This window comes from Microcaecilia unicolor, chromosome 2, assembly GCF_901765095.1.
Source record: "Microcaecilia unicolor chromosome 2, aMicUni1.1, whole genome shotgun sequence".
Lineage (NCBI taxonomy): Eukaryota > Metazoa > Chordata > Amphibia > Gymnophiona > Siphonopidae > Microcaecilia > Microcaecilia unicolor.
In genome coordinates, this window is record NC_044032.1 from 340093184 (window position 1) to 340237362 (window position 144179).

Here is a 144179-nt window from a genome sequence, read left to right on the forward strand (position 1 = left end):
AATCTGGCCTGAAGCAGGCTAGGAGATTCAGATTTGTTCAGTTTAGATAAAGACATAGCGACCAGGCGTTGCAGGAGAAAAAGAAGAAAAAATTCTTTAAAAAAGGACAGTTTGGAACGATTTTCTAGCATAAACAGGGGAGAGAGATTTTCAAGCATCCGTTCTCATTGGTGGCTCAACAGCACACCCACACCAGTTATATTTATTACCCTTCCATCCAGAGTTCCTTATTACTTCTTTTTGATAAGGATTACACTGTCCTTGTAAAAGGCGAGGACAAACAGGTGGGGCAGGTTGAAAACTGATGACGGTTGAAGGCACATTCTAATATCCAAGATACTGTGAAAGGATAAGGAGAGGATTTTGAATACGTCTGCAATAAATTTTGTTCCAAAAGGGTAAGATGATTTTTCTTAACCTATGTAATGTTTTTATTGTTTATTCAAAATCTTCAGATCCAAAAGAGATTGGAGGCCATTTTAGAAGTGTTGTGTAAGTTTAAATATTGACATTTTATGTGTAAGTTTTTTGAAGCAGGGTGGCATTTTTGTGTTCATGTCATCTGCACTGTTCGCTGTGATTACAGTGTAGTAAAGGTTCATTTTTCTTTGTGCACCAGTTATATTCATTTTTTTTCAAATATATTTTATTGACTTTTTAGCAAAGTATAGAAGAAATGTGAAAACATAACAAGAAAAGGAGAAATACATTGTTAGTATGCTAATACAAAACATTATCTAAGCAAGAAAGGAGACAATTGTCTGTAGCAAAACATTTGGACTATAATGCAATTTGTAAAGTTTGTACATATTGTTCCAAAGGGGCCCAGACTTTTCTCTTGGTGAATATTGTTCGACATTTTCCTGCCAAAGCAAACTCAAATTTTTGATGTTGTAGCACAGAATTCCACCAAAAATGAATATTTAATAAATGTGCAGATTACCAGTTTTGCAAAACATGTTTTTGAGCAATTGTGAGTAGGATGTCCAATAATTTTGCTTGAGAGTCCAATAAATTGAACTGCTGACAGCAGGGTTTAAAGATTATTATTGAAGGATAAGAAGAATCTTCTGTATAACACATGAGATTTCCTGCCAGAATTTAAATGTGAGGTTACATTCAAAAAGCACGTGAAGTAAGGTATCAACATGCTGAAAGCAACGCCTGCATTTATCTGAAGGAGTTCTGCATTAGCAAATTCGTGAGGTGTCCAGTTGGTTTTATGGTATAAGAAGTACATAGATTAAAGTATCAAAGCAGAGGACAAAGGTTTAATAAACTTTAGACCAAAATTGAGACCATTTTTCTTCTGATAATGTATGAGCTAAGTCTGCTCACCAGGTATTTTGAAGTACTAAGCTGAATGGAGACTTAATCAATTGTTTGTAAATATTGGATACAGTATGACAATTAACAAGTAAATTTAAAGCATTGGAAATTAGTGAAGGCATCTGATGCTACAATTGAGAAAAAAAAAGGTGACGTAGTGATACAATGACAAGTTGTAGTTTGCATCAGATGACAAGTTGCCATCTGAAGTTTGCAGAAGATAGCGGAGAGAATCTTTCTTTTAATTCTGAGAAAGACATGATTGTATTGTCTTTAGTTACTATATCTGAGATAGTCCAGATTCCCTTATCAATCCATTATTTCAAAAAGAAAGGAACTTTGTTTATTAATACATGAGGATTGTACCATAGTGACATACTAAGAGATAAAGTGAAGGGATGTGTTTGTAGCTTGTCCTACTCATTCATACATTTAACTATAGAAATTATTACTGGCTCAAGCCTATGAGATGGAAAGGAGGTAGAGGAGAGCAGAAGAGAAGGTTGAAAAGGATGTTTAATAGCTTCCTCCAACAACAACCAGATTGGTTTATAGTCACGATTTTGATATAACCAATTACAGCCTTTCTGAGAAATAAAGTATTTATGATAAGTGAGAAAATCAGGAAATAATACACCTCCAGAGTCTCTTGTACCTTTAAGTTTTTTAAGAGCAATTTTAGGCTCAAGTGTGATATTAAATAGATAAGGAGAGAGGTGGCAACCCTGTCTAGTGCCACGCTTAAGAGTGATTAGGTCTGACAAAGAGTTATTGGCAAAACCCTGGCAATGGGATTAGTATATAAAATTTTAATTTTTTTGAAGAAATTCAGGAGACAGCCAAACCAAGACAAAACTATAAAGAGGTACTCCCATTCCACCCTAGCAAAGGCCTTCTCTGCAACTAAAGAAAGGACCACGACAGGGTGAGAATCAGAAGCAGCTATATGAGAGATATAGAGAAATAAACGTGTATTATCGCTGATAAGTCTGCCTGGCACAAAATCAACCTGATTAGGATGTATGATTTTAGAGAGAATTTTTAAAATTCTATTAGCAAGAATTTTGGTATAGATTTTGTAATCTACATTTAGTAATGATATGAGACGATAGTTAGACACTAAAAGAGGGTCTTTATTAGGTTTGGGTATAACATTAATAATTGCCTCAGAAAATAAACTGTGCAAGCATGCAGATTATAAACAACTGTTTTACACGTTATAAATGCCTTTATTAATTCACATAAATATTATATCATACCAACACCTATTTTTATCACATCGTTATAACAATGTGATAAAAATAGGTGTTGGTATAATATAATATAATATAATATAATATTTATGTGAATTAATAAAGGCATTTATAACGTGTAAAACAGTTGTTTATAATTTGCATGACTAGATTGATACAACCAGTTATTGAGTGTGAACCTTGATTTAGTGTGGTTAGAAAATAAACTGTGAGACGTATTGTCGGGAGACATGCTATTAATGAGATTTGTAAGAATAGGAAAGAGATCCTTCTTAAACAATTTATAAAATTCAATGGGAATCCCATCTGGACCAGAGGTCTTTCCAATAGGGATGTCCTTTATAGCAGTTATAAGTTCTTGTTCAGTAATATCTGTTTGAAGAAAGTTAACATCATATGCTGACCATTGCGGTCTGTCCAAGAAGGACAGAAATCGTTTCATTGCATTATGTAAATTGGGAGATTCCGATTGATATAATTCAGAATAAAAAAGATAAAATGCTTTAGAAATATCTTTTATAGACATACCAATAGTATGGTTAGATAATTTAATAGGAGGGATTCTAACTTTAGATCTTTTTGCTAGTAGTTTACTACTTTTCTTTTTCAGCATAATGTTTAGAATGGAACTCAAAAATTTGTTGACCAGCTTTGATACTAAGCAATTTGTTTAATTTATATTTTAAATTACACAATGTATTGAGGAGAAGAATATTTTCTGTTTGCAAATAATTGTTTTCTGCGTCTTTAATTTGAGATTCAAGTTGAGTAATTTGAGCATTATCGTTTTTATTCTTATAAGTAGCTAAGGATATCAATTTACCCCGCAATGCCACTTTGAAAGCTTCCCAAATCATACTGTGCTGATTGTAGGGGAATTATTATTTAAAGAAAATTTCTCTATGAAATTCTTCAATTTTGGGTACACTTTCTCTTCAGCAAGAAGGCTGGGGTTTAATCTCAAAACTGGAGACTTATGAGGAGACAATTCTGTCCAGTTTAAAGTTAAGGAAACTGGGGCATGATCAGACACCACTATTGGTGAGATGAGGGTGGCATTTATTGCCTCAGCTAAAGAATTGGATATTAAAAAATAATCCAATCTAGAAAAACATTTACGGGGAGCAGAGTAAAATGTATACTCTCTGGAAGTGGGATTGCACAATCTCTAGGGATCAATTAGGTGAACCTGATTTATAAAGGTGATGGATGATTTAGAAGGTAATAATTTAGTTTGTGAATGTCTGTCAAGCCAATAATCCAGAGGGATGTTAAAATCACCAGACATTATAATAGTGTTAAGTGAAAATTTAAAGTTATTCTGAGCCATAACAATACAAAGAGAAATATCTATAGGATTTGATTAGTCCAAAACAGAGATTAATTAGGTAATGTGGATCAAAACATATTTGGCATAGCTGACAGAGAAAAGAAAAAACGGCATAAAGAACTATCCTTATTTTCGAAGGAGAAGGGCGGCCAAAAAGTGATACAAAAGGCAGATGGGCGACCCCGTGAAAGAAGGTTGGCAAATCCAATAATCAAAACCGGGCCGTAAGCGCGTCCTCAATGCAAGGATGTTCATTTACGGTTGCCCCCACAGGGGGCGTGTTATGGGCGGTGTTACATGATGGGCGCCCCCAGCGTATAATGGCTTGCAAAATGGTTTCGCATGGGTCAGAACTTGGGCGTTTTTAATTAGACCTGAAATAAAAGCGACCACAGTAAGGGGGAAGTTGTCTTTAGACCCATTAGCGATTTTGTGGAGTTGGAGCATGGCAAGGTCGTTGTTGGGAGAGCTGAATTGTTGTTTGTAGAGAAAGCTGAGAGTTTGTTGAGTAACTGTTACCTTTGTCTGTGTGCTGTGGTCAGAACATTTTCAGCCTCATTTGTGTTTTACCTTTTCACCTTTCCCTACCTACCCCTTCTAGCCCCCAAACCCAGACACCACTACTCCTTCCTCTATCTCCCCCATCCCTCTCCATTCACTGCCCCCAAGTTCATATTTCATTCCCTTACCTGTGTGTAGTCTCTGTTTGTCTCTTTGTCCTGTGTACTGCTGCACCATGTTTGTGCAGACTGCTTGGAGAGTGATTGGCTAGAGGGTGTGGCAGGAGTGCTTGCAGTATGGCTCTGCTGTGTGTGACTGCATTGTTTGTCAGTGGTGGCAGAGTGAGTATCAGCTTCTGTTTGTTGCTGCTGTGTTTCACCAACTTGGAAGGGAGAGGTGAGCACTGGTGTCACTGCATTGCACCTGTAGTGTGGGGAAATGGAGGCACTACATGCACAGGTGGCTTACATGTTGGAGGAAGAGGGGAGGCACCGCAGGAGGTACTCACGCCCCAGAGTTTTCAGGCCCTGTAGCAGTTTCCTAGATCTCACTGACTTGCAGTGTCTCAATAGGTGCCACATTGATAGGGCTGCCATTCAGCACCTTTTTGACCAGCTCCAACCCCTCCTGCAGACCAGGACCCGTAGGAACAACCCCATCTCTGTGCACCTAAAGATCACTGCTTCTCTCTCTTTTCTGGCCACTGGGGCTTTCCAGTCTGTCCTAGCTGTGAACACGGGTCTCACCCAGCCTTCCATTTCTAACTGCCTCACCCAGTTCCTTGATGCCTTCCTTACCCACATCTCTTAGTACAACACCTTCCCCACCCCACCCCACCCCCCCCGGCCCTGCAGAACAACATGGCTGACTTCAACGCCGTAGCTCGCTTCCCCTCGGTCATAGGCGCCATTGACCACACATGTCGCACTCAGACCCCCCCCCCCGGGCACGAGAGGCCACTTATAGGAACAGGAAAGCATTCCACTCACTCAATATGCAAGTTGTGTGTGAAGCCCAGGGGGAGATTCTAGACATGTGTGCCCAATACCCAGGTTCAACCCATGATGCCTACATATTGCAGCACTCAGGAATCTTCCGCAGGTTTGACCGAGGGGAGATCAACGGCGGATGGCTCCTAGGTAAGTGCAGCATGGATCTGCCCAAACTATACCTCCTCCAACAGGCAGCCCTCAGCACTGTCTCCCTCCAGCTCACTCCACAACCCACTATTCCCCCCCCACCTCCACAAGGTACCCGCTCCAAACAATACACACTCATCTTTCTCATCCTGCTTCTCTTCAAAGGTGACAGAGGCTACCCACAGTGGAGTTGGCTCATGACCCCCATAGTGCACCCACAAAGAAGGTCAGAGGAGAACTACAACAGTAGACATCGGATCACCTGTGGCATCATCGAGTGCACCTTTGGACTACTTAAGAACAGGTTCCGATGTCTGGATCGTTCTGGAGGGGAGCTCCAGTACAGCCCGCAAAAGGTGGCAAAAATATTCCTGGCCTGCTGCATGCTACATAATTTGGCAATGCACCAAGGACAGGCCCTCCCAGAAGAGCCACAGCCACCAGAGCAGCAGGCCCCAGATGAAGAGGATGATGAGCTCCCTCCACCTCCCGCCCACAGAGCAGAGCAGAGTGCACACCAGCACTGGGGGTCAGAGCCAAGCAAAGACTCATCAAGACATGTTTTCTGTGAGAGTAAGTTGACATTTATTTATATCACACAATATTAACACACCAACACCACCACCACCCCCTCCCACCACCATCACCCACTCTGTGCATATTCCCCTCCCTCCAACCCTCACCCCCCAGCATATCCCATCACTTTCCATGCCCCCTCCCCTGGCCCCGTCCCTATCCCCTCCTACCCCTCCCACCTTCCTTTGCAACTGGTGCTGCAGGGGAACTTTGTTGAGAGTCCTCTGATGAGTTCCCACTCTCCTCCTCTGTGTCCACAAGGCAGTCTGCTGCCTGGGCTGCCCTATGGAAGTCCGGCCACTTTGCGCTCTGTGGCTTGCCCTGCAACCTGGGCACAGGACCCAGAAGGGGAGCTGGTGTGGTGGCTGCTGGACCAGTGACTGGGGAGGCTGAGGATCTCAAGCTCCACTTCTTAGCAGGTTGTTGCTATGCAGTGGTGGAAGTCGACGCCAGTTGTTGTTGCTGCTGCAGGGCCGGATTAGGTGCTCTCAGGTCACGGCGTAGGCCCTTGATGCTGTGCTCTAGCCATTGGAGCTGCTGTATCACACCACGTTGGGCCTGTACCACTTCCTGTTGCACCTGGAGCGCTTCCCGTTGGGCCTGGAGCACTTCCCGTTGCATAACATAAAAATATTAAAAAAAAAAAAATTTAAAGGTTACAATTAAAAAAATGGAGATTTTTGACCAATGATAATACTGGAGTCTATGAAGAGCCGGCACTTAGAAATTTTATCTGCTACCGAGCGAAGACTTTTGAGGTCTTTCCCTCCATTAATTAAAAGAATTAAATTTAAATAAGCCTCACGGTGAGAAATATTATAAGGAGATTATATTCTCAGCTCAGCACTTTGTTAAATATTATCTCAGCTAGAGTAGGCATGGATAAACATGTCCTGCTGCAGTATGTGTGTGTGTGTGTGTGTGAGTGAGACTAACAAGTTAGTTACTTCTTCCATTGAAGGCCAAGTTGAAAAGCCAAGCTTTCACCTACTTCCAAAAATAGAGATAGTCTTGTGTTAAATGGAGCCTTTCAGGAAGCGCATTCCAGAGTGTGGAGGCTATTTCGGAGAAGGCTCGCTTGCGGGTATTTCATTGTGTAATGTCTTTTGGAAAGGGTGTGGTTAGTGATAGTCCTTGAGAGGACCTTAGTGTCCTTGGCGGTGTGTGGAGGATTATCCTATTTTTCAGGTACTCAGGGCCATTTCCTTTCAGGGCCTTGAAGATCAGACAGAGTTTTAAATTTAGTGTCATGTCCCCTACCTCAATGCAAGCGGCATCCTCGGGCTGCGCGGGGTCCCGTCAACATGCACACTTGACTGGCACGGCCCTGAGCCATGTGTGTGTAGTTCTTCTCTGGCTGCAGGCTCCTTGATTGCTTTGCTTCCACGCACCTGGCTCTGCTCTCTCTCTGCCTGGCTTCCAAGCTCCTTGATTACTTTGCATCCACCCACCTGGGTCTGCTCTCTCTCTCTCTGCCTGGCTTCCCTTGCTTCTCTCCTATTGGTCTTCCGGTTCCTCCTTCCCCTGCTCTTGTCCTATGGCTGTGCTCCTTCTCCCTGCTGGTCCCTGCTGATGTCAGATGCCAGCACTTTATCAGTTGAGCTCTTCCTGGACTCCATGCTTCGGCTTCTACTTTGGTAGGTGTTTCTTGCTCAGTAGTGTGCTTCTTCTCTACTTTGTCCCTCGTTGCTGACTTTGCCTGTGCCTGGATTACTCTATTGCCTGCTGCCTGCCTACTGACTTTGCCTGTACCTGAATTACTCTCTTGACCTGCTGCCTGCCTACTGACTTTGCCTGTACCTGGATTACTCTCTTGCCTGCTGCCTGCCTACTGACTTTGCCTGTACCTGGATTACTCTCTTGACCTGCTGCCTGCCTATTGACTTTACCTGTGCCTGGATTTCTCCCTTGCCTGCTGCCTGCCTATTGGCTTTGCCTGTACCTGGATCACTCTCTTGCCTGCTGCCTGTCTGGCCGTTACGTTCACCACCCCGCTTCCTGCTCTATCTCGTAAGTCCTGCAGGCCGCCCGCACCTAGGGGCTCAACCTCTGGGGAATGGCAGTCAGCGCAGGTGAAACCCAGGGTTGTTCGGCCGCCAAGCAGAACCTGGTCCGAGTACCAGGCTCAGCAACGCTCTACTTGGTACAAGAACTCACAAGTCTGACATTCAGCCCTGTGTTGTACTAGTAGTATACTGTTTTTTTAATTGAATCCATTTGAATGATTAGTTGTTAGACAAAAAAACTGCTCTTGAACCATTAAAAAAACATTTCAGGTTCTTGCTAGACATTAAGGAGGAGATTCTATGTATGGCACCTAAACACTTGGCGCTGACATCAGTGCCGACTAAGCATATTCTATAATTGGTGCCTAAATCTTATAGAATACACTTAGTTGATATCTCAGTGGCCTAAAACTACACTCATCCATTTACACCAACGAAAATGTGGTATAAATCCTGGCGTGTGGATTTAGGCGCACCGAGTCATATTCTATAACTATGCGTGGAAATTTCAGAATGCCCATGAAATACCCATTTCCTGCCTATAACCACGTCCCTTTTTGCTTGTTCGCATTAGAAGTTCAGTGCACTTCATTAAAGAATTCTAATCAGTGGCAATTAGTGCTCATTATTGCTTGTTAAGAGCTGTTATCAACACTAATTAACTTAAGTCAATTAAGTTACGTGAATTCTTGTAGAATCCACGCCGATTTCAGCACGAATCTCTAGGCATGCTATATAGAATCCGGGGGGTAAGGGGCCCTTTTACAACACCTCAGTAGAGCTACTGTGGTATTGTTACACATCAATCTGGCAATATCGCTGGCTTACTGAGGGTGCTGGCGGTAGTGCTGCCCCCAGCATGCACCATTTCTGGTGCAATGTAAATCTTTTTTTTACCACAAGGGGCTTACCCAGTGGTAATCGGGCAGTGCCGCATGCTGCCCAGTCACCGCTGGGTTAGTGCAGGGACCTTACTGACTCCTAAATATGAGATTGTAAGGGCTCCTCTAGAAATAGCCACAAGGCAAGTGTGCATGTACCGCATAGCCATTTCCTCTTTTTGGCCTTTACCTGCTGCGGTAAAAGGGGCCTCGGTACACAGCAAATCCATGCGCCAATGTTAATGCAATGCCTCTTTTACCGCAGCTTGGTAAAAGGAGCCCTTAATGATCCAAAGTAAAAATTCCTTTATGAAATCAGTCTATCCCCAAAATAGTGACCATTAATTGTAATCTTAGGATGACCCCAAATAGGTGTATATATAGAAGAGTCACTAGGAATATCCATAAGCTTATCTAGTTCTAGAGTACATAGATGATATGAAGAAATTTTAATATTTGAGGTAAGCTGATTGGGTAGAAATAAAATTAAATAATTTGGAATCAAATAATAGCTCTATAATTTCACCACCAGTCATGTTGGGTATATATTGAAGTATCTTGTAACCAGTAGCACGCTTGTTGTGTAATAAATGCTTTGTGGAAAGGCAGAAAATCTAGAAAAGCCACTCCCACTAGATCTTTTGGATTTTTAAAATGTTCTAAGAGCTATTGTAGGCATCTTAGAAGCCCAAAGGAATTGTGAAAGTGCCTTCCCTTTATTAATCAAATTACACTGGCTTCCCATCAAAGTGAGAATCACCTTCAAATTATGTACTTTTATCTTTCAAATCCTAAATGGCACAGCTCCAGACTACATGGTACTATTAATAAACTTACCTCAAAGAAACACTAAATATAAGGCAAGAAACTATCTCAGACTACACGTCCCAAATTGCAAAAATGTGATCTACAAAACTGTCCACTCTACAGACTTCACTTACCTAGGAACCAAATGATGGAACTCCTTACCACTCAAAATAAGAAATATACACGAATATACTAGATTCCGCAAAATCTTCAAATCGTTCCTATTCAAACCAACCCTCACAAAGAACAACCATATCTCGAACAACTAATTATTACCTGAATTGGTTATTACTCTATTTACCATTAGCTTTCTCTTTGCTTCATGCACAATTTCTCATTCATAATACATTTTCTAAATGTTAAACATCCACAGCTATCCCAGTATGTTTATGATACTGTATTGTAAAATTACTACTACTACTATTTAGCATTTCTATAGTGCTACAAGGCGTACGCAGCGCTGCACAAACATAGAAGAAAGACAGTCCCTGCTCAAAGAGCTTACAATCTAATAGACAAAAAATAAAGTAATCAAATCAATTAATGTGTACATGAAGGAGCAGAGGAGGGTAGGTGGAGGCGAGTGGTTACGAGTCAAAAGCAATGTTAAAGAGGTGGGCTTTCAGTCTAGATTTAAAGGTGGCCAAGGATGGGGCAAGACATAGGGGCTCAGGAAGTTTATTCCAGGCGTAGGGTGCAGCAAGACAGAAGGCACAAAATCTGGAGTTGGCAGTAGTGGAGAAGGGAACAGATAAGAAGGATTTAATCATGGAGCGGAGTGCACGGGAAGGGGTGTAGGGAAGGACGAGTGTGGAGAGATACTGGGGAGCAGCAGAGTGAGTACATTTATAGGTTAGTAGAAGAAGTTTGAACAGGATGCGAAAACAGATAGGGAGCCAGTGAAGCGACTTGAGGAGAGGGGTAGTATAAGTAAAGCGACCCAGGCGGAAGACGAGACGGGCAGCAGAGTTTTGAACCGATTGGAGAGGGGAGAGGTGACTAAGTGGGAGGCCAGCAAGAAGCAGATTGCAGTAGTCTAAACGAGAGGTGACAAGGGTGTGGATGAGGGTTTTGGTAGAGTGCTCGGAAAGAAAGGGGCAGATTTTACGGATGTTGTAGAGAAAGAAACAACAGGTCTTGGCGATCTGCTGGATATGAGCAGAGAAGGAGAGAGAAGAGTCAAAGATGACCCCAAGGTTTTGAGGTGAGGAGACAGGGAGAATGAGAGAGCCATCAACAGAAATAGAATACGGGGGGAGTGGGGAGCTGGGTTTGGGGGGGAAAATGAGAAGCTCGGTTTTGGTCATGTTTAATTTCAGGTAGCGTTGAGACATCCAGACAGCAATGTCAGACAAACACGCTGAAACTTTGGTTTGGATGCAAGGTGAGATATCAGGGGTAGAAAGGTAGATTTGGGAGTCATCAGCATAGAGATGGTAGGAAAAGCCATGGGATGATATTAATGAACCAAGGGAAGAAGTGTAGATAGAAAAGAGGAGGGGACCAAGAACAGAACCCTGAGGTACGCCGACAGGCAGAGGGATAGAAGTAGAAGAGGATCCACCAGAGTGAACACTAAAGTTGTGGAGGGAGAGGTAGGAAGAGAACCAGGAAAGGACAGAGCCCTGGAATCCAAGTGAGGACAGGGTATCGAGGAGTATGCTGTGATCGACAGTGTCAAAAGCAGCGGAAAGATCAAGAAGAATGAGGATGGAATAGAGACCTCTGGATTTAGCCAGTAATAGGTCATTGGAGACTTTAGTAAGCGCAGTTTCAGTTGAGTGGAGAGGGCGAAAACCAGATTGTAGTGGGTCAAGAATAGCATGTGAGGATTGGATTGGATTCTTACCACAAATTACTTTCTTTTGCATTATTCTTTGTTATGTATCCTATCGTATCGAATTCCCACTGCAGCTCCTTGTGACTCTGGGCATGTCACTTAACTCTCCATTGCCCCTGGTACAAAATAAGTACCTGAATATATGTAAACCGTTTTGAATGTAGTTGTAAAAAAAAAAACCTCAGAAAGGTGGTATATCAAGTCCCATTTTCCTTCCCTTCCCTATACTGTTTAATGTAAGCAACATTGAACTCAAACTTGTTTGGTATAATGTGGGATATAAATGCCACAAATAAATAAATAAATTTATCTAGCTGCTTGTGAAAGGATCCATAAAAAGTATAGGCATTATGCTCAGAATGAAGTTAATCTTCGGCATAATCATCTTTTAATCACCTCTAGGCGCCCCCACCATGTAAGATGGAGGGGATTCCATGACATTAGTAGGTCTTTAACCACATTTAATATTTTTCGAGTTAATATCAGTGGTGGAATCTAAGTTAGGGAGAAGATCTAAGCCCATGTATCTTAGACCTTTTGAGGACCATAGTAGGCCATATGATGTTACTGTGTCTGGGGATGCATGAAATTTAAGAGGATTACTTCTGTTTTTGGTTTATTAATTTTTTATCTTGAGAATTTTGCATAGATGTCTACTAGATGAATAGGGATAGACAAATATGGTTTGGAGAAGAACAGCATGATGTCATCTGCATATGCAGCTGCTTTGAATTCTAAGGAATTTATTTGAATTAACTTCTTTGTCTTGTCTAAAGGCAATGAGGAGAAGTTCCAGGGTAATATTAAATAGGAAGGAAGACAAGGAACATCCTTGACAGGTGCCTCTTTTTAATTAGATATATTTTTATAGAGAATTGTTAACCAATATTCTAGCAGTTGGATTATTATAGAGGATTTTAATTTTATTTATATATGAATCAGGGCACCAAACCACTTCAAAGTTGTAAATAGGAAATTCCATTCCACCCTGTCAAAAGCCTTCTCGGCATCTATTGATATGGCTATCACAGGGTGGAGTGCAGACTTTGAAATGATGGAGAGTTGGTGGAAAAGGCGTGCATTGTCAGTTATGAGTCTATGAGGCTTAAACCAACCTGATTAGGATGAATAATAGATCCAAGTATTTTCTTAAGCCTATTGGACAGAAGCTTGGCCAAAATTTTATAATCAGTGTTAAGAAGAAAAATTGGTCTACAGTTTGACATTGCAATAGGGTCTTTTTTGGTTTGGGTAGAATTATGATAACAGCTTCCGAGAATCTATTTGATGTGTTGTTGTCTATTTCTAATTCTTGAAACAGATCTTTTAAATATGGTAATACAAGTCTTTTAAATAATTTATAAAACTTTCCCATTAGACCATCTGGGCAGATGCTTTACCTGATTTTAATTGGTGAATAGATTCAAGAATTTCCAGCTCTGTAATATTTATTTTAGATCATTTATACCCCGCTTTTTGCCACTAAAGCAGCCCCAGAGCGGCTTACAATGAACTAATGAAAAGAATTACAACAACAGTTGGAGGCAGAAGGAAGGGAAGGGAAGATAAATACAAAATATAAAGAAATAAATAAGCAGCAGGTAGGGGAAGGAAGAGAAAGTAAAGAGAAATTAGTCCAGAATCAGATCTTGACTTGCCGAGACACAGAACATCAGATTTTGTGACCAGGAGGAAACAACTGGGAAGGCAAAAAGATGAAGTCCCATCATGGCTAGGAGCCGGTCTCCAACTTCTCCAATCAGTCAGACAAACAATGAAGGCGGAAGTAGTGCAGTGCAGGAGGCAGTCTCAAACTACGAATGGCCGAGAAGCTTATCAGCAGGAAAAAGCTCTTCAGCTATTAGTCCATTCTAGAAGAGGCAGTACAGGTCGAGGGGTGAAATGAAGAGGGTGACGACGATACCAAGAGACAACGCCGGGAGAAATTGTCCCCACTGCAAAAGTGCATGGGACAGGCCTCAGATAGCCAGCGGTTGGGCTGCAGGAACGTTGGTGAAGAGCAGGGCAGACTAGGCTAGGCAACGGTTCAGCCCACCTTCTATACCACCACTCCGTGCTCCACTCCCGCTGACAGGATCGTGACTCCGCAGCCGCCGGGGCACCTCCCGTGTCGCAATCACCCGGCCATCCTGCGACGGGACCGCTGATGAACCCCGCACAGTGCCCCACAGATGAGTCATCCCGCGGCACTGCAGGCCTGAACGCCGACCCTCCCAGCATCAGTCACCCTCAGTGTTGCTGATGGTGAGAGAAAAGCAAGTAGGAACAGACCCAAAGACGATCAGAGCTCCGAGGCGACCCAGACGAGGTATTAGCCGAAAAGATTTGGATAGACCGCAGCCAGGCAACGGACCGTTACGGCGATGGCATCTGGAGCCAACGGCTCCTGCGTCCGCTATACGGTGGCCATTTTGCATATGATAGGTGACTGAAGATTTTTTTATTTCTCCTTCAGACCAAGTTGGAATATTAAGACCTCTAGCTCTGTATGTGAATATGATGCTTCAGATTTATATAGATCTGAATAGAAATCATGAAAAGTTGGTAAAATATCTGGAGTTTTAGTGAAACTAATATTTTGATATTTAAGTAGACCAGAAAAAAAGCACAAAGGGCTCTCACGAATGGAACAAGTGTGCTTTATTGGGGTCATTAATAAAACTTAGGCTCATTAATAAAGCACACTTGCTCCATTCATGAGAGCCCTTTGTGCTTTTTTCTGGACTGCTTGTACTGTGTCCTTTGACCCTCTCCATTGTATGATGTTTAAGTAGAGGAAGGAATCTGTGTTTGTTGCTGTTTTCTTTTAAGGTTATTTGATAGCATATACATTTGTTTTGCTCTGCATAACATGATCTTTTCTAAAGAAAATTTCTAAAGAAATATCTCATGTCCTGCTTTTAAACTCCATATTTTATTCTATTCGTATTTTATTTATTTATTTGTTGCATTTGTATCCCACATTTTCCCACCTCTTTGCAGGCTCAATGTGATTTACATGGTACCGTAATCGGCGTTGACCGATTCAGGTATGAACAAATACAAGGTGTAAGTAATATCAAGTTGATATTATGGTAGAGTGAGATACATGTATGCTAAAGACAGCTGGGGAGAACATCATTAGGGAAAGGAAGAGTTAGTACATGTCCGTTACGATCTTTGGTTACGTTGTGTCGCAAATGTCCAGGTTTTTTATGTTGGGTCAGTGGGGCATGCCCTTCTGAACAGTTCTGTTTTTAGTGCTTTCTGGAAATTCAAGTGGTCGAGTGTGGTTTTTACTGCTTTTGGTAGTGTGTTCCGACTTATACGGTCTGTGCCAGAGCTGGTGGTGGGAGGCGGGACTGGTAGTTGGGAGGCGAGGATAGTGCTGGGCAGACTTATACAGTCTGTGCCAGAGCTGGTGGTGAGAGGCGGGGTTGGGGGTTGGGAGGCGGGGATAGGGCTGGCCAGACTTATACGGTTTTTGCCCTGAAGAGGACAATACAAATAAAAAAGTAGCACATATGAATTTATCTTCTTGGGCAGACTGGATGGACCGTGCAGGTCTTTTTCTGCCGTCATCTACTATGTTACTATGTTACTATGTTCCACAGTTGTGTGCTCAGGTAGGAAAATCTGGATACGTAAGTGGATTTGTATTTGAGTCCTTTGCTGCTTGGGTAGTGGAGGTTTAGGTATGATCGTGCTGATTTTATGGTGTTTCTGAGTGGCATGTCAATGAGGTCTGTCATGTATCCCCGTGCCTCGCCGTAGATGATTTTGTGCACTGTCGTGCAGATTTTGAATACGATGCGTTCCTTAATTGGAAGCCAGTGCAATTTTTAGCAGAGTGGTTTGGCACTGTCAAAACGTGTTTTTCCAAATATAAGCCTTGCTGCTGTGTTTTGGGCAGTTTGAAGTTTCTTTATGATTTTTGTGGCATAATTGATGTGGAAGGGCATTTATTTTTTACCAGCGGCCAGGGAGCATGATGAATCACTTAACCAATTTTCTTATTTTTTTAATTTATTTGCAATAACTTTCTATACTGCTCTAGCTGATGGCCAGAACAGAGGGGAGTATAAGTTAAAAAAATAGGAAACAAGAAAAGAACTCCATTAATGTACAGGAAAGCAGGGTGTTAAGTTTAGAGACATAAGCATTACAAAAAGAGCGCAAAGCAAACATACAAGGACAGGGTCGAAGGGTAACACTGGTAATTTTAGCAAATTGTTTCACCAAAAGTTAAGCGGAAAAGCCAGGTTTTCAGCTCAATTGTAAAATCCTTAAAAGAGGAATTGCTACGGAGAGAACGGGGGAGATTGTTCCAGGAATGAGGAGCCAAGAAGAAGAATGTGCTGTGACGGGTTGATTCCAAGTGAGCACGTTTTGGAGAAGACAGAACTAAGTGGTGATCACTTAATGAATGGAGGGTTCTGGAGGGGCAATAAGGAATAGTGAAACAAGAGAGATAGTCAGGGATACAAAGTCTAAAGGCCTTGAAAGTGAGGGTGGCAATTTTATAAGTGATCCTTTGCTCAACGGGGAGCCAATGACATTTCAGCAGAGGTGAAGTATTCAACACCATCTGTTTCCCTTCAAGTTAATAAACTACATTTTCTTGTTTATTGTAATTGATCTTTCCCCATGCCTGCTTGCATGCAGGAATGTCTTATTAGATCATGAGTCTCTGGCTCACATGCTTATTAGCTTTTGCCCTTTGGACCTATTCCTCTTCCTCTATAAAATTCCCTGAAGAGTCTGTTACACTTGAACCTTGTTCTACCAAAACATTACTGTATTTGTTCATATTGGAATTGGCGAACGCCTTTACGGTACTATCCAGCTTATTTTCGAAAGAGATCGCCGGCCATCTTCCGACACAAATTGGGAGATAGCCGGCGATCTCCTGAATCCAGCCAAATCGGTATAATCGAAAACTGATTTTGGCCGGCCCCAACTGCTTTCCGTCGCGGGGCCGGCGAACGTTCAAGGGGGCGTGTCGGCACAGTAGCGAAGGCAGGACGGAGATGAGACAGGGGCATGCGTTGAGATGGCCAACTTCACCCAATATCGGAAAAAAGAAAGCTGGCCTTGACGAGAATTTGGTCCACTTTATTTGGTCCCTTTTTCAGGTCCAAGTCCCAAAAATGTGGCTGAACTGACCAGATGACCATTGGAGGGAATCGGGGATCACCTCCCCTGACTCCCCCAGTGGTCACTAACTCCCTCCCACCCTCAAATGTCATACTCAGGTCCATCGCAGTAGTATACAGATCCGTGGAGCAGTTGTGGTGGGTGCAGTGGACTTCAGGCAGGCAGACCCAGGCCCCCCCCCCCCACCTGTTACACTTGTGGTGGAAAATGGGAGCCCTTCAAAACCCATCCAAAACCCACTGCACCCACATGTAGGTGCCCCCCTTCACCCCTTAGGGCTATGGTGGTGTATAGTTGTAGGGAGTGGGTTTTGGGGGGTCAGCACCCAAGGTAAGAGAGCTATGCACCTGGGAGCTATTTACATTTTTTTTTTTTTTAACTTTTTAGAAGTGCCCCCTAGGGTGCCCGGTTGGTGTCCTGGCATGTGAGAGGGACCAGTGCACTACAAATCCTGGCTCCTCCCATGACCAAATGCCTTGGATTTGGCCGGATTTGAGATCGCCGGCTCCGGTTTCCATTATGGGCAAAAACCGATGCCGGCCATCTCAAACCCAGCCATCTCTAACATTTGGGCGGCCCCAACCATATTATCGAAACAAAAGATGGCGGGCCATCTTTTTTGAAAATATGGTTGGCTCCACCCACTTGCAGAGCTGGTCCCGGAGATGGCCAGCGCCGTTCGATTATCCCCCTCTATGTAAGCCACGTTGAGCCTGTAGATAGGTGGGAAAATGTGGGATACAAATGTAACAAATAAATAAATAAATCATAGCAATGGGCACGGCAGAGTAATCTGATGGTGTGTTTTGGAGCGACTGAAGTTTCTTTATTGTGTGATGAGGTAGACAAGCATAAAGAACATTACAATAATCAAGATGGGTGGTAAAAAAAAGAGAGGATTAGTGCATGGTGTCAAGCCTCTTAAGACTTGTTAACTGTAAAGCCTCAATATCTTGAAATATAACCTTGGCACACCAGTACACACTTGAAGTCTCTATTATTTTCTGAAGTTTCTTTTATTGAATAAATCACAGATAATTTACTCACAGTCAGATGTTCAGAAGTGTTGCCCCAGGGCACAGAGACTCTGTAATTCTGAGAGCTGTTTCAGTGGTTGGAGATATAAATCTGAAGAGAGGCAGCTTTATTGCAGACCTGAGAAATAGTTGAACAGATAGAAGTGGCTCAGAGCTGGGTGACTACAGGGCCGGTCTTAGGCCTAGGCGACCAAGACGGCCACAAAGGGCCTCACGCTTAAGGGGGCCCCGTGAGGCGTGCCTCAGTCAACCTCCTCCACTCTTTACCTTGTTCCAAGTCCGACATCGTAGCAGCTCAGCTGCGCAGCGTCAGTAGTGAAAGCGCTGTCTGATGTCTCTCCACCAGCCTTCCCTTCGCTCGTTCGTTCCCTCTGTGTCCCGCCCTCACAAGGAAATGACGTCAGAAGAAGGCGGGGCACTGAGGGAACGAACGAGTGAGAAGGGAAGGCTGGTGGAGAGACGTCAGACAGCGCTTTCACTGAGGCTGTGCAGCTGCTGCAACGGAGGTAAATATAAATAGTAGAGGATTTGAACCAGAGAGGGCAGGCAGGTGGACATGGAAGCGGGAGGGATGGAGAGAGAGGAGAGCATTGATGGATGGACATGGATGGGAGGACAGGGCCCAGGGAGAGAGGATTAATTGCTGGACATGGAAGGGAGGGTGGAGAATTGCTGGATATGGATAGATGTAGGGGGCAGGGGAGAGAGGAGCATCGATGGACATGGATGGGAGGGCAGGGCCCAGGGAGAGAGGAGAAATTGCTGGACATGGAAGGGAGGGAGGAGAATTGCTGGATATGGATAGATGGAGGAGGAAAGGGGAGAGAGGAGCATCGATGGACATGGATGGGAGGGCAGGGCCCAGGGACTACTACTACTATTTAGCATTTCTTTAGCGCTACAAGGCATACGCAGCGCTGCACAAACAGAAGAAAGACAGTCCCTGCTCAAAGAGCTTACAATCTAATAGACAAAAAATAAATAAAGTAAGCAAATCAAATCAATTAATGTGAACGGGAAGGAAGAGAGGAGGGTAGGTGGAGGCGAGTGGTAAAGACCAATCGGGACAGAGCCTGCCACCAGGTGGCAAGGGTGGTCCTAGGGGAGAGCCCTCGATTGGAGGGAAAGGTCATACCTGGCTGACCTCTTAGGACAGAGATAGTAAGAATGACCAGGAAATGATAGCAGGTAGACAAAGCAGCCAAGCTTGGCTGAGAAAGAGAAGAAATCTACGCAGCAGCACAACCAATGGTAACAGTTCTTATTCAGACAGGCAAGTGTGGCTGCATTGCCTATGAACTACATTACACACAATACCTTGCTTATGTATCTTTGCAGTGAGAACTGCAGCAACGAAAATCCTTAGAAATGAGAATAACAGTAAAGGCATTAAACACATTTTAGGGTCACATTATAAACTAGTGCAAGGCTGTCAGAGGACAGAACACATGGAATTGTGAAGTATCAAAGAGGTGATGAATTGCACATAGCTGCAGAAAACTAGAAAACTAGTTTTGGTCAAGTGAGAGATCTGTGGCAAAAAAGAAAGTGAGGAATCGAGAATAATACCTAAACAACGAAAGGCACATAGGAATGTCTTATCAGATCATGAGTCTCTGGCTCACACGCTTGTCAGCTTTTGCCCTTTGTCTCTGTTCCATGGTGCATGACCTGTGCTCATTATTTACAGATCATAGGAATGGGCACGGCAGAGTAATCTGATGGTGTGTTCTGGAGCGATTGAAGTTTCTTAGACAAGCATAAACAACATTACAATAATCAAGATGGATGGTAAAAAAAGAGAGGATTAGTGCATGGAATTGTGAAGTATCAAAGAGCTGACGAATGGCACATAGCTGCAGAAAACTAGAAAACTAGTTTTGGTAAAGTGAGAGATCTGTGGCAGAAAAGAAAGTGAGGAATCGAGAATAATACCTTCTCGCCCTCATCTCCCTTTCCTCTCCAAATTACTTGAATGTGTCATTCACCGCCGTTGTCTTGACTTTCTATACAACCTATTCTTGACCCACTCCAATCTGGTTTTTGCCCTCTTCACTCTACTGAAACTGCACTTACCAAAGTCTCTAATGACCTGCTGCTGGCTAAATCCAGAGGTCTCTATTCTATCCTTATCCTTCTTGACCTATCTGCTGCTTCTGACACTGTTGACCACACTATACTTCTGGATACTGTCAGCAGGTCACCCTTTCGCTCTTTGGCCCAGGTCGACCCTGCTTAGCAGACATGCTTCAACGCCGGCTTCTATCTCTTTAGCCACCGGTCAACACCTGTTCTTCTTTCTCCCACAGCCAGGACCTTCTGGATTCACTGTTCCTTTGACTTGTACTTCAGTGATAACCTAATAAACTGACAGGGACTCCAACATTCTTATAATAAAGGTTTCTCATTTATTTTTACCAGTTTGTTTGTAACAACTTCAACAGCACAGCATACTGCATTATCTCAGGTTCCTTGACATTTGTTCCTATTCACAATGTCACACAGGGTTATATTCACTGGCTTGCTTATAGTTCAGTCCTTTAACATCACTTTCTCTTTTCAGGTAGCCACTAATTATCTTGTTAATCACCAGTTTCTTACAACACACAGTATTTAACTCCCCATATTCTTAGCCTTTTGAGTTACCTGCTGCCACAGGTTTCTTCCCAGTTGCATCAATTCTGTCTTTCCAATTCTAGACAGTTTGGGAAATACAGCAGCCAGGAAACCTCTCACCTTAGTACCAGCTGTTGGAATGTAATTGTATTTTACATGCATTGACTGTCACCTATTATTTCTCTGTGATTACTCTGTGACCTCTGATGTGAATTACTTAGAGAGGTCACACAGCTATGCAACTTCCTGTGGGGGGTAGACACAGCAGATGCAGCAGATGCAGCACATGGAGCACATGGAGCTCATGATCTCTCCTAACCTGAGAGGATCTATGGTGGTGTGAGCATCCATTACCATCTAAGCACATGGAAGGAGCTGATAAGACAAATGTATAGTAATATGTAAATATAAGCCTGTCTGATTATAATCTAACTACAAACTGTGAGTAAACAGATGTTTTGTTACTTCAACTTTAAAGTGACTCAGCAGTGAATTATTCAGGGGTGAATGAGAGAGAGATGAAGAAAGAAATTAACATTTCTAAAGCTGAAGCTGTGTGTACTAAAATCTGCTAATTATTTACTACAAATAATCCAACAAAAGGGTTATGGGCCCAGGGTCCAGGAATTGAAAAAGAAGAGAAATATTACCAGGCAAAAAAAAAAAAAGGCCACATTTTTCTCTTAAGTTTTAAAGGAAAGATTCAGTCTGTCTCTCTCTCTCCCCCCACACAGCAGACAGAAGGCTAAGAAAATGGCTGAGGGAAGAAATTCACCATTGTTCTATTCTCTCAAGGTGCCTAGATTAACTGAGTTTAATTATCAGCAGTGGGAATTAAGATTCATATGTTTCCTTCGAGCAAAAAGATTAGGTATATGCTTAGACCAAGACAGAACAGCTGAAAATATGGCTGAATGGGACAATGCAAACTATTATGTGAAGTGCATGCTTTTGGAAGCTCTCTCTGAAAAACAAGCCATATTAGTGGAGGGAAAAGATACACCAAAGGACATTTTATATAAACTGAGAACTATGTATGCAACTACATATGCAAAGCAGCAACCAATTTGGTTGGCAGAATTGAATGAAACCAAATTAAGGGATAAAAGTAAATGTAATGATCACATTATGCATCTTATGTCTTCATTTCAAAAGCTAGAACTTTCTGGAATTCCCATGTGTGATGCATTGAAAAGAGCATTTCTTTTTACCTCACTATCAAAGAAGTTTGATGTTTTTAGGTCTGTAAATGAGGCCATTGAAGGGCAATCTTTTGAACAGGCAACATCAAAACTAAGGCAGGAATGCATAATAAATGATTCTGAGGAGATGTGTTCTCAAAGTCAGTCAGAGAGAAATGAAACAAATTTCTTGGCAAAGAACAGAGGAAGGCGGAGCTATGGGAAAACTCCACCCAAGGGCAAGCTGATTTGCTACTCATGTGGAAAGGAGGGACATGTATCTAAATGGTGTAAGGAAACACAAAACACTCCCTCTAGCTCACCTAAGCCAATGGGACTAAAGAATTTTCAAACCAGGAAATGTATGAAGGACAAAGATAAACACAAGGGCTTTCTAATGGCAGAAAAATCTTTGACTATGGTAAATAATAATTCAAATGAAAGTACTTGGATTTTGGATTCAGGGAGCACATGCCATTTAACCAATTCTAAGGATTTCTTTCAGGAAATGTGTCCAGAAGAAGGTATTCTTAAAACTGCAAACGCAGGGACTGCTAAGATCCAAGCAAAAGGTATTGGATTCTTAAAATGCAAAGTGTCTAATGAAGTTAAAGAAATTCCTGTAAGTGATGTCTTGTATATTCCCCAAGCAGTTTGCAATATGCTTAGTGTATCTACATTAGATAAGAAGGGATTTGCGATTCATTTTGAGAACAGTAAGTGCACAATCTCTAAAAATGATGAAGTGTATGCTGAAGCTTTTATGCATAATGATGTTTATAAACTGAGCATTTCAGGTGAAGCCTCACATCTGGCGCAAGTAAGGAAGAATGATGGAAAATGTAGTCTGGAAATCTGGCACCGCCGCCTGGGACATCGTGATTTTAAGGTGATCCAGGATCTTTACAGTAAGCAACTGGCCACCGGCATTCAGATAAGTGCAGATGCTGGTAAAATGGAGAAATGCATAGACTGTGTTACTCAAAAAGGTGTGAGACCCTCATTTCCTGCATACACAGGAAATAGGAGTAATAAAGTGCTGGACTTAATACACAGTGACTTATGTGGACCGTTTAATATCCCATCATTGGGAAATAACAGATTTGTGCTAATATTCTTGGATGATTTCTCTAGATATTGTGTGGCCTATTTGCTGAAAGAAAAAAAGTCAAGTCACAGACATGCTGAAGAAATACGTAGCCATGGTGAGCAATAAATTTGAAAGAAAACCAAAGGTTCTTCAGACCGACAATGGTGGTGAGTTCACTTCACAAAGCATGCGCACATTTCTAGAACAAGAAGGCATTCAGCATATCACAACAGTAGCTTATACACCAGAGCAAAATTCTGTTGCAGAGAGAAAATTTAGGTCACTTGTGGAAATGACCAGATGTATGCTGTCAGATAGCAATCTCCCTAAAAGACTATGGGGGGAAGCCATTCTCACAGCAGTGTACCTACAAAACAGAATGCCAACTAAAGGCGCTGAGCGCACACCACATGAGACATGGCATGGTAGGAAGCCAAACCTGTCACACATAAGAACATTTGGAAGTACAGCATATGCTCATGTACCAAAACAAAGAAGGCATAAGCTGGATTCCACAACAGAAAGGGGCATTTTAGTTGGCTATGCTCCAGGACACAAAGGATATAGAATTTTGAATCTGAAAACTGGCATTGTTGGCATAAGACATGTTACATATTTTGATGAAAACAAAAGGGTTGATAAAGGCTGGATTATCCCAGATGAGCCTTATCATCCAGAATATGAAACTAGAACCATAATAGACATGCCAGTGTATATAAATGCCATACCAAGGCAGATGTCTGAAAGCAACTCACCTGTATCTAACGAGGAACAGGCAGAGGAAGCAGACACAGAAAGGATCATTGAAGAAGACAGTACAGTTGGAGAAGGGGAATCAATTGGAGAAGGACTCTCAGATTTAGAGGATGCGGAAAGGTCAGACCAACCTGTTGTCAGACGCTCATCCAGGAAAAACAAAGGTGTTCCACCCCCAAGACTGTCTTACCTAACAAAGTCAGCAGAAGCTCAAGAGCCCTTAACATGGGATGAGATTGAGAAAATGCCAGCAGAAGAAGCTGCTGAATGGCATAAAGCTGCACAAGAAGAAATTGATGCATTGGATAAAAATAATACTTGGATTCTTACAAAATTACCTCCTGGCAAGAAAGCTATAGGATGCAAATGGGTATTCAAGTTAAAAAGGAATGCACAAGGAAAAGTGGAAAGGTATAAAGCCAGATTAGTGGCAAAGGGATATCTTCAAAAATATGGAGAAGATTTTGATGAAGTGTTTGCACCTGTAGTGAAACACACGACAATTAGAACACTTCTGAGCATTGCAGTCTCAAAAGGCATGCAAGTCAACCACGTTGATGTGAAAACAGCGTTTCTTCATGGAGAAATAACTGAAGACTTGTACATGGAACAACCAACAGGTTTCATAAATACAAAACAAAGACAGCTAGTGTGTAAATTAAACAAAGGTCTTTATGGATTAAAGCAAAGTGCAAAATGTTGGAATGAAAAATTGCATGAAATATTGACAAATTTAGGATTTAAGCAAGGTGAAGCAGATAAATGCTTGTACACTAGGTGCACAAATGGACAATATGCATACATTTTAGCTTTTGTTGATGATCTGCTCATTGCAAGCAAAAGTGAGCAAGAGTACAAGGACATTGTAAAGTGTTTAAACCAGAATGTTGAGATAAAAGAACTTGGTAATGTGTCATACTATCTTGGTATAGAAATTGAGAAACAAAATGATGGTTCTTATCTTCTAAGCCAGAAGCAGAAAATAAATGAGCTTATTGAAAGTTTAGGTATGCAAGATGCCCAAGTTGTAAGCACTCCCATGATCACTGATTTTCTGAAGGATGAAACAGTAAGAGAACCTTTACCAGATAACATCCAATATAGATCAGCCATAGGTAAGCTTTTATATCTAGCTACCACATACAGGGCTGATATAGCAAATGCAGTAGGAATTTTGAGCAGAAGGGTCAGCTCACCTACCAAATCAGATTGGACTGCAGTTAAAAGGATGGTAAGGTATTTAAAGGGTACCATTGATTGTAAATTAAAGATTTCAGCCAATAGTAATCCAAAACTAATATGTTACTGTGATTCAGATTGGGCAGGGGATCATTCTGATTATAAATCCACAAGTGGATATGTGTTTATGTATGGAAATGTACAAATTTCATGGGCCAGTCATAAACAAAGTATTGTGAGTTTGTCTTCTACAGAAGCTGAATATGTGGCCGTATCGGAAGCGTGCAGAGAACTGATGTGGATTGAAAAACTTATGCTGGATTTCGGAATAGCTGAAAAGAGACCAATCCAGATAATGGAAGATAATCAGAGCTGCATCCGACTGTCACAGAATGACAAGGTTCAGTCACGCACCAAGCACATCGCAACGAAATACCACAACGTGCGAGAGTTGGTAAAAGAAGGGGTCATCAGTCTACACTATTGTCACACCAGTGAGATGACAGCTGACATCATGACCAAACCGTTACCCAGAGAACATTTTGTGAATCTGCGTATAAAGCTTGGACTTTGTATGAATAAATAATTGCATGACAGTTATGCATGAGAAGGGGTTTGTTGGAATGTAATTGTATTTTACATGCATTGACTGTCACCTATTATTTCTCTGTGATTACTCTGTGACCTCTGATGTGAATTACTTAGAGAGGTCACACAGCTATGCAACTTCCTGTGGGGGGTAGACACAGCAGATGCAGCAGATGCAGCACATGGAGCACATGGAGCTCATGATCTCTCCTAACCTGAGAGGATCTATGGTGGTGTGAGCATCCATTACCATCTAAGCACATGGAAGGAGCTGATAAGACAAATGTATAGTAATATGTAAATATAAGCCTGTCTGATTATAATCTAACTACAAACTGTGAGTAAACAGATGTTTTGTTACTTCAACTTTAAAGTGACTCAGCAGTGAATTATTCAGGGGTGAATGAGAGAGAGATGAAGAAAGAAATTAACATTTCTAAAGCTGAAGCTGTGTGTACTAAAATCTGCTAATTATTTACTACAAATAATCCAACACCAGCAGCCTGCGTGAATGCAGTCACCTCCATACTCTCCTCTTCGCCTCCTTTTTATCCCATTCCATCTCCTCTATTTCCTCCCAGGGCTCCCTCAGCTGCTCTTCATCACCCTGATCACAGACCATCTCCCAATCCTGCTCCTCCCCCTCTTGTGTTGAGTCAGGTGCATTGTGGGAATCGTGGTTTCTAGGCTCATCCCTTATTCTAATTGGTCTCTTGACCACCAGAGGGTGCATTCCCCATTTATAAGGGATCTGCAAATGTCTTATACTCCCTCCCTGGGGCTGCTCTCGCTTTCCCTGAGACCATCTTCTCAGTAACCCCTTACAATTCGCTGTCCTCGCTTGGATTCCAGGGCCCTGTTCTTTCCTGGTTCTCCTCTTACCTCCCACTTCGTTCTTTCAGTGTTCACTCTAGTGGATCCTCTTCAACTTCCATCCCGCTTTCTGTTGGTGTGCCTCAGGGTTCTGTCCTTGGACCCCTCCTTTTCTCCATCTATACCTCCTCCCTTGGTACCCTGATTTCATCCCATGGCTTTCAATACCATCTTTACACTGATGACTCTCAGATCTACATCTCCACCCCTGAAATCTCAACCCCAATCCAGGACAAAATCTCAGCCTGCTTGTCCGACATTGCTGCTTGGATGTCTCAACGCCATCTAAAGCTCAACATGTCCAAAACTGAACTTCTCGTTTTTCCCCCTAAACCCACCTCCCCTCTTCCCCCTTTCTCTGTCTCTGTTAATGGCTCTCACATCCTCCCTGTCTCCTCGGCTCGTAACCTTGGAGTCATCTTTGATTCCTCTCTCTCTCCTTCTCTGCGCATATTCAACAGATCGCCAAAACCTGTCGTTTCTTTATCTACAATATTAGCAAAATTCGCCCCTTCCTTTCTGAATACGCTGCCAGAACCCTTATCCACACCCTTGTCACCTCATGCTTGGACTATTGCAATTTACTTCTCACTGGTCTTCCGCTCAGTCATCTCTCTCCTCTCCAATCTGTCCAAAATTCTGTGGCACGACTTATTTTCCACCAGAATCGTTATACCCACACTAGCCCGCTCCTCAAGTCACTTCACTGGCTCCCTGTCCGCTTCCACATTCAGTTTAAACTTCTCGTACTGACCTTTAAATGCATCCACTCTGCAGCTCCCCATTACCTCTCCACTCTCATCTCTCCCTACATTCCTCCCCGTGAGCTCCGTTCACTGGACAAATCTCTCTTGTCATTCCCCTTCTCCTCCACTGCTAACTTCAGGCTTCACTCCTTTTCTCTCGCGGCACCTTACGCCTGGAATAGACTTCCTGGACCTATACGTCTAGCTCCATCTCTACCTGTTTTCAAATCTATGCTGAAAACCCACCTTTTCACTTCTGCTTTTTAGCTCCCATTAATTCCCTCACCTGTAACTGTCTTGTCTGTCTGTATTATTTAGATTGTAAGCTCTTTTGAGCAGGGACTGTCTCTTTGTATCAGGTGTTCAGCGCTGCGTGCATCTGGTAGCGCTATACAAATGCTAAAATAATAATAATAAATAACGAAAGGCAGGTACTAGTGTCATAGATGTGCCAAATAGAGTGATGGGGGATGGAGGGGGGAAAGTTGAACCAGAGAACTAAGAGGTAACTGTTTTATCAGGATTTAGCACTAATTGATGATCACTTAGCCAGCTAGCAACTAAGTTAAGATAGATCTGTAAAGGAGTAAGGGAAGGAGAAGAAGAGGTGATATGAAATTGCAGCAGAATGTCAACAGTATAAAGATAAGTGGAGATTCAGGAAAGACTGTATGAGAGCAGCGAGGGGACTCAAGAAGAGATTAAAAAAAGAGGAGAGAGTCTAGACCTTTGGGGTACATCCCGATGTAGTTCTCTCCATTCAGATGTTGTGTCAGAGAGAATGACCTGAAAAGTGTGAAGAGACAGAAAGGAAGCAAACCAAGAAAAAACTGTACCAGTGATGACTAAGGAAGATAAATGTGAGAGTAAGAGGGAAAGGTCAACCAGATCAAAAGCAGCAGAAAGGTCTAGCAAGACTGTCAAGTAGAAATGAAGTTCACTGACAGGGCCGGCCCTAGGGTTTCTAGCGCCCTCCTGCAATCTATTAGTCGGCGCCCCTACCCATCCAGGGGCGGGATCACTATGGCTCCGCCCCCACAGTAGACACACCCCTTTTACCAGTCATGGCATCATTGAAAATATTACACCAGTATAGAAGAAAAATAACTTAGCACACAGACCAGGAATTAGGAGAACAGACAGTCTTGCCAACTCTGAAAAACAATGTGTTATCAAAATTTCAGAATCTAACAAACAGATCCCTATTCAGACACTTGGCCTTGCAGTCACACATGTAGAACAGAGATAGCCCCTCTTCAAATTCTTCAAAAATTAACCTGAAATCCTAAGAAGTTAGACTCTGCATGCAGCACAATAGCCTTCCCATCCAGCACAGCTTAGGATCTAGCTAGGGCAGACTTAATCAGCATAAACTATATTCTACAATCTGAGTTGGGCAGACTAACAGGAGTTACTGAAGTGGGAATGAGAGATAGGAGATAGGTGATGGTTAGAAATTGAAAGCAGGCATCTAGCCCTCCTGTCCTGTGAGTTGCTGTGTTGGGGTGGGGGGGGGGGGTGGAAAAGGGTGGGTCAGGTGCAGCACTAAACAGCACAGTCTCTGACAAAACAAGGGTCCAGGCTCTGCTGTGCTCTCTCTGAGCCCTCTCTGGACTGGATTCCAGCTCCTGGTTTCACTCTCAATCCCAATGTGTTGAAGGGGTGGCTGCAGAGAATAATATGCTGCTGCTTAGCTCCTGAGCTCAGCCAGGCATAGTGAGTGCCTGTGCTGGAGCCTCCTCAGGCTTTCCTTCTTGCCCTGAAGCCGCTTGTCACCAGGGGGTGGGGGGGGGGGGGGGGCAGGGGGCAGAGGTTAGCTGAGCTCCCACAAGTTATTTCGGAGCCAGATTCAGTTGGAGCAGTGACATCCTCTGACAAACACAAGGAGGATATTTCTCTGCTTGGGAGGGGGGAGGAGATGGGACGCTTTGGAGCCAGACTGAGATGAGCTGCAGAGATTAGATACTGAAAAACAAAAGCCTAAGCAGAGCTTGCTTGCTTGCAAAGCGCCCTAGAAGGCAGCCGCCCCCCTGCAGTGCTTACCCTGCTTACCGGGTTGGACCGGCCCTGTTCACTGATAAGCGCTGTCATGATGATTTCTGTTCTGTGGTGAGACCTGAAGCCAGATTGACAGGGATGTATAGCAAAACGTTTCTCAGAAAAGGATGTGGGTTGTGTAAGCACAATTGTTTCTTGCACTTTTGACCTATAACAAAGATTTGAAACTGGGTGATAATGACTAGGAATAGTAGGATTAAGCAAGGGCTTTTTTAAAAGATAGGCCAGACTACTGCTTGCTTCCAGAGATCAGAGACTTGGCCTGAAGAGAGGCTGAGATTAATCAAGGACAGTAGAATGGGCAATAAATCTAACTCTGGTACCATAAGCCAGGAAGAGTGAAAAGGATCACAAGGGCAATAGGTAGTTTTCATGGAAGATATAATTTTTTTAAATCATTTATTTATAGTTTTTCATTTTACAAGGGTCACTTGCAAACAGTAATACCGAGATGGTTGCACATTAATACAATATAAGAAGAAAACAATTCCAACTAGATATATGGATTATATACAATCTTTCTCTTTCTTAGACCACAAAGTGAAGAAAAATAGGGAGAGTGAAATAAGACAAGGAGATCAACTAAACAGTAAACAGAAAACATGGTATTAACCTGATTATCCCCAGATATTACTCGTCTACTTCATTATTCCACATTGATCATCTGGTTGGCTTCCTCAAGACCAAATACGGCGTATAGTCAATTCATTTCATTGAGAACATACTTATTATCCAGGTTTTAGTTAGAAATAATACATCTGATTACATTCTCTTGCTTTTAAAAAACAGAAATTATTTAACGATACATATACTCAAATCTCTAATTCAAATCCCACTGATTAAAGCAATCCTAATTTTCACAGGCTTCACTCCTTTCGAAGTAATAATTAAGGAAATATTTTTGAGGAAAACTTTAGGAGTCATACCTGGAACTCTGGGAAAAACAATAATCTCGACATTAATCATCCACAAAAACATCCACCTTATTATTCAAAATTTCTGGTCCATTATCATTTTCAAGATCATAACCACTTCTTGCTTGTACAGAACTTCATCTGTCATATCAATTTTTTCACTCTCAGAGGTTTCAGTCAAATTGTCCATGCAACTCTCCAATAAGATCATATCTGAAACAAAGTTATTTACTACCGCTGTTAGGTCTCGAAGCACCTTCCAGATGGTATTCAATGTAACCTCCATGGAAGCCAAAAACTCCAAGATGATTTCTCTTGAGGTGTTTAGGAGCGGTTCCGCCTTCGGGTTCTGCTGTAAACGTCCTCCGTTTCAGCATATGCCTCTAACTCACTCCTCCACTCCTTTGGACATGGTGGTTGAATAATTCGGGAGTGATGGCGTTGTTTTTCCAAGTCCAAGAGCATCAACGCTCCTTCGCCGGCGCTAATCAAAGGACTCGCCAACCCTTTCATCTGTGGGCAGTTCGTCACGCAGCGGTCCCGCACTTGCTGCTCAGGGGATAAAACGCTGGCCATCGGCGGCTGACCGCCGGTTGTCCCCTTCCTCTCAGTTAAGGTAACTGCAATTGCAGAGAGGAAATTTACGTAAAGAAAACAAAACTTCAGAGGGCAGCTGGGCTGTTGGGCATACGAACTCCAGGTCACCATCTCACCACTCTCCCAGTTTGGGACACTTTTTGTCTGGTTTCTCCTCAGAGGCCTGTCTGATGTGGGTAGCCCTTCAGCATAGCCCTCTCAGTCATTGAAACACGGAAGCCCCTCCACCGCTTACAAGATGGTGTCCCTTCAGAGGGGGGAAGATATAATTTTTTTAGAGAAAAAAAGAGTTTGAATTTCTAAAGAGGACAAAGTAGAGGAGCCTGTATGTGAATCTGTTAAAGAAGGTACAAGATGGGGTGGGGGGTCAGCAGGAGGTGCAGAGGGTACAGATAGAGATTTTCACTAGGGTATATATTTTATTAATAAAAAAACAAGGAGAGGGTTTCTGCTGAGGGGGGCTTGAGCGCAGTATTTGCAGATTTGGGTATGACAGCCTGCCGATAGATGGAGAAGAGGTCCCTAGAGTGATAAGAAGAAGAGGGATAAGAAGATTTCAAGAGCTTCCTAGTGATGTAAGCTTTCTTTTCCTCCTTTAATTGGAAGTTGTAATTACGATGAAGGATGCGGCATTTTACAAATCTAGATGAGGACTTTGCCTTTTCCAGGCCCTTTTGGCTTGGCAATATTGGCACTTTAGGAGTCTCAGATTTGAGGAGCTTGCTGACTGGCCTGATCTTTGGAAGATTGTGGGGTAATGAGCATATGGGCATGGGGCCTTCTCAGCAGGTTCCTACTACTGAGTAGTTGCATGGAGTTTTCTTTTTCCTAGTTTTCTATGCTTTATAATATTACTAGCCGTTGAGCCCGTTAAAACGGGCTCCTATTGGAATGGGGGTTTTCCAAGGCCCCCTCCCCCCCGAGGTCGCCACTATCAGTACCCCCCCCCTCCGGAGTCACCGCTGCTGCCGCCGCCACCCCTCCAACCGGCCTGGGCCCTCTGTTCGCTATTAATTCAACTTACATCGCCGCAGCACGCAGATCAGCTGAGCTCCTGTCGGCCTGGCCTTCCTTCTCTGCCTGTGTCCACTCCCGCCCTCGTGTGATGTACTGCCGGTGAGGGCGGGACACAGGCAGGGAAGGAAGGCCGACCGGAGCTCAGCTGATCTGCGTGCTACGGCGATGTAAGTTGAATTAATTGCGATCAGAGGGCCCGGGCCGGGTGGAAGGGTGGTGGCGGCGACCTCGGAGGGAGGGGAGCGCAGTTTCCCTCTCTGTCCTGCCCCCGTCATCACGTATTGACGCGGGGGCGGGACAGAGAGGGAAGTCTCTACTGCGCATTTGCGAGTGAGTTCGGTCACTCGCCGTTTATATGTTTGATATTTGATTTCTATTATTTATATTTTTCTTATACTTCATATAATGGTTTTGTGAAATTCTGTAGGGGCTCGATGGTGGGAACATTAGGAGGGATATTATCTTTGTTTAGGATTCATTAGGTTTGTTTAGCTGATTACGTTTAGTTGATTTTTGTTATGGTTATGGAAGAAAAAAACAACATTCTAGGCAAGGCAGAGATATTCCTTGTACTGATGTTCATATCTTAAACTTTGCACTTTTCTGGAATGTTTCATAAAGACTGAAAAATGTAATTAAAAAACCCGCAAATTATAAATAAATGATGCTAGGTTCTACAACACACATTTCTTCAGTCTGGCCTTTCTCAATACAAAGAACTCTATCCACCCTTAATTATTTGTTTGTCTTTGAGATAGTCTAAATCCGTGGTTACTTACTGCAACTGTATTAATTTGCTTCTTGAATTTATTGTAATTTATGTTATATTCTATATATTATTATTATGTTTTATTCACTTTTTTGTTTGTTTGTAAGCCAAATTGAACTTGAATCTATTTCAGGCTAATGTGGGGTATAAATGTCATAAATAAATAAACAAATACATTAGGAATCACCACCAAGAAAAAGATCTAGGTGTTATTGCAAACAATCCGTTGATAGTTTTTTTTCAATGTGCATCAGTGGCTAAAAAAGCAAATAAAACAAAAAATATTATAAGGTCATTCCTGGTGTGACTGCATCTTCAGGATTGTGTGCAATTGCAGTCGCTCCATCTCAGTTTCTCACACTTCATACATCTCTACTATAATAAAACGCACCCTCAACGTTCTGAAGACAACGTTCTGAAGCCACCTGACGTCACTCCCTAAAGGGTTCGACAATTCATGGTGGTGAAGCCATCCCACTCACCATGTCTCTCTGCCCCGCCCTCGCGTCAAACGTGATGACGTCGAGGGCGGAACAAGGACAGAGAAGGGAACGCTCCAAACACCCGAAGCAGCACCCACACACACACGTCACACTGTTCCTCCATTCCTCCCACTTCTTCAACGCCCCTCTCACCGACTTCAACACTCACCCCTCCCTCCGATTTCAACACACCCCTTCCTTCACGTTACTGACCCCCCCCCCCCCCCCCCCCCCCCCCCCCCCCCCGTGGCGCGACACTCTGGATAACACCCTCTCCTGCGGAAAATCTCCCCCGAGGCCTCTGGCCGCTACCCCTCGCAGGTCGCTCGCTCGCTACACCACCCAGGTCACCGCTCCGCCCACAACTTCGCCGCTCCACCCGCCCCTCCCCTCTTTGTAGCAACGGCCCACGCCCCCTCCATTGAATGAACACAGCCTCTCAAATACCACGCAGCAGTCCAGCACGTCACTTCTCTTCGGGTCTTCTTCCCTCCCTGTGTCCCACCCTTGCAGAAGTTACGTCACACGAGGACGGGACACAAGGAGGGAAGAAGACCCGAAAGGAAGCGAGCTGCTGCACTGGCCTGCTGTGTGCAGCACTTTGAAACACAAGTACAATGGGGGGGAAACGGTGACCGCCGATCTCGGGGGCAGGGGCGAATGGAGAGCTCAGGGGGAGAGGCATGGATGGCCTGGCCTGCTGTGTGCACAACTTTCAAACGGAGGTAAGACGCGGGGGGGAGGGGGCGTTGACCGGCGATCTCAGGGGCAGGGGCGACTGGAGAACTCAGGGGGCTGGGGCTGGGGCAGTGATGGGAAGAGAAAGGGAGTGATGGTGGACATGGGGTTGGTGGGGACAGATGCTGCATGGGAGGGCAATGTAGGAGAAAAGGAAGAGAAGTCAGGGAGCACTCTGGAACTGGGAGGGAGAGAGGACACTCCAACTGCGAAAGAGGGAGGGGGGATCATCAAACTCAGAGGGAGGGAGCTGCAACCTGGAGGGAGGGAGTGGGAGACCTGGAACTGAGAGGTAGGGAGGGACCAAACCTGGAACTAGGAGGTACAGATAACCATGGAAGAGGGGGGGAGGCGGGAGTGACGACAACCCTGGAACTCAGACGCAAGGACCACACTGGAACTGGGAGGGAGTGAGGGGAGGGGGCAACCCCCCACACACTCATTATCACACACACACTTTCTCTCTCACAGACACACACGCACCCAGTCTCACTCTCTCTCTGTCTCACACACACACACGCGCATATTCACTCTCTCTCTCTCATACACTCACTCTCACACACACTCTTTCACACATACACACTCTGAGGAATCACCCTGCTAGCGCCCATTTCAGAAACGGGCCTTTTTTCCTAGTAATTTAATAACTTTGAACAATTTTGTGCCATTTGCAAATATGATCACTTCACTTAGCCAGGTTTATGATTACACATCTGTAGTGAAGACATATGCTGTAAGTCTTCTTCTCTCTTTTCTGGACCTCTCTGGCTTGTCTATGCACAGGGGCTTTTATCTAGGCTCCCTGCAGCATGCTTTCCCTCCTCTGATTTGACTTAGCCTTGCTCTCCCTACTCTGTACCGCAGAATCTGGATTCTTAATGTGGCTCTGTGAAGAGGTGTTGTTAAGGGCAGCTGGCAACATCCTATACACTGTATTGCGCACACCTTTCTCTTCAGCTCAGCTATGACCAGTTAAGTATCTGCTTTAACTGAGGCTGGCATCCAAGACAGGAAGTCAGCATTCTGATGCTCCCAGTCAGCCTGGTGCTATACATCAAACTGGAAAGGTTGAGAACCTCTGCATGAATCATGCATTAGATTCTTTATGGCAGGCCAGCCACTTGAGGGTCCATTATTAAGGTAAAGGGAGAATCCAGCAAATAGTATTTGAAAGATTCCTGGGCCCACTTGACAGCCAAGGCTTCCTTTTCAATTACAGTGTATTTCTTCTCATGAGGAAGCAATTTTCGACTAATGAAAACCATGAGGTGTTCTTCCCCATCTTCTGGTCACCCAACTGAGGCTGAGTGGATGGGAGTGGGGGGAGAGCTGTACCTGGAGGGGGGGCCTATACCTGGAGGGGGGAGTTCAAAAGGGAAGGGAGATTTTGGTTCCCAAGGAGGGGGACAGGAGGAAAAAAAAAATGCTAGACCCAGAGTGGGGATGAGGGACAGGAAGAAAGAGAGGCTGACTCCTGGGGGGGGGGGGGGCAGTAGGGAAGAAAGAAGGAGCAGAGATGGTGGCCCTGAGGGGTTGTAGGAGGAAGGGAGGAGTGAGGGGATGTAGAGCAAGTTTAAGAAATAAAGGTGAGACACAAGCCCAAGTGCAGGACTAGGCTGTGGTTTATATTTCCTGTGATACAAGAGTCCTTTAAGTTTAAAAACAAGTACTGCTGTAAAGTCATTTTTACAGAGCCAGTTTGAACAGGTTTTGAAGAGACAGCTAGCAAAGGAAGCACATATAGGAAATGCACATAAGGAAATCAAGTAAAAATTTTAGTATATAAGTAAGTGCTTAGAACCAGGAAAACGGCCATTGCATGTCTGGATTCCTTGATTAGTGAGTAGAAATTGCAATGCTCCCTCAAGAACCTTCACATACTTGCTTCTTGAGCCTTTATTAATCCTTTCTTCATTTCTGTAACCTTTGAAACCTCTGAATAAATCTTGATTTTATTATTTTTTTGTAGATCCCATTTATTTCAGGTTTATGAGCCTAGGGCTCAGAAGGCTTTGTCCGCCTTAGACCCTCAACAATTGGCAACCACAGCAGAATGGTCTGTTGAAGAATTTGGTTGTGAGTTATTAGGCAGCCATGAGGTGTCGGAGAGCTCCCGTCGCTCGAAGCTTCAGTGTAGCGGTTGGCTGTAATTTTACAGAAGTTGTCCCTGGTAGGTCCTAGGTCTGGGTCCTCAGACTAGGTGTGTGTAAAATACCAGGTTTAAAGTTGTCGGTACCGTGAAAAAGTGTTCCCCGGATTAGCAGTTCCAGTTTTTAAAGTGTTTTTCATCGCAAGCGGCTGTAAGTATAATTGCTTCTGCTCTAATAGACTTTGTTTTGCTGCATTGTATAACCTGTTACTTAAATCTAGTTTGTCATAAGGCTGGTATTTTTTCCTTGCCGACGTTGACCTAACATCTCTCTCACTGGCAATTCCTTTTAGAACTTCAAGAGGGAGTACATTCATACCAGACACATATTGCTTTTAGTTGGCAGATTGTCTATTACTGCAGGATAGACACGAGGTCCACTTCAAGCCCCGTTCAAGAAGTTTGTAAACTTTTTCCCCTAACTAAAAAGGAGATTTTAGATACTAACAGGAAATGGGTAACATGGGCTGTGAAGGATGCTTTCTTGTCCTGGCCAGACGAGGGAAGTTTCCGAGCCACCCTTAGGAATAACCTATTGGAATTCCTGGAATTTAATAAGAAAGTTTAAAACACATAAAATGTTATCACCCGGTTTTCTGCCTTATAAACTAAACTCCACCCACCAGCATTTCCCCCGGAGACAAGGTCTACCAGAAGAATTTTACCCATTAAATTGTACAATGTACAATGCCATAAATTGTCATGATGCAAGGAGGGAACTTTATTGCTCCGTTATCTCATAGTGTTACTGAGGCTGTGATGAATTGTGTGAGGACTAAAAGATCAGCATGGCATTCATTACTGTGTGAATTTTGCAATAAAGTGAGACAAGGTGTTGGGGAGTTTATCGTACTGAGAGAGAGACTATTGGGCTCATTTTCAAAAGAGAAGGGCGCCCATCTTTCGACACAAATCAGGAGATGGGCGTCCTTCTCCCAGGGTCGCCCAAATCAGCATAATCGAAAGCCGATTTTGGGCACCCTCAACTGCTTTCCGTTGAAGGGACGACCAAAGTTCCCAGGAGCATGTTGGAAGCATAGCGAAGGCGGGACTGAGGCGTGCTTAACACAGGGGCATCCTTGGCCGATAATGGAAAAAAGAAGAGCGTCCCTGATGAGCACTTGGACGACTTTACCTGGTCCTGTTTTTCTTACGACCAAGGCACAAAAAGGTGGCCAAAATGACCAGATGACCACCGGAGGGAATCGGGGATGACCTCCCCTTACTCCCCCAGTGGTCACTAACCCCCTCCCACCCTAAAAACAATGTTAAAATATTTTTTCCCAGCCTCTATGCCAGCTTCAAATATCATACCCAGCTCCACGACAGCAGTATGCAGGTCCCTGGAGCAGTTTTAGTGGATACTGCAGTGCACTTCAGGCAGGAGGACCCAGGCCCATCCCCCACTTTCCTGTTAAACTTGTGGTGGTAAATGTGAGCCCTCCAAAACCCACCAGAAACCCACTGTACCCACATCTAAGTGCCCTCCTTCATCCCTAAGGGCTATGGTAGTGGTGTACAGTTGTGGGGAGTGGGTTTTGTGGGGCTCGGTACACAAGGGAGCTATGCACCTGGGAGTTTTTTCTGAAGTCCACTGCAGTGCCCCCTAGGGTGCCCGGTTGGTGTCCTGGCATGTCAGGGGGACCAGTGCACTATGAATGCTTCTTTGTAACTTACATGAGAAGTACTGTCGTATGACGTTTCTCCTTATCTGATTCCCCCCCCCCCCCTCCGTCGCCTCTGTCTCAATGCCATCAGCAGGAAGCATGTGGTGTCCCACCACAGGTAGCAATGCTGGATCTATGTCCATCTGAATCCCATGGTGTACCACAATATTATGCAGAATACAGTATGACAAAATAATCTGTATAACTTTTCTCGGGGCTCCTCCCATGACCAAAGGGCTTGCATTTGGTTGTTTCTGAGATGGGCGTCCTCGGGTTCCATTATGGCCAAAAATCTGGGACGACCATCTCTAGGGACTTCCATCTCTAAGGTCAACCTAAATGTGGAGATTTAGGCGTCCCCGACCGTATTATCGAAACGAAAGATGGCCGCCCATCTTATTTCAATAATACGGGTTTCACTGCCCCTCAGGAAACCTTGGGCCCGTTCGATTATGCTTCTCCACGTATGTTACTATGTTTGAGGTTTCCTTTTGCAGTGTAAATAGGAATACTTTTTTGTTGTGATTGTTACAGTTTTTCTAACTGAGAATGTGAGAGAGAACCTTTCAGAAAAAAGAGTCCTTCCTTTTCGAGCAGGGTCTGCTTCACTTCTTGGCACACATGATTTATTTCAGATTATTTTGTCGATTGTCCTGTCTTTAGTTACTTGATAAAAGAGAGCTGTTTTGCATAAAAAAGCACTTTTTTTTCTTGCTTCTTGGAAGAGGTTGTCTGGATTTTAAGCAGGCACTGCGTTCCTTTACTATGTGTGGGTGTAAACTTTTCTTTTTTTCTTCCTTCAGAGGCATAGCCATGTTTTGTTTACTTCCCTGTTTTATGTTCAGGGACTGTAGATTCATTTCTATTTCACAGCACTCGATTCTTACCATTATAACAGATTCAGAATCCTGAACTCTATTGCAAATACTTTTTCTTTGCTCACAAGACTTGCAGACGTTTATGAGCTGTTTCTTGTCTGATCTATGTGAATCATGTAAAGGTCAGCCAAGGATGCATCTTTGTCTGCCTCATTAGGATTTGTACTTTTTACAGCTCACATTTCTTAGATTGGGTTCAAAACTTGTCCTTAAATCTTCTGATTCTCTGTAGTATGTTTGATAGCTAGATAACTTTTACATTAAGTGTGAGATTTACTGAAAGGCTCATGCCAGCATTCTTCCTGCTTTGTTTGCATGGTGCAAACTTTTACACTTTTGTATCTACTACTACTACTACTACTACTACTATAAATCATTTCTATAGCGCTACCAGTCATACGCAGCGCATCACAATTTAACATGAAGAAAAGACAGTCCCTGCTCAAAAGAGCTTACAATCTAAATCAGGACAGACAGACAGGACAAATAAGGGATAAGGGTAGGGCAGACAGAAGGACATATGGGAAAGGGAAGAGAGGAAGACAAGATAAAGGTTACGAGCAGGTGACAAGTTAGGAATTAAAAGCAGCATCAATAAGAAAATAAGAAAGGGAGGAGGGAGATGGGGCAATAGTTGGAAGGAGAGGTAGTATCCAGAGAAGGTTTTTTGAGGAGTGGGGTGACTATGGCATGTTTAAAGGCATCAGGGACAGTCACAGTGGAAAGTGACAGATTGAGAATATGACAGATGAAAGGGGTGACAGCAGGAGAGATAGTGTTGAGTAGATGAGTGGGGATAGGGTCAGTGGGGCAGGTGGTTAGTTTTGAGGATGAAAGAAGAAGTAAAGTTTCTTCTTCAGTGATTTCGGAAAAGAAAGGAAAGGAGGCAGGGGTAAGAGGGTTGAGAGAGTGGACTAAGGGAAGACGGGGTGGAGGAGAGCTGGTTGCGAATTCAAGTTTAATCTTATGAACCTTATCGTGAAAGTAATCAGCCAAGGTCTGGGGAGAAGGTGAAGGGGGAGTTGGAGGAGAAGGCACTTTGAGGAGAGAGTTTAGCATGGCAAAGAGACGTCGAGGGTTCGAACCAATAGAGTTAGGCAATTGGATATAATAATCCTGTTTGGCAAGTTGGAGAGCAGATTGGAAGGAGGTCAGTAAAATTTGAAGTGTATGAAGTCAGCATGGGCACGAGATTTAAGCCAAAGGCGTTCAGCAGAGTGGGCACAAGAGTGTAGGTAGCGGATAGTAGGGGTCATCCAAGGCTGGAGTTTGGTACGTTTTACAGGACGAGACACGGGAGGAGAGAGAGTGTCCAGAGTAGATGACAGAATAGTATTATAGGAAGAGACAGCCTCATTGACGGACTTGGTTGATATAGCAACAGAATAAAGATTAGAGATACTGGCGGACAGGGTAGAAGGGTTAATAGCCTGTAGATTCCTAAACATGTTGGTTAGAATAGGACGGGACTGAGGAGGAGGGTGTTGAAGTGTGAAAGTTACAAGATGTTGGTCAGATAGAGGAAGAGTTGAGGCAAGGAAATTGGAGGGTGAGCAGTTGGAGAAGAATACAAGATCAAGACAGTGGCCATTCTGGTGAGTAGGGGCAGCGGAGCACAGCTGAAGATTGAAGGAGGATGTCAAAGCAAGAAATTGAGAAGTATAAGAGTTAGAGGGGTCATTAACATGAAAGTTAAAATCCCCAAGAATGAGGGAAGGAGATGAAGGTTGAAGAAAGAAGGAGAGCCAGGCATCAAAGTCAGTGAGAAAGGAAGAGGGGGTTTTAGCAGGGGGTCAATAGATGACTGCTACCCGGAGAGGTAGAGGAGCGAATAGATGGATCGAGTGGACTTCGAAGGAGGAAAAGCAGTGAGACTGAGGTGGACGAATGGGTTGAAATTTACGGGAGAGTGAGAGTAGTAGCCTGACTCCGCCTCCGCAGCCAACTGAGCGAGGAGTATGGGAGAAGAGATAAGCTCCATGACATAGGGCCGCAACTGAAGCAGAGTCTTCAGGGTAAATCCAGGTTTCAGTAAGGGAAGCAGATGAAGGGTACAAGAGATAAAGAGATCATGGATGTAGGAGAGTTTGTTGCAGAGCGGGCGTTCCACAGAGCACAAGAGAAGGGCAGAGAAGAAGGGGGGTAGAGAGGAACAGAAATAAGATTGGAGGCATCACGGTAAGGCCTGCATGAATAGGATGAGGGCTGATATAGGGGACCAGGATTGGGATTAATGTCACCAGCAGAGAGCAGGAGAAGGAGTAGGAGAGTACGGAGGAGAGTAGGAGAGGTATGATGACAGCGACGAAGGCGAGATTTATTCAGGTAAAAAGGCGAGGGGTGAATGGAAGGAAGTTTTGAATGTTGAGAGCTGTGAAGAAGGGGGTGGAAAAATAGATGGTGAGGAGAGAGATAGAGAGGTGATGAATACAGAGGGAAGACAATCAGGCATATTTTCAAAGCACTTTGGGAGGCTAAGTTCCATAGGTTTCTATGGAACTTTGGGAGGCTAAGTGCTTTGAAAATGAGCCCCAATGTATTTCTAGGGTGGGAAGTGGTTTCATGAGGAGGAACAGATTGGGAAGAGATAGTGCCAAGAAGAGCAGGTGTACAGGAGCCATAAGAAAAGCAGAGTATGGTACAGAAATGCTCAGAATAAACTGAAGGGGGTGGAGGTTCAGATAGGCTCAGAGCAATTAGGAGGGGGATGGTATAGGTAGTAGAGGTAATAGCCAATAATACAAGATAATACAATTCAGGGTAATGCATATGCAGTATTAGAATAGCCAAAAATAGTAGACTGATAGCTAGACAGTAGCTAACAGTCACAAACAGGGTTGAGGCAGTAGAGGTTGCAGGATTGGATTTTAAACTGCAGGCTGAAACAGAAGGAGCAGGCTGGAACAGATGGAGCAGGCCGAACAGAGAGTGCAGGCCGGAACAGATGGAGCAGGCTGGAACAGATGGAGTTGTATCTCTGATGCAACTCTAATTTTCGTGACATAGTCTTATTTCCAGATGATTGCATTCCTTTCTGATAAACAAGAGGGACCATATTATCAGGTATAGTTTGACTGTGAGGTTTATATGAAAACAGAAACAGGAATTATCCAAATGAGCTTTTAGATTATGAAGTTGTTATGTATGTTGCATGACAGTATTTTGTGCTGTTCCAGTGCCTTTCTAGGCAACTGTCTAGTTTGCCCTAATTAGGTTAAATTGCTTTCTCTTTCACCTACAGGAGGATGATCAAAAGTCAACGCGAGCGCGCAAGCCCATTAGCGCCATTTTTGCACACGCTTTTAACAATGTGGGATGATCAACGTGGTTGCCGCCATAAACTGCAAGCGCGTCAGGCACTTGCGCACATGACATGTAAATGTAGTCAATCACATGTAAATAAGGTCATTTCGCGTTCCTCCTGAATGGTCGAAAACTAGCGCCTCATGAACAGAGGTGTTGAATGGCGCTATGCCGAAAAACAGTACCGCAGAATAACGCCAGGTTTTAGCTGGCATTCTTGTGGTGCAGGTCCCATCAGAGCTAAAAAAAAAAAAAGTAAATTTCCTCTTCCTTCCTTCACGAGAGCCGGAAGTGCAAAGCTGGAAGACAAATTATAGCATGTGTTGTTCCGAGTGGGGGAGTAATTTGTTTGTACTGGTTTTTGTCAACTTTTCTTTTTAGTGATGTGTGATGGTGGTATATCAGTTGTGCTTGCCTGCTATCGCATTCTTGCAGAAGGGATACCCACCAGCAAGGGTGGGGGTTGACCGCCAGCAGGTCTTCAGGGCGCTACCTCAGCAGCGTGTGTACCATTGGCATGTATACCGCACAAGGGTGTCATTGGAGGAAATGTCTGATATGGAGATCGTCAATATGTACCGTTTGAATAGGAAGGCTATTTTAGAACTTTATGCCAAGATAAAATTAGATATTGATTCTCGCACTGCGCGATCACATGCTGTCCCTGAACTGGTTACACTACTATGCACATTGCAGTTCCTGGCAACGGGTTCTTTCCAGCACATGGTTGGGGCTTGCTGTGGTGTGGAGCAATCAACATTTTCAAAGCATCTAAAAGTGGTTTTGAGTGCCTTAACTACACGTTGCAGGGACTATATCCGTTTCCCGCGGAGCGAGGTAGAATTGCAGGAGTTAAAAGTGCAATTCTTCAGTAAAGGTGGCTTTCCCAATGTTTTGGGGGCCATTGATTGCACCCATGTTCCATTGGTCCCACCATCAAAAATAGAATCGGTGTACCGCAACAGGAAGTCTGCCTACTCCATGAACGTACAGGCTATTTGTGACATCAGGCTGAGGATCATGGACGCTGTTGTGAGGTTCCCGGGGAGCTGCCATGACTCATATATTTTGTCCAACTCAGACATAGGCCCCAATTTGGCCAATGGCACATATGGTGAAGGCTGGCTTTTGGGTGAGTAGCTTGACTGTTTGCACCACTGTGCGACGTCCCCTACTCCATGTCCGCAAAAACAGGGGTGTAGGGGACATTATTGAGGGGGATGATAGGGCTGAGGGGGACGGGTGCGGTGGGTTGTTATGTAAAAGAAGTAAAAACTCTCTATTCCTGTACTTTTGGATGGGCCTGGCATATACCAGCAATAGGGAACATTGATAATAAACATATGTGCATTGTTTTTTGTAGGGGATGCCGGATATGGCTGCAAGCCTTGGATTTTGACATCTGTACCGGTGCCACGTTCCCCTGAGGAGGAACCTTATAATGCCTTGCATATCAGAACTAGGAATGTTACCGAGCGTACCTTTGGTGTGCTGAGGAGCACATTCCGCTGCCTACATATTTCTGGTGGTGCACTACTCTACTCCCCGAGAAAAGTTATACAGATTATTCTGTCATACTGTATTCTGCATAATATTGTGGTACACCATGGGATTCAGATGGACATACAGTGGGGGAAATAAGTATTTGATCCCTTGCTGATTTTGTAAGTTTGCCCACTGACAAAGACATGAGCAGCCCATAATTGAAGGGTAGGTTATTGGTAACAGTGAGAGATAGCACATCACAAATTAAATCCGGAAAATCACATTGTGGAAAGTATATGAATTTATTTGCATTCTGCAGAGGGAAATAAGTATTTGATCCCCCACCAACCAGTAAGAGATCTGGCCCCTACAGACCAGGTAGATGCTCCAAATCAACTCGTTACCTGCATGACAGACAGCTGTCGGCAATGGTCACCTGTATGAAAGACACCTGTCCACAGACTCAGTGAATCAGTCAGACTCTAACCTCTACAAAATGGCCAAGAGCAAGGAGCTGTCTAAGGATGTCAGGGACAAGATCATACACCTGCACAAGGCTGGAATGGGCTACAAAACCATCAGTAAGACGCTGGGCGAGAAGGAGACAACTGTTGGTGCCATAGTAAGAAAATGGAAGAAGTACAAAATGACTGTCAATCGACAAAGATCTGGGGCTCCACGCAAAATCTCACCTCGTGGGGTATCCTTGATCATGAGGAAGGTTAGAAATCAGCCTACAACTACAAGGGGGGAACTTGTCAATGATCTCAAGGCAGCTGGGACCACTGTCACCACGAAAACCATTGGTAACACATTACGACATAACGGATTGCAATCCTGCAGTGCCCGCAAGGTCCCCCTGCTCCGGAAGGCACATGTGACGGCCCGTCTGAAGTTTGCCAGTGAACACCTGGATGATGCCGAGAGTGATTGGGAGAAGGTGCTGTGGTCAGATGAGACAAAAATTGAGCTCTTTGGCATGAACTCAACTCGCCGTGTTTGGAGGAAGAGAAATGCTGCCTATGACCCAAAGAACACCGTCCCCACTGTCAAGCATGGAGGTGGAAATGTTATGTTTTGGGGGTGTTTCTCTGCTAAGGGCACAGGACTACTTCACCGCATCAATGGGAGAATGGATGGGGCCATGTACCGTACAATTCTGAGTGACAACCTCCTTCCCTCCGCCAGGGCCTTAAAAATGGGTCATGGCTGGGTCTTCCAGCACGACAATGACCCAAAACATACAGCCAAGGCAACAAAGGAGTGGCTCAGGAAGAAGCACATTAGGGTCATGGAGTGGCCTAGCCAGTCACCAGACCTTAATCCCATTGAAAACTTATGGAGGGAGCTGAAGCTGCGAGTTGCCAAGCGACAGCCCAGAACTCTTAATGATTTAGAGATGATCTGCAAAGAGGAGTGGACCAAAATTCCTCCTGACATGTGTGCAAACCTCATCATCAACTACAGAAGACGTCTGACCGCTGTGCTTGCCAACAAGGGTTTTGCCACCAAGTATTAGGTCTTGTTTGCCAGAGGGATTAAATACTTATTTCCCTCTGCAGAATGCAAATAAATTCATATACTTTCCACAATGTGATTTTCCGGATTTAATTTGTGATGTGCTATCTCTCACTGTTACCAATAACCTACCCTTCAATTATGGGCTGCTCATGTCTTTGTCAGTGGGCAAACTTACAAAATCAGCAAGGGATCAAATACTTATTTCCCCCACTGTAGATCCAGCATTGCTACCTGTGGTGGGACACCACATGCTTCCTGCTGATGGCATTGAGACAGAGGCGAGGGGGGGGGGGGGGGGGGAATCAGATAAGGAGAAACGTCATACGACAGTACTTCTCATGTAAGTTACAAAGAAACATGTTTTGGTCCATCTGCATCATTTTTACTTCCTGTTAATTTTCATTCCTCCCCTTGCCATACAATTTTTGGGTAGGCTTACAGCTGCAATGAACACCCTTGCTGCATTTTTGGAGGTGATCTGAATGGGGGAGAGTTGCTAGAGGTGGGAGGAAGAGGAGGAGGGACTGGATGGAAGGGAGAGAGCTGCTGGAGGAAGAAGAGGAGGGGATCTGGATGGGAGAGAGCTTCTGGTCATGGGAGGAAGAGGGGAAGGAGAACTGGAGGGAAGGGAGAGAACTGCTGGTATAGCACAAGGAGGGGGGAAGGGAAACAGATACCAGACCAAGGAGATGAAGGAGGATTCCTGCAGGAAATGGTTTGTTTGTTGTACTCGATGGATTTTCCATGCGAACTGTTGTGAGCATTTTGTGAGCTGCTGTATTGGGTTATTTGCTATTGCTGCTGTTGTGACACTCCTTGTTTCCTCTTTGTAGGATGTGCCGTCGACAATTCGACTAGATGTGTCTATACATAGATGTCACACAACATCTGTGATTTGCCATGCAGTTGCCTGTTCATCTACTCAAGTCCTCAAGTCTACTCAACCCCGCAGCATTGGGTCATGTAGGTGTAAATAAATAATACTTAGGGAACAGCTACCCACAGATTACTTATCCAAGGTCCCGATGAGGAAATTTGCCTAAGCATCTTCCTAGCTCAGTCTAGGGGAATTATATACCGGAACCTTGCTTCTGGCACCTAGCCAGGTTTTGTCCTGTTAGCAGTGAAAGACAAAGCCACAGCTGATATATATTAGATTTATTAGGTAAGAAAATATATAGAAGCACTCTGCAACAAGGCTTAGCAATTACAAAAATAGATCTCCTGCTGATAAGATAACTACAAAATATATTATCCCTAAACTATACACTCTGATTCTCACTGGGTTACTAGGTAAATTAGACAATCAGATCTATAAAAGAACTGATACTACCTCTTATGAAAAATACAAGTTAGCAGCATATTCCCTGACCACGAGCTGACATAAACCAATCTTTCTTAGATAAATACCACTCACTAATCCCAGACTAGGAAGTAAATCACAGTGATCTCACTGCTGTCCTTATGCAGACTTCCGATGAGACAGGAGCAGATTTCTTCTCAGATTCGAGCTGTGTCTTAGATTAGACAGCGAGTCTGTGTCTTAGATTAGTGTAGGTCTCTCTGCAGAAAGCAGGTGTCCATCCCTCCGTGTTGCTTCTCAGAGCCAATATATCTCTGCCACCAGGTATCTGCACCAGTTATGCAGATCACCAGGTTAGTAACACAGTCTCTGGTTCTCCAAGCCTTGCTGGGTCTTCTTGCCAGTTACCCTTCTTCCGATGGTCTCTGACTTACTAACTTTCTTCAGTTTCCACTTTCTCAGACTCTCCCGGTCAGATGACCACAAGGAACCACTCCTCCTCCTGTCCAGCTCTTTTCCTGGGCAAGAAAAAGTCCTTTGTTCGGGACTCTCAAATTGTTACATTGTGGTATGCGTCTCGGTCTCCAACCTGGCTTCTCAGGGTGATAAGAGAGGGTGTTTGTAACACAGAATGTCCTTGGAGGAGACATGCCTGCCAGTACTTTTCCACAAGCAGAAAGCTGAATCTTTGCTGACACATAGAATGCTCGGGTCAGAGGTTGCAGACTCCATCTTGATGTATGATGATGAATTAGGCTTGTATGAACCAAGACCAGCTTCAGTGAGATCACTGGGAAATACCCCTACAGTCAACAATAGCACTTTACTGTGTGAAATGGAAACGCCTGTATTAACTGTTACCAGTTACAATGCACAGAAAATGGAACGATCTGTACTAACAGAGCAGCGCTGTCAAACAGAAATTTTCCTGTGGAAGCCACTGTTTAACCTGTACATGTGGCTTGATCTCATCTGTTCGCACTGTGAACAATAACCCATCCATCTTTCAAACAGAGAGTAAGAACAACGACTTTGTAAATAAGCATTGTCCGATTTTATTGGCCACGCTTCATAACACATAACAGTTTTCATTTAACATTTCTTATTGATATCTATTTGAACATTGCACACATTACATTTCTTAAAGGTGTCGTACCCTGTTTGGACATTTTTCATTCATTCTTTTTGAGATCACACACATAACAGTGTTCATTGGACATTTCTTTATAGGTTTAAAGTTCTTAATGGTTTGTACCTGTATGAACATTTTACATTCATTCTTTTACAGATTATACACAACAGTTTTCATTGGACATTCCTTCTTGATTTTCAGTTCTCAAAGGTTTACAGCCTCATGATCAAACCCCGGCGCTATAGTAGATGTACCCTGTATGAACATTTTTCATTCATTCTTTTACACACACAAGTTTTCATTTCACATTTATTTCACACAGTGGCGTTCCTAGGGGGGCTGACACCCGGGGTGGATCGCCGATGCGCCCCGCCCCCCGGGTGCAGCACCCCCCCCCCGTGCAGCGCGACCCCCCACCACGACGAAAGAACACCCCCCACACCGGCGAAAGAACCCCCCGGGTGCACGCCACTGGGGGGGGGGGGGGGCCGCGTGCCGCTCAGCTTCGTTTGTTTAGATTGTAAGCTCTTTTGAGCAGGGACCGTCCTTATTCGTTAATTTGTACAGCGCTGCGTAACCCTAGTAGCGCTCTAGAAATGTTAAGTAGTAGTAGTAGTTTGTTTCCATGCTCCCTCTGCCCCGGAACAGGAAGTAACCTGTTCCGGGGCAGAGGGAGCATGGAACCAAACGAAGCTGTCTGGCGTGCGGCACCCCCCCAGCGGCGTGCATCCGGGGCGGACTGCCCCCCCCCCCCCGCCCCCCCCCCCCTTGGTACGCCACTGATTTCACATTTGTTTCAGATTTATTTCAGATTTGTTTAACATTTGTTTCACATTTGTTTAACATGTATGTAACATTTATTAAACATTTATTTAATATTTATGCATGAGGTGGCACAGCGCGGTGGATGCAATCAGCGATTGACCCAACCATTTCGCTGATCGCATCCACTCTCTGGGACAGCTCACGCCACTCATCATGCATGCGGTTCAGCATTTCCTGTATTTGTTGTATTTCGGAGTTGGATTGTGAAGAGGATGTTGGGGAAAAGGGGTGTGTGACGTCAGAAGCAGGAGATGGGGGGGGGGGGGGTCGAGAAGGGAGGAGTGGTTTCCGGCATTGGTGTTCCAGTGGGTGATAGATTTTGACGACATCATGGGGGTGGCCACACTGCTACAGAGTCCCAATTCCTCCGGTCTTCTATTTTAAAGCCTTTAAATATTAAGTGGAACATGTATTCGGGGTGCCTCTGAGGGGCGGGAACTGTTAATGTTTGCTGTTGTTTTTTGGTTGTAATATTCAAATCTTGCATGGTTCAATGCTGGCACTCTCTCCTGCCCCCCTCCCTCCCAAAAGGATATCATTTTACTTACACGGGAGGAGATGAATGAGGTGCAAGAACACTGACCATGCCCTCTTCAGCCAGGGTGGCATTTCAATAGGGGGGGGGGGGGTTAAGGTATACCTCCCCGTGGACCACATACCAATCTCCCTCGTATGTAGGGATACTTGAAACACCTGGAACAGTGAAAACATTGTTATGGATATAATGTTGGCTAATGTCCTTTTGTGCTTGCATTGACGTTTGATCTTCTGTGCAATAGAGGAACTCACTGGATCTGTGTGGGGATCTGAGTTGGCTGGTGGACAGCCTGTCTGTCTCCTCCTCCTCCACTGTAAAAACAGTACTAATTTAGAAGGGACAGATGGTAAACAGATGTGTACATAGTTTGCTGTTTTTATAGTGTTCCACTGTTTTATAATGTAAATAGAGGATATTTCTTAGCACTACTCACCTCCTCCCCTCCATCTGGAGGTATATGCTTTCTCTTGCCTGCCAAGGGGAGACAAGCACAGAAGGAAGAGAGAATGAGACAGTATATATTGTGTACATAGTTCCAAAATGGCTTGCTGTTACTGTTTCCTATATTTTTGGTTCCACTGTTTTAATGTACCATTTCAATAGACACTATAGCTCTAATGATCAAATCCCGGCGCTATTTTAGATAGCGCTCTGGCACTGTCTCCTGCCCCCCTGCCCCTCCCTCCCAAAAGGATATCATTACCCCCCATTCCCCCCACTCTCCCCTGCTGAAAAACACAACTCACCATTGCCCACTTCCTTGCTAGGGCTATGCAGTGTCTCACATGCTGAGGGGACACAAGCACAGAAGGGAGAATGAGACATCATATATTGTGAACATAATTCCATAATGTCTACCTGTAACTGTCTTCAAATTGTACTGACCTCTCATGCATTGCCCCCCCATTCCCCCCACCCTCCCCTGCTAGAAAACACAACTCACCATTGCCCACTTCCCCCACTTCCTTGCCAGGGCTACATGGTATCTCACATGCTGAGGGGACACAAGCACAGAAGGAAGAGAGAATGAGACATCATATATTGTGTTCATAATTCCATAATGGCTACCTGTAACTGTCTTCAAACTGTACTGACCTCTCATGCATCACCCCCCATTCCCCACACCCTCCCCTGCTGGAAAACACAACTCACCATTGCCCACTTCCTTGCTAGGGCTTTGCAGTGTCTCACATGCTGAGGGGACACAAGCCCAGAAGGGAGAATGAGACAGTATATATAGGGTACTTTTAGATTCATCATGGTTAGTTGTTATTTGCTTCAAACTGTACTGACTTCTCATGCATGCCCCCCCCCCCCCCTTCCGCCTCCTTGATTGTAACACTCACCATCTCCCCCTTCCTGTGTTGGGCTATATAGATTTTACTATGTAGAAAAACCTTTTCCATCCTCTCATGCATTGCCACCCTATTGCCCACCTTTATGAACCCCCAGCTCTCCTGCATACCCCCCTTTTCTGCGACTTTCCACCGCCCCCCCCCCCCCCCCAACGGTGGACAGTACATGCCAAACCGCTGTGTAACTACCCCTCCACCACTGGTCTCCATCTGTCTCCTTGCCTTTTCTCCCCCTGCACCCCCTGAAAGTGCATTGCCATTCTCACCTGCAGTCTGCGACATCCCGGTCTCCTCAGGGCGGGTCACGCACGTGCCATGATTTTATGCGTGGGCGGGCTCACAGGCAGTAGGCGTGTCCTCCATTCCTTCTCTGCCAATGTAAAGCTTGTACTCTTGTAGTGGCACGTGCATCCCTCCCCCACCCCCACAGCAGGTTGCCACGTGCCTTGTGCGCAGTGCCCAGTGGATGATCGTGTTGAGAACAGAAAGTTCTCGGCGCTGGCGTGTTCAACAAACATTCGTCCCCGTTTACCCAAGAAAGCAAACCTATGAGCTGCTGCATCCACATTGTCGTTTTTTATTGTTGGTTCATCTGTAACAAGTACCCAGTGCCTTAAAAGGTGAAGGCCCCCCCCCCCCCCTTTTTTTTTTAACTTTTGGGAAGCTTTGAAAAAAAACAGTCCCATATGTAGATATAAATATCATTAAATAACAATTGAATAACACTGGAACAGCTTAAAACATTCTTAAAGCTGCTACAAACAGCCATTTTAATTTCTGCATTTTGTGCTCATTTTTGTGTATACTATACAGATGGCCAAATTGCATAGAGGATATCCCCTTTCTTGATGGGTTCATCTGAAATGTTCTGGAAATCTGCATGGTGTTAGAAATTGAATATATGTAAGTACGGGACGGCAGTCCAAAACTCGGACAAGATGCACCGGAGCACCTAGGTTTTAGAGGAGGGAAAAAGGAAAATTTTTTTTTCCTATTTTCCTCCTCTAAAACCTAGGTGCGTCTTATGATCCGGTGCATCTTATAGTCCGAAAAATACGGTATTTATATAAACAGGTCAATAACATCATGGGAACGAGCAAAACAAATGTTTATTTATGTCCACAGGTCAAGAACATGAGGGAACAAAGGAAAACAAACATTTATAGATATCTATATATATATAACTCACCCTCAACGTTCTGAAGACAGTACATAAGTACATAAGTAGTGCCATACTGGGAAAGACCAAAGGTCCATCTAGCCCAGCATCCTGTCACCGACAGTGGCCAATCCAGGTCAAGGGCACCTGGCACGCTCCCTAAACGTAAAAACATTCCAGACAAGTTATACCTAAAAATGCGGAATTTTTCCAAGTCCATTTAATAGCGGTCTATGGACTTGTCCTTTAGGAATCTATCTAACCCCTTTTTAAACTCCGTCAAGCTAACCGCCCGTACCACGTTCTCCGGCAACGAATTCCAGAGTCTAATTACACGGGTGAAGAAAAATTTTCTCCGATTCGTTTTAAATTTACCACACTGTAGCTTCAACTCATGCCCTCTAGTCCTAGTATTTTTGGATAGCGTGAACAGTCGCTTCACATCCACCCGATCCATTCCACTCATTATTTTATACACTTCTATCATATCTCCCCTCAGCCGTCTCTTCTCCAAGCTGAAAAGCCCTAGCCTTCTCAGCCTCTCTTCATAGGAAAGTCGTCCCATCCCCACTATCATTTTCGTCGCCCTTCGCTGTACCTTTTCCAATTCTACTATATCTTTTTTGAGATACGGAGACCAGTACTGAACACAATACTCCAGGTGCGGTCGCACCATGGAGCGATACAACGGCATTATAACATCCGCACACCTGGACTCCATACCCTTCCTAATAACACCCAACATTCTATTCGCTTTCCTAGCCGCAGCAGCACACTGAGCAGAAGGTTTCAGCGTATCATCGACGACGACACCCAGATCCCTTTCTTGATCCGTAACTCCTAACGTGGAACCTTGCAAGACGTAGCTATAATTCGGGTTCCTCTTACCCACATGCATCACTTTGCACTTGTCAACATTGAACTTTATCTGCCACTTGCACGCCCATTCTCCCAGTCTCGCAAGGTCCTCCTGTAATCGTTCACATTCCTCCTGCGACTTGACGACCCTGAATAATTTTGTGTCATCGGCGAATTTAATTACCTCACTAGTTATTCCCATCTCTAGGTCATTTATAAATACATTAAAAAGCAACGGACCCAGCACAGACCCCTGCGGGACCCCACTAACTACCCTCCTCCACTGAGAATACTGGCCACGCAATCCTACTCTCTGCTTCCTATCTTTCAACCAGTTCTTAATCCATAATAGTACCCTACCTCCGATTCCATGACTCTGCAATTTCTTCAGGAGTCTTTCGTGCGGCACTTTGTCAAACGCCTTCTGAAAATCCAGATATACAATATCAACCGGCTCCCCATTGTCCACATGTTTGTGACGTCAGAGAAGCCAAGCCACTGACTTCCTTCAAACAGGGTTCGAAGGTTCGTGGTGGTGAAGCCACCAAAATCGCTCCGGGCCCCGCCCTCGAGGGCGGAGCAATGGCAGAACAACGAAGGGGTTGGCAGGGAGGGAGGGAGGCAGGGAGGGGGGGTGTTGGCGACGAAAACCTTGATGGCAGAACAATGAAGGGGTTGACAAGGAGGGAGGCGGGGGGGTGTTTGGAAATCGCTCCGGGCCTCGCCCTCGCGTCAAACATCATGACGTTGAGGGCGGAGCAATGGCAGAACAACGAAGGGGTTGGGCAGGGAGGGGGGGGGGTTGGCGACGAAAACCTTGCTAGCGCCCGTTTCATTTGCTCAGAAACGGGCCTCTTTTACTAGTAAACCATAAAACCAAGCTCATGTGCTAGGTGAATATGGAGGGTGCATTTCATAGGGTGAGTACAGGTTGTTTCTTGCTTCATGGAGGCCTGCATAAGGGGAAAAAATATGCATATCAGAACATTGCGTGTGTGTCTACAAGTATGTAAACAGTACCTGTGAAAGGGGAGCAGTGGAAATGGCAACAAAGGGAGTAGTGGTAAACCAACAAACGGAACGAATGGGAAATTAAAGGTAGAAGTTACAGAACATATATTGTGCTTGAAGTGCTCTGCTGTGTGGAATCGACCTGTTCAGGCATTAAGCAGCCACCACCTGTGACGGCAAGAAAAAATGTTAGAGGGAGTAAAAGAACATCAATGGCAGACTGGCAAACGGCAGAAATGTGAGGCAACTGTTACCTTCGCTTGATGTAGATAGGCACGGAACACTGCACACATACAGGTCTGAAACAGGAGCACTGCTCCATGTTGCATGGGAACCTGTACAAAAGAAAATAAATTCTAGAGACAGACACCTACACACATGCATGGAGCCAAGGGAAAATGAGAGACAACGGTTACCTTGTGTCAATGGTGTCCGGGACACAGGAAAGGGAGAATAACGTACAAAGCCACGCATTTCACGAGCACCTGCAAATATAGAACCAGAGTGTTGGTTGTGGCCACACTTCTGTGTTTTCTGCTCTGCGATGGAAACTATGGGACTCTACCTATCGGGACTGCTGGGGGTCCAGTGCGATTGTTGGTCCAGGCCTGTGAGTGGTTGACAAGGAAAGAACATTTTTAATACAGCACAGCCATTACAAATGATTACATAAGCAACACATAGAAAGACATGAACCTTGTCCCAAAGAACTTTGAGGTGAGAAAAATGGTACAGGAACACTGCTATAGGACCCTGTGGTCCCACTTGCTGGGTTCCCTGTGCAAAGTAGAAGCACAATGTCAATGTTCCAGACACAAAAAATTGCTGAAAAAGGGTACAAGTGAAAAGGGGCTCACCTTCAAAAGTATGGACAGTTCAGGGGGCATTCAAGCACATGATATCAGCCATCTTCCGAATCTCGGTGACATCTCACTTCGCATCTCCCGCATCTCATTTCACATCTCACTTCGCATGTCTCGCATCTCGTTTTGCATCTCACTTCTGAGATGATAGACAGAACGACACATGGTCCTGAGGAGCCTATGTGTAACACGGTTCCAGTCTCTGATTTTCCAACATACTGTCAATAGGCAAGACACACTGTCCCCCTGCATCTTGGGACAGCGATACAGGGGGATCAACACTGTCAGTTCTCAACGTTTCTCCTGCAACACATGTCCCACATGTGAAAGACTCCACTGAAAGGAACCCACTTGCAAAGGAGAGTTCTCTGCTGATACTGCCCTGTGCCTGCTGTACATCCTCAGACACACATTCTGACAACACAGAGCTGAACCCCATGGAACATACAGAGGAGGGTTCTGTGTTAGTACTGCCTTGTGTCCACTGTGCGTCATCAGACACACATTGCGACAACGGAAAACTGCCTTGGCAAGATGTTGGAGAGGGTGAATAGGCAAATTCTTCCTCTGCTCTCTCCTGTTTCCGACCTTCACCTGGCACAGGGACATTGGGCACCTCCTCTGGACATGGAATAAAATTGGGGAATGAAACTGCATACTTAAAACTGCATACTTAAATATGTCAAAAACCCACATCAGTACAGAAACACATCCACTTACCGACTTCTGGCTCAGCACTTGTATCAAACCACCCTGGCACCCTGAACAAAGCCTCAGGGAGCAGAGTGGTGTTCACCAGCTCTTCAGCTGGTGTCAGCTGGATATCGATTGGCGGACCACCACCTGTCTGTCGCTGTGAAGCCCTGATCCGAGCCACTTTGCTTTTTACCCTACTGCGCATATCGCGCCAATGGTGTTTCACCTGTTCCACAGTGCGGTGTGCCTTTCCCAGCGCGCTTACTTCCATTGCTATTTGCGCCCACACTTTATTTTTGGCGCTAACAGTGCTCCGTGCCCGGGAGTTGGACTGGGGGTTGAAACGCGCAAACTCCTCTGTCATGCGTCTGAGAATCAGGTCATTTTCTTCTTCCGAAAAGTGATATGAATGTGTTCTTTTGGCATGCTCACCAGACAGTGGGATGGTCTCCATACCTACCCAGACACAAGCAAAGAGATGGATTATGAAAGTCACGCAAATCTACATGACTACTTAGATACAAGCAAACATACAAACACACACACCTTCCACGCCTACTGAGCGCACATGCACACACACACACACACACTCAAAAAGAAACGTCATAAATAAAAATAACAAATACCAACTAGTAGCTGGAACTGTAGCAGAGGAAGGAAGATGAAATGGTAACAAATGCTGTGGTAGAGAGAAAGAGTAAATTCTCCAGTCACAATGTGAAACAATATCCAAGCAGTGTTGCAACACGAACCCCTAGCACTTCATTCAAATCATGTTCGTGGTGTAACCCTAATAATTGTATAAATAATCATCCTCTCCAATGGAAAGAATGGATTTATAGTAACATTTGGTCTATAGAAGATGTTATTTCAAATGAATTAAAACCATTCACCACTCTACAATCAGTTCAATCTAAATTCTTCTCAATATTTCCGTTGAATGCAATTGACGCATTGCTTTTACTCCATACAGAATGCTCCCTCACTTTTTGATTTCGTCTCTTCAATCTCTTTTGTTAAAAGAGAAAAAGCTGATGCTTACCTGCACAAGGTTAAAAACACACGGGCACAGGAGGAACCAACAACTACCTATGCTATACAAGCCGGTGATTAATCCTGAAAAATCTGAAAAGAAGGGAAATGGTAAATAAAAATACACGATGGTAAATAAAATCTTATATAATAAAACTCACCCTCAACGTTCTGAAGACAATGACGTCACTTCCGTCACTTCCTTCAAGACGGGTTTGAAGGGTTCATGGTGGTGAAGCCACCGAAATCGCCAAGTCTCGGGGGCCCCGCCCTTGCGTCAAACGTGATGACGTCGAGGGTGGAGCAATGGTGTCACACACCGAGGGCAGAGCAATGGTGTACGGTGCATTCAGGGAGGTGCGGAGCAATGGCGTCAGAACGACGAAGGGGTCGGTAGGTAGATAGGGAGGGAGGGAGAAGGGAGGGGTGTTGGGGAGGAAAACCTTGCTAGCGCCCGTTTCATTTGCTCCAGAAACGGGCCTCTTTTACTAGTGGTAAATAAAAATACACCCCCTAGAAAACAACAAAAATGCAAAGCCACCTCGATCAACAGGCAACCAATGTTTTATGGCACCATGTGGTTGAACACGCTTAACGACAGGATGCACTTTACAACAAAACGACAAGCAGCCCTACGCACATGCGTGCTGTTTGTAGCCTGGCGCGTCTGATTAGCGCGTATGATTAGTGCGCATGCGTCCCAGCTACTTAGGTTCATTTAACTATGCTGCCTACAGGAATTAGTGCCGCTACACCGCTGCATATATCTGCATATATTAACTTCTGATCATGCCATACTGCTACACCATGCTACTACGGCGTTGGAAGAGTGGTATTTCCAGAGCGCTATCTAAAATAGTGCCGGGATTTGATCATCCTAGCCCTAGTGGTTAGTGTAATGGACTTTGATCCTGGGGAACTGAGTTCGATTCCCACTGCAGCTCCTTGTGACTCTGGGCAAGTCACTTAACCCTCCATTGCCCCTGGTACAAAATAAGTACCTGAATATATGTAAACCGCTTTGAATGTAGCTGCAAAAACCTCATTTCCCTTTCCCTTTCTTATTTGGGACCATTATCTGAGTACAAACTTTCACAATTTATTGTTTTATATTACCTGAATTTGAAAACTTTTTTCTCTACCTTACACTTAGGACAAGTTTACAATTTTATTTTCCTTAATTTCTACTGTTAGCAATTGGATACTTATGTAATTTTATTTTATTTATTTATTACATTTGTATCCCGCACTTTCCCACTAAAAGCAGGCTCAATGCGGCTTACATAGTAATAGGTAACACAGAATTTTGTTATGTAAAGTAGGAAATTAAGTATAACACAGTAATAGGATGGATGGGTAGGTACAGACAGGTGATAGAGAGGAAGGTAAGGTGGGAGATAGAGTCTGGGTCAGTGTCGTTTCCTCTTCGGTATATGTAAGGTAGATGGGTTCATAAGATTAATCTGGGTCCTTTGGGTAGGCTTGCTTGAATAAATGTGTTTTTAGTGCTTTCCTGAATGGAAGGTGGTCATGGATTGCTCGGATAGGTCTAGGGAGAGCGTTCCAGAGTTGGCTGCCCAGGAAGGAGAAATTGGATCCATAATAAGTTTTGTACTTGAGACCTTTACAGTTGGGGTAGTGCAGGTTGAGGTACTTTCGCGAGGATACAGACATGTTTCTTGCTGGGAGGTCGATCAAATTTATCACATAGTCTGGAGATTCTCCGTGTATTATCTTGTGGATTAAAGTCTGGGCTTTGAAGTTGATACGTTCTTTAATTGGAAGCCAATGTAGTCTTGCACGGAGAGGAGTTGCACTCTCAAAACGTGATTTGCCAAAGATAAGTCTCGCTGCTGTATTCTGGGCAGTCTGAAGTTTTTTCAGGATGTGGGCTTTGCAGCCTAAGAAAATACTGTTGCAGTAATCAGCATGGGTAAGTACCGTGGATTGCACTAAATTCTGGAATGTTTTCTGAGGTAGATATGGTATTATGCGTTTCTATATCCACATCATTGTGAACATTTTCTTTGTGGTGGATGTGGCGTGATTTTCAAGGGAGAGGTGGCTGTCTACTGTCACTCCAAGGATTTTTAGGTTTTTAGAAATGGTGATTGTAGTGCCGGAGGTGGTGAGATTAGATGGGGGGGATTGCGGAGTGCTGAGATGAAAGGATTAGGCATTGTGTTTTTTCTTTGTTCAGTTTCATCCTAAAGGCGTTGGCTCAGGAGGTTAAGATGTTCATGCCCATGGATATTCTATCAGAGATTTCTGTTAGGTTTGATTTAAAGGGAATGAATATGGTAACGTCATCAGCATAAATGAAAGGGTTTAGACCATGTCTGAATAGGGCTTTGGCTAGTGGGATCATCATTAGATTGAAGAGTATTGGTGATAAAGGGGATCCTTGAGGTACTCCACAGATTGGTGACCAGGGGGGTGAGATATCAGTGGGTGATTTAATTTGATAGGATCTTGAGGTGATGAATCCTTTTATCCAGTTAATAATGTTACCGCTGATTCCAAGTTTGTCAAATACTTTGGTTAGTATGTTGTGATCTACCATGTCAAATGCACTGGATAAGTCGAATTGTAGAAGGAGGATGTTGTTTCCAAATGCAATTTCTTGTTTGAATTTGGATATTAGGGTGAGTAGGACAGTTTCTTTGCTGTGGGCTGGACGGAAGCCCTATTGTGACTTATGTAGAATGGAGAATTTTTGTATGTAGTCATTGATTTGAGAGGTCACCCTGTTTTCCATCAATTTAATTAGTAGAGGAATGGAGGCGACGGGCCGGTAGTTGGTGACATAATTCGCTGGTTTCTTAGGATTTTTTGGTATTGGTGTAAGCAGTATCTTGCCATGTTCAGTGGGGAATGAACCTTGCTGTAGCAGAAGGTTTAGATGGGAGGTAAGATCTATGATAAAGCATTCTGGGGCATCTTTCATTAAGTAGTTGGGGCATGGGTCGAGATGGCAGTGGGATTTGGAAAGTTTGGTGAGTGCCTTTCATAGTAAGGAAGGTGAAGTTTGTCCATGAACGGTCGGCTGGAATTTCGTCTCCATAGGGGTCCAGTTCGTCGAGAAAGGAATCAATGTTAGTATAGTTTTGTGGAATTGTGCTGCAAAGATTGGTGATTTTGTCATTGAAGTAATTTGCCAGCTGGTCAGCCGATGGGCAGTTTGTGGAGGATGATGTGACTGGGTTGGTGTTAAGAAGATTCTTTATGATTTGGTATTATTTTTTATGTCTGTGCTGCTGGTTAGAATTGTTTGTGTGTAGTAGGATCTTTTTGCTCGTTTGTATTTCCTGTGTGACTGTTTCCATGTATTGTAGGTGGTTGTATCTCTAATTTGTTCCATGCCTTTTCTAGTTTCCTGGTTTGTGATTTTAGGGTTTTTAGTAGGTCACTGAACCATGGTGCGAGGTTGCGTCTGTGTAGGGTTTTTTTACTTAATGGGGCTATTTCATCTAGTATAGTTTGTGGAAAACAAGCCAGCAGATCAGTATAATATCCAAAAGGACTTTATTGAAGAAACCGTACATAAAACAAATGCCCGACACAGGCCGTGTTTCGCCCAACAATAGAGCTGTGTCAGGGGCTATGATAAATAACAAACATATAAAATTAGAAGCATGAAATAGTAAAACATAAAATATATGGATATCTATAAGATATATAAAAAATATATAAAATATCAATATAAATTTAAATTATAATGTACATGTACAACATTGACATGAATTATAAGCATAGAGAGTCCCTGTTGAATCGAAAATAAAATGAGCAGTTAAAAATTATATAAAATAATATTCAATATTGGTAATGAAAATGCATAAAATCTATACAGTGGACATGTAAAATAACACTTGGAAATATAAAAAATGCATATAAATTAAAAACACATATAATACATAAATATTATGAACTATATTGTAAAATACCAGCAATGAAAGGGCACAAACATAAAAATTGATTAAAAAATAATAATAATTAAAAAATAAAAGAATAATTAAAAAATTGAGGACACCTACCTAATCTGTATCTTTATTAAGTAAGATCGGCTGAAAGGAGAGGAACAAATGTATAAGGACCACATAATTATCTCCAATATATGTAATAACACAACAACTTCCAAAAAATATAATAATAGTAATGATAAAAAATACCAAACCAATGAATATGTGGTACTTACTATCAAATACTCTGTTGGAACAAGTATATATGTAATCTTCTTCATGAAAAACCAGCATGAGCAGCACAAAATGGCGTATCTCTGAATGAATGAAAATGAAAAAATAATGAACGAATAAAAGATATAATAGTACCAAAATATTAATAAAAGAATGGTAATGGAACAAAACTAAAAAATAAATAGAAAAAGGCAAAATACAAAATCAAAAATAAATAATAAAATATGAATGAATATATGAGTCAATGGGACCTTCTTATTTGAAAGAGGCTGATGTATTATACACCAATTCATGATTCAATTTATAAATCATGTAAATGATGGTAATGCACTTATGGAAAAATGATGAATGGTCGGATCATTTATACGTTATATAAATTGTGATGGTACTCTGACAGAATCGCATGACTGTCAATTATATCACTGGTGATCAGTTTTAAAAAATATCATATGCTGCTCTTCATCTCTGTAATGGAAACGTACAGTGTCAAAGTGTTAAAAAAAAAAAAGAAAGGTGTGCACAACTCGTTATTTATTTATATTTGTACCCCGCGCTTTCCCACTCATGGCAGGCTCAATGTGGCTTACATGGGGCAATGGAGGGTTAAGTGACTTGCCCAGAGTCACAAGGAGCTGCCTGTGCCTGAAGTGGGAATCAAACTCAGTTCCCCAGTCCACCACTCTAACCACTAGGCCACTCGTTACTGATCACCTGGTGTTTCTACTAAAAGAACTACCTAAAAACGCCTGATGTGGGCTAGCTAAAAAATGATAATGAATGGTCTGAACATTTTTACATTGTATAAATTGCAATGGTGCTCTAGCAAAATCGCATGAACGTCAATTATATCGCTAGTGATCGGTTTTAAAAATATCATGCGCTGATCTTCATCTCTGTAATGGGAACGGACAGCGTCAAAGTGTTTTAAAAAAGGAAGGTGTGCACAACTCGTTACTGATCACCTGGTGTTCTTACTAAAAAAACTACCTAAAAACGCCTGATGTGCACTAGCTGAGACATCATTAAAAATATAAAAAAATATAAAAATGTGGGCAGTGCACCTATATACTGCCTAACGTGATGTCTGTGAGTGACATGAACTGAACCTCCTAATAAATGCGAATAGCGTGTTAGTCTTCGTATAACAACTTAGGCTAAAGTGTACTTGATTAAGACCTGACTACAGATGGAAAATAACCTCAACGCCGAACCAATCTTAAATAAAACCGCTAAAGGTCGTTTAAAGCTATAAAAAGATACTCACTATACAACACCAGATAATCGATGAATAGTCTGCTGACAAAAGCCGGAAAAACCGTTGCAAGTTCGAACACGTCTTTATCTACTTCATTTCCGGTTTGGATTCACAACAATATTATCTCCAAAACCACATTTTTTTAAAGGTCTAAATGAGAAAATAATTTAAATTTAAAATGACAACAATCTATAGAATCGCTAGAATGATAATATTTGGATATACTAAAATATTGCACTCAAATCAGAGCCCAGAACAAGTAGTTTTAAAAGTAGCTGGCCACATCACTGCAAGTTACCTCTTATCTGTGTTAACTAAAGAAGGAAACGTCTGTAACAGCTTTAAACATATACATGCACCATCTGCTGGCCAAACTAGAGAAACAATCTACAATATCTCTAATAGGTCACTAACCGACATAGAAAAGCGAGTTCTAAATAAGGGTCTTTCTTTTATACCCACACCCCGGTATGTAAGATTCTCTCTGTAAGCTTCTATCTCCCAGAGTAGATTCTCTCTGTATGCTGTTTGTTCAAAGTTTGATTAGTATTATTCAATAAAGGCTAAGCAATATAGTGCTGAGAAACAGATTCCTACAGCAGAAGGTTATCAATAGAAATCAAACAAAATAAAACATGGAAAAGAAAATAAGATGATACCTTTTTTATTGGACATAACTTAATACATTTCTTGATTAGCTTTCGAAGGTTGCCCTTCTTCGTCAGATCGGAAATAAGCAAATGTGCTAGCTGACAGTGTATATAAGTGAAAACATTCAAGCATTACTATGACAGTCTGATAGGGTGGGAGGATGGGGGTGGGTCGGAGGTATGCATGGGGACATCAAAGCATATCATTGATATTCTAACAGGATGGGTGTGGATAGGTGAGGGGTGGGGTGATCAACAGAGACATACAGCTTTATGGTTTATAATGGGCTAGGAACCCCAGGTCCTTGTTGTCCTTTCTGTTGGGTGTTAAAATATTCAATCATTCTGACTTCAAAGGTCTTACGTTCTTGTATGGTTTTAAAGTTACCTTTCAGTATTCTCACTGTGAAATCACTGGTACAGTGTCCTGGTTCTGTGAAGTGCTGTCCCACCGTGGTGGGGGCCCTACTGGCTGTATTGTTCATGTGATGTCTATGTAAATTGAATCAAACAGGCTACAACCCCAAAATAATCTCCAAGAATATTGCCTCCTCCCTCAAAACACCCAAGGAGAATCTGCTACAGTACAAGGAGAAAAAATCCACAGACAGAATTCCCCTTGTAGTGACATACAATCCAGAGCTGGAAAAACAGAGGAAAATCATAAGAGACCTACAACCTATACTCCAGGAGGATGAATTACTGAAAGAGATATTCCCATCCCCACCAGTACTGGCCTTCCGACAACCACCCAACTTAAAACACAAGCTAATCAGAAGTAAACTTCCATCACAGAATGAAAAGGAACAGAAGGGCACACGTCCCTGTAATTTATCCAGTTGCAAACTATGCCAAAATATTTCACAGGACCCCACAGTTACCCACAAAGGAAAGATCAAACCTATAAATGGCAAGTGACCGACTCACCTGCAAATGCGCAGTAGAGACTTCCCTCTCTGTCCCGCCCCCGCGTCAAGACGTGATGACGGGAGGAGGGGGGCGGGACAGAGAGGGAAACTGCGCTGAAGGGAACCGCTGACGTCGCTACCGCTCCCCCCCCCCCCAAGGTAGCCACTACCGCCCCCCCCCCCGGAGTCGCCACCACCCCCCCTTCACCCGGCCCGGGCCCTCTCTTCGTTATTCAACTTACAGCAGCGCCGAAACAGCAGCAAGCAGCAGCTCCCATTGGCCTTCCTTCACTGCCTGTGCCCCGCCCTCGCCGACGTGACGTCACACGAGGGCGAGGCACAGGCAGTGAAGGAAGGCCAACGGGAGCTGCTGCTTGCTGCTGTTTCGGCGCTGCTGTAAGTTGAATAACGAAGAGAGGGCCCGGGCCGGGTGAAGGGGGGGGGGGGTGGTGGCGACTCCGGCGTGGGGGGGGGGGCGGTAGCGGCTACCTTGGGGGGGGGAGGGGAGGGGACATGGGAGGTCTCAGAAGGAGGGGGGCCTTGGAACTGGGAGGGCTGGACTGAAGGGGGCCTTCCATCTGGCTGGGAAGAAGGGGGGGCCTTGGAACTGGGAGGGAGGGAAGGAAGGGGGCCTTGGGAGCTGGGGGGCCTGGGGCCTTGGAACTGGGAGGGAGGGCGGGCAGGCAGGGGGCCTTGCAGCTGGGAAGGGGGGAGGACTGGAGCCTTGGAGCTGGGAGGGAGGGCAGGGGGCCCCTTACAGTTGTGAGGGAATGGGGCCCCTTACAGTTGTGAGGGAGAGCAGGGGGCCTTGGAACTGGGAGGGAGGGAAGGGGGCCTTGGGAGCTGGGGGGGAGGGCCTGGGGCCTTGGAACTGGGAGGGAGGGAGGACAGGGGGCCTTGCAGCTGGGAAGGGGGGAGGACTGGAGCCTTGGAGCTGGGAGGGAGGGACAGAGGGGGCCTTGGAGCTGGCAGGGAAGGAGGATGGCAGGGGGCTTTGCAGCTGCAACGGGAGGGGGGCCTTGGGGAAAAAAACATTCCAATACCCGCCCGTTTTTACGGGCTTAACGGCTAGTATTCAACATAAAGGAATCTTTCACTTGCTCATCTTCCAATGTGGTATATATCATTCAGTGTAAAAAATGTAACGAAGGATGCCATATTGGAGAAACAGGCCAGATGCTTAAGACAAGATTCAATTTACATAGACATCACATGAACAATACAGCCAGTAGGGCCCCCACCACGGTGGGACAGCACTTCACAGAACCAGGACACTGTACCAGTGATTTCACAGTGAGAATACTGAAAGGTAACTTTAAAACCATACAAGAACATAAGACCTTTGAAGTCAGAATGATTGAATATTTTAACACCCAACAGAAAGGACTTAACAAGGACCTGGGGTTCCTAGCCCATTATAAACCATAAAGCTGTATGTCTCTGTTGATCACCCCACCCCTCACCTATCCACACCCATCCTGTTAGAATATCAATGATATGCTTTGATGTCCCCATGCATACCTCCGACCCACCCCCATCCTCCCACCCTATCAGACTGTCATAGTAATGCTTGAATGTTTTCACTTATATACACTGTCAGCTAGCACATTTGCTTATTTCCGATCTGATGAAGAAGGGCAACCTTCGAAAGCTAATCAAGAAATGTATTAAGTTATGTCCAATAAAAAAGGTATCATCTTATTTTCTTTTCCATGTTTTATTTTGTTTGATTTCTATTGATAACCTTAAGAGTGGACTAACACGGCTACCACACTCCTCTACAGCAGAAGGGAATGCCTTCTTAAGCAGGAGAGCAAGCTTCTATCTCCCAGAGCAAGATTCTCTCTGTATGTAAGATTCTCTCTGTAAGCTTCTATCTCCCAGAGTAGATTCTACTTTGCTTTTCCATAAGTGAAATGTGCCTATCTAATGATTTTAAGCAAAGGCTTACCTCTAGTTACCCAAAGAAGAGAAAACTACCATGATAAAGATTTTAAATTTATGTTTTGAATTGTAGGGAAAATTGCATGTGAAAGGTTACAGAGAAGTTCGAATAAATGATTCATAAAAGTTATCTGCCCATGTGCAAGTTCTGTGCACTGTTTAACAGTACATATTGTGAATAGTCACTACGCAGCATGTCTAGACAGTACACTGTAAGTTGGTTAGAAGGTTTATGGAAGTGTTTGAACTGGGATATGTATATGAATTATAATATACTCTTTTAGGATAGGCCAGAATAGCGATTGATTTCATTCTGAATCAACTATAACTACAATTATATAAAGCATAAAATCTAAGAACAGCATTGTGCTGATGGTATTTTATTAAGGAATTGGGCACACATTAAATGAATTGTTATCCTTCATGATCTGAGGTCTAAACTGTAGTCCATGTTGCCTCTGACCAACCATCCATGCAAGCAATCCTTTAAAATTTCACTAGGAAGTGATCTGGGTCATCTTCCAGGGCCATTTTAGGAAACATAGGTACAGGTACATTTGCATTTGCATGAGATGCTAGTCTCTGTAGTGGGAACGTCTGGGCAGCGAATTCTGTTGCAGCTCTACCAACTATTGTAAAACCTGTTGCTGCCACTGTTGTTCCAAGTGCACCGGCATGAACTGCTGCTGTTACTGTGTTTGCAGAAATTGCTGCTGCTGTTACTGGCCCTCCACTAGGGCTTGGATTATTTTCTCCATATTTTCCTTGCAACCTAGTGCATCTGTCTGGCTCTTGCTACACTTCTTCAGGTCCCTGTCTGGGAGCAGATTTAATCCCTTTAGCCTAAATTATTTGTTTTGTACTGGTTGCAAGGTCCAGAGCCCTGGAGACTGAGCATTCTAGCTTCTTCTGTCTGCAAATGCTGAAATCCCACCACTGCCATAATATGTAACTGTGTGGGCAAGGGTGGTCTTGTGAGCCTTGAAAACACAGCCACACAAAGGTTGGAAGGTGAAATAAAAATTGATTTATTTATGTGCAGAGGAATGGGTGACCAGGGCAAATAAAAACAAAACCCAAGTCTGTATACATATATAATGTTTCTCTCTCTCTTGAAGCCTTCTCTAGCAAGGCCACAGCATGCATTACCCTCTGAACTAGAGCCCCAGAGTTAAGTGCTGTATCTCAGTATTCAGCACATTTGGGCACAGGCTTAGCCCTTAGTTCCAACAATATAGTTCAGCAGGGTTCAGGATAAAATGGGCCTACATGAGTAGAGTTTCTGCAGCAGCTTACTGGTCCATGCTGACGGCATAGGGTAGAAGGCTTCTCCTCTGTGTCTCCCTGACTGATTTGTGTTGAGGGTTTTTATCCTGCCTTGATCATGCCCTCTCTGCTCTGCTCCTGCTGAGCCATCCCTTGCCCACTCTATGCCCTGCCTCTTAAGGTAGCTCTGTATTTGTGAGAAGCTGTAATTTCTTACGGACTCTCTTACAAGGTGCTAATAACTGTTCTACCTCTTCTCCTTCGAGGATTCCTTTGGCTACCCTATAAGGTATATCAGGTTTCATTATAAAATGCAGGAGGCCTGCCTTAGAGGGGTCTTGGCTGTCTACAGATTTCCCATTTACCTCTAGCACCTTAGCTCAGGCATCCCTAAAGGACTTCTCTTCCATATGGGCTCTCTTGAAATTTCTAGGATTTTCCTCCTTACTCCACTCAGGCAAGTTTTCTAAGGGTTCTGGTGTATCTTTAGTGGCCTCCTCTGTATCTTGGTCCCCGTCTATGGCAACCCTAGATTTTGGCTATAACATGATTTCTCTTTCTGATGTTGCTGCTATAGAGCGGTCACTTTAGAGTTTTCTACATATCTCTGGAATGGATTTCTTTCTCAACTTTTCTGGCGAGGCATTTAGGAGAGTCATAATAGCTGCAAAGTATGGATAATCCATACTACTCTTTGAAATCTGAATTTAAGTACATAAGTATTGCCATACTGGGACAGACCAAAGGTCCATCAAGCACAGCATCCTGTTTCCAACAGTGGCCAATCCAGGTTACAGGTCCCTGGCAAGATCCCAAAACAGTACAGTACATTTTATACTGCTTATCCTAGAAATAAGCAGTAGATTTTCCCCAAGTCCATCTTAATAATGGTCTATGGACTTTTCCTTTAGGAAGCCATCCAAACCTTTTTAAACCCCGCTAAGCTAACCGCCGTTACCACATTCTCTTTTAATTACATGTTGAGTGAAGAAAAATTATCTCCAATTTGCTTTAAGTTTACTACTTTGTAGCATCATCGAATGCCCCCTAGTCCTAGTATTTTTGGAAAGAGTAAACAAGCGATTCACATCTACCCATTCCACTCCACTCATTATTTTATAGACCTCTATCATACCTCCCCTCAGCCGTCTTTTCTCCAAGCTGACGAGCCCTAGCCGCTTTAGCCTTTCCTCGTACAGAAGCTGTCCCATCCCCTTTATTATTTCTAATTCCACTATATCTTTTTTGAGGTGCGGTGACCAGCGGGGTACAAATGTAATAAAAAAAATTGAGCACATTATTTGAGGTGTTGTTGCACAATGGAGTGATACAAAGGCATTATGACATCCTCATTTTTGTTTTCCATTCCTTTCCTAATAATACCTAACATTCTATTTGCTTTCTTAGCCGCCGCTGCACACTGAGCAGAGGGTTTCAACATATTATCAACGATGACACCTAGATCCCTTTCCTGGTCAGTGACTCCTAATGTGGACCCTTGTATAAGTATGTAAATATCGCCATACTGGACAGACCGAAAGTCCATCAAGCCCAGCATCCTGTTTCTAACAGTGGCCAATCCAGGTCACAAGTACCTGGCAAGACCTAGCTATAGTTCAGGTTCCTCTTTCCCACATGTATCACTTTTTGCATTTGTTCACATTAAACGTCATCCACCATTTGGATGCCCTGTCTCTCAGTCTCGTAAAGTCCTCTTGCAATTTTTCACAATCCTCTTACGATTTACAACTTTGTGACATCAGCAAATTTAATTACCTCACTAGTTACTCCCATGTTTAGATCATTTATAAATATGTTAAAAAGCAGCTGTCCCAGCACAAACCCCTAGGGAGCCTCACTATCTACCCTTCTTCATTTAACCCTATTCTCTGTTTTCCATCTCTTAACCAGGTTTTAATCCACAATAGAACACTATCTCCAGATCTGATCTTTCCCTGCCAAGGTTTGTCGCTACTAAAAAGTCATTTTTTAAAACTTGGATTCCACTTGCCTATAGATTGACTGCTCCTGAACTCTGTAAACTGTGTGGTATTACAGGTAGCACATTCTCTCTGACTCCTTTTCTTGATTTTTATAATTTTGTTTATAATAATTAATTTTCTGGCAATTACTGACTGACTATGCTCTTTCCTGTTTTTAACCTAACTGGAGTTCCTTTCCGTCTTTTTTACTGATTTTATGTAAACCACTTTGATCTTTTTAAAAGTAAAGGCAGTATATCAAGCTTTGGAATAAACGTAGACATAAACATTTCATCCTGGCTTAAGGAAAATCAGCTCATTTTTAACCCCTCGAAATGATTGCATGTTGGATTACAGGCAACCACACTCCATTGTCACGTAGTCTTACATTCCGTGATCATCCAATTACTCTTTTGACATACTTCAGATACCTTGGTGTTATTCTTGTTTAGGAATTATCATTTATTCAACATGTTGCATCTCTGACCAGAGCATATTTCATCTCTTTCTGGCAATTCAGGATTGAATATCCGTTTCTTGACTTTACCTCTCAGAGTACTTTTGATGTCGTGATTAGATTACTGTAACATAATATAGTCTGGCTTTCTGCAACATTTGATTCATTGTCTTCAAACTATAGAGAATACCACTATCTGTATTCTCTTGAATGCTACTAGATTTGATCGTATCACCTCTTTACTAATACAACAGCGCTGGCTGTCTATTCCTTTCTGTGTCCAGTTTAAAATTCTCACACTAACTCATAAAGCTATTCATACTGACATATCCTGTTACCATTCCTTGTTAATTCAACTTTACTCACCTTCCAGGTCTCTCCATTCAGCTAATGATCTACGTCTTCATATTCCATCGGTACATCGTGTTCACTATCAAACCACAAGGGCTTTCTTTTGTACTGTACCTGCATTATGGAACTCCTTTCCTCATTACCTGAACCCTCTTTCCAAAATTTAGATCTTCCTTGAAAACCTATCTGTTTGAGAAAGCCTTAAATTTACATCCAGGTGAATCAGCATCCTCTGAGATTCACTAGTGTCTGCAAGTCCTTTCCCTAAGTTTCTTGTCTCCTTTCTCTCATTACTAGTTGCCTTCTCTTGTCCTTTTGTTTACCATTTTACCCCTCCTCCTCTTCATTTCTACATTGTCTCCTTTGTTTTAAGTATGCTTTCCTGTCATGGTATGGCATTCTTTTTTTCTTGTTTTTAATATTGGTTTTAGTTATTGTTTGAAGGAAAAGCGGTCTATCAAATGAAACAAACCATAAACCATACCAGCATTCCTGAGATTTTAGGGGAAGTTCATATTTCCTAAATGGTTTTTTGAAGTCAGGTACCTATCTTCTTGTTGAGAACCCACAGAATCTCTGTTTTACTTAGGTTCAAACAGAGTTTGTTGGGGTTTTTTTTTTGCCATTTCTTGAGCTGCTGTTAGACAGGTGGTCAGTTTACTGAAAGCTGTGGGTAGATCTGGTTCAATGAGTATGAGTAGCTGCACATTATCTTGAAGATTGATGATCATTTGTACTACCAATAATCCCTGATTTATTAATTTAAGGATCTTTTTTCATTACACATTATGGGATCCTTTTACAAAGGGCTATTGCATGTGTAGCATGCCAAATCGATACTACCGTTTGGTTAGCGTGCCCACCCGGTGGTAACATCAAAGTTGGCACATGCTGTTTCTCGTGGTAGAAAATATTTTTCAATTTTCTACCAAGGGGACATTCCCGGTGGTAATTGGCAGTACAGCCACATTGGCGTGCACTGCATGAGTACTGCGCATGAGTCCTTACTGCTAGGTCAATGGGCGGCAGTAAGGGCTCATGCAGTAAATAGCCATGCATGGCCATTTACTGCCCCCTTTGAAAAAAAAATTTTTTTTCCCAGCCACAGTAAAAAGTGGCCCAGAATGCACCAAAAACACACGTCCATACTACCGTAGGCCACTTTTTACCATGGCTCTATATATATGGTTGCTTAACTGTTATTCTTGTATTTTCTTAAATTTGTATTAGGAGTGTTGTGTTGGGGTACAATGGATATTCTGGAATGGAATTGTAACTTATTTTATCTTTTTTTGCTCTGTTGTTTTCCGTGCATTGCTGAATTGGAATAAACAAATAATAAATAATATTCTTTCCCAAGAGTTATATACTCATAATTGTCCATATCAATTAATGGCAGTTTTTTTCAAAGGCAAGTATGAATATAACAACCTTTTAATAGGCATTTTTTTAATTTCTAATGCTAGATCACTTTCTTTTTATCTCATTATTTGAACAGGTCCCACAGAACTGACTCCAAGAATCAACCATGAAATCAATGATACTGTGTCCACTTCTTTTCTTTTTCATATTTGCTTGTTCTGCTGTCTACTGGATGAAAACGGACTCTTTATGGACATTGCACAGATTCTTAAATAGGCAGTTCACAGCTGAAGACATTATTACATCTGTGCAGTTCACAGCTGAAGACATTATTAAATCTAGTACTGGAATCTTTTTCGCTGAGACCACAGAGAAACTGGAGCCCTCCCCTTTTGCAGTATGTGCTGTAGAATCAGCAGCTCAGACGTACCCCAACAGAAGTGTTTATTTCTTCATGAAAGGGCTGACCAAAGACATGAATATCACCGAGAGTTCCTTCTACAAGGCCATTCCACTGCTGTCTTCTTTTGCAAATGTCCACATCCTTCCCTTATACTTTGAAGACGTTTTTAAAGACACTCCTCTCAATCCTTGGTACCAAAAGGTAACTGTTTTTTATTTTTTTTTGTCATATTTAACTTAACATAGAAGATCAGTGTGAAGCATATATTTATTCATAATAGCACTGTTCCATTCAGTGTAACTTTTCTTAGTTTCAGTTTCTTACCATTCCAGTTCTTTAATTTTGTCTCCTTGTAATTTGTTTAAAAAAAATAGTCCCCTGCAGTGTTAGTGTAGCAGGACACCACAATATTCTCTCTATAGTTCTAAATGATGAAGATTCAGGTGTCCCTGTTCCTGATCTAACTTTAGATGTGATGAGGTAATGGAGGCTGGGCAACCTACCCATCAAGGGGTAAGGGTGTATCCTCCATTACTTTAGAGGGAGCCTCCATGGGCCAGGAGTCTATGTGAAAGGAGAGGTGTGGCAGAAGCCCAGGGGAATCAGAAAGCATCCATGGAGGTCTATAAAATAATGAGTGGAGTAGAACATGATCACTTGTTTACTCTTTCCAAAAATACAAGGACTAGGGGGCACGCAATGAAGCTACAAAGTTGTAAATTTAAAACGAAGCCGAGAAAAGCTTTCTTCACTCAATGTGTAATTAAACTCTGGAATTTGTTGCCAGAGAATATAGTAAAAGCAGTTAGCTTAGCGGGGTTTAAAAAAGGTTTGGATGGCTTCCTAAAGGAAAAGCCCATAGACCATTATTAAAATAGACTTGGGGAAAGGCCACTGCTTATTTCTAGGATTGGCCACTGTTGGAAACTGGATGCTGGGCTTGAGGGATCTTCGGTCTGTCCTAGTAGGGCAATACTTATGTACTACTTATGGGAACAGCCACACCCGATGGTCAGCTAAATCATCTAGCCAGGGAGAACTATTGCCCCTAAACCAGCTACAATAGATTAGCAAAGGAGATGTTTTGCTAAGAGACAGAAAGCAGGAGAAACACAGGGGTGTCTATTCTGGGAAAATCAGCCAAGAAGACAGTCCAGGAGCAGCCAGGGTACCAAGAATTTTGGTTAGGAGTACCCAGGGACCAGCTGCCATAGGGTTGTTCATTCTCATTAAAGTGAGTAGAATGGAAGAGGCTCATTTCATCTGTCCTACAGTGGTGAGGTGCAAGAGACTGGTCATATTTGTGCATCCCAACACCTAGACAATAGAATTTTTGAGATTTTTGTTTGCAAGGAACTCCTGATTTTAATTTTTTGGTAGAAGAGTGATTGTGTGTGTGCGGGTCGGGGGGGGGGGCATTTTGTGCAGAAAAATGTAAATCTTATAATTTTGTCTCCCTCATTGAGATATCCTATGCCACAAGTTTTTGGATTCTTTCACTTGACACTAACAGTATCTGATGTGCATTCATAGTAACATAGTAGATGACAGCAGAAAAAGACCTGCATGGTCCATCCAGTCTGCCCAACAAGATAAACTCATATGTGTTACTTTTTGTGTATACCTTACCTTGATTTGTACCTGTCCTTTTCAGGGCACAGACCGTGTAAGTCTGCCCAGCACTATCCCCGCCTCCCGCCAACGGCTGTGCCACCTAATCTCGGCTAAGCTCCTTAGGATCTATTCCTTCTGAACAGGATTCCTTTATGTTTATCCCATGCGTGCTTGAATTCTGTTACTCTTTTCATTTCCACCACCTCCCGCGGGAGGGCATTCCAAGCATCCACTACTCTCTCCGTGAAAAAATACTTCCTGACATTTTTCTTGAGTCTGCCCCCCTTCAATCTCATTTCATGTCCTCTCGTTCTACCTCCTTCGCATCTCCGGAAAAGGTTCGTTTGCGGATTAATACTTTTCAAATATTTGAACGTCTGTATCATATCACCCCTGTTTCTCCTTTCTTACAGAGTATACATGTTCAGGTTATCAAGTCTCTCCTCATACGTCTCGTAATGCAAATCCCTTACCATTCTCGTAGCTTTTCTTTGGACCGCTTCAATTCTTTTTACATCCTTCGCAAGGTACGGCCTCCAAAACTGAACACAATACTCCAGGTGGGGCCTCACCAATGACTTATACAGGGGCATCAACACCTCCTTTCTTCTGCTTGTTCAGAGCCTTGAACTGTGAGATGTGAGTATCTTCACAGAATTCACTGATAGCAGGTTGGGGTACCCAGCCTGGGATTTCTGAGAAAAAAAAAAAGAAGATGGGGAATCTGAACCAGAGCCCCAGAAGAGGGGTTTTAGTAAAGAGGTAACCAAGGAAGTTGCCCCAGAGTCTAAGGATACAAATGAAGTACTGGGTATGGTATTTTGTGTTTTGAGAACCCTGTTCTATTCTTTTTCTATACCCTGCTTTTGTACTGTAAGTTTTGTTTTTTTTGGAGAGCCACCAATAAAGGTGTTTTACTTATTTTTACCCCAGGAGTGGATTTGTGGTTTTTCTAAGCTTTTGAGGCTCTTGCATTCAGTAAAGGTCGGAGGCAATTGCCTCCCTCACAGCTTTTTTACTGTCCTTAATTTTATCTGCATATCTATCTGGATAGTGGCTGAATTTTGCCGACTATCCATAGAGTTTTATGCAATGCCCATGCTCTGCCCTCACTGTGCTGTGACACTATCCATATAGGGCCATTGCTAATTCACAGACAGGGCCACATAGGGCATTTATCCGACTAGTGACAGCTACTATCCAGATAAGTGCTTTTGAATATTGAGGCATTAATACTTTGCTTGTTTCTCAATTCTTTCCTCCTTTAAATCTCTCTCTATAGCTTCGTTCACCCCACCTTTGGAGGGTGGCTACATTAACTTACATTCTCCTACATAAGTACATAAGTATTGCCATACTGGGAAAGACCAAAGGTCCATCAAGCACAGCATCCTGTTTCCAACAATGGCCAATCCAGGTCACAAATACCTGGCAAGATCCCAAAAAAGTACAATATGTTTTATACTGCTTATCCCAGAAATAAGTAGTGGATTTTCCCCAAGTCAATTTAATAATGGTCTATGGACTTTTCCTTTAGGGAGCCGTCCAGACCTATTTTAAACCCCGCTAAGCTAACCGCTTTTACCACATTCTCTGGCAACGAATTCCAGAGTTTAATAACAGTCTTATAATTGCCATACCAATTTTATCCCAATCCATAATCCTGCCATAGCTCTTAACTTATAACATTTCTCAAGTGAACCCTTAGTCCAGTCCTGTCTTTTAAACTCCTAATTTACAGCACCTTTTGAATGGTTAGTTGGCAAATTCTGATGTTTCCAGGGTGCAAATTTCCCTTCCCAGTGGATGCAGAGCTTAAATATTTAGCTTGGATCAGGTGCAATTAAATTCTGAGAGAGAAATATTGTTGGTTGATAGATATATTCCTGTCCTACGTATTGCTGAAGATATTGCAAACAGGTTGACATCATGAGGGTAACTTTATAACAGGTTACCTAGATCAGTGGTTTTCAATCAATCCTCAGGGACCACCTGGTGAATCAGGTTTTCAGGATATCTACCATGAATATGCATGAGATAGATTTGCATACACTGCCTTCTTGCTGTGCAAGTCTCTCTCCTGCATATTCATTGTAGATATCCTGAAAACCCAACTGGCCAGGTGCTCACTTAGGACTGGGTTGAAAACCACTAGCCTATAGTGGAAATTTAAGTAGATGCCTATTTTGAGGGTATTTAATAAAGACACATATCCCCGAATTCTATATAGTGCAACTGGAGTTACAGTACATGTGCAAATCAGGTTGTATTATGACTTGCAAGTGCAACTTAATTATCTTAACAAGCCAATCGGCACTGATAATTGCCACATCACAGGCAGTTATTGACACTAATTGGAATTAATTATTTACGTACAGAGGGGTACTTTCACTAAGTCATGGTATAAAGTGGCCTGTGGTAGTGTGGGTGCGTGTTTTGGGCGTGCACTGGCAGTAACAAAAGAGAGGGTAATACAGCATACAAATATACAGCACAGACAAAAAAGCACTACTGGGCCTTCAAGAAAGAGATAATAGCCGTCCTTTTATTGTGAAAAAGACCCGACACGGGCCGTGTTTCAGCGCACAAGCGCCTGCCTCAGGGGTCTAACATAAAAACACACAGAAATACAGTTATAAATGCAATTATGGATTCAGATCGCACATAAATAAACATTCATACCATAAAATAATTAATGATTAGATTATAAAAACAATATAAAATATAGTAAAATGAAATAAATGAAACAGTGCAATAAATGGTTGAGTTATAATATTAAAATGAAATACAGAATAAAATGAATGAGGAGCAGAATTAAAAACTTTGTGTGCAAAAGCATCAAATCAATTATACACAGTGCATTTTTTGTAGAAAAAAAGGTGCCAGTACTCATTATGGGCGGGGTCACCACATATGGCTCCACCCCTATGATAGCCACACCCACATTAGCCACACCCCTTATATCAGCCATGGCGCATATAAACAACGTTGCTCCCTCACTTCCTTATTCCTCTCTGTCTTTGAGTGTCTATAAGAAGTGGCAAACTGGGACTATCATAGCTGTAGTCCCCCCTCTTCCCCACTTACCTACCACAGTCTTCACTAGGGTCAGTAATTAGAGTTTGAACTGTATACAGCAATAGGTATGGAGCCAATGAAGTCACTGAAAGGACTATGTGAGTGCAACGATATTGGTAGAAGATAAGTCATGCAGGAGAATTTTGAGCAGATTGAAGGCGGACAAGATGGTTTAGTGGGAGGAGAGAGATGGGTGATAGTTGAAAAGGCAGGTAGGGTCCATTGAAGGTTTTTAGGAGTGTTTGGAAGCATTGGGAACAGCTGCAGTGGCAAATAATCAATTAAGGATATGACAGAAGGGATAAAATTAGGGGAGAGAACTCATTCTATTTTCTCTTGTTTGTCCTGTTTGTCTGTCCTAATTAGATTGTAAGCTCTGTCGAGCAGGGACCGTCTCTTCATGTTCAAGTGTACAGCGCTGCGTACATCTAGTAGCGCTTTAGAAATGATAAGTAGTAGTAGTAGTTATTGGGAATCCAGAATCTTGCTACTCTTTCTGCAGAGAATCTTGCTACTATGGGATTCCGGAATCTTGCTATTCTTTGGGATTCTGCATGGAATCTTGCTACTCTTTGTCCTAATTAGATTGTAAGCTCTGTCGAGCAGGGACTGTCTCTTCATGTTCAAGTGTACAGCGCTGCGTACATCTAGTAGCGCTATAGAAATGATAAGTAGTAGTAGTAGTAAACAGACATCATTGAAAATATACTAGTATAGGAGAAAAACAATAACTTGTGATTTTTTTTCATTATAAATCATTTCTGTAAGATGTTACAGCTCCAGTATACCCAGTGCAAAATAAGACAACAGATGTAAATTCTCAAATTGGACAAATTCCAAACACTAAAATGAAAATAAAATAATTTTTTTCTACCTTTGTTGTCTGGTGACTGTTTTCTATCCATACTGGTCCAAGTGTCTGATTCTGCTGCTCTCTATCTGTTCTCTTAACTCCGTTTCCAGGGCTTCCTTTCCATTTATTTCTTTACTTTCCTCCTTTCTTCTTCCATGTCCAGCATTTCTCCTCTCTCCCCGCCAACCCCTCCATCCATCCATTTCCAGCAATTCTCCTCTATCTCCTGCTCTGCTCTCTATCCATTTCCAGCATTTCTCCTTCCTCTCCTGCCATCCCATCCATGTGCATCTCCTTCCTATCTTCCCTCCCCTCCATCCATGTCCAGCATGTCTCCTCTCCCCTCCCCTCCCATGTCCAGTGATTCTCCTCTCTCTCCTGCCCTCCTCTCCAAGTCCAGCAATCCTCTCTTCCCTGCCTTCCCCTTCCATCCATGTCCAGCAATTCTCCATTCTCCTCTCTCCCCTGCCCTACTATCCCATCCCCTCCATGTCCAGCGATTCTCTTTTGCCCCCTATCCTCCCCCTCCCTTCAATGTCCAGTGACTCGCCCCAGCCTCCACCTGCCCCCGAGATCATTCAAACCCCAGCCCCATTTGCCCAGCCCCCAAGCCCCACTTGCCCATACACACATACCCCCAGCCCTACTTGCCCACACACACACCCCCAGCCCCACTTGCCCACACACACACACCCTCAGCCCTACTTGCCCACACACACCCCCAGCCCCACTTGCCCACACACACACACACCCCCAGCCCTACTTGCCCACACACACAACCCCCCAGCCCCACTTGCCCACACACACACACCCCAGCCCCAACTAGCCACACACACACCCCCCAGCCCCACTTGCCCACACCCCCCCCCCAGCCCCAATTGGCCACACACACCCCCCCAGCCCCAACTGGCCACACAACACCCCCCCCAAGCCCCAATTGGCCACACAACACCCCCCCCCAGCCCCAATTGGCCACACAACCCCCCCCAGCTCCACTTGCCCACAACCCCCCCAGCCCCACTTGCCCACACACCTCCCAGCCCCACTTGCTCACCCTCCCCTGCTCGCTCCCTGCTGTTTGCACCGATCCCTGCCTCGTAAAACTTATTTTTTCGTGAACCGGCAGACTGAAAAAATAAAACAAACAGCTGACAGACTTGCCTCCTTCGATCGCGTCGGCCGCTTCCTTTCCCTGCATTCTGAGCAGTCCCGCCCTCGAGGAAAGGAAATGACATCAGAGGAGGGCGGGACGCGCTCAGAATGCAGGGAAAGGAAGCGGCTGATGCGATCGAAGGAGGCAAGCCTGTCAACTGTTTTATTTCTTGTGTATGTGAGAGAGTTATTTTGTGTGTGTGTGTGTATATGTGACAGTGCCAGAGGTGAGGGTTACATTTTTTTTTCTCTGTCAGAATGACGGGGGGGGGGGGGAGGTTTTATTAGATTGTAAGCTCTTTGAGCAGGGTCTGTCTTTCTTCTATGTTTGTGCAGCGCTGCGTACGCCTTGTAGCGCTATAGAAATGCTAAATAGTAGTAGTATTAGTTCAGTCTGCCGGTTCGCGAAAAAATAAGTTTTACAAGGCAGGGATCGGTGCAAACAGCAGGGAGCCCCAGAAAAAAGGTGCCGGTACGCCGTACCGTCGCGTACCGGCACAAAAAAAGCACTGATTATACATAATATGATATGGTGACCTGTTGTAATCTGTAACCTAATGAGCAAAAATGTCAGTTAAATGACATCCAGTAATATAATGGTCATGGTATCATGAGTGTTAAGAAACCATCATGTATTGAAATGCAAGAGAAAGAATGACTTACCAAGGTGTATCTTCACAATGTATAAGCAGAAATCGTAAGTGAATTGCCTAATTTGGAACAGGAAAATGTATATTTGAATGGCCATCAAATGATAAAGGGAAATAATCTCAATTTATTATGAGAAGTGAGTACAAGTATAGAAAAAAGCTGTTGTTTCCCTAAACCCCACCCTCTATCGTCAGGAACATGTGCAGAGAATACTCTGTAAACTTAAAAAGTCCTGAAGTAGATTTAAACAGGGTTAGTTAGACAGCACTAAAGAAACGGGCAGATGGACCCTATAACCTTGGATTATATGTGAAAGAATCCATTAACTGTGTAAGCCACCGTGAGTTGAAAACCATAACAATCTATACATATCTCCTGGCATAAATAAAGCTAGTAAGATAGACCTGCTTGGGCATTTTACATAGCCATAAGCCATCGGCTCCACGGTGTTTAAAAGATTAAACTGACAACTTATAGATCCAAATAAAACTTACCAGCTACCACTGGACGTGCTTTCAATCATACTTACAGCTGGCTAGTGCTAGTATCCAAAACAGCCAAAAGAATGGGGCAACCACCCTGAGGTGCTTAGTTTGTAAAGGGGGTGGGAAAGAGATAACATCATAGTTCCTCCAGGGTCCTAAAGGCTGCAAGTTAAAATTCGGTGCTAATGGAAAAAACCAATGTGTATGGGAGAAATTGAATGTATTTGAATGAGATGTGTGTGCAGTGGCGTAGCCAGAAGTCAATTTTTGGGTGGGCCAACAGGTTGGATGGGTGGGCACTAGACAGTGGTGTGCTGGTAAATGTTTAACAACAGGCTCTCTGCCCGGTCCACCTCTGCACCCCCCCCCATCCACCTGTGCACCTCCCCTCAAAATTGCAGAGCTGGCTATAGCCGGGGAGAGAGCCTGGGGGGGGGGGGGGGGCAATGCATTACTGTCTCCAGGAAAAAAAAATTAAATGATCCCAGGTTCCAATTTAATTCATGTTTAATGTGGGATAAAATGCCATAAATAAGTAAATAAATATAAACTTTTAATGTTGAGCACCTGATTCTCAAAGTGGACATATTCCAAACACTATAATGAAAATAAAATGATTTTTTTCTACCTTTGTTGTCTGGTGACTGTTTTTCTGATCATGCTGCAGTATCCGATTCTGCTGCTATCTGTCCTCTTAACTCCGTTTCCAGGGCTTCCTTTCCATTTATTTTTTTACTTTCCTCCTTTCTTCTTCATTTCTTGCTCTATATCCATAAGTAAAAGCTGGGTCCTCTGCAGACTTGACTGTCTAGTGGATCCAGCTTCTGCCTATTTTCTTCATCCATGTGCAGTTTTTCTCCTCTCTTCCTTTTCCCTCATCTCATCTCCTTCCTCATTCTTCCATCCCCTCCATCCATGTCCAGCATTTCTTCTCTCTCCCTTCCCTCTCTTCCATCCATGTCCAGCAACCCTCCTCTCCCCTTCCCTCCATCCAGCAACCCTCCTCTCCCCTTCTTCCACCATGTCCAGCAACCCTCCTCTCCCCTTCCCTTCATCCAGCAACCCTCCTCTCCCCTGCCCTCTCCTCTCCCCTTCTTCCACCATGTCCAGCAACCCTCCTCTCCCCTTCCCTCCATCCAGCAACCCTCCTCTCCCCTGCCCTCTCCTCTCCCCTTCTTCCACCATGTGCAGCAACCCTCCTCTCCCCTTCCCTCCATCCAGCAACCCTCCTCTCCCCTGCCCTCTCCTCTCCCCTTCTTCCACCATGTCCAGCAACCCTCCTCTCCCCTTCCCTTCATCCAGCAACCCTCCTCTCCCCTGCCCTCTCCTCTCCCCTTCTTCCACCATGTCCAGCAACCCTCCTCTCCCCTTCCCTCCATCCAGCAACCCTCCTCTCCCCTTCTTCCACCATATCCAGCAACCCTCCTCTCCCCTTCTTCCACCATGTCCAGCAACCCTCCTCTCCCCTTCCCTCCATCCAGCAACCCTCCTCTCCCCTTCTTCCACCATGTCCAGCAACCCTCCTCTCCCCTGTTGTTAAACATTTACCAGCACACCACTGTCTAGTGCCCACCCATCCAACCTGTTGGCCCACCCAAAAATTGACTTCTGGCTATGCCACTGGTCTATGTAGTTGTGGCCTTGTGAGAGCTGTTTTGAATTTGTTTGTTTCCTTTTTATCTGGCTGTAGCCACAAGGTGCGTGTGAGGGATAAAATTTCTAAAGCCCATTTGCTGCATACTGGAGTGCCACAGGATTCATCTCTGTCAGTGTTGTTGTTTAATTTATGAAAATTAAAAAGGTGGGAATATGAACTAGGCTATCCAAAAACTGGAACCAAACTGAAATTAAAATAAACCGTGTTTAATAACTTTCAAATTAATGATAATAAAACAATTCAACATTAAAAATGACTCATGGGAGGGAGCAGCATTTGTAGAGCACTGATCCCCCTCACACGCCAGGACACCAACCGGGCACCCTAGGGGGCACTGCATTGGACTTCAAAAATTGCTCCCAGGTGCATACCTCCCTTACCTTGGGTGCTGAGCCCCCCAAATCCCTCCCAAAACCCACCCCCCACAATTGTACACCATTTGTACACCAATTGGTGGGGATGGACTTTCAACCCAGTCCTAAGTGAGCACCTGGCCAGTTGGGTTTTCAGGATATCTACAATGAATATGCAGGAGAGAGACTTGCACAGCAAGAAGGCAGTGTATGCAAATCTATCTCATGCATATTCACCCTTAGGGGTGAAGGGGGCACCTATATGTGGGTACAGTGGGTTTTGAAGGGCTTAACATTTACCACCACAAGTGTAACAGGTTGGTGGGGATGGGCCTGGGTCCACCTGCTTGAAGTGCACTGCACCCACTAAATACTGCTCCAGGGACCTGCATACTGCTGTCAGGGAGCTGGGTATGACATTTGAGGCTGGCATAGAGGCTGGCAAAAAAATATTTTTTTTTGGGGGGGGGGGGGTGGGAGGGGGTTGGTGACCACTGGGGGAGTAAGGGGAGGTGATCCCCAATTCCCTCTGGTGGTCATTTGGTCAGTTGGGGCACCTTTTTGAAACTTAGTCCTGAAAAAAAAGGGACCAAGTGAAGGCGGCGAAATGCTCATCAAGGCCGGCTTTCTTTTGTCCATTATCGGGCGAAGCCGGCCATCTCAAACCACGCCCCCGTTCTGCCCTGTCCCACCTTCGCTACCCTATCAAAATGCCCCCTTGAAGTCCAGCCGGCTCTGCGACGGAAAGCAGTTGGCGCCAGCCAAAATCGGCTTTCGATTATACCGATTTGGCCAGGTTCAGGAGATCGCCGGCTATCTCCCGATTTGTGTCGGAAGATGGCCGGCGATCTCCTTCGAAAATAAGCTGGATGGCCTTTATCTGCCGTCATGTTTCTATGTGTCTATGTTTCTAAGTATCGTATTGGATATTTTTTATCCTTAAATTTTTAATAAAATTTACTTTAATTAAATACAGTGGTGGAAATAAGTATTTGATCCCTTGCTGATTTTGTAAGTTTGCCCACTGACAAAGACATGAGCAGCCCATAATTGAAGGGTAGGTTATTGGTAACAGTGAGAGATAGCACATCACAAATTAAATCCGGAAAATCACATTGTGGAAAGTATATGAATTTATTTGCATTCTGCAGAGGGAAATAAGTATTTGATCCCCCACCAACCAGTAAGAGATCTGGCCCCTACAGACCAGGTAGATGCTCCAAATCAACTCGTTACCTGCATGACAGACAGCTGTCGGCAATGGTCACCTGTATGAAAGACACCTGTCCACAGACTCAGTGAATCAGTCAGACTCTAACCTCTACAAAATGGCCAAGAGCAAGGAGCTGTCTAAGGATGTCAGGGACAAGATCATACACCTGCACAAGGCTGGAATGGGCTACAAAACCATCAGTAAGACGCTGGGCGAGAAGGAGACAACTGTTGGTGCCATAGTAAGAAAATGGAAGAAGTACAAAATGACTGTCAATCGACAAAGATCTGGGGCTCCACGCAAAGTCTCACCTCGTGGGGTATCCTTGATCATGAGGAAGGTTAGAAATCAGCCTACAACTACAAGGGGGGAACTTGTCAATGATCTCAAGGCAGCTGGGACCACTGTCACCACGAAAACCATTGGTAACACATTACGACATAACGGATTGCAATCCTGCAGTGCCCGCAAGGTCCCCCTGCTCCGGAAGGCACATGTGACGGCCCGTCTGAAGTTTGCCAGTGAACACCTGGATGATGCCGAGAGTGATTGGGAGAAGGTGCTGTGGTCAGATGAGACAAAAATTGAGCTCTTTGGCATGAACTCAACTCGCCGTGTTTGGAGGAAGAGAAATGCTGCCTATGACCCAAAGAACACCGTCCCCACTGTCAAGCATGGAGGTGGAAATGTTATGTTTTGGGGGTGTTTCTCTGCTAAGGGCACAGGACTACTTCACCGCATCAATGGGAGAATGGATGGGGCCATGTACCGTACAATTCTGAGTGACAACCTCCTTCCCTCCGCCAGGGCCTTAAAAATGGGTCGTGGCTGGGTCTTCCAGCACGACAATGACCCAAAACATACAGCCAAGGCAACAAAGGAGTGGCTCAGAAAGAAGCACATTAGGGTCATGGAGTGGCCTAGCCAGTCACCAGACCTTAATCCCATTGAAAACTTATGGAGGGAGCTGAAGCTGCGAGTTGCCAAGCGACAGCCCAGAACTCTTAATGATTTAGAGATGATCTGCAAAGAGGAGTGGACCAAAATTCCTCCTGACATGTGTGCAAACCTCATCATCAACTACAGAAGACGTCTGACCGCTGTGCTTGCCAACAAGGGTTTTGCCACCAAGTATTAGGTCTTGTTTGCCAGAGGGATTAAATACTTATTTCCCTCTGCAGAATGCAAATAAATTCATATACTTTCCACAATGTGATTTTCCGGATTTAATTTGTGATGTGCTATCTCTCACTGTTACCAATAACCTACCCTTCAATTATGGGCTGCTCATGTCTTTGTCAGTGGGCAAATTTACAAAATCAGCAAGGGATCAAATACTTATTTCCACCACTGTATGTGGTTTGTTTTGTTTGTATGCAATGATAAAAAAAGGTTGTCCTTCTATGAGTGAATTTATAGGCACAAAATGCTTTTCCAAGTACACACAAAATTTTTCTAAATATATTTTAGTTAATGTATGTGTTGATATTATTTTTTAGTTTTTTTAAAATAATAATAAAATAATATTTTAGAATAAATTTACCTAAGGTTTTGTTTATGCTCATACTCTTGCCAAGCCTCCCTCAAGAATATATAAAAGCCTTCATCAGAATAGAGGCTAGATGAAATTTTCTAAATGAAATCTGTTCTATTCTGCAAACTTAAATTCCATTGTCACAGGGGCATGGTCTGATAAATCAGACATTTTTATCATTGCAGACTGAACTGTAATAAAAGCATTTCTGCTGCTAAGTTATAGTCCAGTCTGGAGTAGACTCCTTGTGCATTGGAGAAGAAAATATAATCACTCTCAACAGGGTGCAGTGTGCATCACACATCCAACCTTCAGAGTTCCTTCTCTAGAAACCCTATTCCGGTGATGGCGAACCTATGGCACGCGTGCCAGAGGGGGCACGCAGAGCCCTCTCCATTGGCACGCGCGCCATCGCTGGTCCGCCCACTCTCCCTTCCTCCCAGCACCAGTTCGGCATCCCTCCTGCCCTCCCTCCAACCAAAGAAGCATCAGGCCGCCCACCCTCCCAGCACCAGGAACCTCCCTCCTCCTTTGAAATTTAAAAAGCGTACCGTCCTACTCCTCGGGGTTAAGGCGGCGTGCGTCGGCAGCAGCAGCAAAACGCGTGTTCTTTGTGCGGCGTGCCTTCGGCCTTCTTTTCTGTCTCTCAAGCTCTGGTCCCACCTGGGACCAGAGCTTGAGAGACAGAAGGGAAGACCGAAGGCACGCCAAGCGAAGAACACGCGCTTCGCTGCCGACGTACGCTGCCTTAACCCCGAGTAGGATGGTATGCTTTTTAAATTTCAACGGAGGAGGGGGGTTCCTGGTGCTGGGAGGGAGGACGGGAGGCAGGCAGGCTTGGTGCTGGGTCGGTTGGTGGGAGGCTTCGTGCTGTGTGGTGCTGGGTGGGAGGGAGGCCTGCTACTGGGTGCTGCTGGGTAATGGGAAGGAGGGAGCCCTGATGTTGGGTGCTGGGTGGGAGGGAGGGAGCCCTGATGTTGTATGCTTGGTGCTGGGAAGGCCTGATGTTGGGTGCTGGGAGGGAGGGAGGCCTGATGTTGGGTGCTGGGTGCTGGGAAGGCCTGATGCTGGGTGCTGGGAGGGAGGGCTGCCTGGTGCTGGGAGGGAGGGCAGGGGGAGAGGAGGGTGGCTGGACATGGGTGGCTGGAGGGGAGAGGAGGGTAGCTGGACATGGGTGGCTGGAGGGGAGAGGAGGGTGGCTGGACATTTGTGGCTGGAGGGGAGCGGAGGGTTGCTGGGCATGGATGGAGGGCAAGAAATGAAGAAGAAAGGAGGAAAGTAAAGAAATAAATGGAAAGGAAGCCCTGGAAATGGAGTTAAGAGGACAGATAGCAGCAGAATTGGATACTGAGCCAGCATGATCAGAAAAACAAAGTCACCAGACAACAAAGGTAGAAAAAATCATTTTATTTTCATTTTAGTGTTTGGAATATGTCCAATTTGAGAATTTACATCTGCTGTCTTATTTTGCACTGGGTATACTGGAGCTGTAACAGTTTACAGAAATGATTTATAATGAAAGAAAATAATGTTATTTTTTTTCCTCCTATACTAGTATAATATTTTCAATGATGTCTGTTTATATGCGCCATGGCTGGTGTAAGGGGTGTGGCTATCATAGGGGTGGAGTCATATGTGGTGACCCCGCCCATAATGAGTACCGGCACTTTGTGATAAATAATTAGATTTTGGGTTGCTGTTTGGGCATTCGGTCTCTGAAAGGTTCGCCATCACTGCCCTATTCCATAGTCTCACATTTGTGCTTTTTCAGTGGTTTGCAATCTAATATAGGGTCTGCCACCATTTAAAGTTGCCGCCTTTGATTAGATGATAATCACTATAAGCCAACATCCTTGCCACAGGTCAGATGATTATAAAAGTTTGGTGCATAGATATTACGTAATAACATTTTATGTCCACACTGAACTCAGCATTATTATGAACTGCCTTTCAAAGTCTTGGATTTGTTTATGCAATTCAAATGGCACTCATTTATGGATTAGTATTGCCACCCCTCATTGTCTCATATTGAACACAAAGAGGGGCATAATCGAAAAGGACGCTCAAGTTTTGTTGAGGATGTCCTCGCAAAACATCCCGATGGAGGGGTGGGAAAACCTGTATTATCGAAACAAGATGGACGTCCATTTCGTTTTGATAATACAGTCAGGGATGCCCAAATCCTGAAATTTAGGTCATCCTTAGAGATGGTTGTCCCTAGACTTGGTCGTTTCTGATTTTTGGCGATAATGGAAACCAAGGATGCCCATCTCAGAAACGACCAAATGTAGATAGTGCTGGGGAGAAGTCCGCTGTCTTGGTACATGTGGGTACCAATGACATAGGAAAATGTGGGAGAGAGGCTCTGGAAGCCAAATTTAGGCTCTTAGGTAGAAAGCTCAAATCCAGATCCTCTAGGGTAGCATTTTCTGAAATGCTACCTGTTCCACGCGCAGGGCCCAAGAGACAGGCAGAGCTCCGGAGTCTCAATGCGTGGATAAGACGATGGTGCAGGGAGGAGGGTTTTAGATTTGTTAGGAACTGGGCAACATTCTGGGGAAGGGGGAGCCTATTCTGAAAGGATGGGCTCCATCTTAACCAGGGTGGGACCAGGCTGCTGGCATCAGCATTTAAAAAGGAGATAGAGCAGCTTTTAAACTAGAAATGGGGGGAAGGCCGACAGTCGCTCAAAAGCGCATGGTTCGGGATAAGGTATCTTGCAAAGATACCTCACAAACAGGGAAGATAGGGTTTCTGGATAGTGAGGTTGCACAACAGACCATGGTAGGCCAGGTGCCCTTAAATACAACTAAAGATCAGACAAAAGATGGCTCAGTAGTGTCCAGTACTAAGCATCATGCAAATAGGAACAACAAACATACTCTGAAATGTCTATATGTAAATGCTAGGAGTTTAACAAATAAGATGGGAGAGTTGGAATATATTGCACTAAATGAAAAATTGGATATAATAGGCATTACTGAGACCTGGTGGAAGGAGGATAACCAGTGGGACACTGTCATACCGGGGTACAAAGTATATCGTAGTGATAGGGTGGACCGGACTGGTGGAGGGGCAGCATTGTATATTAACGAGAGCCTTGACTCAGATAGATTACAAATTCAGCAGGACACAAATCACACCTTTGATTCATTTTGGGTTGAAATTCCATGTATAAAAGGGAAAAGAAAGGTGATAGGAGTGTACTATCGTCCGCCTCGCCAGGATGAGCAGGTAGACGCAGAAATGATAAAAGAAATCAGAGACGCAAACAAAATGGGCAATGTGATAATAATGGGTGACTTCAATTATCCAAATATAGACTGGGTAAATGTAACATCGGGACACGCTAGAGAGGTACAATTCCTTGATGAAATCAAGGACAGCTTTATGGAGCAGCTGGTGCAGGAGCCAACGAGAGAAGGAAAAATTCTAGACTTGGTCCTTAGTGGAGCGCATGATCTGGTGAGGGACGTTATGGTACTGGGGCCACTTGATAACAGTGATCATAATATGATCAGTTTTAATATCAACCTTGAAGTAACTATACACAGGAAGTCAAATACGTTAGCGTTTAACATTAAAAAAGGAGACTATGATAAAATGAGAAGAACGGTGGAAAAAAAACTTAGGGGGACAATGAGAAGGTAAAAACTGTACAACAGACATGGACGCTGTTCAAAAATACCATCCTGGAGGCCCAGGCCAAACATATTCCACTAATTAGAAAAGAAAGACGGAACTCAAAAGACAGCCGGCCTGGTTGAAAAGTGAGGTGAAGGAAGCTATTAGGGCTAAAAGAAATGCCTTCAGAAAATGGAAGAAGGAACCGTCTGAAAATAACAAGAAGCAGCATAAGGAGTGTCAAAGCAAATGCAAGGCGCAGATAAAGAAGGCCAAGAGGGATTACGAAAAAAAGATAGCTTCCATATCATCAAGCTGATCAATCCATAGACTGGTGGGTTGTGTCCATCTACCAGCAGGTGGAGATAGAGAGCAAACTTTTGCCTCCCTATATGTGGTCATGTGCTGCCGGAAACTCCTCAGTATGTTCTCTATCTCAGCAGGTGGTGGTCACACACAGCAGCAGCTCTGGCTAGGCCTCCAAGCCTAATCCTTAGGTTTTGTTGAGGCCTGGGGTTGAGGGCTCTTTTGAGCAAGTGCAAAACTGGTGGTGCCAGGTAAACGCCCTCGGGTTGATTTCCAGGCCTTGGAGGACTTTGTCTCCTCCGATGTAGATGAGGGCAGCGTGTCTGAGGTCTCCCAACGGTCCTTTGCGGATTCCTTGGAGGAGATGGATCCCCGCTCGGATGGAGCGGATGACCCCTCTGCAGCGCGGCTTTTTAGCCCAGAGGATTTGCCCAACCTGTTGTTACAGGCCATGGACACTTTGAAGATTTCCTCTCCGGAGGACGTCTCTCCCTCAGCCCCTGTTGGCTCTGCCATTATGCTGGGGACGAAGCGCCCGCCTAGAACCTTCCACGTGCATGATGCCATGCACACCTTAATTTCGGCTCAATGGGATGTCCCGGAAGCGAGCCTTAAAGTGGCTAGAGCTATGTCCCGCCTCTATCCTTTGGCTGTGAGTGAACGTGAGACCTATCTGTGGCCTACCGTGGATTCTTTAATCACTGCGGTGACTAAGAAAACGGCGTTGCCGGTGGAAGGTGGCACGGCCCTAAAGGACGCCCAAGACAGAAGATTGGAGGCGGCCTTAAGGTCGTCCTTTGAGGCAGCTGCTTTAAGTTTGCAGGCCTCAGTTTGCGGCTCCTATGTGGCCAGGGCGTGCCTGACTATGGTGCAGCGGGCTTCCCCCTCGGATCATTCCTTGAGGGCTGATTGGCCGGCCCTGGAATCGGGCTTAGCCTATTTGGCAGACTTGCTGTATGATGTCTTGAGAGCCTCAGCTAAAGGCATGGCTCAGACAGTCTCTGCGCGGCGGTGGCTTTGGCTGAAACATTGGTCTGCTGACCACGCCTCTAAATCCCGCCTGGCTAGATTGCCTTTTAAAGGCAAGCTGCTCTTTGGGGTCGATCTCGGCACGTCTAGGGGCAAGAAATTACCAGAGGTCAGGGCTCGGGATAGTACTCGTCCCGGTACCTCCAGAGGACGGTTGCAGGAAGCCCGTCGGTACCGCCCGGGCAAGTCGGGTTCCTCTGCCCCCTCTTACTTCAAGAGGAATTTCTCCCCCAAGCAGCATTCCTTTCGCAGGGACCGCCGTCCCGGAGGTGCTCCCTCCGGTCCTCCCCCAGGGTCTCGTACCCAATGACGGGGCCTTGGTCCACTCCCCAGTGCAGATTGGAGGACGGCTGTCCTCGTTTCTGGGCGAGTGGACCACAATAACTTCAGACGCGTGGGTGCTGGAAGTCATCAGAGACGGCTACAAGCTAGAGTTCTGCCGACCCTTAAGAGACGGGTTCGTACTCTCTCCCTGCAAGTCTCCGGTCAAAGCTGTGGCAGTGCAGCAGACCTTGGACAATCTGATCCGCCTGGGCGCGGTCGTTCCGGTGCCAGAAAGTCAGCTTGGCAAGGGACGTTACTCCATTTACTTTGTGGTACCAAAGAAAGGAGGTTCTGTCCGGCCTATCCTCGACCTCAAAGGGGTCAATCGGGCCTTGAAAGTGCGGCACTTTCGCATGGAGACTCTCCGCTCTGTTATAGCGGCAGTGAAGGCAGGAGAGTTCTTGGCCTCCTTGGACATCAAGGAAGCGTACCTGCATATTCCCATCTGGCCTCCTCATCAACGCTTTCTGCGTTTTGCAGTCCTGGGACGACACTTCCAGTTCAGAGCCCTCCCATTCGGGTTGGCTACTGCTCCGCGGACCTTTTCCAAAGTAATGGTGGTCATCGCGGCCTTCCTACGAAAGGAAGGGGTACAAGTCCATCCTTATCTGGACGACTGGTTGATCCGAGCCCCCTCTTATGCAGAGTGCGGCAAAGCTGTGGACCGGGTAGTTGCTCTTTTGAGCTCCCTGGGATGGATCATCAACTGGGAGAAGAGCCAGCTGCGCCAGACTCAGTCCCTGGAGTACCTGGGAGTTCGATTCGACACCCAAGTGGGCAGAGTGTTCCTGCCAGACAATCGGATTGTCAAACTTCAGGCTCAGGTGGACCAGTTCCTAGTAGCCTCTCCTCTTCGGGCTTGGGACTATGTGCAGCTGTTGGGCTCTATGACGGCCACGATGGAAGTAGTGCCCTGGGCCAGGGCTCATATGAGACCACTTCAACACTCTTTGCTACAGCGCTGGACTCCGATGTCGGAGGATTTTGCTGTGCGCCTTCCCTTGGACCCAGCGGTGCGCAAGGCGCTGAGCTGGTGGATGCAGACAGACAAGTTGTCTGCGGGAATGCCTCTGGTGACCCCAGAGTGGATTGTCGTCACGACGGACGCCTCTTTGTCGGGCTGGGGAGCCCACTGCTTGGGAAGGACAGCGCAGGGGCTCTGGTCTCCTGCAGAGGCAAAGTGGTCTATCAACCTCCTGGAACTCAGAGCCATTCGGTTGGCGCTTTTGGAGTTCATCCCGGTACTGGTGTTGAAGCCTGTACGGGTCCTGTCGGACAATGCCACGGCTGTGGCCTATGTCAACCGCCAGGGAGGTACCAAGAGCGCCCCTCTAGCCAAGGAGGCTATGAGTCTTTGCCAGTGGGCGGAAGCGAACCTGGAGCAGCTTTCAGCGGCCCACATTGCCGGAGTCATGAATGTCAAGGCGGACTTTCTCAGTCGCCATACCTTGGAGCCCGGAGAGTGGCAACTATCTGCTCAGGCGTTCTTGGACATCACGAAGCGCTAGGGCCAGCCGAGCCTAGATCTGATGGCGTCATCGGCCAATTGCCAAGTGCCGCGCTTTTTCAGCAGAGGACGGGACCCTCGATCCCTGGGAGTAGATGCTCTTCTCCAACAGTGGCCGACACAAGAGCTCCTCTATGTGTTCCCGCCCTGGCCCATGTTGGGCAGGGTGCTAGACCGGGTGGCAAAGCATCCCGGCAGGGTAATCCTGGTGGGTCCGGATTGGCCCAGACGTCCCTGGTATGCGGACTTGATCAGGCTCTCAGTCGACGATCCTCTGCGGCTGTCAGTGGAGCAGGGCCTGTTACATCAGGGTCCCGTGGTGATGGAGGATCCCTCTCCCTTTGGTCTTACGGCCTGGCTATTGAGCGGCAGCGTCTGAGGAAGAAGGGCTTCTCAGACAAGGTCATCGCCACTATGCTGAGAGCGAGGAAGCGCTCTACTTCTACTGCTTACGCCAGGGTTTGGCGTATCTTTGCAGCATGGTGTGAAGCAGGCTCACTTTCTCCCTTCACTGCTCCAATTTCTTCAGTGTTGGCGTTCCTGCAAGAAGGTCTGGAGAAAGGCCTGTCACTCAGTTCCCTTAAAGTCCAGGTAGCGGCTCTGGCTTGCTTCAGGGGCCGCCTGAAGGGTGCTTCCCTGGCTTCGCAGCCAGATGTGGTGCGCTTTCTCAAAGGAGTTAATCACCTGCGCCCTCCTCTGCACTCAGTGGTGCCTGCGTGGAATCTCAACCTGGTGCTAAGAGCATTGCAGAAGCCGCCTTTTGAACCCTTGTCGAGGGCATCTCTGAAAGACCTGACGTTGAAAGCAGTCTTTTTGGTGGCTGTCACTTCAGCCAGAAGAGTTTCCGAGCTCCAGGCGCTCTCATGTCGAGAGCCTTTTTTGCAGTTCACTGAGGCAGGAGTGACTACTCGCACAGTGCCTTCCTTCCTGCCCAAGATTGTTTCTCGCTTCCATGTGAATCAGCAGCTCTGTCTCCCTTCCTTTCGTAGGGAGGACTACCCAGAGGAGTACTCCGCTCTTAAATATCTGGATGTGAGACGAGTCATCATCAGATACTTGGAAGTGACCAATGATTTCCGGAAATCGGATCATCTGTTTGTCCTGTTTGCAGGTCCTCGTAAGGGTCTGCAGGCTGCTAAGCCTACAGTGGCAAGATGGGTCAAGGAAGCCATTGCAGCGGCTTATGTGGCCGCGGGGAAGGTGCCGCCTATCCAGCTGAAGGCTCACTCCACGAGAGCTCAGGCGGCCTCGATGGCAGAGGCCGGATCCGTCTCCTTGGAAGAGATATGCAAGGCGGCAACTTGGGCTTCGGCTCATACATTCTCCAAGCATTACCGTTTGACTGTGGCTGCACGGGCGGAGGCCCGGTTTGGAGCTTCAGTGTTGAGGTCAGGGATTTCTATGTCCCGCCCTGGGTGAGTACTGCTTCGGTACATCCCACCAGTCTATGGATTGATCAGCTTGATGATATGGAAGGTAAAATTATGTATAATCATACCTGATAATTTTCTTTCCATTAATCATAGCTGATCAATCCATAGCCCCTCCCAGATATCTGTACTGTTTATATTCTGGTTGAATTTTAGGTTCAAGTTTAGCCTTCAGTTACTTCAGGAGGACTTCGTGTTCAAGGTTTTTCACTTGGATCCTTCAAGAGTTGAGACGAGTTTGTGTTACAGTGAGCTGCTGCATTCCTCTCCCCTCCGTTTTACGGGGCTGGATTGAGACATAAATTCTGCCGGCACTCCCTCCCGCTTCGTGCGGCTGTAGGGCAGCTTTGTACCCCTCCCGCTTCGGCGGTGTTAGGGTCAGTCAGCTCCTCCCGCGGTTGCGGTTGCAGGATAAGCCAGATCCCCCCGCATCGGCGGGTGTGGTGTCCCTCCCCCGCTCCGCGGGGATGAGCTGGACGGATTCCCCTCCCCCACTTGTGTGGGGATGAGCTGGGTTAATTCCCCTCCCCCGTTTCGGCGGTGGTGAGCTGGGCAGAGTGTCCCTTCGTGGGTGTAATTCTCTAAGTGCTGAGTCCTGCGGATGGAGCTTTGATATCGACATACTGAGGAGTTTCCGGCAGCACATGACCACATATAGGGAGGCAAAAGTTTGCTCTCTATCTCCACCTGCTGGTAGATGGACACAACCCACCAGTCTATGGATTGATCAGCTATGATTAATGGAAAGAAAATTATCAGGTATGATTATACATAATTTTACCATTAGAGGCAAAAAAACATAGTAAAAAATTTTTTGGTATATTAAAAGCAGGAAGCTGGGTCAGAAGGCGGGACACTGACTCTGGATCCAAGATGGTGACCTTGTGACTTGCACTGACAGACACGTTCTGAATAGTGCTCAAGCTGACTCTGGAAAGAGCTTCTTACCTGTTGTTTCAGATGGGTAAGAGACGAGGGAAAGTCAGGGAGATTCCCTGTGCCCCAGGCAATAAACCCCCCCCCCCCCCCTCCAACAGCTGACGCTCGAACACTTTGGAATTGTGTCTGGCTCAGGTATGAACTCTACTCCTGCTGCTGGAGTCCGCCCCTCGGAGCCGACCGACAGTGTCGATGGGGCTTCTGAGCCCTGTCCCAAGTACAGCACCACCCCAACCAGGAAGAGAGAGCTTTGTGGTGAGTCCTGTTGCTTCAATCCTGTCAGGTGAAAGGAGCATTCAGGGAGGGAACTTGCTAGAAGCTGGAACAAAAGCTGTAAGCTTGAATATTCCAGAGGAAAGCTCTACTCCTGCTGTGACTGTGAGTATCCTGGAACAAGTTGTTAAAGCACCTCCACTGGTTTTTGAGGGGAAGTTGGAAAGACCTGCTGTAGTGACATTAGAGTCACTTTGGGATTTAAATTCCACAACTCTCTCTGCTTTACAAACTATGATAGTAAAGAATTCTGAAACTATCAAGGTTTTGGCTGGGTCTACATTGAAACAATTACAAATTAATGATCTCCAAGCAGCAGAGGTAAAAACCCTCTCTGGCAAACTTGAAAAAATGGAAATCATGGAGCAGTCTTTGATTAAAGAAAGGAATTTTGCCTCTAAACGCTTGGAATATTTGGAGAATCAATCAAAGAGACTTAACCTAAGAATTATTAACTTTCCTAAATCTCCACTTGTGTCACCAGTACAAATGGTTAAGAAATATTTAGTAGAAATCCTGGGACTACCTGAAAATTCTTTACCACCTATTACAAGGGCATACTATTTGTAAATTACTGGGGAAAACCCAGACAATTTAAACCCTCAAGGTGTAATGAACTTGACTGAGTTCCTGGAATCATCTCTGGAGGTTGTCACACAAAGAACTACTTTGTTAGTGACATTTGCATTAGAATTAGATAGAGATGCTGTACTCAGACTGTCCTTGAGACATTTGAATTCTTTATTTTTAGGTTCAAAAGTAAGGGTTTTCCCGGATTTATCCAGGGAAACCCAAAAGAGAAGAAACTTATTTCTTTTACAGCGTCCTAGGGTACTAGCTTTAGGAGCAAATTTTCAATTGAAATTTCCTTGTGTTTGTAGGATACTGTATCAAACAAAGCAATATCAATTTTTGAACCTAAGCTGTTAGAGGATTTTTTATTAAGCAAAGAGAGTGTAATTGTGAAAATTTAATCCTGAATGTAACACTGTATAGTAGCTTGGATTAAGTCAACAGAGCATGGTGCAGTCTTTGGTTTAACAATTAGAGAATAGGCTTTGTTATATTAGCTTATAATTTAATTTCTTTTTCTTGGATCAATTCCTAAATTGTGGTCGATAAGAGTTTTTTTTTTCTATTTCTTTTTGTATTATTGTTTACCTATGATGATGTTGCATATTTCGTGTATTTTATTCAAGATTTATTGAATATTGTAATTATTAAAATTTGGAAAAAAAAAAAAAGCAGGAAGCCGACAAAAGAATCGGTTGGGCCGCTGGATGACCGAGGGGTAAAAGGGGCGATCAATGAAGACAAAGACGTAGCAGAGAGATTGAATGAATTCTTTGCTTCGGTCTTCACTGAGGAAGATTTGGGTGGGATACCGGTGTCGGAAATGATATTTCAAGCGGACGAGTCGGAGAAACTTACTGACTTCACGGTAAACCTGGAGGACATAATGGGACAGTTCAGCAAACTGAAGAGTAGCAAATCTCCTGGACCGGATGGTATTCATCCTAGAGTACTGATAGAACTGAAAAATGAGCTTGCGGAGCTACTGCAAGTGATATGCAATTTATCCTTAAAATCGAGCGTGGTACCGGAAGATTGGCGGGTGGCCAATGTAACACCCATTTTTTAAAAAGGTTCCAGGGGAGATCCGGGAAATTATAGACCGGTGAGTCTGACGTCGGTGCCGGGGAAAATGGTAGAGGCTATTATTAAAAACAAAATTACAGAGCACATCCGAGGACATGGATTACTGAGATCAAGTCAGCACGGCTTTTGTGTGGGGAAATCTTGCCTGACCAATTTACTTCAATTCTTTGAAGGAGTAAACAAACATGTGGACAAAGGGGAGCCGGTTGATATTGTGTATCTGGATTTTCAAAAGGCGTTTGACAAGGTACCTCATGAAAGGCTACAGAGGAAATTGGAGGTTCATGGGATAGGAGGAAAAGTCCTATTGTGGATTAAGAACTGGTTGAAGGATAGGAAACAGAGAGTGGGGTTAAATGGGCAGTATTCACAATGGAGAAGGGTAGTTAGTGGAGTTCCTCAGGGGTCTGTGCTAGGACCGCTGCTTTTTAATATATTTATAAATGATTTAGAGATGGGAGTAACTAGCGAGGTAATTAAATTTGCTGATGACACAAAGTTATTCAAAGTCGTTAACTCGCGACAGGATTGTGAAAAATTACAGAAGGACCTTACGAGACTGGGAGCCTGGGCAGCTAAATGGCAGATGACGTTTAATGTGAGCAAGTGCAAGGTGATGCATGTGGGAAAAAAGAACCCGATTATAGCTACGTCATGCAAGGTTCCACGTTAGGAATTACGGACCAAGAAAGGGATCTGGGTGTCGTCGTCGATAATACACTGAAACCTTCTGCTCAGTGTGCTGCTGAGGCTCGGAAAGCAAATAGAATGTTGGGTATTATTAGGAAAGGTATGGAAAACAGGTGTGAGGATGTTATAATGCCGTTATATTGCTCCATGGTGCGACCGCACCTTGAGTATTGTGTTCAATTCTGGTCGCCGCATCTCAAGAAAGAAATAGTGGAATTGGAAAAGGTGCAGCGAAGGGCGACTAAAATGATAGCGGGGATGGGACGACTTCCCTATGAAGAAAGACTAAGGAGGCTAGGGCTTTTCAGTTTGGAGAAGAGACGGCTGAGGGGAGACATGATAGAGGTATATAAAATAATGAGTGGAGTGGAACAGGTGGATGTGAAGCGTCTGTTCACGCTTTCCAAAAATACTAGGACTAGGGGGCATGCGAAGAAACTACAGTGTAGTAAATTTAAAACAAATCGGAGAAAATTTTTCTTCACCCAACGCGTAATTAAACTCTGGAATTTGTTGCCAGAGAAGGCAGTTAGCTTGGCAGAGTTTAAAAAGGGGTTAGATGGTTTCCTAAAGGACAAGTCCATAAACCGCTACTAAATGGACTTGGGAAAAATCCACAATTCCAGGAATAACATGTATAGAATGTTTGTACGTTTGGGAAGCTTGCCAGGTGTCCTTGGCCTGGATTGGCCGCTGTCATGGACAGGATGCTGGGCTCGATGGACCCTTGGTCTTTTCCCAGTGTGGCATTACTTATGTACTTATGTAAGCCCTTTGGTCGTAGAAGGAGCCAGCATTTGTAGTGCACTTTCAATTACACCGATTTGGACGACCCTGTGAGAAGGACGCCCATCTTCCGATTTGTGTCGAAAGATGGGTGTCTTTCTCTTTCGAAAATGAGCCTGAAAGTATCCTGGCTCCTATACCAATCTCATCTTAATTAATTTTCCACGTTTATGACATTTATATTAGGGCTGTACTGAATATTCATATTCAATTTGTCCCCAAATTGTGCCCCAGATGCATTATTCGTATTCGGACGAATAGTGATTAAAATACAAATAATCTGGGGTTCTACTGTGCTAACTCCTACTGAAATAAACATTTAATCTCTGATTTCGCGTTGTTTCTTTTATTATTTGTTATGTTAAAGCTCAATGCCCATTATTCATATTCAGCTGAATAGTAAAATGTGCTACATAAAGCTGTACTTTAGACGCATTACCTGTGTAACACCCCCTTGTGAGTGTGCCTGGATCTGGGGCCAACCTGGCTGGAGTCTCCCTCAGGTAGGCTCCGTCAGTACCTGGAATAGTTGATACCTGGTTCCTCCACCTGGGGAAGAAAGGTGTTAATGGGTGCAGTGGCGTAGCAAAGACGTAGCGGTCCATCCCGGTGTAAGAGCGAGGGGGGGGGTGCTCCGCCTGACCGAAAGGCTGCTGGCACTGCAGTCAGCTCCTTTGACAGCCCCCCGGCCCGCTGCAGTTTAAAAATCACTGAATCGGTGATGCAGCTCTAGCGTGCAGTGAATGCGCCTCTGCTTGTAAAACAAGCGGATGGCCTCGTCAGGCCTTCTCTCACTGTGTCCCACCCTCGCAGAAATAGGAAGTTACATCAGAGGAGGGCAGGAGAAAGTGAGAGAAGGTCCTACGAGGCGATCCGCTTCTTTTACAGGCAGAGGCGCATTTACTGCATGCTAGAGCTGCGCCGCCGATTCAGTGATTTTTAAACTACAGTGGGTCGGGGGGCTGTCAAAGGATCTGACTGCGGTGCCAGCAGCCTTTCGGTCAGGCGCAGTGGGAGCGGAGCACCCCCCCTCACTCTTACACCCGGCCGGGGCGTCACTGATTCAGCGATTTTTAAACTGCAGTGCAGCCAGTCGGGTGGCAGAGAGAAGGGGGCTGTTTAGGGAGCCGACGGTAGGCAGGTGGGGACTGGGTCGGGGGATGGGCTCAGATGGGAAAAGGGGACTGAGTCAGGGGGGGGTGCAGATGGGACACGGAGCATGGAGCTGGGGTCTGAGAAGGGGGCAGGAGGGAGAATGGGGCCATGCCTGGGACAGGGGCAGGTGGGACAATGGGTCTGGGGCTGAAAAGGAGGGCAGGTGAGAGAATGGGGCTGGAGCTGAAATGGGGGGCCCTAATGCAAGGCAGGTGGATTAAGGGAACAGGAACTGGGGGCTGAAAATGGGCAGGGGATGAAACTGTGGGGACTGGGGGCTGAAAAGGGGATAGGGAGAAGTGGCTGGGGCTGAAACTGGGGACTGGTGGGATAGTGGGGCTGGAACTTGGGGCTGAAAAGGAGGGGGCAGGTGGGCTTGGGCTGGAACTAGAGACAGGTGGGATAATGGGGCTGGAACTGGGGGCTGAAAAGAGGGGACACAGAGAGAGAGAGGGGTCAGATCCTGGATGGAAGGGGGAGATAGAGGGAGGGCAGAACCTGGATGGATGGGAGGGCAAATTGTGGATCGAAGGGGCAGAGAGAAAGGGCCAACAGTGGATGGAAGGGGGAGAGAGAGAGGGCAGACGGGCAGATGGTGGATGGATGGGGCAGAGATAGAGGGCAGACGCTAGATGGAAGGGAGAGAGTGGGCAGATAGTGGTTGGAAGGGGCAGAGGGAGAGGCAGATGGTAGATGGAGGGGACCGGGGAGAGAGGGCAGACAGTGGATGGCAGGGGCAGGGAGAGAGAGAAGGTAGACACTGGATTGTAGGGAGAGAGCGAAGACAGATACTGGATGGAAGGGAGACAGTGAAACGAAGATGAGGAAAGCAGAAACCAGAGACAACAAACTGTAAATAAAATATATATTTTTTCTTTTTTTGCTTTAGGATAAAGTAGTATTGTAGCTGTGTTAATAAATGTTTATAATCAGAACATGAAAATAAGGTAATCTTTTTATTGGACTAATTTTAATACATTTTGACTAACTTTCGGAGAACAAAACCCCCTTCTTCAGGTCAGGATAGGATACTGTAACAGCAGTCAACTGTATTGACCTGAGGAAGGAGGTTTTGGCCTCTGAAAGCTAAATGTATTAGTCCAATAAAATGGTATTATTTTATTTTCTATATTTGTTTTATTTCTATTTGCTAATTTCTAAAGTAGTTATTGGTATTTGTTAGGTTTTTCAAATTTACATTTGTTATCTTTATATTTTGCACAGTACTAGGGGACATTTTCTGTATGTTGCATTGTATGCAGAATCTGGCATCTTGGGGGTTCAGTTTAATTTTTGTCTAAATAGAAAGTTTATTATTACTTATTCTATAATGGATTAGGGTGTGTCTGTGAAAAAGACAGGGCTTTAGTTGGCATTGACTGTGCAGGATCGACGATCTGTTCTATTCTATCTGGTTTCATTTTACAATAGGTGAATTGATGTTCTAGTGCTCACTGTAGTGTTTAAGATGCTTTCCTTTCCTTGTGTGACTCATAGAAATTACTGCTTATGGTATGGTAGAATTGCTCCATAGGTCCCGAGTGTTTTGTATTCTCGGTATGCCTAGTACAGGATTTTGGAGGGGGGTGTTAAAAAATAACCGGCCCCGGGTGTCAAATACCCTAGCTACGCCACTGAATGGGTGGGATTTCCTTCTTTTCCCTCTAAGAAATTCAAAAAGACCACTGTGAACAAGGCAGGCTGAAATTGTAATAGAACTATTTACAATTTGTACATTATGAAAGCATTTTTGCTAATGAGAAATATTCTTCATAATCAACTTATTAAGTCTTCTGAGTGAAGTGTGTTCAATAAGGGCCCCTTTTATAAAGCTACGGCAAAAGGGGGCCTGCGCTGGCGTCAGTGTGTGTTTTTCAACCATGCCGAGGCCCCCTTTTACTGCAGCGGGTAAAAGGGAAGTCTCTCTTTCTTGCAGGAAATGGCCATGTGGCAAGTAGAGCACTTGCTGCCAGTGGCGTACCAAGGGGGGGGGGCGGTGGGGGCGGTCCGCCCCGGGTGTCAGCGGGTGGGGGGTGCTCCGCGAGAGCCGACAGCTTTTTTTTTTTTTTTTTTAATTCGTGCACTGTGCAGCGATCGCCGATGCAGGCAGCGCCTCGCATCTGCCCTGCATGAACTGAAAAGAGGAAATCGCTTTGCTGACGTTGGGCCTTCCCTCGCTTGTTGTCCCGCCCTTGAGGAAATAGGAAGTTACCTCAAAGAGGGCGGGACAACAAGCGAGGGAAGGCCCGACGTCAGCAAAGCGATTTCCTCTTTTCAGTTCATGCAGGGCAGACGCGAGGCGCTGCCTGCATCGCTGCACGGATTAAAAAAAAAAAGCAGGGTGGTGGCTTTAGGGGGGGCTCAGATGGGAGAGGGGGGCTCAGAGGGAAGAAGGGGATTGGGGAGGGTGGTCATAGGGGAGAAGGGGATTGGGGAGGGTGCTCAGAGGGGAGAAGGGGATTGGAGAGGGTGGGGTGCTCATACCATAGGGGAGAAGGGGATTGGGTAGGGTGCTCATAGGGGAGAAGGGGATTGGAGAGGGTGGGGGTGCTCATAGGGGAGAAGGGGATTGGGGAGGGTGGTCATAGGGGAGAAGGGGATTGGGGAGGGTGGGGGTGCTCATAGGGGAGAAGGGGATTGGGGAGGGTGCTCAGAGGGGAGAAGGGGATTGGAGAGGGTGGGGTGCTCATACCGTAGGGGAGAAGGGGATTGGGTAGGGTGCTCATAGGGGAGAAGGGGATTGGAGAGGGTGGGGGTGCTCATAGGGGAGAAGGGGATTGGGGAGGGTGGTCATAGGGGAGAAGGGGATTGGAGAGGGTGGGGGTGCTCATACCGTAGGGGAGAAGGGGATTGGGGAGGGTGCTTAGAGGGGAGAAGGGGATTGGGGAGCTCAGAGGGGAGAAGGGGATTGGGGAGGGTGAGGGTGCTCAGAGGGAAGAATGGGATTGGGGAGGGTGGGGGTGGTCATAGGGGAGAAGGGGATTGGGGAGGGTGCTCAGAGGGGAGAAGGGGATTGGAGAGGGTGGGGTGCTCATACCGTAGGGGAGAAGGGGATTGGGGAGGGTGCTCATAGGGGAGAAGGGGATTGGAGAGGGTGGGGGTGCTCATAAGGGAGAAGGGGATTGGGGAGGGTGGTCATAGGGGAGAAGGGGATTGGGGAGGGTGGGGGTGCTCATAGGGGAGAAGGGGATTGGGTAGGGTGCTCATAGGGGAGAAGGATTGGAGAGGGTGGGGGTGCTCATAGGGGAGAAGGGGATTGGGTAGGGTGCTCATAGGGGAGAAGGGGATTGGGGAGGGGGAGGGTGCTCAGAGGGAAGAAGGGGATTGGGGAGGGTGGGGGTGGTCATAGGGGAGAAGGGGATTGGGGAGGGGAGTGCTCAGATGGGAGAAGGGGTCTGGGGTTCTGACAAGGGGGCAAGAGGGAAAATGGGTCCATGCCTGGGGCAGGTGGGAGAATGGGTCTGGGGCTGAAAAGGGGGGGATGCAAGGCATGTGGTGGATGAAGGGGGCTGGAACTGGGGGCTGAAAAGGAGGGTATTTGGGATAAGGGGGCTAGTACTGGAACTGGGGGCTGAAACGGGGCAGGGGCTGAAACTGGGGGCTTTAAAGGGGACAGGGAGAACTGGCTGGGGCTGAAGCTCGGGACTGATGGGAGAAAAGGGCTGGGGACTGGTGGGATAGTGGGGCTGAAAAGGGGGGCAGGTGGGAGATGTGGGCTGGGGCTGGAACTAGGGGCAGGTGGAATAAGGGGGCTGAAAAGAGGGGGCAGAGAGAGAGGGGACAGACCCTGGATGGAAGTGGGGAGCGTGAGGGAGGGCAGACCTTGGATGGATGGGAGAGGGAGGGCAGACGGATTGAAGGGGCAGAGAGAAAGGGCAGATGGTGGGTGGAAGGGGGAGAGAGAAAGAGGCAGACAGGGGTAAATGGTGGATGGAAGGGGCAGAGATAGAGGGCAGATGTGGATGGAAGGAAGAGAGAGGGCAGACAGTGGATGGAAGGGGCAGAGAGAGAGGGCAGACACTGGATGGAAGGGACATTAGAGAGGGCAGACACTGGATGGCAGAGAGTGAGCGAAGACATGCTGGATGGAAGGAAGACAGTGAAAAGAAGATGAGGAAAGCAGAAACCAGAGACAACAAACTGTAAATATATATTTTAATTATTTTGCTTTAGGATATAGTATTGTAGCTGTGTTAATAAATGTTTATAAGTAGAACATGTAAATAAGGTCATCTTTTTATTGGACTAATTTTAATACATTTTGACTTAACTTTCAGAGAACAAAACCCCCTTCCTCAGGTCAGGATAGGATAATGTAACAGCACTATACTGTATTGACCTGAGGAAGGAGATTTTGGTCTCTGAAAGCTAAATGTATTAGTCCAATAAAATGATATTATTTGTTTTATTTCTATTTGTTAATTTGTAAAGTGGTGATTGGTATTTGTTAGTTTTTTCAAATTTACATCTGCTGTCTTTATATTTTGCACAGTACTAGGGGACGTTTTCTGTTTCTGTGGTGTTGCATTGTATGCAGAGTCTGGCATCTTGGGAGTTCAGTTTAATTATTGTCTAAATAGAAAGTTTAAATATTACTACTTATTCTATAGTGGATTAGGGTATATCTGTGTTTGTGAAAAAGACATGGCTTTCAGTTGGCATTGACTGTGCAGGATCGACGATCTGTATTATTCTGTCTGGTTTCGTTTTACAATAGGTGAATTGATGTTCTAGTGCTCACTGTAGTGTTTAAGATGCTTTCCTTTTCCTTGTGTGACTCGTAGAAATTACTGCTTATGGTATGATAGAATTGCTCTATAGGTCCTGATGTTTTGTATTCTCGGTATGCCTAGTACTGGATTTGGGGGGGGGGGGGGGGGGGGGGGGGTTAAAAAATGACCGGCCCTGGGTGTCAACTACCCTAGGTACGCCACTGCTTGCTGCACAGCCATTTTGGGGGGAGCCCTTATCATCACCCATTCAAGTGGCGGTAAGGGCTCCTGTGCTAACCCAGCGGTATCTGGGCAGTGCACGGCACTGCCCGATTACTGCTGGGTACACTTTGGTGCTACAAATAAATATATTTTTGTAGCACCAGATATGATGATGTGGAAGGGGTGGGAAGTACCACCGGACTGCTGCAGTAGCCTGGCAGTACTTCCTGTTTAGCGAGCGGTAAGCCTGCGTTGGGCTTACCACCACTTAGCAAAAGGGGCCCTAAGTAAACTACTAAACAACCTTTAAACAGTGTTCTTGAATCCAGTTAGTCTCCTTCCCAAAGAGGCAGCTTTGAACACTTCTCCCTGTTCCTTCTAGTAAATCTTTTTATTGGAGTGGCAATATTAGCTATGTCCCCCTTACTCCTTCTCTAAGTCTTTCTCCTATGTCTATCCCCACCAGGCCTCCTAAATGTGCTGGAGCACTCTGGTCCAGTGGCTTCTGGTCATCCAATGAAGGCTGAGTCACGGCTTGGCCAGTCTCTGCTGATAAACTCTGAGTGCCGATTGCCCAGGAGCCACCACTTTCTCTGGGCTCCGAGTGCACATCCATGAGCCTCTACCTTTTCTGGACTCCCACATACTGATTGCACTCCCAGAAGCCTCCACCAGGCCCAGGGCTCCAAGCAACACTTGTGCTCCCAGGAGCCTCTCTGCTGCTGAGCGTTGGGCACTGATTGTGCCTCCAAAGGTCTTGCCCTGAGCTGGCTTCCAAGGGCCACTCTACTGCTGGACCTTGGCCCCTGACTGTGCCCCAGAGACCTCCCTGTCCTGAGCTGGCTCCCATGGGCTGCTCAGCTTCTCAGCCTCAGGCACCAATTGTGCCATCAATGGCCTTTTTACGTCCTTGAACATACTCCCAAAAGCTCTTCTGCATTTGTCTTCAGGAGGAGCCTCCAGAGGTCCCCTTCCCTGTCAGGTCCACAGCTTCTAGCTCTTGGAGTCTGTGGCCTGCAGTTCTATGGTTTCCCCAACAGAGAGAAGCCTTTTCTTAGCCAAAAGGCCAAGAGCCAGAGATCTTAGATTCAATGTTAATACCAGAGGTGTAGCCAGGCCTCGATTTTCTTTTTGGAGTGGCCTGAGTCCAAAGTGTGTGTGTGTGTGGGGGGGGGGGGGGGGGGGGGTATATTTTGCCCCGCCTCCCCCAACAATCTCCACCCCCGCCACAACCCCACATACCTGAGTTGGTGGGGGTCCCTCAGCCTCGCCAACAGAAGTCTTCCTATAGTGATATTTGGTGCCACGCTACCTGCCCTGCTTTCCCACCCTGGCGCGCATGCTCAGTTTTAATGAAATTGACTATGCGTGATGCATGCTCAATTTCATTAAAACTGAGCATGCACGTGAAGGAGGAGGAAGCAGGACAGGCAGCGTGGCAGTAAATATCACCACAGGAAAGCTTCTGCTGGCAGGGCTTAGGGAGTGTACACCAGCAATATTCAGGGACATAAGTTTGAGTTTAACCGTTTTGTTGTACATATCTTAAAACATTTGTTTACTTGTATGTAAACATTTTTATGACCAAACTGCCAAGCCCCCCTCCCCCAGTTAGGCTCACCATTGCTTGAGCCACTCCACCTTTTTCAAACCATTTTCTCAACTTCGTCAAACTGAGACCATTTGCTACTGCTTAATCCAATCACTTAAAATTTTGCGCCACACACTCTTTTTTATACATGCGCTCTTTGCCTTCCCCTCCTTCTCCCCCGTCCTCCTTCTAGCTCTCCACTATCTTAGGCTTTTCCCATAACACCATACAAGATGTAGGTCTTTCAATCCTATATTATCTTAAATATATGAAAACACCCCTTAACTTGTACCAAACTTAAGCATTAAACTCATTTAAACATCTGCTCCCACAACATTCCTTTCATTTCTTGGACATTGTCTAATAGTGGGAAGATAAAAATGGAGAATAGACACAGAGCGACGGCACTCGCAGAGTAACCCACAGGCTGTAGCAGTCTGAACTTGGTCCCCTACAGATCTTGTAGGTAGCTTGCCATCGCTCTGCACAACTAGGGCTTTGAGCGTGCATTCTCCACAGATAACCACGGCAATTTTGCTTTCACAAACTTCATGGTGGACATTACGTCCCCTCATAATTACAGTAGTAAATAGGCATTCCTGGTCCTTCTAGTCAGTTCCCCGAGGGCCCTGGGTAAGAGTCATTCATAACTAACCAACAAGTAGGCCCCCAGATCGCTTACCAGCGAGTGCACATAGACAGTGAGATATACAGAAGTTACCTACACAGGCTGCCCTGCCCCAGTTAATTACAGTTCACCCGCTAAAGTCCATTCTTGCAGGGCCATCTGATTAGGCCTCAGTTCTCATTGTCTGGGAGCCGGATGGCCAAGAAGCCAGTCCTCTATATTACCTGAAATGTCCTGATCAGTCTTCATGTTTGTAGTAGCCAGCCTCACACAATCACTAAGAACTCAGGCTCAAATCTAGTTTCTCAATAGTCCACTCTCTTCGTCAGGGATCTACGGTAAGTTTCCCATAATGTTTCCAGTTCCTTAGGGTCCTCAAGTCTTAAAGCTTTTTTTCTGAAGACATATTGGATCTGAACTGGATACTTTAGTGTGGCTTTCATTCCTCAATGATGCAAATCACTGCAGTAGGGAGCCATGATTTGACACTGGGCTGCCACTTGAGCTGAGAAGTCCAGGTACATCAAGACAGGGACCCTGTCCTACCAAAGATGCCTCTTGCATTGGTACAGCTGCAATATGTGCTCCTTGATTGCATAATTTAAGACACAAATTACTACAGTTTATTTATTTATTTATTGCATTTGTACCCCACATTTTCCCACCTATTTGCAGGCTCAATATGGCTTACAGAGTTTTGTTATGACATGTTCATTCCAGGATATCAGATATAATTAGTATCTGTATAATTACAATTAGAATGTAAAGAGATAAAGTAATGGAAAAGAGAAGGAAGGTGTTATGCAGGATAGTGTAGAAGGTGGCCTTTAATAACTGGGTGGGTTGGTGAGGTAGTTGGACGCGTGAGGCGTTCTGTACATGATTTAGTTCCATCTGTCAGTCTCTGGTAAAGATCTGGTGTTGTGGGATTCCTCTTCCTCCCTTGGTTGTTAGCGTCTATCCCCAAGCCACTTGGAATTTAGCGAAGCCTTTGACATTGTTCCGCACAGGTGACTGATAAATAAACTGAGTGCCCTCGGTATGGAACCTAAAGTGACTAAGTTAAAAGCTAGTCATATAGAAGGAGACAGAGGGTAGTGGTAAATGGAGCTTGCTCTGAGGAAAAGGATGCTATCAGTGGAGTACTGCAAGGAATGGTCCTTGGGCAGGCTCTTTTTAACATCTTTGTGAGTGATATTTGTTTTATATTACTAGACTTTTTACAACCTCCCTAAATTAGTACTCACCAGCCACCCGTAATTTAGAGAGATAAAAGACTAGGAAGACCACCCGTATGAGAAAAGCAATTCTTTAATTACTTACTAAGAGAAAGTTACAATTACAAATGCTAGTTTCTCATGTGGAGAGCAGGGGACACAAACATGTGGTCTGCCACTGCCTCTCCAACATAATGTTCTGGTTCAACTATTTATATACCTTTTGTGTAAAGCAATGCTTCACATTACTTCAGTACTTATCTTCCTCAGAGATCATTCTGTTCTCTGTTCTCACCATCTATTTTCCCTTAAGTTGCTAAATCACATTCTTCTGTCCATCCATAATTGCACCTTTCCCATGCCAGCTTGCCCGTAATAGATCATAAATTCCTGAGTTTACACAGGCTCATGTTCTTTAATAAATTACAGGCTTCTCAATCTCTGATAGATTCCAGAGTCGCACCAGCTTGTCAGCCTCTGCCCTTTTTGACCTGTGCTGGGGTGCTGACCTATGCTCATAATTTCTGCGTATGCTTTGTAGCACTATAGAAATGATAAGTAGTAGTAGTAGTACATATTACAAAAGGACTGTCTGGCAAGGTCTGTCTCTTTGCATAATGATACCAAACTCTGAAAAGGGTCTAATAAGTGGCAACTAAGATTTAATGCTAAGAAATGCAGGGTCATGCACTTGGGTTACAAGAATCCAAGGGAACCATACAATTGAAGGGGGGTGAAGTGCTTCTGTGTACAAAACAAGAGCAGAATTTGGCGGTGATTGTGTCTGATGATCTTAAGGTGGCCAAACAGATAGAAAAGGTGATGGTCAAAGCCAGAAGGATGCTTTAGTACATAAGGAGAGGGATGATCAGCTTGGGACAGGGCTGCCGCAACCACCACCACCTCACACCCCACCTCCCTACTCAGGCTGCTGCCCCTTACCTTCCTGAGTCTGCTCATTCCTGCATTAACAAAATCACCCGGGTCCCAACACACAGGAGCAGGAGAGAGTCAGACCCCTGCGCCAGGCCCTCCTTGGAGGCCGGGCCCAGGGAATCTTGTTCCCCCTGCCCTCCCCCTCTAGGTGGCTCTGTACCTCCATGTGGGTACCAGCACGTTGTTGGGGTTATCATGTGCATTACACAGTCTGCCACCTGCCATTGTATAGACTCCTTCCTGTGAGCTCTGCTCGGGCACCTGTGTGACCAGGTCACCTTTCCACGCACCCCTGAGCAGAAGCAGCAGACCATGAGGAAGATTTATGGCATTGCTCAGTTTCCTTCAGTGTTGAGGGTGATAGAGTGTACACAGATTGCCCCTAAACCACCTTGACAACAGGAGAGAGAGCCTACAGGAACAGAAAAATGTTTCATTCTGTGAATATGCAGGTATTCTGCAACACTAGCCTCCTTATAACAGATGTGTATGCCAGATTTCCTGGTTCATGCCACAGTTTCTTCATTCTGGACCAGTCCAGGCAGGGTCAGGACTGTGCCAACAGTCTACTGGGGGATGCCTGGTTGTTAGGTAAGTACCAGCAACAAACATACACAATATCCTGTGTTCCTCACCCTGATATTGAGACTGTGTGTAGACACACACAGTGGTGTAGCATCTGCACCACATTCATGCATGTACTGTAACTTATATTCCTCCACTCCCCACAATGTTTGTGGTGGTGCACATATGGGCTCGGGGTCACACCTATGTGATTGTAAGCACTGTCACATAAGCCTCCCAGCATTGGCCCACATTCTATCACTGGAGTAATAGAAGTGTAGAGGGTCATGGATGAAACATGGTGGAGCCAGTATACGGAGGAAGCAAATTTATTCAAAGACCTGACATGGCCTGTGTTTCAGCAAATGCCTGCATCAGGGGTTAGGGTGTTTTAATATGAGTTCCACAATCACAATGGTAGAAATTGTGCTCTGTACATGATTTAGTTCCATCTGTCAGTCTTGGTAGAGATCTGGAGCTGTGGGATTCCTCTTCCTCCCTTGGTTGTCAGCGTCTATTCCCAAGTCTCTATCAGAGACTGACAGATGGAACTAAATCATGTACAGAGCACAATTTCTACCATTGTGATTGTGGAACTCATATTACAACACCCTGACCCCTGATGCAGGCATTTGCCAAAACACGGGCCATGACGGGTCTTTGAATAAATTTACTTCCTCCGTATACGGGCTCCACCTTGTTGTTTCATCTGTAGCCCTCTACACTTCTATTGCTCCATGATCTTCTGTGTTACTGTTTTCCATCATTGCCTGTGTGACCTCCACTAATACCCACTGGCCAAACATATGTATGCTCTGCACCATAGAACCGAACCCTGCTCTGAATCGTTACCATGTTCCATTTTCTACACCCTAGGTGATGGGGGGTACCCCCTGAAAAGGTGTCTGCTAACACCTGTGTGGCACACTCAGACACCCCAGGAGGAGCATTACAAGCCACTAGCAGTCAAGCAGTATATTAGACTGCACCTGTGGCCTACTGAAAAGCAGGTTTCGTTGCCTGGATAGAACAGGTGGTGACCTCCTGTACAGCTTTGAAAAGCTCTGTGACATTTTTACAGTTTGTTGCATAATACACAACATAGCCACCCAACAGGGAATAGCTTTGCCAGGAGGTCAGTGAAGATCATGACAGAGATGCCACTTTCTGCCAGGATCAACTTGTGCCCATTGGGAGACCAGCATCCATTGCTGCAGCTGAAGCAGCCAGGCAGAGATTGATACAAGAGGCGTCTTAGATGAAAAGGTGAGCAAGTTTATTAACATTCGCAGTGTGAACAAAAAGTGTGTGGAAGTGATATAAGACACGGGGGGGGGGGGGGGGGGGATGAATAAAAATATCATGGGGTTCAGATGGTTAACTGTTGTCTACCCCTGTCCTCGCTCATCACTCTGTGATACTGGAACAGCAGCATTAGTAGACAGTATATGCATTCCAGACACTGTGGACAAATCTTCTTGACCTCTCCACATATTCCCACACTCTCTGTGCCAGTTCATATTGGTGTACTCCACATGCTATAGGAAAGCATTATTTTTTGTTTTCTATTCTTCGTTGGTGAGAGGCGGGGCTGGTGGTTGAGGGGCAGGGATAGTGCTGGGCAGACTTATAAGGTCTGTGCCCTGAAAAAGACAGGTACAAATCAAGGTAAGGTATGCACAAAAAGTGGCACATATGAGTTTATCTTGTTGGGCAGACATGGGTGTGGTATATGCCAATAATGAGGGCCTTGTGGCCCACAGGTGAACCATGTATATCCATACACTGAACCACCCTGAGGCATATATCCCCTGGTACCAACCTTTTTGTAGGTTAGACTGGCTATATTTTGTCAGAGGCAGGAAATGTGCACATGTATGGGCATGTACCATCAGAATCCCATCACCCATAGAAGCCAGGATGTTGTACATCTCTGTCACACAGCACTCTGAAGGCACATTACATAGTCATACATACAGTCATTTCCTGGCATAACTCTAATGTTTTTTTTTGTTTTTTTTTTACAAACAGGCAATGGTAGAGAGTACATTGCAAGATATGTACAGTAGTCTGTGAGAGAGAACAGTATGGCATCAGAAAACTAACTGGCCTCTGCAGGCTGGGAGCTGTCCTCCCCAGCTACCCCTTCTATGGCCATCTCCTCAATAGTGGCCAAGGCCCTCATAACATCATAAGAATAGCCATACTGGGTCAGACTAATAGTCCATCCAGCCTAGTATCCTGCTTCCAGCAGTGGCCAATCCAGGTCACAAGTACCTGGCAGAAACCCAATTATTAGCACCATTCCATGACACCAATCTCAGGGCAAGCAGTGGCTTCTCCCATGTCCATCTCAATAACAGACTATGAACTTTTCCTCCAGGAACTTGTCCAAACCTTTTTTAAACCCAGGTGTGCTAACCGCCGTTACCACATCCTCTGGCGGAGAATTCCAGAGCTTAATTATTCTTTCAGTGAAAAAACATTTCCTCCTATTTGTTTTAAAAGTATTTCCATGCAGTTTCATTGAGTATCCCCTGGTCTTTGTACTTTTTGAATGGGTGAAATATCAATTCACCTCCACCCGTTCCACATCACTCAGGATTTTGTAGACCTCAATCATGTCCTTCCTCAGCTGTCTCTTTTCCAAGCTGAAGAGCCCTAACTTCTTTAGCCTTTCCTCATACAGGAGTTTCATCCCTTCTGTCATTTTGGTTGCTCTTTGAGTCTTTTCTAATTCTTCTATATCTTTTTTGAAATACGGCAATCAGAACTGAATGCAATACTCCAGGTGAGGTCACACCATGGGGCGATACAGAGGCATTATAATATTTTTGGCTTTATTTTTCATCCCTCTCCTAATAATTCCTAGCATCCTGTTTGTATTTTTGGCCACCACCACACACTGAGCAGAAGATTTCAGCATATTGTCTACAATGTCACCTAGGTCTTTTTCTTGAGTGCTGACTCCTAAAGTGGACCCTAGCCAGAAGCGTAGCTAGGTGGGGCGCAGGGGGAGTGGTTGCTCCCCCAAACAGATTTTTAAAAAAATGGCGCCAAGTGCCAGTAACTTTGCCTGCCGCCTGGTCTTGCATCTTTCTTCCTGTTTCTTCTGCTGCCTGCTGTCTCCCGTCGTCATTTTTACTGCCCTGAAGAGTTCTCCCTCGGCACCGGCGATTTCACAGTCAGCCTACTGCCAGCGTCGGGGCTTTCTCTTCAGGAGAAGCCCCGACCAGGGCCGGTCTTAGCAAGTGCGGGGCCCTATGCAGACCAATTTGGTGGGGCCCCATCCTAGCCCCGCCCCACCATAACCCCGCCCCCACCACAGCTCCACCCCACTATAGCTCCGCCCCATTGATAAGATTATTCCATTTTTAGAAATTTTTTTTATTTATGAAATTTCAAATAAAGACAAATGAAGCTAAACTTGTACAAAAAAACTGATTGAAATAATAAGCACAATGCTATCATGAAACCTCCCCTCCCCAGAAATTATTCAGTTCAAGTCCACTACAATTAGTAGTTCCAATTCTCATAACAAAGGAGAATACTGTGAAAAGGGCAGAAGCCATGTTGAGAATTATGCAGAAGGTTATACTTCTCAGTATAATTTACAAATTGAGATCCTACCACAAACTCAATTAACTTAGCAAGGAATGGAATATTAGCAATAGGTCTGAAATTAGAAACAGAGGTTGGATTACCAACAAGCTGTTTCATCAATATAGGCATCAGAACTATATTCCCAGCCTGACCCTATATTTTGAGAAAAACAACCCAATGTCAGTGCAGAGTTGACAAATAGTCAGAAGCCAATTCAATAACTGACTGTAGAAGGATCTTTTAACAGATAAGATGGAATAATGTCTAATAGACAACAAGACCTCGAAAGCCTATTTAAGGGACTTAAAGAAGACTGTGAAATAGGTTCAACTTAGTGTAGTCCAGTCCAGTCCACACAATCATCTATCAACTGCCAATTTAGATTTGAATGCACATCGGACCATGGGACTTTAAATGATGAAACTTTAGAAGCAAAGTAATCAGCTAGTGCATCTGCACTGCAGAAGGGCCTGGCTGTAAAGAAGAAAAATAAATGTTCCATACACGGCCATGGGCCACTTTATTTATCTTTAAGTCGACTCACGATGATGGCTGCCTGCCCCTGCCTGCTGCTGCCTGCTAGTGCTCACCTGCTCCAACCACGATGCTCCAGCTCCTCCCCGATGGCTGCCTCCTGCTCACCTCCGACCAAGCTCTCCAGGCAGCTCCCTTTCCCTTCCCGCTCAGACTCCCGCCCGCTCTCGAGGAAACAGGAAGTACTCATCATCAGAAGGCGGGCGGAAAGGCGGAAGGGAAAAGCTGGGGTGAGCTGCTGCACTGTCTGTCTTTCGGGTCCGGGCGGGCCGTTGCTGTCGTCGTCCTGACTCCTGGCCTCTGGGAGTGGGACTGGGAGGCGGGAGCTGTTGTCGGCGGGCTCAGCGAGGGGGGAGGCGGGAGCGAGCGTCAGAGGCATTCGCGAGCAGCGGGCAGGATCGGATCATATGGATCTTGCGAGTAGAGCAGCCGGGGTCGACTTGGAGAGGCAGAGTTGAGGCGTGCCGCGCGGGGCCCTATGCGGCCGCCTCTGCCTAAGACCGGCCCTGCTCCCATCTATCTCATGCATGTTGTTTTTCAGGCTATTCCTAAATAACTCATTTGTGGTTCTCCGGGACATATTTATAGGATTAACCATAAACAAAATGAGTGAATACACTGTCTTTAACTAGAGCTATCAGCCAGTATATATTAATTGCATATCCTGTCTTTAAATTTAATATTTATTAAATTTTAGATATAACAGGAAATATAACAATGCTTAAAGACTGTAAAGCAGAAAATGAAAACACAGTACATAAAATAAAATAACCAGGCATTTGTGGACCCTACAAGTCCACAAATGAGAAGAGAACTAGAAATTAAAAAGGAAAATGGAATGAATAGCTATTAATATGTCACATAATACCTTCAGTTATACCAGATGAGGCATCTTAACTTCCACCCTGTCTCACAAGTGGCATAGTAGGTCTCTTGGCTCTGTGTAAAGAGGCCAGCAATTGACAGTTTCCTACTACTCTGTTTAATCAAACATTTTTTGGGTTACTTAAAAAGAAAAATGACCAAGGCAAAACCTCTGTGTTGAAATCACATGAATTATTCTCTAGTAACAGACTGAGTTTTGGAGGCCCGGCCGCATCAGCAAATATATATGCATCCTATGGCCATGATGAATAATAACGCTCTTAAAAATGTTTTTAACACTTGTTTACCTCTATCGGAAAAAAGATCACCACTTGGTTTTATAATGAGAAATCCTCTAACTAAGCTCTTAAATCAATTTGCTCAAAAGTATCTAGACCCGGCCTCTTCAGTCCCCAAACTTCTCATCTAGGCCAGAACTTAATAGGCCTTGGATCATGTTTTGCATCTGGATTCCAATTCATGCCCTACTATATCTAACGTATGTTGTTTAAGAATTATATGGAAAAATCATAGGGGAAATTCATTCTCAGAGTCAATACATTTTCTAATTTCTCTACTTACTGTCAAGCTCCCCAGCTCCTTCCCGATGGCTGCCTCCTGTCCTGCTCACCTCCGACCACGCTCTCCAGGCAGCTCCTCCTTTTCCCTTCCCGCTGCCGCTCAGACTCCCCCCCGCCCTTGAGGAAACAGGAAGTATTCATCATCAGAAGGCGGGCGGGAAGGCGGAAGGGATAAGCTGGGGTGAGCTGCTGCTGCACTGTCTGTCTTTCCAGGGCGGGCCGTTGCTGTCGTCGACATCGTCGTCCTGACTCCTGGCCTGGGAGTGGACTGGGAGCTGTCATCTTGCGGGCTCAGTGAGGGGGGGGCGGGAAGCGGGAGTGAGCGTCGCGTCGGAGGCATTCGCGAGCAGTGGACGGATCGGATCAGGATCATGATGCGAGCAGAGCAGCCGGGTCGACTCGGAGAGGCAGAGTTGAGGCGCGCGGGGCCCCCTTAAGCGCGGGGCCCTATGCGGCCGCCTCGGTTGCCTCTGCCTAGGACCGGCCCTGGCCCCGACGCTAGCAGAAGGCTGACTGAATCGCCGGTGCTAAGAGAGAACTCTTCAGGGCAGTAAAAATGACGATGGGAGACAGCAGGCTGCAGAAGAAACAGGAAGAAAGATGCAAGACTCCGGAGGGAGAGCTGCCCAAGGAGGTTTAATAGACCAGTGGAAGTGAGCCTTTCTAGTCCAGCAAGGAAGCCAACTTGGTTAATGTGTTTATGAACTGTTTATGAGCTGCTGCATCCACTTTGTCGTTCGTTATTGTTGATCTGTAACAAGGCTAAAGCTGTTTCTGTTAATAGGCAGTGCATTAAAAGCTGGAGGAAAAAAGAAATAAAACGGCTTCAAAAATTATTGCAGCTGGTAGAAAAAGCAATTATAAACTCTGTAGTGTGTGCTCATTTTTCTTCACTGTTCTTCTGTAAAATATATATGACCAAGATTTAAATGAGGATATCCTGTCTCTTGATGAGTTTATCTTAACTGTTGTTGTACTGTACCTTGGGAAGCTGGTGTTATAAAGATGATAGAATATATTGAAAAATGGAAGTAGAATTAAACTCACCTTTCATTGGGGCACATGGAATCACATTTTAACGTCATCTCATTTGTAGAAATTTTACATTTTAGATACACAAATGGATTATTCTGTTTTTAGTCATGTTTCAGGGACAAGTGGTTTTATAGGTCAAAATAAAAATAAATATTTTTTAATGCAGCTCTCTTTTGTTTAAACATAACTAAATGGGCTATAAGCCCTTAATGCAGTCCATTGGCTTTCTTATATTTATTTATAACATTTGTATCCCACATTTTCCCACCTATTTGCAGGCTCAGTATGGCTTACATATTCTGTTTTAGTGGCCTTTACCAGGAGAAAAAAAAATCTCTGCACAAATATAACACATGCTAGAGTGCTCTATAACTAGCCCCTCCAAATGACACACTGATTACGATTTACAACAAATTACTACTCTACCTATATTCCGTTCCGTTATTATACTTTTTCTGTGTACATCCGTATACTGCACAAATTGGCATGTTTGAAAATATAAGTGAGATTAAATACAAATGCTACCAACAATAACAAGTGACAACATGGATGCAGCAGCTCTTAGGTTTGCTTACTTTGTTTTGAGAGTATGGCGATGACGGCTTCACTGGGAAGGGAAAACTGAGATTGGATATGGACATAAAGGGGCACTACTGGAAAGGGGGGAGGAGATAGGGACACAGAGAGGGCACTATTGGAAAGGGGAGGAGGAGATAGGGACGTGAAAAAGGGATGAGATGGGGGACAAAGAGGTAATTTTGGAAAAGGGGAAAGATGGTAACACAGATCAGTGCCAAATAGATGTAGAGAAGGAAGGGAAGAAGACAAGAGGAGAGAGAAGAAATGGAAAGGCCAGCCTGGAAAAGAATTTGTAAGGCTGACTCATGGAACATGGAAAAAAAGACTGGAACCAGCCAAATTCCCAAACAACAAAGGTAGAAAAAACATTATTTTTATTTAATACTTTGTAAGGACTGAGATGTACCTGCTTTGTAAAATGTATATTTTTCTATGTTTATTTTGCAAAGTACAGGAGAAAATGCTTTTCTGTTTCTTTTTACCAGTATTCCACTGTTTATAGAGTCTGGTTTTCTTGGGCAGAGAGGAGGGGGTCTCTATTTCAATTTTTGTTGTTGTTGGGTTTTTTTTTTGTGGCTCCCTATTCTGTATTAGATTGGTAGGATGGAATGTTGTCACAGTTTGGGTTTCTGCTTGTGCTTGTGACCTGGGTTGGCCACTGTTGGAAGCTGGATACTGGGCTAGATGGACCTTTGGTCTGACCCAGTATGGCTACTCATATTATATAGATGAGGGTCTGTTCATGTTCTGCATGTGCGACTGAGGTGAAGAATTCTGCTAGCATGTAGTGTCTGTGTAGGAATGTGTAACAGTGCAGCTTGTTCCAGTTTCCCAATAGTAAGTATATTGGTGCTCGAGAACCCAGTGTAATATATATTGCATTGTCTTTTCATAGGTGGGTTAGGGCTGTTATGGGGTGGTAAGTTTTGTGTTCTAGGGCAGCATTTCCCAAGTTGATCCTGGAGTACCCCTTTGCTAGTCAGGTTTTCAGGATATCCACATTAAATATGAATGAAATTGATTTGCATATACTGCCTCCATTACATGCAAATCTTTTTCATGCAGATTCATTGTGGATAGCCTGAAAACCTGAATGGCAAAAGTGTCTAGCCCTATTTGAAAGTGGGCTCAGCCACTCTGGGGCAAGGGCCGCCTTTGGTGGTCCTTGTCAACCAAAATAAAAATCCTGAAGACTAGTGGCCTCCACATCCTGTAGAGTCACCACACAAACAAAAGCCCATCTGATTTAAACAAGGTGTCTAGCAGTGGAAGGACTGGGTGTGCTATTCCTGAGGTGATGGTCACAATTTGAATATTTTTACTTTGTAGTTAAGAAGACAGGTTGCCTGCTCTGGCCAGTCCAGGGACCTCTTCTGCGTCCTGCCTCCTGATGTAACTTACTGTTTCCTTGTAGGCAGGACGCAACAGAGACAGCCTATATTAATCAGTGCCCGCCACAGTCCTTGAGCAACAACACAGACACTGCTGTCTAGCTGACACCAACCAGCGCCTATTTTATAAAAGTCTGCTCCCCCTGAGATCAAAACCTGGCTACGCCTCTGACCCTAGCATCAGATAACTATGATTTGGATTATTCTTCCCAATGTGCATTACTTTGCATTTGTCTACATTACATTTCATCTGCCATTTGGATGCCCAGTCTTCCAGTTTCCTAGGGTCTTCCTGCAATTTTTCACAATCCACATGTGTTTTGACAACCTTGAATAGTTTCATGTCATCTGCAAATGTAATCACTTCACTAGTCATTCTGATTTCCAGATCATTTATAACCTCCCTTGGCTGAATCCATGCTGACTCTGTCCCATTAAACCATGTTTGTCTACATGTTCTGTAATTTTATTCTTTGTAATAGTTTCCACTGACGTTAGGCCTGTTGGATTTATGATTTATTATATTTAACTGCTATATGTATGTTTGCATTTGAAGGTCCTTCTGTTATATGTTACAATTTTTTATTATGGGGTTTTTGTTTTTTTTTGAAACTGTGTAGAATTGTATGATAGTGCTGTTCATAAATGTTTTAATAAATATTGGTCAGACATAATGTGAGGGACACAGCCCATCCTGATGACAGCAGAGGAAACATCATATTTCAAAATAGCCACAAGTTTGTCTATGTGGAGGCAAAGCCTAATAGTTAGAAAAATTACAGAGACATCCAAGCTGAGAGCCTCAGGTGGTGGGTTCAAGTCCCACTTTTGCCCTATGTTGTTATCTGAGTATTTTTTTTCTCTGTCTTGTTGTGGGATGAGCCCTGCATGGAATGGGAAACTACCTACTGTCCATAACAGTGGAATTCCACACAAGATAATTATAAATAAATTGCTCAGAATGTTACACAAGTTTCAAAGATTGTGTGCAGACCTTTCAATGTTTTTGAACAGACTTCCCCCTGGAGTACATGGAGGACTGTGAAGCAGCAGAGGAACATCCATAGTCTAAAACACTCACCCTTATATGGACGTTAAGCCCCACCTAGTGCATCCCAAGATGCACTGGGCAGGGCAATGCACCACTATTTTGAGGTGGTGTCCAAAGGAGGGAGGAAGTGCTAGCTAGTCCTTTTCTCTTCTGTTCTGAGGTATGAGGGGAGGGGTTGGGTTCAGAGAGAAAGGTAGGGATGGGGACCCCCACTGCTAGACCACCAGAGCTAGCGGGGGGCTGTCGAGGGTGCCACTGGACCACCAAGGTATTTTAGTTTGGGAGGGGGGAGGTGGTGGTTTCTGTTCGGTGGTTGAGGGACCTGGAGACAGGCCTTCTGTTTGGCAGGGGACGGGTTATGTGCTGGGGTTGAGGGTCTAGGGGTCCACTGGACCCCCCGGACTGATGGTGGTAGCCCAGCTGGCAGTAACAGCCTGGGCTGCCTGGCATGGATGGGGGGGGGGGGGGGGGGAGAGGAAGAGATTCTTAACCCTAATCCTAGCTCCGAGCTGGTGTAGGGTTAAGGTGCTATTCCACTCGTACGATGAGAGTACAGTGTATTCCCTGGTGCGCTCGTACCAGTCCCCTACGGTCATCCCGCACTGGTAAATGCAGGCACTAATCTGACAATAGTGGCCTCTAGTGCCGCATTTACCTTTGATCATCAGGGCCTGAGTACCAGGCCCTTCCCCCAGAAATTAAGGCAGATAGATGAACAGAGATACACAGAGGCAAAGTAGCAGACAGAGGCAGAAGAGAGAAAGAGAGAGAGAGGCAGAGGCAGATGAGAGGACAAGTTTGAAAAGCATGTCCCTGGCCCTCTTGAAGCATGCACATGCCTTAATATCTAGACAGGTAAACCCAGCAGTTATAACTCATGTCCAAAGAAGACTCCACTTTTCTGAATTTCAACTGTTTATGCCAATGCAAATACAAGCAATTTACTCACAGTATGTAGAAGCAGATCCAGAAGTCTTATTGCTGCAGGGCAAGAATCTATGAATTGGATATTCATTGTTATGGATTGGTGAGTATGTAGAGTCTGAAGAATGAGTTGATTTATTTCAGAAGATGAAGCCTGAAAAGATGATTAAAAGAATAGGGCAAAGGAAAGTTTGTGGATTGCTTGGGCTTAAGTACTTTGTTACAGTACTTAAGTACAATTGGCAGAACTGCCAAGTTACCCATTACAGGAGGGAGAGTTTTTGGCCAGTCCTAGATTTCTGCCAACTTTATCCTGGTGCATTGTGGGTCCTGCAGCACTGATTTTAATGGGTAGAGTCATGGACAACAAATACTACACTGCTTTGGGATGTAAGTTTAAAACCAGGACTGGCCAAAATGTCTCCCTCCTGGAATGGGTAACATTGGTAGCTCTGTTAAGCTGTACTTTTGTACTTAGTAACAAAGTAAAAATTTGGGAAAGTAGTTTAAAAAAAAAAAAAAGTATTTTCCATCCCTCAGCGTCTCCCCCTCTACAGGCTTTCCAAGCGATGTCAGACATGGCTTGCAGCTGATTGGGCCTGAACTTCTGGTCCCAAAAACAGTTGAGCTGGGACCTAAAGTTGGACCCAGTCAAATGCAAGCCAGGGTCTGACATCACCTGGAAATCCTAGTCCCCACCCTCTACACCTGCCCAGAGCAGCAGTTGATTGGCTATTACTTTGTTGTTGTCAGGATCAGGTGCCTCCCCAGTTTGAACCGCACCTTCACTGCATGCAGGGCCCACTCCCTCTCCCCACCCATCCACCATGCACCTGCAGCACAGTCTTGCGCCCTCCCTCCTGTTGCACCTCTGCTAGGCTCGCGCTAATAAACTACCATGAGAGACACGCAGGACCTGGATCTCTGCAGTATTGCTAGTGCTTCCTATGCCAGGCCCGAAAGTTTACATCAAGGGAGGCAGGCTTGGTGCAGGAAGCACAGGCAACACTGCAGTCCTATCTGCTGGTTAGCTAGCTGCACACCACACAAAAACAGCCAATGCTGCCTCCACCTAGACAGACTCCTCCCCTGTAATGCCCCTCTCCTGCCCAGATTTAGGATGACTGGTAAGTGCAGCACTACCTGCTTATATGCCACTGAATATCTGCAGATAACTGACCAGGAGCGTTTTAAAGAGGCCGAAGCCTCTCCTGCCCAGTTAAATCATTTTAAATACTGCCCCCCCCCCAAAAAAAAAAAAAAAAAAAAATTTATATTATCTCCCTATTGGTTTGCACATTTGTCAGCCTTTACTTTTGCTGTTTTGCTTTGACTCTCCTTGGAGGCTCCTCCTGTCTTCTTGGATTTGCTCCTCCACCACCACCACCATACATAGCCACAACAACAACAACAAAAAAAAATCCACCATCCCATCAGCATGAGGTATATATGTTGTCTTTCTTTTTCTAATAAAGCAGCTAGAAAGTGAATCTAATTGTATGTAATACATTGACTGTGTAAGGAGAAAACAGAAGTGCAATCTACAGTCAATATTCATTTCTAGTTCAGTGTATATCAGTTTGCTGCTAGGGCTTCTATTCTCAGGTGTTTTATAAATTGTACATTTATTTTCCAACTAATTAGGGGTTATTTGAAAACACAAAAATCTGTGGGGAAGACATTTAAAATGATTGAACCGGGCAGGATCCACTCCTGCCCGGTTGAAATCACACTGACTGAGCTATATGTGGATTTTCAGTGGCCCAAAACCAGATAGTGCTACTGAAAACCCGGGAAGACCAACGCCTCACTATACTAGGACTAGGGGGCACACAATGAAGCTAGAAAGTAGTAAATTTAAAACAAATTGGAGAAAATATTTCTTCACTCAACGTGTAATTAAACTGAAATTTGTTGCTAGAGAATGTAGTAAAAGCGGTTAGCTTAGCGGGGTTTAAAAAAGGTTTGTCTGGCTTCCTAAAGGAAAAGTCCATAGACCATTATTAAAGTGGACTTGGGGAATATCCACTGCTTATTTCTAAAATAAGCAGCATAAAATGTATTGTAGTGTTTTGGGATCTTGCCAGGTACTCGTGACCTGGATTGGCCACTGTTGGAAACAGGATGCTGGGCTTGATGGACCTTCGGTCTGTCCCAGTATGGCAATACTTATGTACTTATGTATTAGTCTGTGCCAGGATAGTCCAGGATTGCAGTTGGGTCAGTCCCAGAAGTGAGCCAGGCACTGCTGATATTTAATGGTGGTGCCTGGATAATGATACATCACAGGACATATAGGACTGTATAAATAGCTGTCCTAAAAATGCCCATTTAGTTATCTGGTACCACACTGAATATCAGCACTATTTGGATAACTTCCTGGAGCCACTGAGTTCCCGTATATATAGAGTGCTGGTACCTGGATAGGGGCTGGCACTGAATATCAAGATCCAAATCAGCTCGAGGCAGTCAGCGCCGTTAAATACCACAATGCACTAGCAAACTGTAAAACGACTAATATATATCTTCTGTTGACAATATATATATAGTATGTGCAGGGCTGGCATTAGGGGTGGGCAAACAGGGCAATTGTCCTGGGCCCTCGTGTTAAAGGAGGCCCTAAACCTGCCTGAAGTTTAAAGAGTGACGGCATGCAAGCAATGTTTGGGGCCCCCTCTCGAGCGTCTGCCCTGAGCCCCATCATGTCTAGCACCAGTCTTCAGTATGTGTTAATCTCTCCTGATTGTATACCAATAATGAAAAAAAACTCTTTCATTAATTTACAGGTAAACCCGGCCCGGGAGCAATACTGGACACATGTCAGTGCAGATGGCTTCAGATTAGCAGTGGTTTGGAAGTATGGTGGGATTTACATGGACACAGATATGATATCCTTGAGGCCTGTCTCAGAAGTCGATTTCCTGGCATTGGAGACCACTAAGTCCTGCAGCAATGCTGTATTTGGTTTCCAAAGGCACTATCAGTTTCTCTGGGACTGCATGGAGGACTTTGTGAAGAACTACAAAGGATGGATATGGGGACAACAAGGCCCTAGACTACTTACTAGAATGGTAGAAAGGCAATGTGGGATGCCAGTTGTCAAGGGTACAGAAGATGCCACATGTGGAAATTTTTCCATTCTGAACCCACAACGATTTTCTCCAATTCCCTATCCTGCATGGGAAAGGTACTTTCAGGTCTGGAATCCCAGTGACACTTTTAATAGCTCTTATGCATTGCACTTGTGGAATTTCATGAACAAAGGTAAAAAGAAAGTGATTGCTGGAAGCAATACATTGGCTGAGAACCTGTTTATCAAATACTGTCCATATACGTATGATTTTATTGTAAAACCCACATCAAAGAAATACACATAGGAGAGCAACGTACTAACAGCTTCTTAATATTTTCCTTAAACATAGAGTGAATAACAAGTGTACAAAACTATTCAAACTTTCTTCTTTTCTTCCTTGTTTATTGCTTTTAATCTTATAAGTTTTCCTTGATTTAAGTTTGATGCAAATCATAAAACTGTAATACAAAAGTTGTAAAAATATTAATATTATATAGGAGACAGAGCTTCACTAATGCACCTTGGATACCTCTAGACTAATTTCCCTGATTGAGCTCCTGATATGTAAGTGCATTTTATGCAACTCATGAAGGCCTCCAAGGAGTTCTAGGTCAGTTCTCACCTGGACATCCCCAACCCCCGACAATTCCCACTCACCAATTACTTCCTAGAAAATTCCCAACTAGGTCAATTTCCCACTTATTCCCCCCCTTTTACAAGGACAATTCCCCCCCCACCACCACCACCACCACCACACACACATATTAACATTTATGTTGCCAAATATACTTTAAAGATAGTGTATATGTAACAACAAAAATATTACTTTGTAAACCGTTAGAAAGAAGGAAGAGGGGTAGACAGATATAAGGCTGAATCGGATGTATCTCTAGTTTCCTTTTTAAAACTAGTATTTATAGTGGAACCCAATATTCAGTTTTAATAGTTTGCAGACTGTGTTCTAGACCCATAGCAGTGAGTTTGCTACACCACAGCCATTTTCCCAACTCTTCTAGACCTACACTCCTGTCTTCCACTCCCCCCCCTTCAGTTTCGCTGCATATCACTCTTGCCCTGCCCTCTGCCAGCGCTTCTGTCTCTCTCCTGATGACTGTCATTCATAGGCGGTCGGTGGCCCAACTGTTTGGGGAGGCTAAAGAGGGTGGGGTTAGGGGTGGAGCCAGGGGCGGAGCTTATATCTATTATTGCCTGACAACACACAGAAAAAAAATAAGTAAAAATAAAACTCACAATTAATACCTTTTATTAAATGTAGATATTAGATATGTATCATACGTCAAAGAATAAAGTGGTTGCTCAAAGCATATACTAACCACAATTGCTCAACTGCAAAACACTATACACAAACTTGTGCAAAAACACACTCAGAACCTCACCAAACCATAACAGTACTAATTCCAAGGACAGGACGAGCTACAACTTTATTCGTGGAAAGGCAGCATTGTAATTACACCAGGCTCTAAAACACCAGTACACAACCTAGTGAAACAAAAAAACAAAACAAAACCAAAAAGGGCTGAAAACCAGTGGCATAGCCAAGGGTGACCCACTCTAGACTCAGGCCCACCCAGTAGCAGCACACCTATGATGTGGCTGGCAGGGATCCTCAAGCCCCACCAGCTGAAAACTCCCAACAGCTGTCCCTCCTGCGTACCTTGTAATCAGCAGCGAGAAGCACAGGCAGCTCCTTGTGACTCTGGGCAAATCACTTAACCCTCCATTGCCCCAGGTACAAATAAGTACCTGTATATAATATGTAAGCCGCATTGAACCTGCTATGAGTGGGAAAGCGCGGGGTACAAATGTAAGAAAAATAAAAAATACTGCTTGCACCGGCCCCACAGCCTTTTCTCTGATGTATTCCCACCTATGTGGAAACAGGAAGTTGCATCAGGGAAGGCTGTGGGGCCAACATGAGCAATGTGTATTAGTTGCTTCTCACTGCCAGTGAAAATCTATTTAAAAGGTATACGGGGGAGGGGGATGTTTGAGAGACCATATGGCATGCAGGCGAGAGAGAGAGAGAGACCAAATCACTTGTGGGACAGGGCAGAGTTCTTCTGCCCACCCATCTTGGGCCCAGGCCCACCCAAAATTGGGTGTCTGGCTACGCCCCTGGCTGAAAATACTACATGCTAGCAGAATACTGCACCTTGATCACACATGAAAAACACATGACACAACAGATATGAAGGCAAAATACTGAACTGGAAAGTTACCTCAAGAGGTCAGACTCAGCATGCAGCAATACTAGAAAAATTGAAACTTACATGCAAAATATCACAGATTCACATTTCCAAAAGCTGACATATTCCAGTTAATAAATTCTGAATAAAATACTTTTTTCTACTTTTGTTGTCTGATCATTTAGTTTTTTTATTCGCTTTGGTCCCAGTGTCTTCTTTCCATTTGATATTTTTTCTCTCACCATGTCCATTATCTTCCTGTGTCCTTATGCGTCCTGTCTACCATCTGTAGCCCTGTCCCTATCCTTCAGTGTCCCGATCCAGCTCTTAAATTCAGCAGTTTCCCTTCCATCCATATTCAGCATTTCTCCTCACTCCCCTCCATCCATGTGCATATACTTCCCTCCCCTTCATCCATGTCCAGCACCTTCCCTCTTTCTCTCCTACCCTTCCATCCAGTGTCATCCCTCTTTCTCTCTCCATCCTTCCATCCATTACCCTCTCCCAATCCTTCCGTCCATTGTCTCCCTCTATCTCCCCTTCCTTCTAGACAGTTCTCTTTCTCTCTCTCTCTCTCGACCCTTTTCCATTCAACATGTCCTCTCTCACCCCATCCTTCCAGTGTCTTTTCTCTTTCCTTCCCTACCAGTGTCTTCCCTCATTCTGCCCCCTCCTTCCAGCATTTTTCCTCTTTCTCCCTCCTTTCATCCAGCATTTCTCAGTCTGACTGCTAGGGTCTCCCCCAGTTTCTCCCCAGCAGCTTCTCTCTCTCTCCTGCCCATGTCCCCTCTTTCTCTCCCCATCTTTCCACTCATCTCTCTCTCTCTCTCTCTCTCTCTCTCTCTCTCTCTCTGTACCCCTCTTCCATCCAGCATCTTCTCTCTGGCTCTCACCTGTTCTTTTCCATGTCCCCTCTGTCTCTCACCATCTCTCTCTAGCTCTTCCCTGCTCTTTTCCATGTCCCTGGCTCTCCCCTGTTCTTTTCCATGTCCCCTCTTTCTCTCTCTATCTCTATCTGGCTCTCCCCTGCTCTTTTCCATGTCCCTGGCTCTCCCCTGCTCTTTTCCATAGCCCCTCTTTCTCTCCTCATCTCTCTCTGGCTCTCCCCTGCTCTTTTCCATGTCCCCTCTTTCTCTCCCTATCTCTATCTGGCTCTCCCCTGCTCTCCCTCTCTCTCCTCCTACAGTTTCCAGCCACGTTCTCTTCTCTCCCTCCGGACCTCTTTACAGCAGCGCTGACATAAGAAGAAAAAGAAGCGCGGGGCCGCAGCAGCCTTCAGACATGCGCTGTCGGCTCTGCCGGTCCTCTGCCCCCGGAACGGGAAATTGACGTCAGTGGGCAGAGCCGACAGCGCATGTCTGAGGGCTGCTGCGGCCCCGCGCTTCTTTTTCTTCTTATGCTGGCTGTGGAGAGAAGCGGCGGCAGCGGATCAGTGTAGGTCTTGTTCCTGCCGCTGCTCAACAGAAGCGGCGGCAGCAGAAGATTTCGTCGGGAGTCTAGTCTTGGCAGATAGGCAGGTGGGGAAGGTCACAACTGGGCTAAGCCTCCCCAAGCCTCTTATACGGGGTGCCTATGCTGTCATTGCTCCTACCATGAGTTCTTTCTTCTTCTCACGCTGACACCAATGCTGTGTGTTGTACATAGTGCATAGCATTGGTATCAGCGTGAGAAGAAGTAAGAGTAATGCCGGTAACTGCAGGGAGGGAGGAGGGAGGAAGATCAAAGACTCCAACAGCAGAACAAGGAGCGAGTGAGCACTGAAAAAGCAGATGAGGGTGGTGGGGAATTAATCAGGTGAGAATTGACACATTGGAGGGAAGAATTATCCAGAGGGTAATTGATCTAGATAGCAATTGTCCAGAGAGTAACTAGTGGTTTGGAATTGTCCAGGGGGAACTGTCCAGTTGAGAACTCACTGGATACCCTCCAAGGATAGTATGGCCTTATTTTAGAAGCTCTATTCATGCTCTAAATGTCTGAAAACTGGAATTTAGACATCCATATTGCATGGACATCCAAATCCCGATTTTATAAAGTAGGGATACATATGTCTAAAACTGCAATACATCTTTATAGCAAGAGGGTGTATTTAGGACAGGACTAGAGAAGGGCCAAAATATGGATGTTCAACTCTGATTTCAGAAGGAGAAGAGATGTCTATGCCCAAAAAGAAGGATATTGGTATTTAGACCTGGTACTTGACACATCCAAGTTACAGAAAGATGCTCTGATTGAGCAGCAGTCCAGTGGACGGATTACGACTCGTTACCTCCTTAATCCCCCGGTGGTTGCTGCCCTCTCCCTTCCCCAATTATGAAGTTAGCAAGAGATACCGGGCTCTGTGACAGCTTCAGGAACTATAGACATTCACGTTACTAAAATTTTGTAATTAATTTCCTATATACCATCTGTAAGCCTGAGGGCTATGGAAGCAATATACATTCATGTACGGTAGGCATTTTTCTCTCCCTGGAGGGCTCACAATTTGAACCAAGGTTCCCAAGTACCCTGGTTCTCAGCCCACTGCTCCAACCATTAAGCTACTCCTCCATTCCACATTAACATCTATGTGGATATTCCTATGCTACCACAGTGCTGGCCATGTCCCTTGTTTTGTGCCCTTCATAGTTTGGACATTTCATTTTATAAAATGGATGTTCATACAGGATATAACCCTCACATGAACGTCCATTTCTCATGTATGCTAGAACAGGCCATACATCCATCCAGTGGTGTGCTGGTAAATATTTAACAACAGGCTCTCTCACCAGTCCACCTCTTCGCCGCCCCCTCCCGTCCACCTCTGTGCCCCTCGTCCACCTCTGCACCCCAATCCACTTCTGCGTCCCCCCGTCCATCTCTGCACCTCCCCCCAAATTGCAGAGCTGGCTATAGCCGGGAAGAGAGCCTGGGGGGGGGGGGGGGGGGCAATGCATTACTCCAGGAAAAAAAAATTAAATGATCCCAGGTTCCAATCTAGTTCATGTTTAATGTGGGATAACATAGTAACATAACATAGTAGATGACGGCAGAAAAAGACCTGCACGGTCCATCCAGTCTGCCCAACAAGATAAACTCATATGTGCTACTTTTTGTGTATATCTTACCTTGATTTGTATCTGTCATTTTCAGGGCACAGACCGTGTAAGTCTGCCCAGCACTAGCCCCGCCTCCCAACCACCAGGCCCGCCTCCCAACACCGGCTCCACCACCCAATCTAAAATGCCATAAATAAGTAAATAAATATAAACTTTTAATGTTGAACATATGATTCTCTTCTCTCCCCTGCCACCCCTCCAGCCACCCATGCCCAGTGATTCTCTTCTCTCCCCTGCCACCCCTCCAGCCACCCATGCCCAGTGATTCTCTTCTCTCCCCTGCCCCCTCCAGCTGCCCATACCCAGCGATTCTCCTCGCTCCCCTGATTACCTCTGTCGAAGCAGCCGCGTTATTGAAAGCCCTGCCCGTCTCTAGCCTTTCCTTCGAGCTTGTTCCCTCAGTCCCGCCCTCGCGGAAAGAGGAAATTACATCAGAAGGCGGGACTCTGAGGGAACGAACTCACGAAGGGAAGGCTAGAGATGGGCAGGGCTTTCAATGACATAATGTAATGGTATCAGTTTATTACTGAAATATGTAGCATATTTGCTGGATTATATATACACCAATATATTTGTGTATCTTTTAAAAATATATATTTGTGCAGCTTTTAGAGAATAGTTTCATTTCAAGCCCCTCTCTCTCCATTCCTTTTTCTGGGAACTTCTGAGATCAGGGATAGTTTAATTATAAACACTTAACAAACACAAAAGAGCTTCCTCTGCCCTCCCACCTAACAAAAGATGGACTAAGGTGGGCACCTGAATAAAACAAAGAACTCAGAGGAAGCATAAACAGGACATTTGCTTGTCAAAGGTATACCTGCCCCTCCCATCAGCTTCCAGACGTGCAGAAAGGAAGGACTTGTAATGTGTATCTGCCCCAGAGACTGAACAGGACATCAAAAGGCATTTGCCAGCAAAATCCAGACTGTAAGTCTCGTGATGTCATAAGACATGAGACCAACTCAGGGGTCATGTGCAGACATGAGACCAAGATACCACAATGCTTTGCAAATGCTCAGGGGTCGTGTGCAAAAAACCAGGAAGCCAGCAAAGATCCACATGGCATATCCTCCTGCAGCTTGCAAGATATAAAAGGACAAGCTGTTTCCCAAGAGTCAGATTCTCATCAACTGCCTCCTCCTCTTGGGACCTGCCTCCTCTTGGGACCTGCTGCTCTCTTTGGGGTCTGCTGATGCCTTGCTCCTGAAACATGTGCTCATCAATCAGCTGGACCACAGCATGCTTGTAACAAGGACTTGTAAGTTAACCTACCTGCTACTTTGTTCTATTTTATGCACAGATTACCTGTAAAGATCTCTTAAAACCTACCTCTCGTGTGCAAGTGTATATTAAATCAATCTTTTTGAAGCTAAAAATACGGTCTCTTTGTGTTCTGAATATATATATACTTAATTTATTCAATTTATTGCAATTATCACCTTTGGTGATTGGTGGAGAATTAATATCCTAAAACTTATAAATACAGCACCTGCTCTTAAATTATAAGCAGTGACGAGTTGCTCTAGAGCTATTTTCCCCAAAATAAATCATTTCTTGTAACAATGGCAGGATGCAGGTAATAAAAAAGATTTAAACCCCCCCAGGGCGGCGCAGGCAAACGAGGGCAGTGGTGGGAGGTGAGGTAAACAGGGTAAGCATGGCTTGTGGCGCCCTCCTGCCATGCTTACCTCGTTTACCGGAGCCGGCTCACCCTTCAGAACAACCGGCTCGCAAGGTGTTAAAATATTTAACAACCAGCTCTTGCGAGCCGGCTCCAGCACACCACAACATCCATCCCAGAATACTGAGGGAGCTCAGAGAGGATTGGGCAGGTTCTCTTAAAGATGTTTAATAAATCCTTGGAGATGGGAGAGGTTCCATGAGATTGGACAAGAGTGGATGTGGTCCCTTTTCACAAAAGTAGTGATGGAGAAGAAGCGGAAAACTACAGGCCAATAAGCCTCACTTCATTTTTTAAAAAAGTAACGGAAGCACTGCTGAATGAAAAGATAACTAATTTCCTGGAATCCAATGAATTACAAGATCCAAAGCAACATGGTTTTACCAAAGGTAAATCGTGCCAAACAAATTTGATTGAATTCTATATGACCAGAGAGTTGGATCAAGGACTTATGCTAGATGTAATCTACTTGGATTTCTGGAAAGCCTTTGACAAGGGTTCCTTACAGAATGAGCTTGAATAAATTTGACAGGCAGAATTTAGGACCCAAAGTGGTGAACTGGATTAGAAATTTTGTTGACAGACAGACACCAGAGGGTGGTGGTCAATGGAATTCATTCAGAGGAAGGAAAAGTGAGTAGTGCAGTGCCTCAAGGATCGGTGCTGGGGCCAATTCTGTTCAATACATTTGTAAGTGACATTGCCTAAGGGCTAAAAGATAAGGTTTGCCCTTTTGTGGATGATACCAAGATTTGTAACAGAGTGGACAGCATGGGCGTAGTTTGACTGTTTCATTTGGGGGGGCAAAGGATGGGGGGGAGCATATTAGCATATTCATTTGCATATATATGCAAATGAATATGCTAATATGTTTCTATCCATCCCCTTCCCCATTCTATCCAGCGTCTCCCCCCTCCTCCTTCCCAGCATCTGTCTCCCATAAAGAACACGTGGATGCAGCAGCTCACAGGTTTGAGTGAACGGCGACGGCTGCGCGGGGGAGTGGAAGCAGAGATTTACCAAATGGCTTCCTACCTTTCAGTGGACTAGACAGGAGCGAGGAGCCAGCATTTCCCAGCGGCGAACAGGCGGGTCGGCGAGCGAGCGAGTGGAGGTTGTAAAAGCAGCAAGCAGGCACGCTCGTCTCCATCTGCTTCCCTGCCCTCTCTGAGTCTGTGTCCCGCCTTCCTCTGAGGTCATTTCCTTTCGGGCGGGACGCTGAGAGGGCAGGGAAGCGGACAGAGACGAGCGTGCCTGCTTGTTGGTTTTACTCAGTGGTGCCCCTCCCGCCAGTTCGCTGAAGCAACGTTGGGTAAGTCACTCGTCGTTTGGGGGGGGGCACTGCCCCCCCTCGCCCTCCCCAGTCTATGCCCATGGTGGACACCCTGGAGGGAGTGGAAAACATGAAAAAGGATCTGCAAAAATTAGAAGAATGATGTAATATTTAGCAGTTATAATTTAATGCAAAGAACTGCAGAGTGATGCATTTGGGAAGAAGAAATTCAAGGGAGCCGTATATCCTAGGAGGTGAGAGGCTGATAAGCACAGACAGGGAGAGGGACTTTGGGGTGATAGTGTTCAAGGTTCTGAAGGTATAAAAACAGTGTGATAAGGTGGTGGCCATAGCCAGAATGATGCTATGCTGCACTGAGAGAGGCATAACCAGCAGAAAAAAGGAGGTGTTGATACCCCTGTAGTTAAGCCGGGCATACATTTTTTAAAATAAGTAAAATAAATGTCAGTTTTGGAGGCTGTATCTTTCTAAGGGCATAAAAAGACTTGAAGCGGTCCACAGGAAGGCAATAAAAATGGTATGGGGCTTGCACAAAAAGACTTATTCGAAGAGACTGGAAGACCTGAATATGCATAGCCTAGAGGAAAGAAGGGACAGGGGAGATATGATACAGATGTTTAAATACTTAAAAGGTAATAATATAGAAACACTAGTAAAAAAGGCCTGTTTCTCACACAAATGAAATGGGCGCTAGCAAGGTTATCATGTAATGGTGATTATGTTTTGTTTTTTTTTAAATTTTTTGAAGTCTTTATTGATAAATAATACAAAACATCTGAAACATAGTACAGTATGCAAGCCGTGTTACATGTCATTTATGTAGGCCAAAGTATTCTCAAAAATTCACGTTTATACAATACAAGTCAAAATGATTATTGCTCTATGTACCAAAAAGAAAGTAATTCTTAATGCATTGAGGTATCAAATAAATTATTCAGATTTATGATTCCAAAACTTCACATTTTCAGATTTTTCATTTATATTATTCTATTATTTACCCTTCCCTCCCTCCCTTCCCCTCCCACCCACCCTTCCAGCACAACGTAACAGAAACCTTATATCGAATTATACATGAAGAAGAAAAGAGTCCCAGATCTGATGCCATCTGCCTAATTGATTATGCCTCTCTGCTAGAAGCCTTTCCATCTCACAGGTGTAACTCAGTTTTTGGACCCATCTAGTGATAGGCGGGGTCATGGGCTGCTTCCAACATGCAGCAATTATAACTCTTGCAGCAGTTATGGCCTGTCCCACAAATATATGCTGATTTTTGGAAAGGCTCACCGCACCCCCAAAAAATAGAAAGAACATTGGGCTCCATGGCATTGGGCTGCCCGTCCACCTCTGTAACCTGCTATGGATCGATCTCCAATAAGCCCTGACCTTCTTACAGGTCCACCATATGTGGCCAGCTGTGCCACGTACCCCACAACCCCTCCAGCACAGCCCCGTCAATTTGGGGTAAATACGCTGAAGACGTTCAGGTGTCAGGTACCAACGATACAGCACCTTCACCGCATTTTCCCTGAAGGGCACATGAGACGACACCCTCACCACTGCCCGCTCCAACCTCTCCCATGTAGCCTCCTCCAGTTCCACGCCCAGTTCCCTCTGCCAACTCTTCCTATGAAGTGTATAGTTCGGGGATTGTCTATTAATAATGTGATACAAGCGAGAGACCAGCCCAGTAGTCGTAGGTGGCCCTTCACAGATTAGCTCTATCGCTGTTTGTTCTCTGGCCATTACCTCCCGAACTGCCCTTGTCTTGAGAAAGGATGCCAATTGAAAATAGGCGTATCGATCAGATCCCACTATCGGGAATTTCTCTAGAGCTGCAGAATAAGACAACAAACTCTTGCCATCAAATAAATGGCCCCACTGTCGTAATCCCCCAGTGTACCATCTTGTGAATATTTCCCTTGTCGTACCGGGGTAAAACAAAGGATTATAGGCTATGGGTGACAGACGAGATAGTGGTGTGCGTCGGAGTGTGAACATGCTATCCCAGTTTGATAGGGTAACATATATTGAAGGACATAATCCTGTTTCCAGGGACCTAAGTGAGCCCGGTATCCACATAAGAGCCCCCAAGGGCCTATCACCTAAGGTATATTGTTCAAGCTGCACCCATTGCCTATCTGGGTAGTCCTGGAACCACTCCACTGCTGCGCGTGCCTGAACTGCTCTATAATACCAGGCCAAGTTGGGTACTCCCAGCCCTCCCCTCGCCCTGTCCTGGTACAGAATCTTACGTGCTAAGCGTGGGCGTTTCCCTCCCCAGATAAAGCGCATTATACGATCCTGTAGCATTGATAGAAATCTACGTGGCATTTTGATTGGAAGGGCCTGAAACAAGTAAAGCAAGCGCGGTAAGACATTCATCTTTACTGCTGCTATTCGGCCAAACCACGAGAGGGTAATATCCCCCCATCTACCCAGATCCTCTGTTATTGCCTCTCCCAAACCTTTATAATTAGCCGAAAAGAGATCTGAGAGATCTGCTGTCAAGTTGATCCCCAGGTAGCGAATGCTCTTAGCCGCCCATCTAAATGTGTGGGAAGTCATCAATGACTCCACAAGCTCCGTCGGAAGGGTTATATTTAAGACTTCGGATTTGGACATATTAACTTTAAATCCCGACACCATCGAATATTCCTCTATTTCCCACATAAGCCCAGGGAAAGTGGTCAGGGGGTTAGTAACAAATAACAGAACATCATCTGCAAAAAGGGCTAATTTATGTGTTCTCCCACCCATGGTAAGTCCCGATATATTGGGGTTAGCTCTCAACCTGGTTGCAAATGGTTCCATTACCATTGCAAATAATAAAGGAGACAAAGGGCAGCCCTGTCTAGTACCTCTATGTAAGGGTATCATCCCTGAGTTACCCCCATTTACACGAACACAGGCTTTAGGGGAGCTGTAGAACGCTTGTATCCATCCACAAAACTGTGGTCCTATCCCAAAGGTCTCCATCACCTTATACATGAATGGCCAATGCACCCTATCAAAGGCCTTCTCGGCGTCTAAGCTTAAGAGACAAAGGGGTTTCTTCATTCTCTTAGCCAAATATATTAAATCGATCACTCGCCTAGTGTTATCAGTTGCTTTTCTATAAGGGACAAATCCCACCTGATCAGGATGAATAACAGCTGGGAGCAAAGGTGCTAGACGGTTGGCCAGGACTTTAGCTAGAATTTTGACGTCAGCATTTAAGACAGATATAGGGCGAAAGGATCCACAATCCTTATGATCTTTATTCGGTTTGGGCAGTACTGCAATCCATGCTTCCAACATGGAAGTGGGCAAAGACTCCCCTTTCCCAATCAAATTAAATAAGTCAGCCAGCAGGGGGGCCAATTCAATGGCATATTTCTTATAAAATTCATTCGGGAAGCCATCTAAACCTGGTGATTTACAGGAAGGTAAATGTTGAATGGCTTTTTGGACCTCAACCGGAGTTACCGGTGCATCTAAGGCTGCCCTCTGCTGACTGGTTATAGAGGTCAGTTCACTCTCTGCCAAATAGTCCAGGATAGTGTTTTCAGATGGATTAGTCTCCTGCGCATATAGTTTCTGATAAAATTCACTAAAGCGTTTCCTTATGGTCTCAGAGGTATTCAACAACTCTCCTTTCGAGTCCCTAATGTGAGGGACCGTTCGGTCCACTCTTTGCCTACGCAGCTTTATTGCCAGGAGTCTACCTGCCTTGTTAGTAAATTCGTAGGATCGGACTTTATTTCTGGATTGTAACCAACTTAGCTGATCAGAATAAATAGTATCCAACTGGAGCCTCTGTCTACGCAGCTCCTCCAGAACAGAGGGGGATCCACCTGATTTATGCTGTGCCTCTAGGATCCTAATCCTGTCCAAACACTGTGCCAGCTGGGCCCTACGAACCCTCGCTCGCCTACTGGCTAACTGTATGAAGTACCCTCTGGAGACTGCCTTCATAGCATCCCATACCACACTAAGGGGGGGGGCCCGATTCCATGTTGAACTCCAAATACTCCTTCAGGACCTTCCTACACCCCTCTACAGCCTCCCCCTCCAGCAATAGGTCTGTGTTAAGTGTCCATCTTTGATCTTTGGCCTCAGCTCTGATACTCGACAAGGTTACCCAAACTGGGGCATGGTCTCAAAATGTAATGTTGCCAATTTCAGCTTTCGGGCCCCTCTCTGCTAGTGTAACGTCGAGGAAGATATGATCGATCCGGGAGTATGAGTTGTGTACATGAGAAAAAAAAGTGTAATCCTTGGTCGTCATATGAGTTAATCTCCATACATCCAGGGTGCCCAATGAATGGACCAAAGAGCCCAGTGCCACCGAGTCCCTAGAAGTTGGATGCGGAGAGCTCCCTGATCTATCCAACCCAGGGTCCATAACCTCGTTGAAATCACCCCCCATAATCAAAGAACCCCGAGTGAATGCAGCCAGAGTGTTTTTCACCTTAGTGTAAAAAGACCCCTGATGTTCATTAGGGGCGTAAATCGAAGCAAGCGTGAGATCCACCTGGTCCAGGACAATTTGCATAAGTAAAAAACGCCCTCCCGGGTCCCTCCTAATTTGCTTTACTTGGACTGATATTGTTTTATGGAACAGAATTGCCACCCCACGTTTTTTGGAATCATCAGCAGAGGAAGCGAAGAAGGAGTGTGGGTATTCTGGATGAGTTAACAGTCTCTCATGTGCCCTGCGGAGATGGGTCTCCTGCAACAATACAATGTGCGGCCTATGTATCTGCATCTCTTTGAGAAACTTCTGTCTTTTCTGAGGCATATTCAGCCCCTTGACATTATATGATAGGATTTTTAAGTCTGTATTCATGCCTGGGATATTACATCAGCTATCTCTCCCACCAGGTGGGTTCCATCCACTTCATGTCTTTGTTCTATCCAATACCAGTTGTGCTCCCTTCCCTCCCTAACCCTCCCTCCCCCTAATGGTGACCCTCCCCCTACCCATGTCCCCCCATCCCCCCCTGTCTGGCACCAACTAACGGGATCAAGTCCCAGTAGTGGGAAACGAGGAAGTAACCCACCAGCATCCAGGCAACCCAGCCCCCCCTCCCCCCCCAAATACCTATGTCATCACCAATCTTATGGACCCAGATTGAGCAACCTTAATTACCCATCTACATGATTGGTCCCTGCCCATTGTCCATCACCTTAAATTTCCCCTCCTCTTAATATCTTATAACTTATGCAACTTCGTTCACAAGGAGCCTCACATCCTTAATTGCCATTTCCTCCATTAACTATATTATTAAAGTTCACTTATGCTGAAGATAGCATTAATAAACAAAGAACAAAACATAGTCAAACTTGAGACAGAGAGTAACACCAGTAACTCTCTGCAACATTACCAACCAGTGTATCAATTTCAGCCTTTTTTCTTCTGGTAAAGTTCAGGTTTCATCCACAGCCACTTTTCTTTTTGGAATATTTCTTTTAGGAGTGGCAGGAATCCTTTGCCACTTTTGAAGCTTTGTCTTTGTGGCTGGAGCCAAAGCGCCAGGCGGTTTGTTAGTCTGCACCAGGCCTGCCCCATGCAGGGATCTCCAGGCTTCCATCATCGACGTCACTCTCATCTTGACCCCCTGAATTGAGTAAATCAAAGAAAAAGGGAAGCCCCATCTATATGTTATCTGTTCCTTGGCCAAAATGTCCAGAACTGGCTTCATGGATCGTCTTTGCTGCAGAGTGAACTGTGATAAATCTTGATAGACAGACACAGTGGCCCCACCAAATTCCAAGTTAGACTTCTTCCTGGCGCAGTTAAGCAGTTGTTCCTTTGTTTCATACCTATGGAACCGGGTGATAATGTCCCGCGCTCTGTTCTCCTGCCGCTGGCCCAGGGATCTATGTGCTCTGTCGATCTCAATCTTTACCCCTTCGGCGTCGGCTCCCAGCAAGCTGGCACAAAGTGTCTGTACAATTTGAATAACATCCTCTGTTTCTCCACCCTCGGGAACTCCACGGAATCTCAGATTGTTTCTCCTTCCCCTGTTTTCAAGATCATCAAGCTTATATGTTAGATCTATTTGTTTTTGATCCAAAGCTTGGAGATTGGTCTCGAATGAGTGTATGGATTCAGAGTGTTCTTCCACCTTGGCTTCTACCTCCTCAACTCTGTTCCCCAGCTCGCGGAGGTCAGAGCTCAACGACTCCATTCTTTCCAAAATCTCATCCTTTGATTTATTTATATCAGTTTGTATACCGCTTAGGATCTGGCGAAGTTCGCCTGAGATTCCTTTTTTAATATGCGGTTTCCGCGATTCCGCTAGTGAAAGCGCTGAATCAGAGTCAGAAGGAGAAACCGGCGCCATTACCTTGTGGCGCTTCGCGGCTTTGGCCGGCCCGCCGTCAGCTGCCTTCTCCTGCACTTTAGCTCGCGCCGAATTCGCTTTACTCATCCTAAATTCAATGAGGAGCAGCGGAGAACACTGCAGGCAGGTCCAAACAGGTTGGTGATAGCTTTTTATAGCTTTTGTAGTTATCGAGGAACGGGAGCTAGAACGCTAGGCAGCCATCAGCTTCGGTGACGTCACTTCCTCTTCGGTGATTATGTTTTTAAGGGAACCGTTAGGGAAAATGTTCTGTCATGATAAGTAATAATTGGGAAGGGTGTATAATGACTAATATGCTCCAGGGGTATGAGATATGGATTGTTTTATCTATGTTTTTTCTTTTAATCTTTCTTTTTTGTGATTTTTATTTATAGTATTTTTTAAAAGATAAAGAGTACGCAGACTCCATCCATATCCAGCATTTCTCCTCTCTTCCCTCCCCTCCATCCATGTGCATCTTCTTCCTGACTTCCCTTCCCTCCATCCATCCATGTCCAGCAAATCTCCATTCTCCCCTACCCTCTCCTCCATCCACCCATATCCACCAAATTTCCTCTCTCCCCTGCCCCCATTCATCCATCCATGTCCATCAATTCTCCTCTCTCCCCTGCCCTCCCCTCCATCCATCCATGTCCAGCAATTCTCCTCTCTCCCCTGCCCTCCCCTCCATCCATCCATGTCCAACAATTCTCCTCTCTCCCCTGCCCTCCCCTCTTGTCCTGTCCAGTGATCTCTTCTCTCCCCCTAGTCTACCCTCCTCTCCTCTCCTGTCCAGCAATCTCTTCTCGCCCTGCCCTCCTCTCCAATTCCAACCATCTCTTCTCTCCCCCTGCCCTCCCATCCATGTCCAGCGATTCTCCCTGCCCTCCCTGACAGCCCTTTTCTCCGTTCCTTACCCCCCCCCCCCCGCGTGTTTAACCCTTTTACTTTCAGGCGCAGCGACGGCAGTGAAGAGGACAACACAGCTTCTCCCTTCCCTCACACAGTGTCCCGCCCTCGCAGAAACAGGAAATGCATCATGGCAGAAGGTGGGACACTGTGTGAGGGAAGGGAGAAGCTGGAGGTGAGCCCCTGCATTTGGGGGGGCAGCAGCCAGGGAAAAGTCACGGTTGGGCTGGGGAGGCTTAGCCTCCCCAAGCCTCTTATACGGGGCGCCTATGACTGTCCTTCCATCCCATCCATGTCCATAAATTCTCCTCTGCCCTGCCCTCCCCTTCCTCTCTCCCTCCCCTCGATATCCCGCGATTCTCTCCTCCTGACATCATCTCGCCTCCAGCGTTCCCTTCCCCCTCATTGTTCTGCCCTCTGACGTCATTACTTTTTGACGTGAGGGCGGGGCAATGAGTGGGAATGGATGTTACGAACCCAGGCATCCAGACGTAGAATGTTGGAGGTGCAAATTATTATATAGGATACCTTTTCCAGAGAAGGGGAATTGGTAAAACTAGAGAACATGAATTGAGGTAGCGAGGTAGTAGACTTAGGAGTAACATCAGGAAATTCTTTTTCACAGAGAATGTTTGATGCCTGGAATGCCCTCCTGAGGGAGGTGGTAGAGACAAAAATGGTGATGGAATTCAAAATGGCATGGGATGAACACAAAGGATCTGTAATTAGAAAATGGATGGTATTTAAAAAAATTCCTAAACTTAAATGGCTGCATGTGTGTGGACGTGTCAAGTGGCGCTTAGATGGCTTCTCCAGCTGTGAAGAACTAAGGCCGGTGTTAGGCAGACTCGTACAGTCTGGATCCCATATATAGCAATCTAGTTTAGGATGGGCTGGAAAGGGCTTTGACAGCAACTTCAGTAGATAGAATGTGAGGACACTGCCGGGCAGACTTTTACAGTCTGTGTCCCACAAATGGCAAGACAGATTTGGAGAGGCTGGATTGGGCTTCGACAGCAACTCTAGTAGCTGGAATGTAAGGACAGAGCCGGGTAGACTTCAATGGGTACAAGCACATTTCAAAGTTGAAAGTATGGGCCCAAAAGTGACTGAATGACTTAGAGACTGAGTGAAAGGCAACAAAGGGTAGCGGTAAAGGTTTCACTCTGAGGATAGAGGTGTTAGCAACAGTGTCCCCATGGACTGGTCCTTTATCTAGTTCTTTCCAACATTTTTGTAAGCAGAGCGGGACTTGAGGGTGATTGTGTCTGATGACCTTAAGGTGGCCAAACAGGTAGAAAAAGTGAAGGTCAAAGCCAGAAGGATGCTTGGGTGCATAAGGAGAGGGATGACCAGCAGGAACAAAGAAGTGATAGTGCCCTTGTATAAGTCTCTGGTGAGGCTCCATTTAGAGTACTGCATGCAGTTCTGGAGACTGTACCTACAGAAAGATATAAACAGGATGGAGTCAGTCCAGAGAGCTGCTACAAAATTGGTAAGCGGTCTCAGTCATAAAACATATAGTGATAGGCTCATGAACCTCAGCATGTATACACTGGAAGAGAGGCGGGAGAGAGAGGAGATAAGATAGAGATGTTTAAATACCTCAGTAGTGTTAATGTACAGGAGGAGATCCTTTTTGAAATGAAGGAAAACTCTGGAATGAGAGGACATAGGATGAAGTTAAGAGGGAATAAGCTTAGGAAGAATCTAAGAAAATACACTTTCACAGAAAGGGTGGTGGATGTGTAGAATGGCCTCCCAGCGGAGGTTATGGAGACGAGGACTGTGTCAGAATTTAAGAAAGTGTAAACCCCCTAGTCGTGGAGCAGGTGAATTACCATAATTAAAGAAATAAATATATGAATGTCACAGTTTCAAATAGGGTTCCCAAATAAACTCCACACAACCAAGGGATTTAACAAGAAAAGAAAATATGAAATGGTTTATTAAAAAATAAAATAAATAGAAACACTTGTTGGTTATGTTTCTTAAATGTTGGTACCAATTTTTACAGGTTGATGGTATTAAATAAAATTAGTGCAAGATGTTAAATGCTTTGTGATAAGTTACAAAGGAAATAAAGGCAATAACAATTTTAAAACTACAATCACAGTTACCAAGACCCCAACCCCACTGCCACAACAACATAAAACATCCCAAATATGTATACAGCTCTAATTATTGCACTCAGATCTGAGATATATATATATATATATATATATATATATATATATATATATATATATATATATATATATATATATATATATTCCCCCGTTTGTGTGCACACAATAATGTTACTGGTATATCAGAATCTTCGCTAGCATCGCTGCTTTCTTGCGTTGGGTACCTTGGTCTTCTCCACATCCACGTCTCCTCGGCTGGCAAGGTTAGCTCACTGGTTCAGGAACTGCAGGGTACCTACTGCTCTGACTCAAAAAACTCAAAAAAGGAAAACCCTGACTTTCTGTGGAACTTGTGGACTAACTAGATTCAAATAAAAAGATAAGCAGGGAGAATTCCTATCTAAAACCTCACAAAACACGACCCCTTTTTTTTTGTTCTGCGATACAACCCCTCTAATCACACTGATGGGCTGCTAAACTAAATCTCATAACAGGCAGGCAGACTCTTAAATGCAGATGCTCTCAGGGCTCAGGTGCAGGCTTAGGCTGGACAGTTTCCTTCCCAGGACCGGCTGGGCAGTTTTCTTCCCAGGACAGGCTTCTGTCTATATTCTCCTGAGGCAGACACTTGCTGGCAGGTACTAAAAAAAAGTTCATTTGGAGTCTGGGCATTCAGTGTAGGGGGGGGATGTCTCTCTTCTCTGGACAGGCAGACAGACACACACACGGATACACTGGGTAGACTTCTCTGGTGGTTCAGGGACCTTGCCACGTTGCTATTCAGCTTTGCACTGCTCCCAGCCAGCTTCCCAGTGTTACAGCAAATCTTCTGCACCAGCTCACTCCAAACCCCCTCTCCCCTCTCCTGTTCCTGTCTGCTTCAGTGCCCAGCCACACTCACCAGTTCTCTTTTTCTTTTGATTTGATCTGGGGCTCATCATTGGGCCCTCTATCAGCCTGCAGCTGCCTCTCCTTGTCTGGATTGGATATTATGCTTATCCAGCCTGCCCGAGCGTGTCCCTCTGCATGAGTCCATTTTCTTCTCTCAGGCCATGCTTGCAGTCTCCATTGTCTCCGATTGCCTTCTCCTTCCCAGGCAGCCTCTGCACTGTAAAACTTCTTTGCCCACCTCTCTGTCCCCTGGATTGGCTTGAAATTCACGCCAATCTAAGGATCAGACTGCCTTCTGCTGTCCCATTGGTCCACATTCGTGCACTTTAGCAGATCCTGGCTCCTATTGGCTGTCTTCCACACTGTCCCTCCTCTAGCCCTCAGCTCACTCTGGGCTTGCAGACAGCCAATCGGAAGGCTTGTAACAGGTGTCCCTGTCCCTTCCACACAGATTCAAACTCGTGAAACTTTAAAAACACATAAACTAGCAGCCATGGATAGGGTTACCATTTTGTGTCCCCGCCACGCCTCATACCCCGCCCCTGCCACACCCCCTTCAGGTCCGGGTTCCGCCCCTATTCCCCGCCCCCGTCACATAGTCCCCTCCCCCCCATCACATGCCCCCCCCTCACTTACTATCTAGCCTGGTGGTCTAGTAGCGTCTTCTCTTCGGGGCAGGAAAGAGCCCCCTCTTTCCTGCCCGGAGCGCTGCCTGCCCTTGCCTGCTGCATCCTCCTCGGTATGGCTGGGGATTCAAAATGGCCACCGAGAGTTGAAGCGGCCTCGCGAGAGTTCAACTCTCGGCGGCCATTTTGAATCCCCAGCCAGACCGAGAAGGATGATAGACAGGGGAGGCAGCGCTCCGGGCAGGAAAGAGGGGGCTCTTTCCTGCCCCGAAGACGTCACTAGACCACCAGGGAACATGGTAAGGAAGGGGAGGGGACGGGAGACCAGGTCACCAGACCCACGGCGCCGATCGCCCGCCCACACGCCCACCGCACGCACGCACGCGCCTGCCTGCACCCGCGCCCACGTTTGTCCAGAAATCCGGACAAACGTGGGCGCGGGCAAAATCCGCCGGATGCCCCGGACATGCCCTCAAAAAGAGGACATGTCCGGGGAAATCTGGACGTATGGTAACCCTAGCCATGGACATCTGAGTTCTTTGTACAACAGTGCTGGAGCATTTTAAACACTAAACATTTCAACTAAAAGGTGTCAGTGCTGTGCTGCCCTGAGACCTCTGTACCTCCCTGTCCTCTGCAGGATGCCCCCCCTCCCAGGAAAAAAGGAGGGGAAAGACAAGGTAAAGGCTTCTTTTTTTTCTATATTTACAAAAGCATGGGATAGGCAAGTGGGATCTCTTAGAAAAAGGAGGAGTTATTGGTTAGTGAGGATGGGAAGACTGGATGGGCCATTTGGCCCTTATCTGCCATCATGTTTCTATGTTTCTAATATTGTAGATGGGCTATAAGGAAAGATTTGCCTTTATAAAGGATGATACCAAAATCTGCAACATGGTAGACACCCTAGAAGGTGTGGAAAACATGAGGAGAGATGTAGTGAAGTTTGAGGTATGGTCTAGAATTTGGTAGTGAAGATATTAATTAAAAAAAAAATTATAGAATTATATATGTGGCTGTAAAACACTTAGGAACTCTGTGCAGTTTAGGGGGGTCAATTTCTTCTAGCTGTGGTATCATTTTGGATTGTTTGCTGTGCAGTATTAGAGATGAGGGGAATTATTTATTATTTAGTAAAAAGCTAAAACCTTTTGTGTTTAGGAGTCCTTAAATTCTTATTTTATTTTTATAGTATTTTTGAATATCTGGTATTTTATTTGTATTATTATCTGCTGTATGCAAGGATGTAACTTTACAATGTTAATGTTTTGAATTTGTAAACCGCAGTGAATCCTTATTAAGGATTCTATATAACACGCCTAGCATTCTACACTAAAATCCAAGCGGATTCTATAATAGCGTGCATAACTTAATTGGCTTAACAAGTCTATCAGCATTGTTAACAGTACTTAACAAGCAATAATGAGTACTAATTGACAATAATTAGAATTTACACACTCAAATTGCTAAGCGTGTTCTGAAATGCAGAGCACCTGGGGGAATTCTACACAATCCTGGGGGAATTCTACACAACTGTATAATGTACAATTTGTGCAGAATTCCCTCTCCAGTCACTGGGATCAAAGAATGTAAAAGCTGCAGGGATGATCACTAGTTCATGCTTCTACTTTACCCTCTCTGCAGTGTCTTGTAGTGCGTGAAACAGCTCAGATTTGGGCACCACACATAGGGTTACCATATTTGCCCTGACAAAAAAAAAATAGGACATCAATAGCCACGGCACAACCTCTGTCCCGCCCCTCCCCACCCCCTATACCACACAGTCACCTTAACTTGACCCCCCAAAAAAGCCATTCCCTTCTATATATTTCCCTCCCACCCAAATCTTTTTCCAGTCTTCCTCCACCCACCTTTTTTTACAGCTCCCTTACCCCCACATTCCACATACCCTCCCCTTCCTTCCCTCATCGTGCCCTGGAGTCTCCCACCAGCCTCAGCAGCTTCAATCAAGCTTGTGACAGCTGCTGCTGCTGCATCCATGGTCTGCACTGCAAGTCAATGAGTGCAACTTTGCTTCCTGACCCGTGCTCTCTGCTTCTCGCTTGCTGTAGTCTTCTCTGCTTCCTCTCCTCACGTCAAGCAGCCTGCCTAAAAACAGCCTACCTGGCTGTTTTTAGGCACTCTGGACCAGACCAGTCCAATCCAGTCCTGGCCAGCCCCGGCCTCTCTTGGTCCTTGGACCAAATTCAAGGATTGAATTATGTTCCCGGAGAAGGACCCAACTTGACCATGACAAATCCTGCAGTTTGCGGTGAGCCACGCCACCTGCGCAAATAAGTTTAGCTTTTAGGAGCAGGTGAGGAGATGTCCAGAAGACAAAGCCTGCAGTGCCAGCCTCTCCCTCTCACTCATAGTAACATAGTAAATGACGGCAGATAAAGACCTGTACGGTCCATCCAGTCTGCCCAACAAGATAAACTCATTTTACATGGTATGTGATCCTTTATATGTATAGCTGAGTTTGTTTAGTCCTTGCCTTTCTCAGGGCACAGACCGTAGAAGTCTACCCAGCTCCTGTTTTTTTCCAATTACCAGCGTCGCCACCCAATCTCTGCTAAGATTCCATTGAACCATTCCTTCTAAACAGGATTCCTTTGTGTTTATCCCACGCATGTTTGAATTCCATTACGGTTTTCATCTCCACCACCTCCCGCGGGAGGGCATTCCACATAGCCACCACCCTCTCCGTGAAAAAATACTTCCTGACATTAGTCCTGAGTCTGCCCCCTTCAACCTCAATTCATGTCCTCTAGTTCTACCACCTTCCCGTCTCCGGAAAAGGTTTGTTTGCAGATTAATACTTTTCAAATATTTGAACGTCTGTATCATATCACCCCTGTTTCTCCTTTCCTCCAAGGTATACATGTTCAGGTCAGCAAGTCTCTCTTCGTATGGTTTGCAATGCAAATCCCATACCATTTTTGTAGCTTTTCTTTGCACCGCTTCCAGTCTTTTTACATCTTTAGCAAGATACGTCCTCCAAAACTGAACACAATACTCCAAGTGGGGCCTCACCAATGACTTGTAGAGGGGCATCAACACCTCCTTTCTTCTGCTGGTTATGCCCCTCTCTATGCAGCCTAGCATCCTTCTGGCCACGGCCGTCGCCTTGTCGTATTGTTTCTTCACCTTCAGATCCTCCAACACCAACACCCCAAGGTCTCTCTCCTGAGTTGAGCTTACTAATCTCTCCACTCCTATCCGGTATCTCTCTTTTGGGTTTCTGCACCCCAAGTGCATCACTCTACACTTCTTGGCATTAAATTTTAACTCAAAGCTTAATAAAGTACTCCAACCTTCTATTTTATAATATTTCCATTTATTTGAACATCATGTGCCCAATAAATACCTTGACACATACTTCGAAACTCACAATCACCCATCCATCAGCATTCATACCACCTTGTCTATTAATCGCATATATTAACTCACAAGTGTTGTACAATGTTTTCAAAAATGCATATCACATGTACTTTACATAATACATATTCAGGGTAAACTACCCAACCAGATGATAAAATCACTCTTATGCCAGCATATAATGTTCCAACACTCATTAGTGTAACGTACAAAATCTCCACGTTTTAACGGGTTGAATAAATATATGTCCAGGTAGAAACAAAGCTCTGTCCAGGGAAGGCTATCGAAGGACTGTGTTCACAACAGTTCAATTCAGCTGATTGTCTTTAATCATTCCGGTTCTCAATGTGAGACCGCATTTCGTACTTCCTTCATCAGGAGGAACCAAATATCAAAGTCTGTAACGTCACATAAAGCAATAGAAACAAACATAGGCACATTTCTTTGTCTAACATCCATACATTTTTAAACATTTGTAAATTAATATTTTGGCTGCTTACCATTGAGACTTTAATCCAGGCATGGGTTGCAGAGCACCACCATTACGCATTATACTTAGCCCTACTTTTCAAAGGTTTAAATATAATCCAAGCCCCTCCTTCATCACTGACGTGTGATACGACACAGCCATTCTACTTCCAGATTGAGGCCTGTCGGGGATACCGTATTCCATTGAAAGATGTATTGCTGTTCAATGTTAAATAAGTGGGTACTAACATCTCCTCCTCTGATTAGGTGATCTATCTGCACAAGTATAACACATTTTAAATCATCTATATTATGACCTTTATTCAACCAATGACTAACCAGGGGTGCTTCCTGTTTGTGATTCCTAATGTTACTAATATGTTCAGCCAATCTATTCTTAAATTTTTGCTTAGTATGTCCGATGTAGTAAAGTGAACAAGGGCATATAATACAATATACGTATTACCCTTTCACTATTACAATTAGTATTGGTTTTTAGATAAAAACGTCTATCAGATCCTGCAATAGCGACCCACCTCGTACCCATGGAGTACTTACAGTACACACATCTACTGCAGGGGGAATGGCGCCCATCAAAGCTACCCATAAAATGTCTCTTTAATAACTCACCTAGGTTAGATTTACATCAGTATGCGATCTTAGGACGCACACTAAATTCTGGGTGCACTGACAGCACATGCCAAAATTTATATATCAATTGTCCAATTTGAGGAGTGCGTTGGGAAAAAGGTAACACACATGCTAATGGTCTGACCACAGATGTTTGTTTCGGAGAAAACAACCAGGGTCTATGCGCGTAACGCGCTCTTTTGTAAGCTTTTTTAATAATCTGCATAGGATAGCCTCGCTGTCTGAATCTTTCCATCATGTCAAGTGATTGAGTTTTAAAATCCTGTAACGATGAACATAGCCTTCTCAATCTTAAAAATTGACCCACAGGAACACCCTTACGTAATGCCTTATGATGGTACATAAGTACATAAGTAATGCCATACTGGGAAAAGACCAAGGGTCCATCGAGCCCAGCATCTTGTCCACGACAGCGGCCAATCCAGGCCAGGGGCACCTGGCAAGCTTCCCAAACGTACAAACATTCTATACATGTTATTCCTGGGATTTTGGATTTTTCCAAGTCCGTTTAGTAGCGGTTTATGGGCTTGTCCTTTAGGAAACCGTCCAACCCCTTTTTAAACTCTGCTAAGCTAACCGCCTTCACCACATTTTCCGGCAATGAATTCCAGAGTTTAATTACATGTTGGGTGAAGAAACATTTTCTCCGATTTGTTTTAAATTTACTACACTGTAGTTTAATCGCATGCCCC

General features: G+C 44.9%; 1 protein-coding gene across 4 annotated transcripts; it reads left to right on the forward strand.

Annotated features, from left to right (window-relative positions):
- The first annotated feature begins 338 nt into the window (after window positions 1-338).
- LOC115463681 (alpha-1,4-N-acetylglucosaminyltransferase-like) lies at window positions 339-120970 on the forward strand. 4 transcript variants are annotated; one of them, XM_030194400.1, is made up of 4 exons: window positions 33430-33447; window positions 35430-35630; window positions 69740-70207; window positions 119537-120970. In XM_030194400.1, exons 3-4 carry the CDS (start codon window positions 69770-69772, stop codon window positions 120125-120127), a joined length of 1029 nt encoding a protein of 342 aa, XP_030050260.1. In that variant the 5' UTR covers window positions 33430-33447; window positions 35430-35630; window positions 69740-69769; the 3' UTR covers window positions 120128-120970. The 4 variants fall into 4 exon arrangements, with proteins under 4 accessions (XP_030050259.1, XP_030050261.1, XP_030050260.1 ...); XM_030194399.1 differs by lacking the exons at window positions 33430-33447; window positions 35430-35630 and adding an exon at window positions 339-398; XM_030194401.1 differs by lacking the exon at window positions 35430-35630 and having other exon boundaries at window positions 33391-33447.
- Window positions 120971-144179: the final 23209 nt, after the last annotated feature.

Bases quoted from the DNA above. Each gene is read 5' to 3' on its own strand.
- LOC115463681 (XM_030194399.1), top strand. From the start codon at position 69,770: ATGAAATCAATGATACTGTGTCCACTTCTTTTCTTTTTCATATTTGCT. The intron at 70,208-119,536 runs GTAACTGTTTTT...ATTAATTTACAG, and splicing joins TCAATCCTTGGTACCAAAAG to GTAAACCCGGCCCGGGAGCA.